The 141,002-nt window shown below is 48.9% G+C and overlaps 3 protein-coding genes and 1 long non-coding RNA gene across 17 annotated transcripts; 3 read left to right on the top strand and 1 right to left on the bottom strand.

Moving 5' to 3' along the window:
- Positions 1–3,107: 3,107 nt before the first annotated feature.
- On the top strand, positions 3,108–8,691 carry IL1RN (interleukin 1 receptor antagonist). 3 transcript variants are annotated; one of them, XM_037528878.2, is made up of 5 exons: positions 3,108–3,139; positions 3,336–3,387; positions 5,048–5,136; positions 6,229–6,341; positions 7,398–8,691. In XM_037528878.2, exons 2-5 carry the CDS (start codon positions 3,374–3,376, stop codon positions 7,608–7,610), a joined length of 429 nt encoding a protein of 142 aa, XP_037384775.1. In that variant the 5' UTR covers positions 3,108–3,139; positions 3,336–3,373; the 3' UTR covers positions 7,611–8,691. The 3 variants fall into 3 exon arrangements, with proteins under 3 accessions (XP_037384775.1, XP_037384774.1, XP_037384773.1); XM_037528877.2 differs by lacking the exon at positions 3,108–3,139 and adding an exon at positions 3,172–3,194; XM_037528876.2 differs by lacking the exon at positions 3,108–3,139 and having other exon boundaries at positions 3,250–3,387.
- Positions 8,692–24,392: 15,701 nt separating this feature from the next.
- Positions 24,393–56,383, top strand: PSD4 (pleckstrin and Sec7 domain containing 4). 4 transcript variants are annotated; one of them, XM_037527805.2, is made up of 18 exons: positions 24,393–24,496; positions 26,912–26,986; positions 41,239–42,253; positions 43,633–43,758; positions 44,058–44,118; positions 44,578–44,956; positions 47,415–47,591; positions 48,046–48,126; positions 48,273–48,385; positions 48,614–48,672; positions 48,887–48,976; positions 50,018–50,061; positions 50,425–50,585; positions 51,492–51,562; positions 51,682–51,845; positions 52,322–52,466; positions 52,784–52,927; positions 54,565–56,383. In XM_037527805.2, exons 3-18 carry the CDS (start codon positions 41,342–41,344, stop codon positions 54,820–54,822), a joined length of 2,985 nt encoding a protein of 994 aa, XP_037383702.1. In that variant the 5' UTR covers positions 24,393–24,496; positions 26,912–26,986; positions 41,239–41,341; the 3' UTR covers positions 54,823–56,383. The 4 variants fall into 4 exon arrangements, with proteins under 4 accessions (XP_037383702.1, XP_037383700.1, XP_037383701.1 ...); XM_037527803.2 differs by having other exon boundaries at positions 41,235–42,253; XM_037527804.2 differs by lacking the exons at positions 24,393–24,496; positions 26,912–26,986 and adding an exon at positions 29,039–29,147.
- An 11,984-nt stretch (positions 56,384–68,367) lies between these two features.
- PAX8 (paired box 8) lies at positions 68,368–125,839 on the bottom strand. 4 transcript variants are annotated; one of them, XM_037527798.2, is made up of 12 exons: positions 125,765–125,837; positions 125,318–125,425; positions 94,207–94,372; positions 92,043–92,243; positions 90,439–90,527; positions 90,002–90,127; positions 89,550–89,725; positions 85,175–85,295; positions 84,436–84,642; positions 77,651–77,752; positions 71,190–71,276; positions 68,368–69,769 (listed from the first exon to the last, which is right to left on the bottom strand). In XM_037527798.2, exons 2-12 carry the CDS (start codon positions 125,340–125,342, stop codon positions 69,693–69,695), a joined length of 1,377 nt encoding a protein of 458 aa, XP_037383695.1. In that variant the 5' UTR covers positions 125,343–125,425; positions 125,765–125,837; the 3' UTR covers positions 68,368–69,692. The 4 variants fall into 4 exon arrangements, with proteins under 4 accessions (XP_037383695.1, XP_037383696.1, XP_037383698.1 ...); XM_037527799.2 differs by having other exon boundaries at positions 68,370–69,769; positions 92,043–92,240; positions 125,765–125,839; XM_037527800.2 differs by having other exon boundaries at positions 69,730–69,769; positions 84,436–84,563; positions 92,043–92,240.
- On the top strand, positions 84,602–103,639 carry LOC119259182 (uncharacterized). Of its 6 annotated transcripts, none has more exons than XR_005128408.2 (10): positions 84,602–84,630; positions 85,094–85,187; positions 85,688–85,804; positions 86,748–86,802; positions 87,562–87,643; positions 88,928–89,031; positions 93,151–93,272; positions 96,009–96,647; positions 101,084–102,822; positions 103,193–103,639. It is a non-coding gene; the product is annotated as an uncharacterized LOC119259182 (long non-coding RNA). The 6 variants fall into 6 exon arrangements; XR_008554404.1 differs by having other exon boundaries at positions 85,094–85,196; positions 102,557–102,822; XR_005128406.2 differs by having other exon boundaries at positions 85,094–85,196.
- Positions 125,840–141,002: the final 15,163 nt, after the last annotated feature.

Raw genomic sequence — 141,002 nt, 5'->3', positions numbered from 1 at the left:
AGTCCAATCCCCCGGATAACCTTACAACCAATCTGACAATGTCACCCTCTGATTCAGTTTTTTAAAGATAAATTCCCTGCTCCTTCCAACTTTTCGATCACTTCTTCTATCTGAACCCCCTAAACGCTGCTCAAACTCCAGCCATCCTGAATAAGATTTAAAAAATAGACAACATCAGTACCCACCTCTGGCCTAGGTTGTTTAGGATCAGCCTTCCTGCTGTGATGGCTAGACAAAATGAATTTTTAAAAGATCTGAAGGTATCAAAAAAAAGTCAAGGGTTGGAAGAGTTGCAAAAGGTCCAGGAAGGTGGAGTTTGGCATTGGGATTCTTTACCTCTGGGAGTATTTGCTGGTTTCAAAGACTGTAGCTGAGCTCTGGACAGGCTGATGGCACTTGGGGGTGGGATAGGATCAAATTTGTACTGTATATGCTGCTGAGGGGGAGATATCAGTATAAACACCCTGGGTTGGGGCTGAATTTGTACTTTATATTCTGCTGAGGTAGAGATACCACTATTAACACCCTGGTTTGGGGCTGGGACCGTGGATGATTAACATTGAACCTGAACTGCTTACTGAGCCCGGGTCTGGGTCATCTCAGTCCCAGTTTGGGGGACTGGGCTGGGCTGTAGTGCTCTCAGCCCCTCTGCCCAGCAGAAGCAAAAGTGAATTGTTTCTGGATAAATAACATTATAAGAGCCGGGGGTGAGTTCTACAATTTTTGCTAGACAGTGTACAGCAGTCAGTACAAAGTAGTCAGGCTTAAGTATATGTGTGGGGGGCAACCAGGACAAGAGCAGACAATAGACAGACCCAGTGGGCTTCAATAATGGCATCATCGAGGGCAGCCTTTATAAGGAATATGAATGATATGTTCAAGGATTTAAAAGACAAGACGGGCTCTGTGATGATCTGTCTACTTCACCTGAAGTGAAGAAGTGGATGCAATAGTTGTTTATCATCAAGAGGTTTCCTATGTGCCAAGGTCAGAGCTAAGTACATCGTGTGCAGTATCTCAGTCCTCATAGCCACCCATGACGAGGCTTCTATTCTTAGCCCATCTTACAGGTAATGAAACCGAGCAGAGCTTCAGCACATTGCGTGACATGGTACAGCTCGTAAATAACAGAGGATTCAGTCCCGAGTCAGTCTTACTTCACAGCAGGACCCCGGGGAATCACTCAGCTGTGAGGTCTGTGGGGACACTTCTTAGGACTTTGTACACCTGGGAAAGGTGGGGAGCCCAGCGCTTCTGCTCTCCACGAGAAATCTGTCACTATGAATTTGGGTTGGGACAGAGAAATTTGCCCAGGACCACAGTGTGAGTGTGTCTTTGGCTTAAACACAGTCTGAGGGTGGAAGTCAGGACAGACCCCTCTGTCTCTCTTACGCAAGTATCTTCATTCTCCAGAGACATCTTCTGAGGGTGTTGATTTAACCATTAAGGAGGACTTTAGAAGTAGCATAAGAGACAGTAGGAAAGAGCTTATCACAATGGGGTGCACACTGCCCTCACTTTCAGCAGCTATGAATTATCACCTGATGACTCATAAATATCTCAGAATTTATAAACCTTAATTTAGCAAATACTGGTTTAGCAAATTCTTGGCAAATAACCAAGAATATTCTTAACTCCTTTAGTGAGTCCTCAATAAAAACAAACAAAATGCCCCCTTGGCCCTTCCCAAGGTAGATATTATTTCTAATAATATAGGTGTTTCAGAGAGGGTAAAAATCTCTCTCAAGGTCACACAGCTTGTGAGAAGGCAACAGGAATACCTATGTGCCGTTTTGCTCCTGGAAGCAAACACCCAGGAGAGTGATACAATTTTTTTTGCGGCAATGTTCCATTTGCTCTGAATGTGGAGCTCCTTTGATTTGAAAGTTTGTTGGTAACTTTCCTCTTTGAAGGATTTTATTCTCATTTGGACACAGAACCTGCTTTGTTTTCTGAAAATAAAGTCACACTCATTAGAATCAACGGCTGCAGCAGGATGTCCCCTGGGCTGGGACTCAGATCTGGATTTCTGGGTGCACCTTTGCCATTAACAAACTGTGTGATCTCGGACAGGTCCTTCCCCTTCTGGATCTTTCAAAGTCTTTTTCAAAAGAATGATGTAGTAGGATAGGGTGATCGAGGAGCTCCCATCCGGTTGTGAAGTGCTACAAACTATGCTGCTGTATGAGCGTTATATATGCTACTGCGTAGACAGTGGAGACGCGCTCTTCATCTTCTTTCTATGCTTAAAGGGGAGTGTGCTTGCCTTTTCCTCAACTGTCTAGAACGTAGTAAGGAAGGAGGCTAATGTTCATTAATGCTCATTGTGGGGCCAGAACACTTTTGTTCCCTCTTTTGAGAGGAAGACATATCAACCTCATTCTGAGCTTGAGGAGACAGAGGCAGAAACTCATATAAGTGAAGTGACTTCAAGGTCGCATAGGTGGCAACTGGTAGAGGAGGATCGTGGGCCCATTTCTGTCCAAGTGCTGAGTTTACCCCACTTTCCTGAGACCATGCCTTTTCAGATGTGGACAGACCGTTAGAGGTGGTTTTGAAGCACCTCTTAGGAAATACTCACTTAAGAGCAGGCGTCAGCAAGTTTCAGGCCCCATGCAGCCACTATGTGTTTTTGTCAAGAAAACTGTGCTGGAACACAGTGATGAGCGCTCCGTGACGGTCACGGGTCGTCTGTGACCGCTTAGAAGCCACACCAGGGGACTTAAGTAATCACGACAGAGACCAGATGACCTACAAACCCCAAAATATTTACTATCTAGTGCTTTACACACTGTTTACAAGTCCTGGTGCAGAGTCCAACAAGGCTGTCCTTCCATCAAAGAACACAAGGTGACATGAGACTGTCCCCAGTGCTGGGAGCCCTACCTCTTGTCTTTATTAGGACTGGGGGACATTTCTGATCAAATCTGTCTTTGGAAAGGCAACTGTGTTAGGGTACCTGCCTGTTAGGCAGATGAAAGTTTGGTTTTCATCGTGTTCTTCCCAGGAACTCAGTGAAGGGGAAATAGAATCTCAATTTTGGGGAAATTACACAGGGGAAAAGGGGAGGTAATAAGTTACAACACCCCATTGCGACATTCAGCGAGGCTGAAAGTGACAACAGCAGTTTCTCTTTTTGGTAATGTGGGGCATTTCCGTTTTTATCTTGGGGAAGGGCGGCCAATGCAGATTTGGTAAGGGACTATTTTCTTTATAAGTCACTCTTCGGGGCCCGAAATGGCAGTCTCCGTCACCTTGCTGAGGCCCCAGGATGGAAATCCACAGGTGCCCTGGCAGCTACCTAATCCCTCTTCTTCTTTTCCTGTTCCACTCAGAGACAGCCTGCCGCCCCTCCAGGAAGAGACCCTGCAAGATGCAAGCTTTCAGGTAAGGCGGATCCCAAGCAGCTGGGGGTGGCTGGGGAGCGGAGCTACTTCCCGTTGTCATCTGGTGCTGCCGCTCTGCAGATTTGGGCTGGAAAGGGATGGCCACCGTTCAGTTAAGGGACTGTCATATGCGTAGTCTTCAGGGCTTATATTTCAAAACATCCCAGAGTTCCAAAACTTGGTGAAGAGCTTGACTGACTTCGGCAGCTCAGCAAGTGACAAGTCACCTGCCAAGTAGCTGTACTGGGACCTGGGCCTGGCTGAATGCTGGGCAAAGAAGCAGAGAGGGGCGCCCCCCGTGGGCAGGATACAACCCAAAGTCCCAGACTGGTGGTTAAGAATGCCTGTCTATGAAAAAAAAAAAAAAAAAAAAAAAAAAAAGAATGCTTGTCTATATTGGCCCATTGGAGGATCTCACTCCCTGAGGCTTCTGCTATCGTCCGGGGCGTTGTGAATTGTATAACAGAGTTCTGTCAAGTGCCCGTAAACTATTGTGATTTTTAAAAGTTGGACCAGGAGGTTTATGAGAGTTCACCATCACTGTTGTAACAATGACAGTGTAATGTGAAAACAGTGCTGTCTATGTGTTCCCTCTGTCCTGTGAGATTCTAGGACTGTTGGGGTAGCTTCAGAGTCTCTCCAGCCTGAGGCTGCATGCAGGTTGGGACTCTGCGTGCTTGACTGCGTGCTTACCTAGTGTGTGTATGTGCGTGTGTATTTACATTCACCCTGGGCAAGTCCTTGCCTTTCCCTGAATTGGGAACTGTCTACTTCATTCACTCAGGAACACAGGATAATCACAAAAGGTCAATTGCTCACTGGTGCAAACAACTTCAGTTTACTTGACCACCCCTCTGAGTGCATGAAGTCACCAAAGTCACCTGATGTGGTGGGTGTCCTTAGTCACACTGCACTGGTGAGGAAGTGAGGCGCCAGGCTAAGGTCATGCAGGTGGTCAGCAGGTCGTGAAGGGCCTATGTCCTGGCTGGAGGTATACTTACCACGTCTCAAAGCTTTGAGCTCTGCTTTCAGCCTGAGGGTTCCCTCACCAAGAAGAAAAGACTGGGGGCCAGAAATAGGCCACTGGGTGATGGAAGAAAGCTCTGGGGCAGACCTCGACAGTCTAAGGTTCTGAGTCAGCTACACGGCCCTCTGTCTTTGAAACTTCCAGCACTGTTTGTGGGGCCACTGGTTTCAGATGACTTTTTAAATTTCCATTTACTAATAAAAACAGAATGCAATTAAAATACAGATCCTCAATGTATGACATTTCAGAGTTCGATAACAATATATGGCTGGGAGCTAGCATATCGGAAGTGCAGATATAGAATATTTTTGTATCCTGGAGAGCCCACTGCCTGGTGCTACTCTAGAACATGCTTTGCTGAAGTAGAAGGTGCCTGTCCTGGGAATATGAGGATGAGAAACGAGGAGAGGAAAGGGGTAGAAGGGGGTTCATACAACCAGCTGTGGTGGGAATTGGGCCTGTCTCTTACCTGATGTTGACCTCCATCTCCTCATCCATGCCATGGATGTTATAGAACACCACACTCCTGGCAGAAAGCTGGATGCAGATTCAGCAAACTCTCAGGGACATAGCAAGGGACAGATCATAGGGCTGGGCACACAGCTCCCTAAAGTGGTGTCCTTCTGCTTTACAGAATCTGGGATGTCAACCAGAAGACCTTCTACCTGAGGAATAACCAACTAGTCGCTGGATACTTGCAAGGCCCAAATTCTGAGCTGGAAGGTGAGTGGTGGCCAGGAAACTGATGCTGTGGGCACCAGGTAACCTTGCCCTGAGCACTGCAGCACAGGGGCCTGCCCTGGAAACCTGGCAATGCTTTAATCCTCATTGGTCTTTGGAGCTGAGTTTGAAGCTGAGGAGGCCTGGCCTCAGGGGGGTGAGAGGGAAGAGCTTAGGTCAGGAGTTACCTTCCACAGATACAGTGGTCCCAGGGCCACACCTGGAGGGGGATGGCTCAAGGGCAGTTCTACCCCTTCTAACCTCTTAATTAACCCCTTTGTTCCTGCATTGTTCAAATGCTAACTCTCATTCAAAATGAATGAGAATATGGAAGACTGTTAGGGGCCATATTCATCAATATCACATTCAGTCATGTTCTGGAACATGCTCTAACAGGCTGGATGGGCATGCTTAGCCCACTGCATTCCTCAGTTTCCCCTTTAGTAAGATGAGGTCAGGTGGATGATACGATGTGAGATTTTTTTTTCAGCACTTGCCTTCAAGGATATTTCCATGTCCCGTGGCTAGCTGGGTCCTGGGAGTGGCATTATCTCCATCTCCCTGCCTTTCCCCACCCCCTTCTTCTTTCCCTCCACTTCACCCTGAAAGAGTGAGACTTACCTTTCCTATCCTTCTGGTAATTCTAATGAAACTTGAAGGCACAGAGAAGCTGAGATTTTCACTGCTGCATGAGGACACAGGCAACTGAGGTCAGAGGCAAGTTCAAAGTCACCCAGGTGCCTTGGGCTGAGCCTCAGGGGGCCCCACTCATGACCTTGGGTGCTTTTTTTCTGTACATGAACAGCACGCCTGTTGACTGGAGCCCAAGTATCTGTGTGCTCCAGAAGAAAGGGAGGGTAGAAATCATGGAACAGGATCCAGACAATTTGGTCCTTGAGCAGTCACGAGACAGTATGTTTACTCTGATCCTCTATTTGGATGCAGACCAGGAAGATGGTGCCTGACTGTCCTTCTGACCTTAGGGTTTTAGTTGTGGAGTGGGGGGTGGAGGGAGAAAAATCCCTATCCTGCCATCTTTTCCCTGTCTCTGCCGCCCCTTCTTTACACCTGACAATTTTCTCTGCCCTTTGCCAGAGAAGCTAGACGTGGTGCCCATCGAGCCTCACACTGTGTTCCTGGGGATCCACGGGGAAAAGCTGTGCCTGGCTTGTGTCAAATCTGGTGATCAGATCAGACTCCAGTTGGAGGTAAGGACCTGCCTTAGATAATGACCACCACTGGGGGCTCAAGACACCATAAATATGTCTCTTTTCACCATGCTATTTCTGGCTAGGGTCAGTCAGACACTTCTGTTCATGTTGTGTAGCTGGGCTCACTTCTGCAGCCATGTTCAGCAGAGCCCTTAGCTGTCTCTCTCCGTGGCCTCTCAGAGTTCACTTGTCAGCTCGAGCTTCCATACAACATGGCTGCTGGCTTCCAAGAGAAATGATTCCAAAAAGAAAAGCCTCAGTGTGCAAATGCTTGCTAAACCTTTACTTTCATCCTACCACTAATGCCCCAGTGGCCAAAGCTGGACTCTTGACTAAGTCTCGCCCCAATGGAAGGGGGCACTACACAGGGTGTGAACCCAGGGTTATTATTCATTTAGGGAGATAAATCACTGCACATTAATCTTTCCCAAAGGCCCCAACCCTCTCCCAGTAATTTCAGGATCTTTCTCTTCTAATCCTTATTTACTCAAACTCATGAGCTGGCATCCCGCTCATGCTTAGTCCTCTCTGAGTGCAATATTAATAGTCTCAGAGGCTTGTTGGACAAACTTTTAACTCAAATTGGAGTGGCCATATCTGTGACACTGTCACTTCCTTCCCCAGAGGATGGGACACTTTTTGGAGGGTGACCGACCTCTGTGGCGTAGGGATGGCAGGATGTTGTGCATCACATCTTGCATAGCTGCAATACTCTGCCCACCATATCCTCTGCCCTTTCCTTGGAGGCACACACCCTGGCAGTGCGCCAGTCTCCATAGGCCTTGGCCTTCACTGATGATATATGGAGTTTGCTAAACATAAGTGCTCATGGTCAGAGTGGCCAGATTTTCCCAACTTTAAAGTGTGGTGACAGGACAGACTCTGTGTTATCACTGTCTTAAGAGATAGGGATCATGGAGGGCCTCCAAGTCAACATTTCTGCAGGATTACTCTGGGCTACTGGTGGCCCACACTCTGGTGTGGGGTGGCAAGGTGGGTAGTACAGGACCTTCCAGCTCTTTAGCTCTTACATGCTTATTTCTTGGCTTTCAGGCAGTTAACATCACTGACCTGAGCAAGGACAAGGAGCAGGACAAGCGCTTCACCTTTATCCGCACAGAAAATGGTCCCACCACCAGCTTTGAGTCAGCTGCCTGTCCCGGATGGTATCTCTGCACTGCCCTGGAGGCTGACCGGCCTGTCAGCCTCACCAACACACCTGAGGAGGCCATCATGGTCACCAAGTTCTACTTCCAGCAGGACTAGTGTACGGCCACATCCCTTCTCCATTCACAGCCCATGGACGACTGTAGAGAGACTACCTTTTCACCTCTGTGCAGGGTCTCCTGCTCTCTCCTGGGCTCTGAGGATCAGCTTTGGTACAGTGGACACTCAGGAGGCAGTACTAGAGCCCTAGAAGAAACAGGACTCTGTCTCCAGCCTTCTCAGTTAACCCCGCCTCCGTGCCATCTCCACAATGGACTTTCTAAAGTGCAGATTGAATTACGGTGCTGCTCAAAACCTCTCACTGCCACCTACACCTTCCAGATAAAATCCAGGCTTCCTGGTCAGCCTGGATGCCCTCTGTTTTCTCATCCCTGACTACTCCCTCACCCCAGGGCCCCTGTGCCAGATCCCTAGGCTACTTGCTGACCTCCTGCCAAGTGACTCCCAGATCTTGGTTTGCAAATGGATGCTGTTCCATGGGGAAGATTTTAAAATCTGTGGCAAACTGTAAAAATAAGGTTTTCATGATATTTTAAAAATTAAGCCAACTTGATTCAATTTGAAGCAGAGTCCTTTATTTGGAGGTTATGTCCTTTCTGGAAGGAATGAGAGAGAAAAATATTGTGTTTGTGAACTGATCATGAAACTAGTTCTCCCTTTTTATTTCTATTTCTGTGGTGCCGAAACCTGTAAAAATTAAAAGTTAGTTATTATGTTGGTCCACTATTTTTTTCTCTCCAAAACATTCCTGTAAGTCTACCCCATCTCTTTCACAGTTGCTGGCAGGTCTCTCCCCAATGGCCTCCCATCAAAAGTTCCCTGGATCCCAAGTCATGGTGCAGATGTGGCCCCAGAGATTTTTCTCCTCTTTTTCAGGGGGATGAGTTGCTCCTTGACTTTTAAAGCACTTCTGACACTCTGAATATCTACTTGTCTCTGTGCCTCTGTCCTTCTGTCTCAGACCCTGATCTCCTGGGAGCCAGCAGCATAAGGGTCTAAGGTCCCTGCAGGGCTGAGCACAGGGCCTGACCTCAGCAGGTGTGTAATGAATGTATGTTGTCTGTGTGAGTGGGAGGTTTCCTCCCACTGTGACTTAAGCTCTGTTTTACAATAAAACTTTAAAAACTCATCTACTTTGTTGGCTGTTACTTATAATAGCCAAGATAATGGAAACAAATTAAGTGTCCATCAGTGGAGGAAAGGATGAAGAATAGTGATATGATCTCTCTCTCTCTCTCTCTCTCTCTCTCTCTCTCTCTTTCTGTCTCTCTCTCTCACATACATCCCACTGTGGAACATTATTCAGCTACAAAAAAGGAGAAACTTCTGCCATTTGTAACATGGCTGCTCCTTGAGGGCATTATGCTAAATGAAATAAGTCATACTCAGAAAGATGAATACTATTTGATGAAACTTATATGTAGAGTCTAAAAAAAATCATAGAATCAGAGAACAGATTGAGGTTGCCTGAGGTGGGGCATGGGAATGGATAAAAGGGTTATAGAGGTCAAAAAGGCGTAATCTTCCACTTATACAATAAATAAATCACGGGGAATAATGCACTGTAGAGTGACTGCAGTAAGTACTATACTGTATATTTGAAAGTTGCTAAGGGAGTAAAAGTAAACTTGAGAGTTCTCATCACAAAAATTATTTGTGACTATGTGGTGATTAATGTTAACTAGAGTTATTGTGGTACTCAATTTTCATTATATACAAATATGAAATAATTATATTGTACACCAGGAACTAAAATACATGTCAATTATATCACAATTTTAAAAACAAAAAGAAAAAAAGTAGGGGGAGGGGAGGAAATTAGACCAGATTTGTGGTTCTCATCTGGCTCATCTGTGGAGATTAAAAAAAATGATTCCAATGTTCAATCCCATCACCTTCACAGGTTGGTTTGGGGGTGGCCTGAGGTGAGGCCAGGGCAACAGCTTGCCAGGGCTCAGAGTCCCAGGACCATATGACCTTGAGGTCAATTACCCCCAAATGCTCCCTCAGAGTGAAGCCTCCTGGAAGTTCTATAAATTCAAAGAAGGGAGCTAGGACTTAACTTTAGAGAAAGGTTCCTTACAACTCAGTCATATATTTTGACTATATTTTAATCTGAGTTGAAGGTAGAAGGTTTTCTACTTTATTAGTCACAAAGTTAGTTGAGACATACTTCAAGTTCATTTTTTATTGACATACATTGTGAGTGATAGTAGTTGTTGAGGCAAAATTCCTGCAACTCTTAGGGAAACCAAATAATTTTGTATTTTCTCTTCATATATAACTATTAAATCTCTAAATCATAGTGGCAAATATCAACATGCTTGGTATTAAACCCAGCTCTCAGAAAAGTCAGGAGAGAGAGTGAAACAAGTTTAGAAGGAAATTGAGCTTTCAAGACTGCCTTGCCTCTTTGTTGCATTATGTGAAAAAGCAGTTCAAGAGATGTCCACCAGGGGTCAGCATTTCCAGCATTTTCCTGAAGCTCATCCTGCATTTCATTGCTGTTCTGGACAAAAAATCAAAGACAAAGAACTATTGATAATTCAGTTCATACTCTCAGGTTGTTGAAGCATCAGTCTTTTAAAGACTTCCTAAGAAAAAACTTGTTTTTTCACTCTAAGGAAGGTTTATTCCCATTTGTCTATAACCAAGCTGTAGTTTAGTACTAGCTTGGGCTATTTATCTCCTAAAGGACATGCGGGGCCTGACCTTAACAACTATTCAACAAATGTTTTCTGTCATCAATATCTGTTCTTTAGAGAACGAGACACAAGAAATTCTAGCCATCTTGTGCTTACTTGAAAGTCCACTTACTGTACTGCTTTTTCCAGCTTTTTCCCACTTGCCTGGATGATTGATTGACATGTGAAACTGACCCCCCCACAGTCACCTTGCTTAGTGCATGTCAACAGGAAAATGCACGCTTTTCACATTGGGTGTGGGTGGACTTCACAAACGTCAAATAAACACAAAAAGGCCAAGATATTCATTCCACTGCGGAATGCGTCTTCGGAGGAACAGCCGTGTCTGCAGCCTCTTCCAGGGAAAGCGAACACCGTGTCAGAGGACGAGGAAAACGTGGCTTGGAGCCTGAACAGAGGAGTAATCTTACAGACCGATGACCTCAAACTGCCGACCTTGTCACTCCACTTCCACCCTAAGGGTCTCCCTTCCCAGGGTGCCAATGTCCATTGTCCTGGCTTTAACGCACATTCTTAGGGGGCCATGATGGTCACTTGGCATTTTTTTTCTGTCCAAGTGTGCACCTTAAGGCATGGACTGTGTTTTGCTTTTATTTTTCCAGCTTCGTTGAGAAATAATTGGCACACCTCACTGTACACATTCACCACGTACAGCACGATGGTGTGGTTTACAGATAGGATGTCTGGCCACCACGGTGGTTCAGCTCATAACCACCTTCTCATAGTCAATAAAAAGAAAAGAAAGAAGATAAGAAAGAAGAAAATAATTTTCCTTGTCATGAGAAATCAGGATTTACTCTCTTAACCTCACCTCTAGCCATCATGTTGGACATTGCACCCCTGGTCCTTATCTTATAACAGGCAGGCAGTTTGCAACTTTTGACCCACCCCCCTCTCCCCAAGTCCCCCTTTCTGCACCCTCTGCCTCGGTCTCTTTTTCAAAATGCAAAGTGCTTTGCATTTTGCAGCCTCCAAAGCCACTTACCTGAAACTGATTAAAATTCATTGCAAACATATTCTGAAGTATATTAATTTCATATGCAATTCCCATCTACTCTTCCCTCTTCCTAGAACACTCTACCCCAGAGATCCCACCCCCTCCTCCATTACCTCTTCTTCATGGAGTCCACTGCACAAATGGCGCCTTATCAGAGAAGTCTTTTTTGACCTCCCTACCTAAAATACCATCCTAGCCCCAAAAGTCTTTTTTCACTTTCTTTTTCCTTCTTGCAATGATTACCTTTTGACATGTTATGTATTTGCTTGTTTGCTTATTTAAATTTATTTCCCTGTGCATTTGAAGCTCCATTAAGGCAGCAACATTTCTGCCTCATCAGTGCCTTATTATTAATTCAACAACCTTCTTTATGGAGATTCGATGTTAGTTCTAGGTGCTGAAGAAAATACGAGATGCTTTCCGTTGAGCTTAGCCAGGAAGCCAGTGGAAACCAGTTCAAATATACAAGTGTCATTGGTAGTAGTTTTGCATGGCTAATTTGCATTTCCAATTTTTGTCTTCTTCTGTGTTTCCTGGGGTGAATTGGGATAATTTCAGCTCCTTCTTCTGGAGTAAATAGGAGCACCCAATCACCCAGTCTCTATGTCCTTATTGCGAGACCTCAAAAATCTCAATAGAGGCACCTATGATTAAATAAACTGTGAAGAGAAAGAAAGCTTTGGATGGTAAATAAAATGAAGGATCACAGCAAAGATAACATGAACGATAATTTAGTACTGCTCAGCAGATGCCACTGTCCTCAACATCCCCTGTCCTCACCACCCACGGGGCAGGACCCCCAAGCCTGGCCTTGTTCAGTTTTATTCTTAGCCCCTCCCTTTCCCTGAAGACCATTCCTCAAGGCTCTCTGGTCACCAGCCCCCACTGTCCGTCTCTGTCTGTCTGTCAGTCTCTCTGGAGCTGTCTTCTGTGAAGGAGCTCACATCTCCCTACCTCCCCTCAGAACAACTAAATCCAGCTGCAGAGTCGAACATAGAACAAAGGCCTGTGGACGCGAGGAAGGAAGAATTATATACATTTATGGTTGATTTTAACATCAAGTTCTTGGACGGAAGTCTACCCCTTTCATTACAGATGAAAGTTTGTGGGTTGTTTTTTTTTTTTTACCTCTTTCTGAGACAGGCAATCAGGAAGATTGGTACTGCAGCAGGCAGAGGGGGTACCCAGAAGCAGAGAGCTGGGGTCCAGACAGGCCCTTCTCGGGTACAGAGGACATAACTAAGAGTCTCTGATTTGAAACCAGAAGGCTCAGGAATTTGGCCCAGCTCCACCACTGAATAGCTGGATGCTTCTGAAAGAACTACTTAGGGTTCCTGAAGTTCACTTAATTCATTTGAAAAACCACGATTGTCACATAATCAGAGATGTTTCTCTTTGGGGTGGTCTTATAACTTTATTTGACATTGGTTAGGTCTCATTCACACTGACCATAGATTTTTGAAAGTGGTGACGGATACATAGAACTCTTTTGATGAGTCTTCACCCTCATTGCATTTTCTGGGCGTGGATACTCCCTTACGCCTTTGGGTCCAGACAGGTTGGTTGAGCCTGGTGCCCATATCTGGAGTGAACCTCTCCTTTGTGCCAAGTTTTTAGCTCTCTTTCAGGCCCCCTCTGTGGATGCGCCTGTGCATGTGGCTGGTGTGTTCCCCAGTCACTACTTTACTGATGGCAGGATGGCCTTTCTACCACCCTTCTTTGCAGAAGCCATTGCCCATACTCACTTTGCTGGGTCCCCTGGGAGTTGTGACAATTAAATAATGCATTTAAAAGTACTCCATAAAAATGTTTAATAATGTTATAATCCAAGTGCTTCCAGAAGTCTCCAGCATGGGGAGGCAAAGAACATCATACCATCTGACAATGCCGTTCCTGATCCAGTTTTCCCTTCAGTCCCTCGACATGAAACCATCCCCGACCTGGGCCACCCAATGACCTCATGTCTGTTAGAACCTTCACCCCAAGACTTCCACCACTTCCTTCCTCTCCTTATTGTCAGTGTCTGTACCCCAGGCAGGGTCACCAGGTAATTCCAGAGCCCTCAGTTCCCAAGGTGCCTAAGTGGGTTCCCAGTATTTGTACCACTAGGAGGCGTTTGTGTACCCTAATAATAGCAAATCCCCAGTGAAAAATTTGGCCTGTGACCATTTGTTTCAAGAAGACACACGTTCCCATGAAGAAGCAACATTTTGCAGGCACGGTGAGGTCTGACCCTTAAAAGAGAAACATGGGAAGGCAGTCCACAAAGATTCAGCCCCTTGTCCTGTCTCAGTGTCCCCAGAACAACTCTCTAAAGTCTTCTCTTTGGAGGATAGGTTTTGCTTTGCAAATGTATAATCAAATGCCCCCATTCTTTGCCCAGACAAAAGGAAACACACCCCAAGTGCCAGAGCAAGGCGAAGAGTTCATCTTTCTGTTTGTAAAATTGTTTCTATTGAGGTAACCTTGGTTTATAACATCCAGTATGTTTAGGGTATAGATAGGTTCATGCTTCTTCAGATGTATGTCATCACATGTCACACCCACCACCAAAGCATCCATAATCCTTACCATAGTCCATTGCCTGCCCTCCCCCTGTCACCCCCGACACACTCACCCTCTAGCAGTCTTAATTTTGCAGGCATATTCTAGGGTTAGCTTTGGCTTAGTTTTGTTAGTTCCTTTGTTTTGTTTCTCTATATTCTACATATGAGTGAAATGACCAGTATTTGTCTTTCTCCTTTTGACTTAATTTGCTTAGCATAATCCTCTCCAGTTCCATACATATTGTAGCGTATGGAAAGTTATTTTTTTTGACAGTTGAGTAGTATTCCGTTGTGTACATAAAACACATCTTCTTAACCCACTTCTCTGTCTTTGAGTACTTAGGTTGTTTCCATAACTTGAATTGGTGATTTTTGTATTCTACGGGAGGGTACTTAGAAGTGGGCTACTGAACCATATGGTAGATCTCTTTTTAATGTTTTGAAACCTCTGTACTGTTTACAATAGGGGCTGGACCAGTCTGCATTCCCACCAACAGTGCATAAGGGTTCCTTTTTCTTCATAGCCTTGCCAACGCTTGTTTCTGGTCTTTTTGATATGGGCCATTTCACAAGAAGAGAAAGAAATAAAGAAAACAATCTCATATACAAAGGTATCAAAAAGAATTAAGTATCTAAGAATAAACTAAACAAAGAAGGTGAAAGACCTATACAACAAAAACTGTAAGATATTATTAAAAAAACTGAAGACACAAAGAAGTGGAAATGCATCCATGTGCATGGATTGGAAGACTGAACATTGTCAAAATGGCCATTTTAATCAAAGTAAGATAAAGTTTCAATGCAATCCCTATCAAAATTTCCAGAAATCGTATTTATTTTCTTTTTTATTTATTTATTTATTTATTTATTTATTTATTTATTTATTTATTTATACAAGCACTGGGTACAGTCAGAAGCGCGGGAGGGTGAGAGAATTCACCAGAGCCAGAGCGGGGAACAGAACAGGCAGAAGGACCGAAGTACACTGCTGAGGGGAGCAGCGGGCGGCAGGAGAGGTCTGCGCGCCATGTGGGTTCCTCCTCTGGTGGCCAGGGAGCGGCCGGGGATCGAACCTGCGCTGCAGAGGCTGCGGGCATCTTCGTAACCCAGCGCTCAACCGCTGCGCCACCGGGGAGGCCCAGAAATCGTATTTCTTAAGACAAAATTGCCTGTTGCTTTGAAACAACAATTCTCCATTCAATCATCTGCATTAAATTTTCAAGGAGATAGGAGCAAGGGTTAGTCCAGAGACTGACTTCCCACTACCTTGGAGCTGGGTGTAACCTCCTGTTACACTTCAGTAATACAGAACAGTGGCCTATCTACTGCCTATCAAAGTTACCATCACACTTCTCAGAAACAGAACAAAATCATAATACCTGTAACCTCCCCCACTGCATGTCTTCATAAGAAACTGAGTGACACTTCTTTTTTCTTTCCTTTAATATAAATTCACTTAGTTAACATGGTCAAGTCCATATGAAGAGTGCAGATCACTCATGGCCTTGTAAGGTATGAAAGGAAATTCAGATTCTGAGCAATCAAGAACCATTAAAAGAGTTTAAACTAAAAGGAAAAGGAATTTGATTAGTACTTTATTGAGGGAAAATTTACAAAAGTCATTACCAATAAATTTATAAATATCAAATAGCACACATTTTAAATATCCAGTGTGTGCATTTTGACAAATGTATACATTTTTGTAAGCAGAACCTCACTAAAATGTAGAACATTTCCTTAACACCTGCAAAATCATGTATGTCTCTTTCTAATCAATTCTCCTCACCCAAGAGGTAGCCATGGTTCTCATTTCTCCGCCTGTCGATTTGTACACCCACGTTACAATTCCAAGTGCTATGAAAGTAATCATATAGCACATGCTCATTTTGTGTTAGTCTTCTTTTTATCCACATAATTTTTTTAATGATTTGTCCATGCTGTTATGGGAAATCAGTCAATTGTTTCTTCCTATTGTTGAGATGTATTTTAATTTATGAATAAAGCACAGCTATTTATCCATGAATGTTTGGGTTATTTCTGTTTGTTTGCTTTTTAAAGATTTATTTATTTACACAAGCACTAGGGTACAAGCCAGAGGCGCAGGAGGTGAAAGGATTCACCAGAGACAGAGCAGGGAGCAGAGCAGGCAGAAGGACCAAAATACACTGCCTAGGGGAGGAGCGGGCTAGACAGGAGAGGTTGCAGCGCCATGTGGAAATCTCCCTGGCCGGCCAGGAATCAAACCGGTGCTGCAGAGGTTGTGGACAGCTTCACAGCGCTGCACTCAACCCGCTGCACCACCGGGGAGGTCTGTTTGTTTTTTTAATATGATAACCAAAGCAAATGTGCAAAAGGATATGATTTATATGATCAACAAGAACTGTGAATAAAAAATCTGTATTTGTTTTCTTGGACATTTATTTTTAATTCTCCTGAATAAATAACTAGAATAGCTGGATTAAATGGTAGGTACATGTTTAATTTTACAAGAAACTGCCAAAGTGCTTCCCAGAGTGCTTATGTCAGCAAAATATGAGGTTAACAGTATTAAAATACCAATATTTGGTATTTTCAGTGTTTAAGTTTTCATCATTCTTGTAGAGTTGATATGGTATTTCATTAACAATGCTTATTGGTCATTTGTTTCTCTTTTGTGTAAATTGCCTGCTCAAGGTTTTTTTTTTTTTTTAAGATTTATTTATTCACACATACAAAAACCGGAGTACAGGCCAGATGCGCGGGAAGGTGAGAGGATTCACCAGAGACAGAGTGGGGAACAGAACAGGCAGACTGACTGAAATACACTGCTGAGGGGAGCAGCGGGCGAGACAGGAGAGGTCTGATGTGCAATGTGGGATTCTCGCCTGCTGGGATCCGTGAGGCTGCGGACAGCTTCACAGCCCTGCGCTCAACTTCCTGAGCCACCAGGGGAGGCCCCCTGTTCAAATTTTTTGATCATCATTTTAAATTTAATGGTTTATCCTTTTATTATTGGCTTGTAGGAGTTGAATATAATTTGGATATGATTCTTTTGTCAAATATATATTTTGTGAACATTTCTCCCAATCTAGGGTTTACCTGTTCATTTTCCAAACAGTATTAGATGAACTGATTTTAATAATTTGTTATAAATCCAATTTATCATTTCTTTTTATCAAGTTATAAAAGTCTTTATAACCTAAAACTGCAATGATTTCTTTTTGTTTCCTTCTAGATATTTTATCGTTTCAGTGTTTACATTTATGCCTATGATCCATTTTGAATTAGTGTTTATGTGTGGTGTGAGGTAAGGCAAAGATTCTTCTATTTTTTTGAAATACCTTTATTGAGTTATCCTCATTCACATGCCATATAATTCACCCATTTAAAGTATATGAGTCACTACTACAAAGCTATAATCATCAAAACTGCATGGTATTGGAACAAGAACAGAAACACAGGCCAATGAAATCGAATAGAAAATCCAGAAATAAACCCACAGATTTATGGTCAACTAATCTTTGACAAAGGAGCAAAGAATATGCATTGGAGCTAAGAAAGTTTGTTCAATAAATGGCGCTGGGAAAACTGGGTCGCTACATGCAAAAGAATGAAGCTTGACCACTACCTCACACCATGCACAAAAATCAACTCAAAATGGATTAAAGAACTAGACATAAGACCTGAAACCATAAAATACATTGAAGGATATATAGGCGAAACACTACGTGATATGCACATCAAAGACATCTTTACAGACACATCACCCAAAGCAGTGATAGCGAAGGCAAAGATCAACAGCTGGGACTACATCAAATTAAAGAGCTTCTGCACAGCAAATGAGACAATAACAAAAACAAAGAGAAACCCCTCCGACTGGGAGAACATTTTTGCACACAACACTAATGATAAAGGATTGATCACAAAAATCTGCAAAGAGCTGATGAGACTCAGCAACAACAAAGAAAATAACCCTGTCAAAAAATGGGCAGAAGAGCTAAAAAGAAACTTCTCTGAAGAGGAAATGCAAATGGCCAACAGGCATATGAGAAAATGTTCAACATCACTTGTAATCAGGGAAATGCAAATCAAAACTACCATGAGATACCATCTTACACCAGTGAGAATGGCACATATTAAAAAAACTAGCAACAACAAATGTTGGTGAGGATGTGGAGAAAAGGGAACTCTCCTGCACTGTTGGTGGGAGTGCAAACTGGTCCAACCACTATGGAGAGCTGTGTGGAGATTTCTGGACCTACTAAACATAGAGCTTCCATATGATCCAGCAATTCCACTCCTACGTATTTACCCAAAGGACACAGAAACATCAATTCCAAAGAACACCTGCACCCCTATGTTTATAGCAGCACTGTTTACAATAGCTAAGCTTTGGAAACAACCCAAATGCCCAGAAATAGATGACTGGATCAAGAAGATGTGGTACATATACACCATGGAATATTACTCAGCATTCAAAAAAGATAAACACATGCAATTTGCAGCAACATGGATGGCGCTGGAAGGGATCATGCTCAGCAAAATAAGCCAGAAAGAAAAAGAAAAATACTGGATGGTCTCACTCATAGCAGGAATCTAGAAAACTTAAATAAGGGACCAGGAAAATGAATAACTATAAGAAAGTGAAAATCAAAATCAACAAACAACTATGAACCAGAGACACTCTATGGGAGGTGGGGGGCAGGGAGGGGAGGGATTGGGGTCAAAATAAGAGGGTTGCAATTGTATGAGGAATATAAAAATAAAATTTATTTAAAAAAATAAAGTGTATGAGTCAGTAGTTTTTAAATATTTTGGTGGTTAATTTTATGTGTCAACTTGACTGTGCTATAGGATGTCCAGATAGCTGGTAAAACATCACTCTGGGGGTCTCCCCTGGTGGCGCAGTTGTTAAGCGCTGGGCTGTGAAGCTGCTCTGCAGCGCTGGTTTGATCCCTGGCCCCTGATGAGGGTCCCATATGGTGTGCAGACCTCTCATGCCACCTGCTGCTCCCCTCAGCAGTGTGCTTTGTCAGTCTGCCTGTTCTGCTCTCTGATCTGGCTCTGGTGAATCCTCTCACCCTCCTGAGCTTCTTCTGACTGTACCCAGTGCTTGTATAAAAAAACAAACACGCAAACAAACAAACAAACAAACAAACAAAAACATTACTCTGGGATGTGTTTGTGAGGGTGTTTCTGGAAGACATTAGCGTTTGAAGCAGTAGGATAAGTAAAGAAGATCTCCCTCATCATGCCAGTGGTCAGCATTCAATCCATTCAGGGCCTTAATAGAACAAGAAGGCAGCAGAAGGGTGAAATTTTGCTTAATCTGGGACATCCCTCTTCTGGCTCCCCCAGTTCTCAGACCTTTGGACTTGGGCCAGAACTCATACTACTGGTTTCCAACCTCTCCAATTTATAGATGGCAGATCAAGAGTAAGAGTTGATTACCATAATAAATCTTCTATCTATCCATCTACCTATCTACCATCCATCCATTCCTCCATCCATCCATCCATCCTCTTGGTTCTTTTCTCTGGAGATCTGTGATTAATACAAGTATATTAGTAGAGTTGTACAACTACAGACACAATCCATTTCATCACTACCCAATTCCCCTTTTCTCCAACCCTAGGCAACCACTAATCTACTTTCTGTCCCTATAGATTTGCCTATTCTAAACATTTTTTATAAACGGAATCATGTGCTATGTGGTCTTTTGTGACTGAGTTCTTTCACTTAGCATAATATTTTCAAAGTTAATCCATATTTAGTCTTATGTGTCAAAATGGTGAATAATAATCTATCATATGAATATACTCTACTTTGAATGCATCCACTTTTGGCTATTACGAAAAATGCTACAGTGAATGTTCATGTACAAAGTTTTGTATCAACATTTATTTTCATTTCTCTTGGGTATGTACCAGAAAGTGTAATTGCTAGGTCACATAGTACTTCCCTGTTTAACCTTTGAGGAACTGACAAGCTTTTTTTTTAAGGCTGCTTTGGATCATTTTATAACTTCAGTGGTAGAATATGAGGATTCCTCTGTACCCTCTCCAACACTTGCTTTTATCTGTCTTTTTTATTATAGCCAGCCTAAGGACTGCTATTAATGGTATCTCACTGTAATTTTGATTTGCATTTCTCTGATAGTTGATGATGTTGAACATCTTTACGTGTACTTGTTGGCCATTTGTGTATCTTATTTGGAGAAATTTCTACTCAGATCCACTGCTTACTTTCTATTTGGGTTGTCATTTTGTTATCGAGTTGAAAGATTTCTTTATATATTCTAAATACAAGTCCCAAGGTTCATTTTTTTTGCCATAGATATTTCTGGATGTTCCAGAGCCACTTGTGGAGAGACTTTCCTTTCTCTGTTGAATTACGTTGACACCTTCGTGAAAAGGTGTGGGTCGGCCATGTATGTTTGGGTCTATAGGTCTATATTTGGATATTCTGTTTTTTTTTTTAAAGATTTATTTAGTTATGCACACAATAATTGGGGCACAGGCCAGAGGTGTGAGGGGTAAGAGGATTCACCAGAGACAGCGGGGAACAGAACAGGCAGGCTGACTGAAATACACTGCTGAGGGGAACAGCAGGCGAGTCAGGACAGGTCTGCTGCGCCATGTGGGTAGCTCCCTGGCCTGGGATTGAACTCATGCTTCAGTGGCTGTGGATAGCTTCATAGGTTGCATCTTAACCCTTTGCACCACCAGGGAGGCCTTATGTTTGGACATTCTACTTCTGTTACAGTGATCTATTTATTCATCTTTACACCATTTCAATATGAAGTATTCCCTACTTTCCCCTGTGATTTCCTCTTTAACTCATGACCTATTTCAAGATATATTGGTTAATTTCCAAATATTTGGGCATTTTTTAAAAAATATTTATTTATTCAAGCACTGAGTACAGCCAGAAGTGCTGGAGGGTGAGAGAATTCACCAGAGACAGAGCAGGGAACAGATCAGGCAGACTGATGAAATACACTGCTGAGGGGAGCAGTGGATGCTGCAGGAGAGGTCTGTCGTGGGATCCTTGCTGGTGGTGGGGGATGGAACCGGCGCTTCAGAGGCTGCAGGCAGCTTTGCAACCCAGCGCTCAACCGCTGCGCCACCAGGGGAGGCCCTATTTGGGCATTTTCTAGATAATCTGCTGTTGCTGATTTCTAATTTAATGTCATTATGATTGAGAAAATATGATCTGTATTATTTCAATCCTTTAAAATGTAAAGATTGTTTTACATTCCAGCATATGGTCAGTCTCAATGAATGTTCCACGTGAATTTGAAAAGAAAATGTGCTCTGCAACTGGTGGTGTAATATCCTATAATGTGTTTGGTAAAGATGAGTGATAATGTTTAAATTCTCCATGCTCTTGCTGATTTTGCCTGTACTTGTTTTATTAATTACTGAGAGAGAGGTGTTAAGATAATTGACTATGATTCTGGATTTTATATTTCTTCCTTTGCTTCTGTCAATTTCTGTTTGGTGCCTTCAGAAGTTCTGTTGTTAGATCCATTCATATTTAGGATTGCTGTCTTCTGGTAAATTGATAATATTTTCTCTATAAATGATGTTTTTTGATTTCAGGAAATAATCCTTGAAGTCTTCTTTGTCCAAAATTAATATAGCTATGCCAAACTTTCTTAGGCTTAGTGGTAACATAATGTATTTCTCCCCCCACTACTTTTACTTTCAACCTGTCTGTGTTTTTATATTTAAAATATATATTTTCTAAACATATAGTAAGTTACATGTTCTAGTTCATAGATCCTGGGGGAGACAGGAGACAGTATATGACTCACAGTCACAGTGGAGTAACATCTTAGCCTAGACTCCCCCACCCCACTCCCCACAGGGTCACACTGATGGCAGCTTATAGTAGAAAAATTGGAGATGGAAGGTTTCACTAGAACCAAAACCAGAGCTGGGGGTAGGGATGATTAACCAGTTGATAAACTGGCTATGCAATTTTCCAGGAATCTGAGGTAGGGGCAGAAAGGAATATCAGTTACAGAAAACCAATCCACTTAGATCTCAAAGAGATAAAAGTCATAAAGGAATGAATCTCCCCCCAAACCCCAAAGAAAAAAAACTAGGTAAGAATACCCCTTGCTCTGGCAAAATGCAGGTCTCTGCTCTCCTGTGTCTATGCAGGTATGCAGGCATCTCTTTTTTCCTTTTTCCTAAAAACCATCCCTTTTAAAATGTAGCCTTTGCCTGTTTGTGTCTATGCAAACATCTTTTTCCTTAGTAAACTTGCCATGTGCTACTGCATGGAAAACTGCCAAAATCTTTCTCAAAGGAATGCAAGAACCCCACTCACTGAATCCCAACATCTGAAACCCATCAATATAATGAAGGTCAGATGTTGCCTGCATAAACAGTGAGCCATTTTTAGCACAGGAACCCCAATAATTGAAGGTCCTGATCTTATACTGGGGAAGCTGGAAACACGGACCATGTCTTCTTTGCAGTGGGAAAGACTCAGGTGTCTCTTCATTCCAGAGTAATAAAGATAGAGGTGCTTCCCTTCATTGGTTTATTTATTTTCCATTGGTTATTTTTTTAAAAAAAAAGGTGTTTATATTTTTAATGAAATTTTCTTTCTTCACCTTAATTATAACTATCCTTTCATTTAGGTTTTTGAACAACTTTATCATTTTTTTCCTTTTTGTTATTACCTTTTATATGGTTAATTTTTTATCCTCTGACTACAGTATCTTATTTGTCTGCAGGGGCAATATTGTGATATAATAAGAATTGATATTTAGTTTTTGCAAACTATTTTTAACTAGTAACCAGTTTCTAGCTGAGCTCTTAAAAAGCTTTCTAATGTCCTGATAGGAGCTTTTGTTATCATATTTGGTTTTTGTCCCCAGTTCCTGAAATAGCTCTGCAATCATAAAGGTGAAAAGAGTATCTTTATTATCCATAACAAGCCCTGTTAATCAATGCCTAAATTTGTGCTGATGAGGTAACTTTTGAAAATCCCTTACCAGTCATGTGATTAGAGGATTGGAAGTTTCTGACCTGGGGGATAAAAAGAGGTCAGACATTGAGTTTAATCACTGATGGCCAATGATTTAACCAATCGTCCCTACATAATGGAACTTCCATAAAACTCTAAACAACAGTCTTTAGAGAAATTCTGGGTTGGTTAATACATCCAAATGCTAGGCTGGAATGGGTGGTATAGGAGCTCTGTACCCCTTCCTAGTACCATATCCTATGTGTCTCTTCCATTTGGTTCTTGGATTACATCCTTTATATAAGGTCTAAAATAGTAAGTAAAGTGTATTCCTGAGTTCTGTAAGCCATTCTAGCAACTTATCAAGCCTGAGGAGAGGGTCCTGGGAACTTTAGATTTATAGTTAGTGGGTCAGAAGTACAGGTGACTTACCTGGAACTTGCAACTGACATCTGAAGGTGGGAGCAGTCTTATGAGACAGAGTCCTGAACCTGTGGAGTATTTTGTTCAATCTCCTGATAAAGTTACCAATCAGTGTCTGTTAGCAGACATGCTTACAATAGGTGCTAAACTAGAGCAAATAAATATATTTTTATAGGACTACTGACCTAGCTTCAGGGCCAAAACAGCAGCACCGTGTGATGATATAGAGCATATCTGTGACCCCAGTCAGGTTACCTAACCTCTCTGTACCTCAGCTTCCTTGGCTATGTGGAAAGGATGCTACCTCATAGTGCTGTAGTGAGGATTAAATGTGTTAAGACAGGTAGAAAACTTATTGTCTGGCACAAAGTTAACACCCAATATATATTAGCTGTTATTAGGATAGCTTGTTCAGCTCCAATTTAAGCAGCATCAGATAAAGAGACTGGGTTGTTAGTTCAAGTTTCACTTACTGGAGGAACTAAAACATCACTGGCTATTTTGGAAATGTGGAATCCCTTAACTCAGATTTCCCCATATGGAGTATTACAGAGATACAGAAATAGAAATCGGATACACGGATTGAAAAATAAGAGTTTCTTGCCAACGCCCACCTATGTCTGAGGACAGGTTTGCTGAACTACAATCCAGTTTCCAGACAAGCATTTGCTCCATGCCACCAACCCTCACGGTAAGACAACAGCGACAGACAGCTGAGATTCTCAACTCGATGCACGAAATAATTAGTAAATAGTAAGTTTGTTGGGACTCAGAATTATTACTGTGTCTAAGCTTGCACAGATCTGGGTCTGGCCTCAGTTTCCGGGTTCTGCGCTGGTGAAGGAAAGCGGAGGGCTCCGGAGCCAGAGCTGCTCGGCTCTGAGAGCGCAGGTCGGGCGGCGCCGCGCGGGGCGTGCAGGAGGCTGCGGCCCTGCCCGCCGGCTCAGCCTGCGCCGCCGCCGTCGGACCAGTCGGACGGCTTCGCCCCCAGCCCGCCCCTCCCCTCCCCTCGCCGCTCGGGCCGTGGCCGCCGCCCTCGCTCCCGGAAACCCAGTGCCTCCTGAGAGCGCCGGAGCCAGGCGGGCCCAGCCTCCCTCGCAGCCGCCTCCCCGAAGCCCTCGCCGGACCCGGCCCGGGCCTGGGCACCGGGCCATGGGGTGGCCCGGCCTGAGGGAGGCCAGAGCAGAGCTCGGCAGGAAATGCCTGGCATGAGGGCACGGCCGGGCTGGGGGCGCCCGTGCCTGCGCCCTTGACAGTGACTCTGAGCCATGCACTGGACCCACGGAGCCGGTAAGCACCTGTGCAGTGGTCTTGGGCTGGGTTCCTTGCACCTGTGCAGTGGTCTTGGGCTGGGTTCCTTGAGGTCTAGGGGTCCTGGCCAGGAAGAGCAGGAAGAGGCTGCAGGAGAGTGGAGGGCGAGTTGGGTCCCTCAGAATCCAGCCTAATTGGGTGGTGGAGACTGGTACGGCAAAGTGAAGTTGGGCTGTGCCTCCTGGGTAGGGTCAGCCTGAGCCTGAGGTGCTGTGGCCCCGCAGGCTCTCCTGGTAGACTGGGTAGATTTGGGCTGCAAGCACCACTGGAGAGCAGTGGAGTTCTTCACGTCATCCAGGGTCAGAATGGAGCCACGCTGAAGCCTTTACATCTAATCTCCCACTGCCTGTGCCTCAGTGGCCTCTGACTGCCCATGACAGGCGGAGCTCCTCCCTGTCAATCCCTGCTCCCCGCCAACCCCTGCTGGATGGGAGCCAGACTGACTTGGCATCCCCCAGGAGTGCACTGGGGTGGGGAAGAACTGTCCCTCTCCTTGGCCCTTTCTGGGTGTATCTGGTCAGAAAGCATGGGAGAGGTTCCTGGGAAGGTAAGCAGTGTCTGCTCAGCTCACAGACTCAAATCCCCTCTAAGGCTCCTGCTTGGTTAGAGCCAGCTTGTCCTTTCAGTGGGAATATGGAATGGGGGATATGACTTCTTTGCTGGTTTTTCCCAGCCTGCAAGTTGGATTTTGCTGCCCTGAGTGAGTGGCCAGTGCATTCACCCAGACCCCAGTCCATGGCCTGCATGTCTAGGTCAGGAGGCCAGCATCAGAGTGGAGACCAGGCCTTCTTGGGCTCTTGAACCCCATTAGCCAGGCCCTTCCTCAGGCCTGGAGCTGATTGAATGTAATTAGCAACTAATTGCATGTCTGTGACCCCCTCTACATAAGAAACACACCAAGGTCAAGTTTAAACAGCAAATAGTGATTCATTCTTTTCTTCCAGACATGATATTTCCTCTGTGGAGGGTTTGAAGAGAGTCGTTCATTCATTCATTTATTCACCAAATGTTTACTGAGTGCTAAATACCAATCAGGCATGTAGGCATAGGGAATACAGCTGGTGTCATTTACATGTGCGTTGGAGAGAGGGAATAAGCAAGTAAGTAGATAAATCACATTATTTCAGAGACTGATAGTGCTATAAAACAAACAACCAAAACAGGGTGATATTGGTATGACAGTGAAATTAGAGAAATTGGCTCTTAGCTAGAAATTTGAGCAAACAGACTTTCTAAATGGGGTGGGGGAGATGGCACCATTTTCAGGCTCTAAAACACCGGGGGCATGGGATAGGCTGTCCTCAGTGACCAGGAGCAGGGGCTTAGGATCAGTGAGCAGTGGTGAGTGGTGAACCAGCCTCTCTCCAATGTCCTGAGTATATTTCTCCTTGGAAGGCCTGAACCTGAGGCAGAGATTTAAGCACCCCCAGAAAGCAATTATTGTTGATATGTTTGCTCATTTATTCATTCATTCATTCATTCATTCAACAAATACTTACGGAAGGCCCATATGTTCCAGGACATATTCTGGGTGTTAAGGATATGTTAGTGATTACAGGACTTATTTTCTGGTAGGGAGAAATGGATGATAAACAACAGTAATAGCATGTCATGGCCATTAAATACCTTGAAGAAAAGTAAAGCAGGTTAAAGGTTTGGAAAGTGCTGGATTCAGTGGAGTGGTCAGGCATGTCAGCAAGATGGAATTTGAGTGGAGATCTGAATGTAGATGAGAAAGTCATATGATGATCAGGGGGATGAACATTCCAGGCAGAGGCAAGCAAGAGCAAAGACCCTGAGGTATGAAGGAGTCATGAGCATGCCTAGTGTGCAGGGCATGGAGCAGCAGGAAGGACATCATTGTGGCTCTGGGAGGTGAATAGGTTATCTCAGACTCTTGTTAGAAGAGGCAAGGGTGGAATACAGTTGAAGACCAGAAGCTTTCAAGGAAGCAGACAGTGCTCCCAGCTGCTGTGGAGGAAGATTTGCTAGCTCCCAAGCGAACTCAGGATTGGACTGGGTGGTTCATACCCAGTAGGGGAATGGGTGATCACCAATGATAGAGCATGTCTTGGCTGGAGAGACATTACTTTCACCCAGCATCCACCAAAACATCATGGACCCATACAAAGAGAGCTAAAGTGGGAGGCTGACCGTGAGTTTTTCTAATCAGTAAAGACTCTGGAAGCTGGAGATGGGGAGAAAAAATGTTGCCTGCTGGAAAAATTCCTATAATGTTTCATTCTTAAGTAATTTAGGTGGTCTTATTAGTTTAAAGGAAAATCAGGAGTGTATACACTAATTGACATGCAGTGAAAACATAGCTGCTGGGCCCTCCTTTGAGCTCTGTACTTGCACACACAATCCTCACATCAAGTCTCTTTCATTTCACAGATGAGAATAAGAGAATAAGAGAAAGAAATAAGAGAAAGAATAAGAATAAGCAAGTTGCCCACTTTTATACAGCTGGTAAGTAAAGAATCAGGATTTACAATCAAGTGATGTAGTTTTCACTGAAGGCGTGTTTGTCCTAAGTGGAGGGGGCACCTCAGTGCCTAAGAGCAGAGTGGTTAGGAGACACCAGGGGCTCTGTGCACATTGCATTTCTTATTAAAGTATTTGCATAGGTTAAAAGTCCTTTGAAAGATATATATGTATATATTTTGTAGAACTGGGGAGGAGGCCAGAGGATTCATCAGAGACAGTGTGGAGCAGAACAGGGGGATTTACTGAAATACAATGCTGAGGGGAGCAGTGGGTGAGATAGGAGAGGTCTCCTGTGCTTTATGTGGGTGAGTTCCCTGGCTGGGGATAGAACTTAGGCTGCAGGGGTAATAGCAGTGACAGCGCTGAGACATAACCCCTAGGTCACCAGGGAGACCCTAAAACATTTTTTAAAGGGGATACTTGCATGCATTCAAAATATTTTCACAAATATTAGTTCAAACAGCCTTGAGGTTCACAATGAAGAATCTCCCTTTGTTTCCTGCCCTCTGATCCCCAATTCTTTTCTTCAGAAGCAGTTCCTTAACAACACTTCCAGAGAAAGAAATTCTATTTGTAAACAAGCATATCTGCACACATACCTTCCCTTTCTTTCTTTTTCTAAAATACAAGCAGTAATAATACTCATGTTTGGTTTTGTATAATTTTACTTAATATACTTGTTTTTCTGATTCAGGGCATATGGATGTACTTTTATCCTTTTGAGATAAATGTGTAACACCTCATGAGTGTGGCACCATATTTATCTAGCCTGTCTGGGCTTGCAGATTGTTTTCCTCATTTCAATTTTTTTGATACAACAGACAATAATGCATGAAGCATACTTTACCTGCTTATTTTGCTCACTTATGTGACTATTTCGGCAGGAGAGATTTAGAAAGATGGAATTACTGAGTTAAAAGCCATGTGGATTTTCGATTTTGATGCTTTCCAAAGACACAGCATGACTTGGGACTTCTGACTTAGTACTTTTGTGATTGCTTAGTACCCCTCTGCTTCATCAACATGGTGTATTACCAACTTCTTGTCCTTGCCATTTTGACAGATTAAAAAAAAAAGGCATCATGTTGTAGTTTCTTTATAGTGAGTGGTATTGTGAGTCTCACCTATGCCGTAAGCTATTGGTCTTTCTGGGGACTCTTCAAGTCCTTGGCTCTGATTCGAATTGTATTTTCATCTTTTTGTTTGTTTTGTATTGACTTCCCTCCGCCCCTCATCTCTAGTCCACCAGCCACCCCTCTGTGCCTCCCCCTGCCCTCATGAGCAGCAGCCACTCTGGGATATGTCTTTTTCTCCCGGGATCTGGATGTACTTTAGAGAAATATATGATGTTGCTTTATATTGTCATACATTTTTAACTTACATAAATTATTTTATGCTAGAAATCATCATCTTAATTTTTAAACCCAATGTGCATTTTCAAAAAACTTTAGCTGACCACTCTCCAAACATTTGATTACTACACTGTGTTTCATAGTTGAAATTGTGGGATTATCCAAACAGTGGATTCTTATTGGACCGGTCTAGAAAGATCTGGAGACGTGGATTTAGGAGGTGAGCCTTTGAGAATGAAAAGAATTAGATGGAAAGGGGAATGGATAAGGGAACAGAACTGACCAAGAGCACAGCATGAGGGCACGCCAGCCTATGACAGTACAGAACATTCAGGGGAGCCCCATAGCCTGCTGGGATGCAGTTTGAGTATAAAGGTGAGGTCCTAGGAGAGGCTGGGATTCCCTGAAGGCAAGGGTTGAGAGGCACTGGAGTCGGACTGGGTCAGTAAATATTTCCAGGGCGAGAGTGGTCTCTGGGAAAAGGAATAGTGTAGACTGGATGTGAGCCTCAGCCACAGGAGATCCCTGTGGCAGGTGCAGACCCAGGCTGGTGTGAGGGTGGAACAGCAAGGCCTTCAGGTACCCAAGTTATGAGGGGTGGAGACTGGTGTCAGGCCTGCTAACTTGGGAAGTTGAGTGGCTGTGATGTCATAGACAGGGCCTCCTGGGGAGGACACTCATGGGCACATGGGCACGCTACCAACTCTGAAGTCCTGTTTACCCCTGGCTAGAGGACTTCTGGCGGTCAGGACTCTGGGCAGGAGAAGGATCTGGGAACCTTTAGCAGAAAGGTGGGAAATGAAGATGTGGGAGATGTGGGCGAGGTCACCACAGGAGTGGGAGCAGGTCAGAGAGATCCTGCTGGAACAGAGCCTACCTAGGCCAGGCACACAGGGCGAAGTGGATGGACAGGCCGAGCCAGCCAAGGAGACATGGGTGCACTTTTGAACTCTGATCTGTGCTGGTACTGCCCTTTGCTGACTGGCTGACCTCAGGAAAGCATCCTTTTGGCATGGGAACTTGGGCGGCTATTATAAGCAAGGACGTCCAAGGAGGGGGTTCCCTGCTCTCCTGGAGTCTCTCAGTGTTGTGTTGCACTGAGGAAAGGACCTCGGGAAGTTAAGGTGTGCAGTCTCTCTGCCTGGGAGATGAGCTCAGAGGCCTTCATACTGTTTCTGCTGAGAGTTGCCAAGCCATATTGCCTCTGTCCCTGAGGGTGACTGTTGATAGAGCCTGGTTTGGCTTTTGCTGGCACAGGGAGAACATCTGAGGCCCAGGGCTTTGCTGGCGTGGGCAGGGTGAAGTGTGGGCACCCCTGGGGAATACTGACCCCTTGGTGGTTGCAGGAAATGCTCTGCTTGGAGCTTTTCTTCTTTCTTTGTCTCCTCAAAATATACCTGTTTTCTGTTTTATGTAACACCAGACCCTGGTTTTCCTGCTCCTGTAAACCTTTAATTAGTGTTACAATGAAGACTCTCAGTTCTGTTTCCAAAGAAATAAATGCTTGAAAGGTCAGATTCAGCTGTACAGAGTACCCATTTACATATCTTTGTCATGACTTTTGACATGAGTTTTCCATCTATATTATTTGATTTAATATTTTTCCTTGAGCACACACATTTGAGAATACAATGTAAAATATGCAATGCAATGTAAAGCATTATCTGCTTTAGCATGTGGTCCTAGCAATAACACCTCTGAAATCACATGTTTGCTGCACCAGTTTTTTAAATGCATATTTAAACAAACATTTATTAACACTGTTCATTGAGTGAACCACATACTTAGGCAAACACAGCCTTAGATTCATGGATTTTGGAGGTAATCTTGCATGCGTAGGAGAGGGAAACATCTTTTCCTCTACCTTCTTAGATTTAGTGACTGGGAACTGTAAATCAAAGAAAAGGCAGAAGAACAGTAGAAAAGGTTAATTGATATGTACACAGGAGACAACAAAAGTAGTAGCTGACATGGTAAATGGTTAGAGGCTTATATACCTAACAGGAGGAAGAGCAAATGGGTTTCTTTTTAATGGGTTTTTAGCAAAACAAATGAGAGAAGAGAAAGTTTGTGGTAATGTTTATGTATGGAGGTATGATGGGTCTTTTGACACCCTTAGAGAAGGGATTTGGGGTAGGTTTTATTGAGTTCTTCCTTCTAGGAGCTCATCTGCCCTGTAGAAAGGACTTATGACCAACTTCTGACCACACGAGAGATAGTGACAGGGAAAAGTTAAAGACATATGAGCCTGTTAGCCCCTTTGGGCCTTCCCCTTTCCGTGCTGGTTCTCAACCCCTGCTGGCAGTAGGGCACAGAGGTTGGCAAAAGATGGCCCAGTCTTTACAGTGAGTAGAGAAATTCAATTACTATTTAGTGAAACAAATTTTCTCATATCCTTATTACTTCTTCTGATGATGAACAAGCACATTTATTTTTAATAATTAGGTATATACCAAAAAGGCACTAGGAAATTAAAACCACACATATGGACAACATATACACATAGGCACTATTAACCTGTGCTTTAGTATTTTATTCTCTAAATACACAATTTTTTAAAAAGTTGAGATCATACTGAATATAAAATCATTTTTCTTAATGTACTATGAGCATCTTCTTACTTCACTAAGTGCTTTTCAAAAACAAGACAAGGGTTGGTGAGGTTGTCTGTGAATATCGGGCTGTATTATAACCTGTTTATCCAGTCCCTGTTGTGGGTATTGAGTTGTGAACATTTGCCATTATAAATAACTGCATGCTCATGTGTCTTAGCACACATTTTGCGAGTGGCTTCTCGGTGCCAAGCAGACTCAGAGATGGAGGTGAATAACTGTGGAGCCTCCGCACCGCTTCCCTGGGAAGGGCAGACTCATACTCAGCAGCTGCAGGGAAAGTGCTAATAGGAGTTAAGGGGCAGAGAAGGGGAGTCCAGGAAGAGGGACACTGGGGCCAGACGTTGGTGCTGAGATAGAAGAGCTCCCGGGACTGTGGCCTGGGCGGTCCCTCCCCTGGGCATGTGTCCACACCTGTGAAGGGACAGCCTCTTAAGTTCACTGTGCCAACCATGGAATTGGGCAACAGATAGAAGCATGACATTCACTTTACTAATCACTTCCTTCCCTTCTCCGGGGAGCCAGGGGTGGCACTGGAACACGCACATGTGTTCCAGGGCTGTTGGTGATATTCCTGCTGGACTGTGTGCCCTCTCCCCATTGCCTTGCTTCTCAGAAGCTTCTCCCTCCCATTATAGGACCATTGGGGGAGGGGTGCCTCTAGCTCCTACAGTGGACTCAGTCATTGGAAACCCTAACTCCTGGCTCTGCTCCTGTCCCCAGGAAGTTTGGCGGAACTAAGGCCAGCAGTCAGGTTGGTCAGCAGGAACCTACCTGTCAGAGGAATTTAGAGAGGCAGTATCGTCCTGTCTGTCCTCCCAGAGGACCCAGATTGTGTAGGTCAAGAGCTGGAGGAAGGACACATGACTGCCTTACTCCCAGTCTTCCTTAAAGGACAGAACTTTTACAGAGACAAATTCAGGGGCATGAGAGCCTGCTGAGGTGCCCCTGACCTTCGCCTTCATCCCACCCAGTAACTGGTGTCCCTGGAAGTGAGCTCCATCTGCTCAGGATTTTTGAAAGCTTTGAGTTGGGAACATGAGTCCAGGCTTCATTCTTTGGCATTGCCCCCGGGAAGAAGGCCTGCAGTGTGAGATGGTCGGGGGGCTAGCCTGTCTGCAGGCTTTCGGCAGTCCTGGGTTCAAATCTAGCTTTTCCATTTATTGCCTGTGTGAGCCCAGGCCACCACTCTGACCCTTGGGCCCCTCATCCATTCTGTAGCATGGAAACAGTAACACTCACTCCCACCCCAGACTGGTAAGGAGGGGAGATCCTGCTTGTCACGGACTTGGTGGCCTCAAGCACTTAGGCGATCTTGGTGTCTATAAAGGATGGTCATAGTTTGTGGCCAGTCCCTTGTCTGCTGCCTCCCTCTTTTCATACCTCCACCTCTCAGTTGGGCAGATCATGTGCTGAAACCCCCAGGGCTCTTCTCCTGGAAGGTGGGCTCCACTTCCCCCCTCCACTCTCCACTCAAGGTTGGCTCTTGCGAAGCCACCTCCCCACCTGTGCTGAGCAGCTTCCTCTGCAGGCAAACAGGAAGACGTTCACCTCACGGGCGGCAGGAAGGGGCTGCCTGGCAGCGCTGCATGCCCGCTGGCTGTGGTCAAGTCAGGAAGCCGCGTGTCTACCTCCCTGGGCAGGGAGACAGTGGGCTGGGTAGTGAACCCCAGGAGTAGCATGGGGGATGCAGCAGATAGAAGCTCACTGCTGGTAGGGGCTCTGAAGGCGGGAACCAGCTTCCCTTCCCTTGCCTTCATCTGAGCCATGCACCCTTCTGAACTGGAGAGCCTCCCTGTCTAGGGATCTCCCATCTAGAATTTTGCTTCTTGCACCTGGGAAGGAGTTAGAACAGAGCTGGTGACTCCAGGAGTCTGAGAGGCTTTTCTTGAAGTATGGTATAATCAGGAACCACCCCCCAGAGCCCCCAATACATACTCAATACGTATGCAAACCTGCTCCTTGGGAGTAAAGGGAGAGGCAGAGGCTGCTCCCCAGTGTCGTCTGGCAGTGATCAGGAAACAGAATGAGCAGCTCTTCCTCACTGGGCCCCAAATACTTGTGGAGTGGTCATGAGCCTGGCACTGCTGCCCAATTGTGGTGACTGTAAATGTGAATGGACTAGTTCTTGCCCTGGAGAAGTTCATGGTCAGGGAGAGGCTGTAGACTCAAACACATGGAGGACGCAGATCACGGGACCTCAGTTGACTATCACCTTTCCAGCTGCAGGGAGCCGAGCTTGCCTGTGCAAAGGACTGGTGGGCGGAGCGGGGTCTGGACACACCAGGGCATGTGGAATCCAAGAGTTGAGGAGGGCTGCTGACCCCCACCCTCACCTCCTCGTAGTCCTCACCTCGTGGGCACTTGTCTTCTGTCTTCTGTCTCCACCTCCCACTTCTCAGTAACCTCCAGGCGCCACATTCGACAGTCACTTGGACGCCTTTATCTTCCTAGATTTTTCTAGTATTAGTTGACATGACTGACCACTTCTTCCTGATAGCTTCTCGTGTTCTGTCACAATACAATTCTTCACATTTCCCTCACCTTCTCGACAGTTTCCTGTCACTTTCCTTTCAAACTGCTTGATGGGTTCCACCCACCCGTGGCATGGACCACCTTTACACACATACACACACACACACACACACATCCCTCCAGCCCTCCCATCCTGGTCTAGGCACGTTTTTCACTTGCCTCCTAGAAAATCTCAGCTACTTCAACCCTGATATTTACAAAGTCAAACTCTTGCTTTTCTCCCCCAAGTGCATCTTCCCAGTCCATGCCCATTTCAGCAACTGTCATGACCACCCATCCAGTTGCTCAAGCCAGAAATCTAGAAATTACCCAACTTCTCTGTTATCATGCCTTGCATCTCCTTAAGTGGCAGAGCTGACCAGTCATCCCCGTTATGTGCCCCACACCTTCTGTCTCCTCTTCTCTGCCTCCCTGCCCCCTCCAAGCCACTTTCCCCCTCACCTGGCCTGCCATTGTGCCCCCATAGGCCTCCCTGAGCTCAGTTACTGCTCTTGACTGTCTGTTCTCCACACAGCAGCAGATGGTCTTAAAAAGAAATATGCATCCTCCCTGACCTGGCTTTGGGTGTTTAGCATGTACCCTGACTTACTACTGGGGACCCCACAGGATCTGGCCCATTTTCCCCCACACTCTCACTTGCTTTTTGTTCCTTGAGCTCATCATGGAGCCCTTTCTGGCCCCAGATAAGGAATCAGACATGCAATTCCCTCTGCCTGAAGTGCTGCCATGCCCTTCATGGGCTGGCTGCTCTGCACAGGGATCCACACCCCTTGCCAAGTGCTCCCCTACTTCTCCCCCTCCCCCAGGGAGCTCACCCCTGCTGCTCTCTCCTTTTTTCCTATTCCCTTCTCCTTTCCTTGGCATTCATCACAATTTATAGTTAGATGCAATTCATTAGTCTTTTTGTTTATTCCACTCTCTGCCACTAGATAGGAAACTCCCTGAGGACAGGGATCCTGTATTTTATTCCTGATGCATCAACAGCCTCTCACATCAGAGTGTGTGCTGGTGGCCACATTCCAGAGATACCCATGAGGCAGAGGCCTGAGGGGTGGCTTTGCATTTAGGTCTAAGTGACTTCTGGTGTCTGGCTTACACTGCTGGGCAGCGTTATAAAATCCCAGCTATAGAGGAGTAGCTTGGGGTGTGGGAGGTAAGGAGCCAGGGATGTGTTGGGGTTGTAGTGCTGGTAAATCTGCTTCTAGCATTTGCCAGCCCCAGACAGTGGAAGGCGAGGTGTAGTACATCTGAATATGACCACCTGAAACTTGGCCATCCAGCCGCCATTATGTGTCCTGTTCTCCTGCTTCCCATCTCAATCAGGAATTAGGATTCTCAGCCTCCTCTGAATGTGGCCCCTGAAGCAGGGCCCACCGCTGGCCTTTGAATCCCTCTTTCCCTTTCTCTTCCTCTCTGGGGCTGTACCACGCCCATGCTCTACACTGGGGCCCGGTGGCCTGGGTCTGAGGGCACTACTGTTAGGGATGTGCACAGGGGTTGGTCTGCTGGAGTTGGGTCAGTGAGGATGAGAGCTCAGGTGACATCAGGGTCTTTGAACCTCAGTAGAGAAGTTGGTGGTAGCTGAGGCCGGAGAACAGACTGTAGCGTGAAGTGAGAACTGTGCGGTGAGGGTGACTCCCTGCCACGCTCAGTATCTCACTCATGTCCTAGGACATAAGCGGGGGTTCAGCGTGGGGTGGTGGATAGCGGTTCCTGTGTTCTGAGATTTGCCCTCTGGCCCCAGCTTTGTGACTTCTCAGCTGTGTAACACTCACCAGTGGCTGAACCTCTCTGAGTATAGCAATGTGTCATGAGTATAGTAGCACTTCATAAGGGAGGTGAGAGCAGGGGCTGGCCTGGTATTTATTGGGAGGACGCTTTAGAACTACAAGATATTTGTATCAGGAGCTGTTGTAACTCATAGGTAGAGCCACACAGAAATGGAAACGTCTCTTGTGAAAAACAAAAAGGGAAAGTTGCCTGATGGGGGCCGAGAGGAGTGGCTCCTGTGTTGCTCTGGTGCCCTGCCAGGAACTGAGAGAGAGCCAGGGTAGAGATGAGAACCGAGTGACAGACCCACCCGCAGGGAGGATGGGGGTGGGGCCTGCTCCTGACTTGTACCTTCCCCTTTCTCCACCAGCCTGGACTGGGTAGGAGGACTTCCCTGGCAAATTCTCTGAGCCTGGGTTGGAGCGGAGTGGAGCCCCCGGGGAGCAGGGGCTTGGGGAAGGGGCAGTAGCACCGGGCCTAGGAGTGGAGGCTCTTGCATTGTGGACAGGAAATGTGAGGTGCAGTGCTGCTGCTGGGGAGCCCTGGGGAGCTGCAGAGCGGGAGGGGTAAGAGCGGCGGGCGTGTGGGGTGGTGAGAGGAGCGGAAGTCAGAAGCCTCAACCGCCATACTTCACGGGGCAGTCTCACCGACTGTATGACAGAAACTGCTCCTAGGGGCCTAGGCCCACTCATCCCTTCTTGAGTTCTCCGACGGTGAGCAAGGTAGGCCTGCTTGGGGTGGGTGCTTGGAGGGGCCTGGAGGGAACAGGGGATGTGGAGAATTACCTATGGGTCCTTATGGTAGCATTAGGGGCAGGTGGGCAGGAAGGAGGCCAGGGCTCGGTGGGCCTACTGTATGTGCACTACTAGGCGCAGACCCCATAGGTGGGAGACTGCAGCCTCCACCCTTCCCTTTTCTTCCCGTCATCCGCTCCTCCTTCAAACTTCCTCCCAATCTGGCCCTTTCTCTGATTCCTGCTCTGGCCCCCACTTACTCCAACCCCCCTGGAGGTAGTAAAGGCTGAAGGGCCATAGTAGCCACTTGCTTTTTGTGGGCCTGCTGTGTCCCTGGTGACTGGACACGGGACCAGAAGGGGTTTTGTGACCAGAGTTTTGACCCCTAGACTCTGGAGAGGAGGGGACCAGACAGGCCAGGACTGGAGCAAGGCCTGGACAGCTTTGGGTACAGTCCCTGTGGGAACTCAGATTCAGCAATTAGGGGGCTCCCAGTTCCTTTTTGGCCCCCCTGGGAGGCTCCTTGAGAATTTGGGGACCCAGCTTGTGGTTTTGTGAAGCAGCTTGGCTTTGCCTGTTGATAATGCACAGCATGAGTCATTTCAGTCTCAGAAGTGTCCCTATGTGGATAAGTGGCTGTCCTCATGGTAAAGAGAGCTCATGGAGGGAAGGCCCAGCCGCTGCCCCCTTACTCTGCCTAAGATCCTCCAGTGGAGTCCCCGCTCTGCCAAAAGGTTGGGAAGGGTGACCTATCATCAGCTGATAATAAACACCATCAGGACTGTTGGGCCTGAGCCAGATTTGAAGAAATAGATTCCAGTGACCGGTCTCCCCAGCCTCCTGGGACATTAGAGCACTGCAGGGACCTTCTTCCTGCACGTCACTAACTGCAGCCACTGGCACAGGGATCAGCACCCAGGGCTGCTGAGTTCTTTGTGGAGGGAGGAAGATAGATGCAAGAAGGGTGAGCCCCTTAGAAGTCTTCGTCCTTCCCTCTCATCCATCTTCCCTCTGGGCCTCCCTGACTGGGTCTCAGCTGCGCTGGGCCCCAGGTTCTCGGGGCCACTGCCCACCCTCCCATGAGCATTTGCATGAAACCTCCTTCCTTGTGGGCAGGATGTGGGGCCTCCACTATTCGTGTCTCTCACAGAGCACAGGTTGGGGCTTCTGTCCTATACTCCAGATGGGCGAACTCCATCCTTGGCTCCTTGGGGGAGGGACTGATGCCATTCTGCTCTCCCAGTGGTCAGTCCCATATCCTTTACCCTCTGTCTACTGGACACATGCTCAGCCCCTGCAGTGTTCTCCATGAAAGATCTCCCTTCCCTCCGTCCCTCCTTCCCTACCATCGTTTTTCTCTTTCTCCCTCCCTCTCTCTCCATCTTTCTTCTTTTCACAAACTTGTCTGTAGTGCCACTACTGGGCCAAGCAGATACTGTGCTGAACAATGAGAAAACAGATGAACTGGAGTGACTTTGCCTCACAAGGGAATTCATGACTGTCTGGGGGAGCTGATTTATGCTCAGAAGAGGGAGTGAGCCTTAAAACAGCTCTGTCCTGGGTTCGTACCCCTGCTCCCCTCATCCTTCTCTGAGCTACCTGGGCAAATTCCTGGAAGTCCCTAAACCTTAGCTTCCTTATTAGCAGGAAGGAGATGTTTCCACTTGTTTCATCACGGAGAGGCTGGCAAGGCAGGTGAGTCTCTGGCCCTAAAGCACTGAGCCCGATAACAGGCATATTGCTGGGGCTCATTCTTTCTCCATACCTCCCCCAGGGGGTCGGGTTGCAAGATGAAAAAGAGAATTGCCACTTCAATTTGAATTTCAGGTAAACAATGAGTAAATTTTTAGTGTAAATGTGTCCCAAATGTTGGGCATCCTATATCTTATTTGTTAAATATGGCAACCCTAGGAATGGAGCCCTCCGCGCCTGGGGATCCAGGACCACCTCGCAGGCTCAGTAGTGCCAGGTGTCACATGGGGTCTTGAACTGCTCAACACTAATCTTTTACTTTGTAATCCACTTGCACTGAAGCAGAACATCAGGCCCCCCAGGACTCTGTAGCTGGAGGTGAGTTTCACGTGGGTCCCTAAAGGAACTCAGCCATTTCACATGTCCACGGTGAGACAGCAGTGTGCCAGCAGCACAACCAACCTGCCTTCTTGGTGCTTCCATCCTGGGAGGGGAAGGTAGCGAGAACCAGGTGAATGAGCCCACTGAAATCACACTCGGGTGCGGGCTTTGGGATGAGGAGAGAGGCATGGAGGTGCCAGGCGTAGCTTCCTCTGCTCAGACTTGGACACTCAAACACACACTGGGCTGGCCAAGGGAGCTGATTGTCCTGCCGTCTGCTGTCTTGTCTGTCCTTCCCAGCTCCTCTGTTGCCTTGGGCCCCCATTCATTCCCCAGTGCACACCTTTCTTCTGGCCCTCAGACTCCTCCGCCCCCACTCCCCCAGATCAGCAAGATGCTGCCGCAGCTTCTTTGATTTTTTTTTCCCCCCTTTGAATTCATTGAACACTCGGCTTCTTCTGAGAAGGCAAATCTGATACTATTTATGTCTAGCCTCGCCGGTCACATGGGCCTGCGGACAGCTTTAGGCACACGTACCTATTTATGAGTGCATATTTGCAAAGGTGGACATGAGGGACTCATCAAAAGTCAGGACACGATTTCACTTTCCATGCGCTCCTGCCCACCGTTCTCACTCCCATTATTGGCATTTGAACTCTTCCTGTCAGCGAGTCCACCAGTAGGTGGGTTGTTAGCCAGATCAAGTGCTCTACTGCCCACAGGGATATGCTCCTAAGACTGGTGCACCCTCAGGGATGTGTGTGTGTGTGTCGGGGGTGGGGGGGAAGTTTGAAGGGTGAGGAGCAAGGGTCTTGGGAGGGGAGCCTTGGGCACAAAGAGACCAGGACTTAGCAGGGAGGAAGGGGGCACAGGGAGGCCAGCCTTGAGTTCTGGGAAGGAGACTGGGGGGCTTACCCCATGTTCAGGTCTCTGAAAACCAGGGACCTGTGCGTCTTTCCTCTGCCCCCCAGCTCCTCAGCGACCTCTTACCCATTATGCGCTGCACACTGTGGGCTGTTTGCTTGACAAGCTGCAGCAGGAGGAAGGCTGAACCCTTTCTACCACTGTGGCTCCCCACCAGGCCGGCGGGGGTGGGAGGTGTGCATGCCTGAGTATGACAGTGGGTCCTGAGGCTCACTCATCCCTTCCCCCTTGGAAACAGAACTGCAGCAGGTCTCTTACCCAGAGAGGACTGAGCAGAAAATGGACCTTTTGGAGGGGAGTGTGATAACCTCTGGCCCTCCAAAGATGGAGGAGCACAAATCAGAAGAACCTTCCACCTTAACCTAGTGGGTGGGGACTTGAGGGAGGAGAAATCGAATCTGGAGTGATTTATGGAACCCAGAGTAAAGTCTGAGCTAAAAGAGTTGGAGACCAGAGGGCAAGAGTGAAAAGCAAGACTAGCTCCAGTAAATTTGATCCAGAGCCTCAAATACGAGATTCCAAGTAAGAGATGGGCATAGCTTTTGGGGGTAGTCACAGTGTCTGACCCAGGGACAGGCAGCCTGGCTGATGGCCACACACAGGCCTTTCCTGGAAACAAAAACTTCAGAACCCTGGGCCATAGTTCAGCAATTATAGATTCTTGCTCTGCTGAAAGTGAAGACTATCAGGGGCAGGATGGAGTTGAGGTAAAAACCCAGAATCACCTCAGTTAGCTCACAGCTCTCCTAGGGGTGTGGGGAGGGTCCCAGGGGCTCTGGAAACATCCTGGGTTTTCTTATTCAGCTGCTAGTTGGCAGGACAAGGGTTTGAGCCACGTGCCTGTGATTCATTGCGCCCCATGCTCTTTACTGCTGGGCACAGAGGAATGACCCCTGTGGGTTGGTTATTATGTGGTATAGAACCCCACAAGCCTGGCAGTGAGGAGTCTGGTGCAGGGAAGGCTTCCCAGCAGCTGCCTCCATTGTGGGGAGAGATGCTGATATCAGGGTCAGGGTGGGCAGAGCTGGCCTCCCTTACCAGCTGTGGGTCACCAGGTGAATCTTCAGCTTGGCTTCATCTATAGAATGGGGACAGCATGCCTGCCCCCTCTCCAGGTGTGAGATGGAAGTTGCTGGGTGAGTGAAGGGGCTGCAGTTCTTGGGAACCTCAACCTGACCAGTGAGAGCATACGAATGTGTATTTACACCTTTGTCCCCTTTGTTACAAGCACACGCGTTGTCTTTAAGGCAAAAATGTGTGATCAAGGAAAGTGAGGCTAACATAAGTGAGATAAGATGCAAGGAGGCCAGAGGTGCCCCTGGGGCCGGTGCACAGGGTTCCAGAAAGCTGATACCAGCAGGGAGACGGAGGGAGTTAAGACCGTCATGTGTCCACGAGGTCAAAACAAGCCAGTTATTCTAAGGGAGCAAGGCCTGCCTAGAGACACTTAACCTGCGATATTACACACAAGGAACAAAGATGAATGCTTCTAGAAAGTACTGTGAGAGAGTTCTCGCTGCATCCGCTGAGGTCCCCCCCAGAGCGCTGTGTGGCCGCTGCACAGGGTGCTCTGACCTGCCCAGGTGGACATGGCTGTGTACGAGCCTCCCCTCCCGGAAGGTCACTATCTCCTCACCATGCAGCTGTGATCTTCTGGGGGTGGGGAGACCCTGGCTGGGCTCTGCGGGGTGCTTCTACCTGCCCATGTGGCATCGCTCTAAAGGAGCCATGAGCCTTGTGAACCACGCAGGCCTGGGGAGGGAGAAATAAGGCAGCTGTGGCTTTTCTTTCCAGGGTGCCTGCTTCTCCTGCAAGTTGTTTCATCTCCTTGCCCCTAGGCTGGTCTCTGGCACCCACATATTTTGGTCTGTGTCATTTTCTCAACTCCCTGCTGCTTTCACACTGTTTTGAGGCATTTCCACATTTTCCTCTTGAGCCAGCCATCTCAATCCCTCCATTGTCCAATCCAAATTCCCAAGAGAAGGGTCTGACAAGCTGTCAGTTCATCTTTTTGAGCTAAGCCCCTCTGGCCACCTTCAACCAAGACATGGTGTTGCCCTGGTGCAAGCAGGTGAGGTTATGGGGTTCGGGCATGTGTGGTGCACTCGTCACCTGCACCTGCACAGAGGAGGGCGGTGTCCCTTACTCGGCGTTGATGTGTCACACACTGGCGTGTGCCTCCAGGCGCCCACAGCCCTTTGCTCACCTGTGTTCTCTTTGTGTTGGCAAGGTAGGTGTGGATTCCTGCTCCCCCCTGGCCAGCGCTCCCTGTAATCACACAATGGGATTGTAAAGGAAGACGCTTCTGGGAGCTCCTTTGCAGCTTGCACTCTGTGGATGATGGGTGACGACGGTCCCTCTGAACACCCCAAACCCGTGGAATTTCTTAACGTCTGTTTGGGAGACAGCCTGCAGCCCCACCCAGAAGTGCAACTGAGGGAAACGTGCAGCCCCCCTGACCCTCCAGAACCTTGTGGGGAACAGACCCCGGCCTTTGACCCTCCTGTTCCCATCAGGCAAAATGCTCCTCCTGCAGACTCCTGTGCTGAGCCCACACAGCTGGGGGACAACTCTTCCCAGGGTAGCCTACAGCAGGGCCAGAGCAGCTCCACCCAGGTGGTGTTCTGGGCAGGCATCCTGCAGGCCCAGATGTGCGTTTTGGACTTGGAGGGGGAACTGGAGAAGACAGAGGAGCTCAGGGCCGAGCTGAGCTGCGGCTTCCCCACTACTCCTGCAGACCTCCCAACTTCCTCCGCTAGCCCCCCAGGCCCCTGGGACTCAGGCCTCCACCCCAGCCCATCTGCGGAAGAGTCCTCTGGGGAAGACAGCAGTGGGCCTGAGGGGGAGACTCAGATCCCTGTGTGTTCCAGGGAGGGAACGCCAGGCTCTTCCCCAGAGTGGGGTCCTGAAGAGGAGAGCTTGTTCTTCGACAACCCCCTTTTCCTGGAAAGCCCTTGTTCGGACACGAGTGCTTCTGAAGCACGCTTTTCCTGGGGCTTCTCAACGTCCCTTGAGGATGTCAGGACTAGAATTGAGAGCCCACAGACGCAGGAGCCTCCACTCACAGAAGCCAGAGAGCCGTTGGAGCCGGGGAACGAGCCTGATTGTGGGGGTGGCACCGCTAATTCCAGTGGGCACACCACCCCTCCATTCCCTGTGCCCATCTACAGAACACACTCCCTTTCCTGGGCCACACCAGACATCACCGAGGGGGCTCCTGTATTACCTCCTGGCGAGGAGGAGAGTGAGGTAAGTCGTGCCCTGGGACACAGAAGGAAGGGCTTTCTTTCTCCTCTGCTTTTCAGGCCTGAATATACTTCTTTTTATTTATTTATTTATTTTTTTATAGGGGCATGTTTTATTTATTTATTTGTTTGTTTATTTATACAAGCACTGGGTACAGTAAGAAGCGCGGGAGGGTGAGAGAATTCACCAGAGCCAGAGCGGGGAACAGAGCAGGCAGAAGGACCGAAGTACACTGCTGAGGGGAGCAGCGGGCGGCAGGAGAGGTCTGCGCGCCACGTGGGACCCTCCTCTGGTGGCCGGGGAGCAGCCGGGGTCGGCGCCACAGAGGCCGCGGGCCGCTTTGCAACCCAGCGCTCAACCGCTGCGCCACCGGGGAGGGGGCCTGAATATACTTCTTAGACACTAGGGCCTTTTGGAATCCTGGAGTCAGAGCAGAAAAACAGGCCTAGTGTGGCCTTCAGAATTGTAGGAAGTTTTAGCAATACCACAATGTCAGCTGGATGTAAAGGCACTTAAGGCACACATGTCTCATCTGGCCAGCTCCAAGGGGCTGTGGTATCTGGATGCCTATTGCAGCATATTCCAGACCGTTCTCACACTCTGTCTCCCACCTCTCAGACATTACTAACTGCAACACGACAAGGGTGAGCCTGCAAGGATGGGATGTCTATTTTAAGAGATCCATCTTCACTTAGGAGATTTGAGCATTTTGTTACTTTAGCTCACCATCTTCCCTTCTGCCCCCTCCCCCTCCAGTGTCAACAGATGAGGCTCCTATAACAAAGGCAGTCCTTGACATCTACTGGGACAAGTTATGTGAGACAACAGAGAGCACGGTTTTCCCAGGGAGGCCTCTGCTTAAGAGATAAGACTACTCAAGATGACAGAGAGGGCTGTAACTTTCTAATCTCTCTAATCCCAGAGAACAGTGGAGAAGAGTTGCTAGTCCTGCAGCTGTGTCTCCCCACCCGGGGATCAGAGGACTCCTGAGTACTGTGGGAGTTCCCTCCACCCATAGGCCAGGGGTCTCAGTGAGGGCGGTCATGGCTTGTCCTGCAGAAGTGTGTTATCTCAGGACCTTCTTGTTCTCAGGCACATGGGGCCTCCTAGGGATGCCTAGGAGCCCCGTCCTTAGAGCTGGCAGCTTGCCCCCTCTTGGATAGCAGCGCTACGCTCAGTGCCTGGGGCTGTCACCGTGGCCCTCAGCGCCTCCTTGCGCGGTGCTCCAGGAGGCATGACGTTGGCGCGTGGAGCAGAGAAGACTAGAAGACAGTGGACATGGACAGGAAGCCCAGAGGGTCTTGTGGAGTGTGAGAAAGGCCCTGGGAACAGGTTCCCTTTCTCAAACCTCTCTCTTCCTTTCCTCTCTCCCTCTCTCTAAGACTGGTCTGGGAGATAGTCTTAACCCTGCGCCCTCTGCAACACCCTGTGCAGACAAAGCATCGCCCTGGGAAATGGAACACGCTGGATCTGAACCTAGCTCTGCCACACATGCTGTGCAACCTTGGGCAAGTCACTTCCCTTCTCTGGTCCTCACCTCCATCTGACAAGGACGAGTGCGAACTCAATGATTTTCAGGCCCAGCACTCCCAGGGTGTGGGTCTTCTTCCACCCAGGATTCCTTTTCTAAACTGAGGGCCTGGACTGGACCACGTATTCTGGGTCGGGGGACAGCAGCAAGGAGGGAGGACTGTGTATACTCCCCATTACTCTCCCTTCCTCTCCTTTCCCCTCTCACTGCCTGGCCACTGCCTTCACTTCTCAGTGCCACCAGGACTCATGATGACACCGGTGCCTCTCTCCACAGGCCCAGCCCAGCTCTGAGGACTGGCAGACAGAAGAGGGTCCTCTTCTCCCCGAGGGCATAGGTGAGACCCAACATGGGAGGCTGGGAAATTAGGTGATGGGAGCCTTTGGAATCCCGGGTGTCATTAACTAGTTGCAATGTATTGGGTTGGAATCAGACGGGTTGAGGTTAAAGCCTGCTCTGGGACTTCATCAGTACAGCGGGTTTTAAAATACTCATTTCATAGAGCAAATGAAATATACAAATGACCCAGCATTTTCAATGCCTGGTCTTAGTGGATCAGCAAGTCCTGAACCCCAGTTGTCTTGGGGCTCAAGTGCTGGGAGTTCACGGCCCACAGCCTTTGCATGTGGGAGGTCACTGCCCCAAGGAGGGACAGGACATGCTGCCCAGCCTCAGGGGAGGAGCCCTGGGAGGGAGCTGGTAAGGTGGCAGCCAGGCTCTTCGGCCTCTGCCGGTCCCTTGGCCCTCAGCCTGCCTCTCACATCCCATGCCCACCTCACTCCATGCTCTTCCCCAGGTGACAGGGATGCTGAGTGTCCCCAGGAGTCAGCTTCCTACGCTCTGGCCCCCAGCCCCTGGGGGAGCCCAACCACTTCGCCGGAGCCTCGCAGCCCTGAGTCTGAGAGCAGGGGCCCCAGCTCCAGACCCAGCCCAGTGACGTCCCAGCAAGGCAGCCCACAACACCAGAGCTGCCCCACAGGCACTGCTCTTCCCGAGCGGACACTAGATGCTTCGTGCCCTTCACTCTTGGAGACAGATGGGGCAGAGCCAAGTTCCCTGGAGAAAGAGGAGGAAGGAGAGACCCCAGACCCAGAGAAGGAAGTGAGCAGCGAGGGCCCAGCGGGGCCAGCAGCTGGAGTCATGCAGCCTGACGCCCCCTTGACTCCCACGGGAGGGTGAGTGATCCTGGTGGCTCTGGGCTCCTGCGTGCATGCGCTTAGGAACACCCTGGTCTGGGGGAGCACGAGAAACGCACATTGGGATTTTACATACTAAAGCCTGGACTACATAACAAGGCCCCAGTAGAGTGAAGACAGAGGCTTGAAAGCACGAGAAACTGAAGAGCTGACAATTGAGTGCGCTGAGCAAGGCTGGACAGAGCAGTGGAGGGGAGGAGCATGTCCAGGGAGCCCGCATACGTGCTTGAGAAGTGGGAGCTGCAGAGGCAGGTCTGGGAGTGAAGGTTGGGGCTGTGATATGGGGCTTATATGCTGCTTTGAGGAGGTGATGGGGAAATTCTTCCAGCAGCCTGGACCGAGGGTGCTGCTCTGATCTCCCTGGATGTGAGTGCCTAGGAGAGGTTTGAGTGGGACCGAGGGAATGGAACTGGGGCCCAGAGCAGGAATAGATAACCGCAGAACTATGACAGTGGTGGGGAGGGACCGACTGGGAAAGGAGTATAGGTGGTTTCCTGCCTCAGGAGGCTGCATGGAGACTGTCCCAGGGTCAGGAAAGGGGTTTTACTCTCTGTTTGGCTAGAAGGGTCGTGTTGCAGAGACCAGGAAGAAGCAGCAGTTGTTCAGGTCTGATGTAATACTGCACTGGTTGGAGGGTTGACCCCATGCCAGTCTCATTGTCATTGCGTCGTGGCAACCAGAATCCAGAGAAGCATGTGGAAGAGCATGCTGTCCTTGGGGGTGTTCAGAGGCTTCAGAGGTGATCAGAGGAGTCTCTCGGTTTCTAAAAAGGTGTTGGTTTGTTTTACCAAAAACTAAAGTAAGTTCAATTCAAAACAAGAGTAAATCAATCCACCTAAAAGGAGAAACATGCTTTCATAGTGAATAATGAAAAAGGGTTTAATTGGGGCTTTCTTGGTGACACGATTACAGAACTTAGTTTATTTCATCTTATATTTAGCACCTATGAGGTTTAACTTTCAGCACAAGTTCACTGTCACGGAAAGGTCATTTTCATTTCATCTCAATTATTTCACTATTAGATGTTCTTTATTATTTATTAATAATAATATTATTAAATTATTATATCTATTTTGTTAGTAACAGCTTTCTTGAGATAAAAATCACTTGTATTCATTTACTTGTATTCATGAGTGTTTATAACCATGTAATATTTTTTCTCCCAAGTGCTTCCCCATCTAGATGTTGTTTTGTTAGCAATGCTAAAGTGATGAGGTCATTTCTGTAAAATACCTTAGGGCTTTGTCACCTGACTATCCACTAATTCTCTTTGGATGTGACAGTCAGTATTTTTATTTTCTCCTTTTCGCTTGTTTGCAAGACTAACCTCCAGTTCTTCCCTGCACAGGGACTTTCCCTGTGATTCCTGGAACCTTCCAGCATCACTTTCAGGGACTTCATGAAATCTTAGGCTCTTTTGCAAGATTTGTAATCCTACTTTTCGGTTGGTTTTCCTTAGTTATGTGCATGGCTGGGTGTATGGGAGCCCCGGCAGGCAGTGAGAGGATTGCAGCAAAGGCACTGATCCAGTAGGGGCAGAGATGGACAGAGATGGACAGCCATGTTAATGCAGAGGGCTGCTGAGTGTTTTATAAGTGGTCGGTATATCAGTGAAGAGTTGCCTGTCCTGGGGACCTTTGCTATCTCTACCACTCTAACTGGGCACTGCATCACAGGGATACCTCACCCCTGTCTGTAATGTGGCAGGGGAACTGAAGTCAGGTAGATCTTAGACTTGGGACTTGTGAGGTTCTCAGTGTCTCAGTCTGCATGCTCTCTGGTCTGTCTGGGTTGCCAGGCAGGCCTGAGAAGATGGTCCCCATCCAAGGTCTTTCTTTACCAGGGTGCTGCCAATACAAGGAGGGAGGTTGGATCACCTGGCCTCCCCTGGCTGTCACCATTCCTACTGCTAGAGCCTAGATTCCTGCTCTCACCTTTGTCCCTTCCTGGCTCCAGATCTTGGAGTGGGGTGGGGGGGGGGAGGGGAGGGCTGGAGTAGGCTGGGGGTAGGGGAGGAGGCCTTATGACGATGGCAGGACAGGTGAGGCCCGACAGGCCCACCCTCCTTAGAATGGACTAAACACCTTTGGGGTCTTCAAAGGGCTGCACTTGCCACTTGAGGTACACTGGGCTCAGAACCTCCCTGTGGTTCACCTGAGCATGTGGCAAGTCCCAGGCTTGGTTTCCATCTTTGCTGGCTTTGCAGGACACTGCCCTATCTGGGTTCCTCAAGTGCCTGGCAGGCCGGATTGGCCATCCGTGACCCTGTCTGTCCCCTGGGTGAGGGCCTGGTCCAGTTTCTGTACCTCTTTGGTCCTGAGCTCCAGCGCCCCTGAGCTCTGGGCTGGACTCTGAGTACTCTCTCCAAGACTTGACTCAGAACCCCTCCATGTCCATCCCAAGTGGGATGTCTGACGGCACCAATGGACTCCTACAGGCTTCCCGAGGACCCCGTGCCCCAAGCCCACTTCCCAGTGGAAGGCCAGAAGCCACAGGCTGGAGACAAGCTGGCTAATGGTGTCAGCAGTGAGAAAGTGGCCTGGAACTTGGCCTCTCGCCTCTATCACCTGGAGGGCTTCCGGAAGTCTGAAGTGGCTGCTCACCTGAGGAAGAAGTAAGTGGCTTTGAGCCTGAGTAAGTCTCAGGGCTGAGGCGGGATGGAGAGGAGCTGCCAAAAGGTTCCCTTCATGGCTGCCCCTCCCACCATGTCCCTCCAGCCCCACTGGCATCCCAGCATTCCTATCATTGTGCATCTTCCCCTCGCCCCCTTTCTCTCCCTCTTGCCAGGCCTGCTCCTTCCCCTCAGTCACACTGCATCACCCCTTCTTCACACCCTGGACACTGCAGGACACTGCACCACCTTGCCTCTTCCCTCTCCAACTCCATGTCTCCCTCCAGCTCCACACTGGATGGAGGGGCTAGTGGCAGGCTGGCGCTTTGCCCTCTTGGGTCCTAGGGCCCAACCTTTCCCTTTCTTGGTCCTGGCCTGTCAGGCCCAGGCTGTGTGCAGGCCCTGGGGCTCCCATCCCAAGACTCCCTTTTGACTTCATCACCATTTCCCTCCACAGCAATGACTTCAGCAGGGCTGTGGCTGAGGAGTATTTGTCCTTCTTCCAGTTTGGCGGCCAGAGCCTGGACCGTGCCCTCCGGTAGGCCTTTGGGCCTTTCTGGGAGGACATAGAGGAGGGATGGTTGCAGGGTGGTGGCGTGGCTGAGGCTGGAATCTGGTCCTTCCTCTGAGGCCTGCTGGCCACCCTGGCCTGAGCTCCATCCCTGATTCTGGCCCTCCTTCTAGGGGCTTCCTCCAGGCCCTGGTGCTGAGTGGGGAGACTCAGGAACGGGAGCGAATCCTCTACCAGTTCTCCAGACGCTTCCATTACTGCAATCCCGGGGTCTTCTCCTCAGTAGGTAGGGAGGGGCTGGCCCCAAGGCAGGGCAGGGGGACTTTGGGGCACCCAGGAGGATGGCATGGATGTGTCCCCATGACTGCTAAGGAAGGAGGTCACTGGGTGGCTGCTGGTAAGAAAGTGTTTGTGGGGGGGTAGAACCGGAGCATTGGGGGTCACCCAGCCAGTGTGGGCAGAGGAAGCACAGGTGTTCAATTGCACTTTCTCTCCATTTACCTCTTATGGGCAGATTCCGTCCACACCTTGACCTGTGCCATCATGCTCCTTAACACAGACCTGCACGGACAGGTGAGAGGTGGGGACAGTGTCCGTGGGATCCAAGGCAGGCAATGGGTGGGGGGACTGGAAGAGGGAAGTTGGGACCAAAGCCTGGGATGGGGTCAGCATAAAGTCCTGTGGAATGTGGCATGGGGAACTGGAGGAGGTTCTGGAATGACTAGCCACGGGGTTATCCTGCTGGGGGAAGTGTGCACCTGCTATCCACTTCTGTTTGTGGCCATAGAACATCGGGAAAAGCATGAGCTGCCAGGAATTCATCACCAACCTGAATGGCCTGCGGGATGGTGGCAACTTCCCGAAGGAGCTGCTGAAGGTACCATAATGGGGATCCCCGGGGAGAATGCTGAGCCCAGGCCTAGCCCTGCCCAAGAACCCCTGGGAGGACAGGGCTTGCTTACTGAAGGGCTGCTAGACCTGTGCCCCTGGCCAGCAGTGTTGGCATCACCTTGGCATCTGTTAACTGGTGCATATTTGACTCCTGCGCCCCCACGGATCTACTGTCTCAGAATTTCTGGGCCTGGGGCCCCTAAAATGTTATATTGAGCTCCCAGATGATTCATAGTCCCCTGAAGTCTGAGAAACACTGGTTTTGGGGTTCTCTGAGTGAACATAAGGAAAAAGCTTTAAGTGCTAGAAGTCTGGAGCTGGGACTTGGGAGCCAGGTATTGTGAGGTTTGAATTCTAGTCTTGACCAACTCGGGATCCTCCTGGGGGTCATAAGCACTTTGTAATGTTGATATTACAGTGAAATAAAGCTTGCCAAGTGCTCAGCATAGTGCCTGGCACACAGCACGCCTTTCATAAGCAAATGCAGCTTGTGCTCTTTTGTCTAGTAAAACATTTATTGAGCAGTTCCTATGTGCCAGGCACCTTGCTGGGCAATGCTAGGACTGCAGATCATCTAATATTTCCAGGTATATTAGTTCAAAGCACTCCATCCATCCATCCATCCATCCATCCATCCATCCATCCATCCATCCATGCATCCAGTGAGCCACTCATTGTACATTCATTACCCTTGTCAGTCAGCTATTCCTTCTCTGTCAGATGCCTCTGGACAGGATGGCATGTGGGTGACTCATTTCTTCTTCAAGAGAACTAGTTCAGGCCAGGTAGGGACTGGGCTTGCATTGCTCATCCTTATGTCTCCAGCACCTGGCACAGGCATGCCGCAAATGCTCCACAGTAGTTGTCTGTATGCATGTGTGGATGAACCGCTTCCCTGCTCAAGGAAGAAGGGCAGCTCTGTTGGGGTGAACAGGTGGGCTGCAGCATGCTCCTCTCCCAGCTGTGCTGGAGAGTTTGCACCCTAGAGTCTGAGCCTTCCCTGCCCACCTGTGTGTTTCTGTTCCAGGCCCTCTACTGGTCAATCCGAAGTGAGAAGCTAGAGTGGGCAGTGTAAGTAAGAGTCCCCTCGCCCTGCCTCTCTCCCGTGTCTCTGGGCATGTCCTCCCTCCACCTGCCCACCTGAGAGCTGGAGAAGTTCGGGGCCCTGCCTTTGAGTGGGGTGGAGCCTGAGGCAGGGCCCTGTGCCAGTCTCAGAGTGGGAGAGAGTCCCTCAGAGAGGGAGAGAGTCCCAGGTAATACTTGGAGGAGCCAGAGGCAGTGTGTGTGGGGGTTGGCAGTGGTTCCAGGATCAGTGGGGTGGACACCTTTTGGGGGATCCTGGAGTCTGGCTCCCCAGTAGAAGAAGGGGTGCTGATGCCCTGGGAAGCAGTGTTTCCCTCCTCTGGGCCTTCAGCCTGATTCTCTCTTGTTCAGGGATGAAGAAGATGCAAGCAGGCCTGAGAAGGCCCAGTCATCTCCCCTGGCTGGCAAGATGGGCAGCCCCTTCCTCCAGCTAGCCCAGGACCCCACCGCGCCCACCTATAAGCAGGGCATCCTGGCTCGGAAGATGCATCACGATGCAGATGGCAAGAAGAGTGAGTGTCTGCTGCCTGGCTGCTGCGTGGGAGTGTCTGTCTGTCTGGGAACAGCGTGATGTGTGTGGAGCTGCTTTGCTCAGGGACAGGTGCTCACATGTGCACAGGTCAAGGACAGGCTGTTCTATTCCTTCCTCACCGATGACCAGGGACTGAGCATTCCCTGTCCCCGGACCCCTCTGGTGAGGCATAAATCAGCCAAGCACAGCAGGGCCTAGGATAAAAGGTAGAAATTGCTGAGAGGTGTAGGGGTGGCCAGATCAAGTATGGGGATGTAGAGGGGAAAAGGTTTTACTTTTTGTTTTGGAGGGGGGAGTGTGGGGGACAAGATAGTGAAGGCTCTGGGAAATGATGCTCTCTGAGCTGAACTCTGGAGGAAGAGAGGGTCTGGATGTTTGAAATTGAGCAAAGGTAAGGTGGATTTGTTCTGAACAGGGACAGGTGAGAGCGGTGGAGATGTGTTTGGGCCTCGGTCCCAGACGGCTGCAAGCTTGAGAACAGGCAGGGCCAGGGCCAGAGCAGTAGAAAATCCCAGCCTGGGAGCTAGCGTGTGGCTGTGAGAAGCCCCGGGGCCTGAGTAAGGAGGTGACCACATTCCGCCTGAGCCCTGGGCCTCTGAGAGGGGAGCAGGAAGCTGTTTGGGTGCAATGTGCTGGTGGTGGCGTTTGAAAGGGCATGTTCTGTGTGAATGTTTGGATTTGCACGTAAGTGGCTGGTTTGGCTTTCAGTCATATGTGGCATGTTACTGGTTCGTTCGCGGTAGGGTGTGTCTTTTGTGTCGGCATGCCTCTGCCTCTGCTTGTTTGTGTGCACCCTGGGGAGATACTGGCAAGGGGGAGGGAGAGGAGGACTTTGCATCTGGATGGGGGTGCCACGGCCCACCTTCCTGTTCTGTACCTGGGGCAGCGCCATGGGGCAAGCGCGGCTGGAAGATGTTCCACACCTTGCTGCGAGGGATGGTCCTCTACTTCCTGAAGGTAGGAAGGCTGTCCACACCCCCAAGGGCAGGGTGGGGAATAGGGAAGGACCTCGGATGTTTGGGAGGGGCAGCAAGTGACAACAACCCTCCTTTCTGAAACCCCTTGTCCTGTGGCAGGGAGAGGACCACAGCCCTGAGGGGGAGATTTTGGTGGGGCAGATGGTGGATGAGCCCGTTGGGGTGCACCACTCGCTGGCCACCCCCGCCACCCATTACACCAAGAAGCCGCATGTCTTCCAGCTGCGGACTGCAGACTGGCGCCTCTACCTCTTCCAGGCACCGTAAGTCCCTGGGGTGGAAGACAAGTAGCAAGGCCCCAGTTCTCCTACCCCTGCCCTCTGCTCACCCTCTGCTGGCCGCTGGGCAGCCATGGCGGGAGCTATGTCTTGACCAGGAAACAGCGACCACTAGGGCTCCTAGGCTGTCCCGAGGAAGCATGAGGGCTTCCTGCCCCCACCCACTTTGCCAGTACATCAGCCTCTTTCTTGTAAGCCTGGACTAGGCCTCCCAATTCTGAACAGAGGATTCCAGGAAGTCACTAGCAATGGACCTATCATTATAAGATCTATTGCCATCCTAGATTTTCCTTTTTGACCTGTGAGAAGTCCACTTGAAGAGTCTACCGCTCTGCTAGGGGCAGGGTTCCTGGCTTTCCGAGGCTGAGTCTTGAGCTACTGGACATAGGAGATTGGGGGAGGTGGGGCAGATGACCAGACTAGTTCCGACCCTGGGCACAGACAGCCTGCTCTGCCCACAGCACTGCCAAGGAGATGAGTTCTTGGATCACTCGCATCAACCTGGCCGCTGCCACACACTCGGCGCCACCCTTCCCTGCAGCCGTGGGCTCCCAGCGCAGATTTGTCCGGCCCATCCTACCCATGGGCCCTGCCCAGAGCTCTCTGGTATGGCTTCCGGGAAGTGCAGCTAGGAGAGGGGCTGCATCTGAACTGAGCCAGAGGACTAGTGGGGGAGAGAGAAGGGGCAGGGCTGTACCCTGGGCTCTGGAGTGGAGAAGCCTGGGCACCTGGCCTGGGAGGGGGGCCGGGAGGAGAGGTGCTGCTGCACATCTGTAGTCGGGGGACAGAGGAGGGGGCTGCACTGCTGGGCTCTGGAGTGAAGAGGGGGATAGAGTTGCATACCTGGATCCTGAAACAGGGGTGGGGGGTGCAGGTAAGGGGAGAGAACTCGGGACAGCTTCTCCCACCGCCTCCCATCCCAGGAAGAGCAGCATCGATCCCATGAAAACTGCCTGGATGCTGCCTCAGATGACCTGCTGGATCTGCAAAGGCACTTACCAGAGCGGAGGGGCCGCAGCCGAGAGCTGGAGGATTACCGCTTGCGGAAGGAGTATCTGGAGCATGAGGTGAGGCACCTGAGTCTCACAGCCAGCCAGGCCACTCCGGCCTTTGGGGCCCCTTTTGCCTCCTCAGCTGGACCCTCTGCTGCTCCCTTGTGGCCACATCTGTCCCTGCATCCTGGGCTCTGTTCATTGCTGGGGGCAACGGGCGGCATTTGTGTGACCACATCCGGCTCTGTGGGCGCTGCCTGTACATTTGCAGGCAGATGCACGTGCAGGGGCATGCATAGAGTGTGTGCTTGTGTGCAGCAGGTCCCATTGCTTCTTGTCTTGAAGGCTCATAGCAGCTGCTTGCCTGGAAACCAAATCTTAGGGCATGGTATTAAATATTTTTGTTCTCCACTAAGAATGTATTTGGTTCTCCAAAGTAAGAACTGTATTTTAGCTGATTCATTCCCCCTAATATCTAAGTAAGCAGTGCTTTTAGAGCTTGAATTGCTTGCGTGGGTTATCTTATTTTGTTACACAACAACTCGGTGTGTGTGTGGGGGGGGGAGGGCTATTACCTTCATTTTACAGAGGGGGAAACTGAAGCAGAGAAAGATGAAACAACTTGTCCAAACCTGATAAATGCGTGTGCTACTTCAGTCCCTGTCCAGTCCACAAATGCGTGGGCCTCATTTGTGGTTTTATTTAAGGAATGGCCTTTATTAGCTCTGTGATCCATGCTGAAATGTTTTTTTTTGCCTAATCCCACTATATTCCCTTAAATTTGGCCTCCTGTCCGTGCATATTCTGGGACCCTAAGCAGGAGGGGTAGGAGAGAGGCAATGTGAGAACAGAAGGGTTATGAGACCCAGAAAAGGAAGCTGAAGGTCAAGGTGGCCTCCTGGCCACACCTGCTGGTCCTCAGGCTGTGCTCTTTCTCCTGGCCCTGCCTGTCTTGTGGTTGCTGGTTGCAGCAGGGCCCAAAGGCCCTGGGTGTGGCTGAACCCCATTCTGACTGCAGAATCCCAGCCTCCCCTACCTCCCCACCCCACCCCCATCCACCAGCTGGGACTTTTAACAAGCCCCTGGCCATCCCTAGGCCTCATTTCCCTCTTTATAAAGCAGAGAATGATTCCTGCCCTGCCAGCCTCCTAGCAGCCAGCATGAGGGTCCCGTGGGATGGAGGTGGGGAATGCTTAGTAAACTGGGAACTGTATCCAAAGGATGCTAGTTACAGAGACCTTAGGAGTGTGAAACAGATGAGGGTTATCATGCTCTCCAGATGCCAATTGTTAAAATGCTATTCAGACTCAATTATGGTTCGGTACAGATGTGAGCTGTTTGTGTGCAGGGCTGCCCAGATCTCAGGCCTGGTGGGTTACAGATCTTTGAGTGTCTCTGAGATGTAACACGTTCTAGAGATGTTCGTTACTGCACTACAAAGTTGGCTATTAGAACAGGGCTGGGCTGATAGGTGTTATTATAATACCGTCCAGATAACTGCAGGGTTCTAATACTTTACTGCTGTGTTATGCAAGGGCTGGTTGCTCAAGTACAATGCAGTTAGCACACACTAGGTGTTGGCCTAGCCTCTCTCTGGACAAGTCTTTGTTGCCATAGCTTCTCACATGGGTGAGCTGCCTGTCCCCTGAATTCCAGCCTCCCCCTGACCTGGAGCCAGGGTGGTGCTTAGGGCTGGGGCTTGTGTGTTGTAGATAACCCGCTATGAGACGTACGTGCAGCTGCTGGTGACCCGTTTGCACTGCTCCTCGGATGACTTGGACCTGTGGGAAGAACAGCTGGGGAGGGAGGCTGGAGACCTGCAGGAGGCCAAGCCCAGCCTGAAAAAGTCCCACTCCAGCCCGTCTCTGCACCAGGATGAGGCCCCTACCACGGCTAAGGTGAAGCGCAACATCTCAGAGCGTAGAACCTACCGGAAGATCATCCCCAAGCGGAACCGCAACCAGCTGTGAAGCCAGCACTGCCACTCACAGACACTGGCCCCTGCTCTGGGTTGGACCAGAGATGAAACTCTGCAGAGCAGCCTTGTCTCCGTGCATCCTTGATGGGGGAGCGGGCCCTTTCCTCCCGGCTTCTCTTTCCCAGTGAATAGCCCATTTCCCCATAGTCCTCATCTCTCCCTTGCTCACTGGAGCTTCCCAGCACTGCTGTGCCTGCCCCTCAGGCAGTCCCTGGGCACTCCAAGGGAGGCAGGAGATTGAGAATTTGGCTCCATTCCCAGAGTGTGTCCCATGTCACCCTCCACCCCTCTGGAATCCAGAGTGACCTCGTTTCCTGGGCCTGGGGACAGTCAGTATTTTTTTGAGAATCAGTTTGCCCTGTCCTGGGCTGCTGGAGAGAATGAGGCAGCAGAGGTCTTTGGGCAGTCAGCGAGGGGAGCCCCATCCCTAGGGGTGGTCTTGCTCTGGGCAGCAGGCGACCTGCTGCTAGAGAGCCTGGAGATGCCGGCCAGCCTCCTGTGACAGGGAGCAGGGCCACTCAGCCCTGCATGGGGGGGACAGCCTTCTGAGCAGGGCAGGGCTTCAGGTGGCCTACTGGCGGGGGGCAACCAGGTGAGGTTGACTGGGGCCTGTGCCTTTTTCTCCTTCTGGTTCCTTTCCCTATAGTCATCCATGCACTAGGGGCTGACAGGAGGCCCCATCTCACCCACCCAATTGCTGATCAACACACCGCACTGATGGAGGTCAGTGAGAGCCAGAAGGGGTGTGGTCTCCAGAGCACTGTAGCGGCTGGGAACAAGGGGCCTTTGTTTCCCAGGCCACGGAAGGAGATTCTTCGGGTACAGACCCCAGGAAGCTGAGAGTAAGAGATGGTGGCACATTACCCTTGGGGGTTCTCTGGACAAGAGCCCAGGCTCCCTTCTCAGACCCCCATTCCTTACAGCTCCATTCCTGAAGGCTCCAGGACCCCTTTTTGCCCTCCCCCGGCCAGCACAGGGGCTTTGCTGGCCTCCCCGGAAGTCTCCTTGTGCACCCTCTGGCTGCCTCCCAGCTGGGCCTGTTCTCGGGGGAGGTTCCGGAGGCTGAGGGTCCTGAGGCTCTGCCTGTGGGAAGGAGGCTGGGCTGGAGGAGCAGCCACCATTGTCTCTGTTCAGCCAAGTGTGCGAGCAGGCTGCCTGCCCGCCGCCTGCTGGCTGACGCACTGCCTCTCCCTTCCTGCCGGCGCCCTCCTCCCTTCCATAATTGTAAGCAGCCCGGGGCCTGGAACGTCACCACGTGGGGCTGACCTTTGGAGACATGAAGAGTCCTGAACCAGGGCCCAGAGCTGGACCATGCACCCAATGGGTGCGCAATAAAAACAAGCCAAAGAAGGTGTGCAGGAGTGTGTGCGGAGGGGAGGGTCAGGCAGTTCTGGGTAGCTGGGGCTGCCTCCGGGTGACTTTTCTCTGAATGCCTATGTGTGTCTGTATATATGCGTCTGGTGTGTGTGTGTGTGCATGTCTGCATGTGTGTACAACACTTTGTGCAGGGGTCACCCATTTATAAGCCTATTAAAGCTGGAGGGGACCTCAGAATCATTTATTCATCAATTGACTCATTTGTTCACTGATTCCACAAATAATATTGACCACTTTTTATGGTCCAGTACTAGGATATTCAAAAGGAATGAAACATGTCTCTGACCTCCAAGGGATGGCCGTTCCACCCTTTGATCCCCAGATGTCAGTATAGTGGCGCATTTTATTCTGTTGGGGAGGCATGATGAAGACACATTCCCAGCCTAGACCCAGTGATTTGGGTCCCAGCTGGGTCAGGGACCTAGATATGTACTTTTCTTGGGAAACTGATGTGCAGGGGCAGTTGACAGCCATGGCAGAGTCCAGTTGCCCCATTTCATTGAACACTGAGTGTTGGGTGACTTGGCCCAGGGCTGATGTTCACAAGGTAAATGACCTCAGGGGGTTATTTCACCTCACTAAGCATGTGCCCTTATTTCTAAAACCAGAATAAAGGGTAGAGGTTCATCTACATGGGTGCACGTGTGGGACACTTTGATGCCACTTTGCTCTCTAGTCTCACATGAGGCCTTCAGAGCCGGATGAGGACGGTGGCACTGCTTGGCCTGGAGGCAGGGAAGTGGAGACTGGGCTGCTGGACTGTGGTTGTGACGGGTGACCACTGGGGGGCGGGCTTCCTCTTCCTAGCTTTCACCACCCAGGTGTCCAGCAGCAGAGCCCTGCCCCCGGGAGGCCAGCTGGGTGTCCAGCAGTCAGAAATATGGCCTTCCGCTTCTCTAATCCCACAGCGGCCGCAGCTGGCCCCCCACCACCCGGAGAAGCCTACCACTCAAAGGGCAGGATTGTGACATCTTCCTGTAGATGGAGCGGCATAAAGACATTTCTGGAAGCTTAAGGATCCTGGGTTAGGGGAGAAATGTGATCCTGTGGGCCTGTGTCTGATCTTGTAGCCACCACTCCCTCCCTTAACCACCTGAGGAGTCAGAAGGGCATAGGCTCATAAACGTGATTGCGTTTGTCTTCAGTTCCTTCCTTGCCATCCAGGGGGGCTCAGTCCCCTTGGACCTGCTTGATGCCACCACCTCCCCATCTCCCATATCTGCTCCTGGCTTTCTGCTGGCGACATTCATTTGTTGTTTGAAGAGCAACAAATTGTTGTTTGAGACTAGGGGCCTGGTCCTTTCCTTTGGTGGCTCAGAATCAGATAGAGACAGTGTTCGGGTGTTTGGGGGCTGGAGGGAGGCGGGATGAGGAAAACAACAGTGGGTGAGCTGAGGCCAGGTTGTAGGCACCATGCATGTGACTGAGGAGTGTGGTTTTTTTAAGCCGAAGAGGGACACTCTCACAGCTCGGCGGGCAGCTAGGGAGCCTTGCTTTCAGAAATGAAAAGGCCAATTGGTAGGAAGACGCCCTAATCTATTTGTGCAACTTCTCTGTAAGTCTAAAATAAGAAAAGAGGTTGGAGCCAGGGAAACAATGACCTGGAACCTTGGAACAACTAACCTGGTGATCCCACAACTGGTGTTTCCTCCTCCCACCCCACCCTGGCTTACCTGCCTGCTGCTGCTCGAGGCTTTCCTACCCCCAACCCTCTACCCCCTACCCCGGCTGCGTTCTCTGCTACCCCTTTGCCTCCCATTTTTTTGGATGTCTGTGCCTTCTCACCAACTAACCAGTTCACACCTCTACTCGTTCCCCTTCTCTTCCCTTTTCTGAGGAAGAGGGGCTTTCTGGGATCCAGAGGCTGAACCCTCCCCGCCAACCCCTCTTCCCCACCTGCCAGGCACCTCTCTCCTGCAGGGTTCCCGTCTGGGTCTTCGGGCCTACTGTCTACCCACTTTGCTGTCTTCCCTTGCCAACAACTTCAAATATCACCATCATGAGGACAAGAAACATAGAAAAGCCTGCATTGGACTCTGCATCCTGTAGCTGAGACCCACAGGATGTGGGGTCTCTGCCAGCTGCCTCCCTCTTCACCTGTTTCCTTCACACCAGACTCTTGGTCATCAAGTGTCATCAGTCTTTACCTGCTGGTCCCCAGGTGTGTGACCTCAGCAGCCTGGTCCCAGACTTGGGTGGCCTAGCTAGGGTCCCAGCGATTCCTTACCCAACTGTCTGACCAGGGCCAGTTACTTGGCCTCTTATGCTTCTGTTTCTTCTCTATAAAATGGAATAATAACCCTATTTACCTCACAGGGGTTTTGTGAAGATTATGTGAAATTATGTACGTAAACATCCCAGAACAATGCCTGGCACAAAGGAAAACTTCATAGGTTAGCTATTAGTATCCGACCTCGATGGCCTTACCTCATACACACCCCCACCCTGGATTCTGGCTCAGGTTCTGCTTGAAGGCTGGGCCTCCACCTTCAACTCTCCCTTTGCAGGAATGATGCAAGTCATTAATATGAACTCAAATAGGTTTTAGCAGGAAAGGGCACTGATTGACTTGGATAATTGGATAATCTGTGTGTAGGTCAGATGAGATTTAATCTTGGGCTCCACACTGAGCAAGGCCCCCATTTCTCTCCTGTTCTTCTGGTCTCCACCTTCCAGGCCAAGGAGGCAGAACAACCCTCATGGTACCAATATGGCGCCAGAACTTCCCAAGACTCATGCTTTTTTAATTTTAATTTTTTTTAAAGAAGTGGGGTACAGGCCAGAGTCACGGAGGGGGGGGCGGTGAGAAGATTCACTAGAGAGAGCAGGGAGCAGAACATGCAGATCTACAGAAATAACACTGCTGAGGGGAGCAGTGGGTGAGGCAGGAGAGGTCTGCTGCGCCATGTGGGTTGCTCCCTGGCCGGCCGGGAATCTAACTCGCACTGCAAAGGCCTCAGACAGCCTCACAGTGCTGCGCTCAACCCCCTGCGCCACCAGGGAGGCCCCTGAGAGTCACTCTTCCTGAGGGAACTCTAGCACACAAAATATCTGTTCCTTGAAAATTTCAAATTCAAGTCCAGAAATGGAAGGTTTTTTCCAATTAATATTTTGTTACGTCTTTGTTAATTTTTGGACAATATTTGATTTCTCCCCTCAGGTATAGTCCCCATAGGTCTCCCACCATGGCACCTGTGATCCATTGCCACAGCCCCTTGTGCTCTTCCCTGCTCTGTTTTGATATTATTTCCTCCTCCTCCCCTCCCTCCTGCAGAATGTTGCAGGGAAATTCTGAGCTCTACTTGGACCAGTAAGGGGAGAAAAGCAACTGCTACCCAGATGCCGTCTCTCCATAAAGACTTCCTTGGTCCTCCTTCCTCATTCACTCTGTCACGGGGAAGTTTGTAATTTTTACACCCCTCCTTCCCTTGTTTTGCCCTGCCCTGCCCTGCCCTGCTCTGCCCTGCCCTGCCCTGCCTGGCCTGCTCTGGCTTCCTCTTCTTTCTCAGGAAAGCATAAGTTTCACAAGGGAGGACCAGGGCAAATTGGTTTCCATTGCATCTCCAGGCTCTTATCTAGGCCCTGACACCTAGAGTTGAAAAATGTAAATCTCAAAACTTTATCCTCCCTGGGCTTCCAGCGCCCTTCTTTCTCCCAGTTCCTCTACTTTCTGGCACGCTCCTTTTCTGTCCCTCCTCTACTTGCTCCTCCTGAACTCAGCCTTTCTACAAGGTGAGCCTGGGGGTGCTACCCTGGCTGACTGTGGGCCTTCAGGAGAGCTTCTTGAAAAGGCTCTGAAGCTAAATCTCAGCCCTGACCTCTGTTCTGTATTTCAGACCTGGATTGGAGCTGCAGGACCTGGTCCTGGAAATGGTACATTTCTGTAGAGATGCTCCTCATGACACGTAAGATTGAACTCAGGGTCTGCCTTAAGCCTGTCCCTCCTGACGTTCCTGTTTGTTTTAAAAGGCAACACAGCAGGAATATAAGGAGATGAGGCAGGTGGACTTTGGTGACAGGTAGAAGCTTCTGGTTTTATGATCTCTTTGTCCTCATCTTGTGTGACACAGACAGGGTTGAGAGGAGATTCTTAGAGAAGAGATGATTCCCTCATTTGGGGCCTGCTCAGCAGTCTTTTCTTGTCTCCCCTTGTCCCTCCCTGCCCCCTCCCCCTGCCTGTTCCCCTAAGCCCGGGCTTCTGAAGCTTGACTCCAGCTATGAGTATTTCCTAAGACTCCAGTCAAGGTCACGTGCTAATCTGTGGTCCAAAACCCACTTGAAGAAAGTCCAGGAGTTGAAGGGAGATTGAAGGACACAGGTAGCGCATACAGAGGGCTTCTTTGCACAAGATGGCCTGGGTTCCAACACTCCCCACCCAGGCTGGCACTAGGAGTACCCGCTTGCCTCTGCCTGCTGATATGCAGCACTGGGGGCATGTGCCAAACTGGCTGGGTGTTTCTGAGGGCATTCCCCACTCTGTCCTCTAAACCAGCACCTAGGTGACTAGTGTCCCTTACAGCCAAGAGCTAGGAAAAGGTCTACCTGTCCTGAGAATTTGTATGTTGTCTCCTGGTGAACAGGACCAGGTAAGTGCCTGTGACGCCTTTTCTCCTGCTATCAAGAGACTCACAGCAAATTTCTAGCTTTGGTCCTACTATACCACTGTTTGTTTATTTTCTGTGGTCCTGCTGCTTTATTTCTTTTTATATTTTACTAATTTATTGCATACATTTCCTATGAGCTGTCTCAAATCCTCTCTGGAACAAGGTGGGGAATACATTAATATTTAAAATAAAATAAACAAAATGTCAGTGTGTGTGTCTTAGGCTGGAAATTCCTTAAGGGCAGGGACCATGTCTGTTTATATAGCACCTGGCACAGTGTCAAATTGAGGCTTAACAAATGAATTTTGATGAAGAGAGAGAAAGAAGCTGCCTATACCAAGAGATTTAGACCTCACCCTCCAGCTAACCCTCATCCAAACCCCTTTTGCAAGGGGAAAACATTCTCCTGGCCCATTCCAGCCCTCATCCGACTCCTGACCATCACATACATTCCTGTCATCCTACCCTGGTCTTCTCAACCAGGTGCATCCTCACGCATACTCTGCCCTGAGGCTCATACTCCCCTGCCTCACACAAACCAGCCACAGTGGCACCTTTCTCAGGGCTGCACCCCAAAAGCCCTAGCCCACCCTTTCACCCATGGCCCCACCTCTGAGGGCCTGTCCAGGGCTGGGCAGCAGCATGTGGTGCTGGGAAATGCCATCGTCTCAGCCACCGGAGGTACTGTCCCCACGCGTGCCTTGGCCTCTTGGGGGCCTCCAGCCAGGCGGGGACCTGGTGGCTGAGGGAGGGAGGGTATAAGCTGCTTCAAAACTCCAGATGCAGCAGTTAAAAAGAGGACAGAGGCAATGATCCTTCAAATTGCCACATCTGTATAATCTGCCTTTTATTTTCTGCTTCATGAAGTTTTATTTCCTATTATTTATTCACCTCCCCGCCCTCCCCTCCCCCGCCTCCTCTCCTCCTTAGCAGGCGACATGCTCAGATGGGCCCTGAGCCTTGGCCTGGGTCTTGGCCCACCCCTACCCAACCCCCACCCAGGGCTGCCTGCTGGCAGAAGGCACCTGCTCCCCCTCCAGCGACTCCCTCTCTCCCACAGCATCCTTGTGTTTCAGTCATCTATCTCTCTCCCGCTACCCTCCCAGTAGAGCTGGGAGGAAATGTGCATGGGGAATGGGATCCCAGCGTGAGGCCTGTCCCCAAGCTCTATCACTGTCACCACCCTAAGCTGGAAGAGATAGGGGAGAACCCAAATTCCTAGAACTCCCAGCCAGCTGTGTCCCCACCTCCACGCACGCTCCACTCCAGCCCCTCAGCGGAGCCTCACTCCTCTGCTTGTCACCCATTCTCGCCAGTCTCTTGGGCTGTGGGCAGGGAGCCGGGCTGCTGGCCCCCGCCTGGCCAGGGTGGTAGTGAGATGGGAAGACTCGCCACAACTGTGTGAGGAGGAGCACTTTTAGTCTGTTTTGAGGCCCTGAGCACCCAGGCCTTCTTCACCCCTGTAGGAACAAAGACATTTCGGGGTGGCCTAGGTCCCAGGCTCGTGTCTTGTTCGCTGGGGCTGGTGCAAGGCTGGCAGCTGGTGGCTGTGGTGGGATGAGAAGGGGTTTGGGAAAAGATGCTCACATTTTGAATCTTCTTTGCTTAGCACCCGTGTCTTTCCTGGAACACAGAAGCGCAGGAGAATAGGGAATAAGAGAGTGGTCTTTCAGACCAGAGGTGTAGGGTTTGTGTTCCTAGTGGCTGCTTCTTGCAGAAGACAGGGATACCTGAGACAGGCCTGGGAGGGGCATGAGGGATTTTGAAAATATAACCTGAGTCCTGACAGTCCTTTCTATCACCTCTCTCATGAACTTCATCATTTTCCCACCTTGCTCTACAGTGACTTTTGTAAAAGTTTCATTTCTAAGTTTGGAGGCTCTTTTTTTTTTTTTTAAAGGGGATAGATGGGGGAAGGGGAGTAGCCCAAATGGATGCATTTCTTTTCTTCCAGGTGCCTATCACAGGGCCTGGCACACAGCAGGTGACTCTTAAAAGATTTCTGAATGAATGAATCAGATAATGTAAAGGCTATGCTGACTTCTTCTGCCTCAACCTATTTTAACTGTGGCTAAATAGCTTCCCTCTGGTTTCTGCCCCAGCCTGGAATCCTGGGGAAGTGTGATTTTAGTTTAGTGCCTACGTGGGTGGGAACCAAAAGCACCCCATTCTTGCCCCAGAGACCAGATTCCAAATATGGTGTTTGTCTGACGGAAAGTTACCTGGGGAATCTGGAAGAAAGAGGGTTTCATACCTGAACCAGTCAGATGAGGCCTTACTGCCTTTCACTGCACAGGTATCTGTGGAATCAGAGCAGTAAAGGTGGAGATCGCCCATGTCCAAGCCACGATTTTTACAGCTGAGGAAACTGAGGAATCCTCTGGGGTCACCACTAGGGAGCTGACAGGATGGTGTCCCACAGCCCCATACTCTAGACCGAGGCTCTTCAAGAATACCACTAGTCACTCACTTTCAGGGTAGAAACCATGATGATGACTAGGGCCTGGTTGTTGTGACAATATGTGGCTCCAGTGACACCCATAAATTTAGCTCCTGACGTGGCAGGCAGAGCACCTCGCTATCTCTTTGATCTGGTGTCACCGTGTCTGGTCCCACTTCCTTTTCTTACCTTTTTCTCTTTTCCTTTTCCTCTTTGGTTCAGAAATGAGTTTCCAGTCAGAACAAGCTCATCTGTTTGTGGACGATTTCTTTCCCTTCTGGCTACAATGAAATTCCCTGGGGAACGGGTGGGCTGATTGGCCAGAGGAATCTTTTGGTGACACTCTCTGGGTGTCCTCATACATACCTGGGGGATCCAATGTCGGCCACAGCTGGGGGCCTCTGCACTCAAGTCCCCCAGAAGGTTGGGGCAGGGTTGAGAAGGTGGTTTGCTGGTGGTGGGAAGGTGAGGGGATGAGAGTTCCAGTCCATACTCCTGGCAAGGCCTGAGGCTGCCAGTTACCCTTGCTACCCATGCCCCTCATCATTACCCCCAAAATGAGCAGACGTAAAGCAAACAAGAAAAGATTTATTTGTAATGAACATGGCTCCCTTTTGAGGCCTGCTCCTGGAGTTCGGGCAGCAGGCGGGTGGGTATGTGTGTGATTGTGACACGCATGTGGGCCTGGGCTCCCTCCCCATGTTCCACCGGGAGGGTGCCTTGGCAGGGAAGGAGGCAGAGGGGAAGTGGGGGTCTCTGAGAGGGTGGGGACGGAGGCTCGGTGGGGGGGAGGGTGTTGGCTTCATGCTGGTACTAGTTTGATTTATCCCTAATGAGTTCTCAGCACATGGCTGCTCCCGGCTCACTCCAGGGGCCAGCTCGGCCTCCCGCGGGCCCCAGCCCGCCCCAACTCCAGAACAGCCGCCGCTTGCTCAGAAAAGAGCCAATTTCCACACTGCACAGTCCGCTTCACTCAAGGGGAAATCACATTTCCCTGGGAGAGCCGCAGGCAGCGCTTCACTCCACAGCCTGGCTGCCTGCCACCGGGCACAGATGTGGAGGAGCCAGCCCAACCTCCCTTCTCCCCACCCAGAGCCCTGCTTCCCACCTCCCACAGCCCCGAGCCCCCAGCCCAGATCTGCCTCTCTGCCTCTGGGGCTTAGCCTTCGTGGCTATGCAGTAGTGGGAGAAGGGTGTGGTCCAGGGTCCAGGGGAGGCTGCTGACCACAAGGGGACTGTCCTCACATCATCTTCTAGCTGCCTTTAGGAAGTCAGGCATCTGGTTCAGGTTGAGGGGCTTAGAGATGCCGAGGAGGGGAGATGGTGGTGTGTGTGCATGTGAGCAGGGTGAGGGGGCTGGCTCCTGCCACTGGGAGATAACTACCTCCATGGCAGTGTCCCAGAGTCCCCCAAAGAGCCAGAGGAGGGGAGGAAGGCAGTGAGAGGACAAGATGCCCTGAGGTAACGAGATGGGTGAAGGAAGAAGTGCTCCGGGCACTTCTTGAGCACAGTGCAGGAGCTCTGAACCTTTGGGGAGCGTGCAGAAGGTGACAGGCCTAGGGGAGCACACATGGGCCACTTCAAATTTGTCTTTTTTTGGCTAAAGCTTGATTTGGGGAGGGTTTCTTTGGGGGCTGAGTAGAAACTATTTTTCATGTTTCTTTCTTTTCCATGGAGAAGGCATAAACACCTCTGTTCCAGTAAAGCCCTGACTGAATTTCTCCTCTCTTACCCCAGCCTTCCTCATCTTAGCAAAACTATTGAAGATGATGCCTAAAGCCATGTGGGCGCGTCACTCAGTCATGGTGGCCTCTTGCATACACAGGATGTATACAGGGCATTACTAGACTTCTAGATGGTTTTCTCTATTTGCCAGCCTGGAAGAACCCAGAGGGGTATAAGATGATTTTTCCTGTGCTCTGACACATACAAACTGAGGCAGAGGACAAATACAGATGGAAATGCTTGATGACCATAAAGAATATGGAGACTAGGGTCTCCCTGGTGGTGCAGAGGTTAAAGAAAGCACTATCAAGCTATCACCAGCCATTGTAGCACCAGTTCAATCCCCAGCCAGCCAGGGAGCAACCCACATGCACAGCAGACCTCTCCTGTCTTGCCTGCTGCTCCCCTCAGCAGTGCATTTCAGACAATCTGCATCTTCTGCTCCCTGCTCTGTCTGGTGAATCCTCTCACCCCCCGCACCTCTGGCTTACACCCCAGTTCTTGTATGCATAAATAAATAACTCTTTAAAAAAAAAGAGGATATGGAGACTTAGGACCAAGGATGGAGTGCATGGGAGGACCCGAGTACTCTGGAGCTCCACCCAGCTCCTTTCTCACTTGCCTACATGCTGAGTTCTGAGCTTTCATTCAGGCCCAGTGACCAACTTGGGAGTAGGAGGCGGTGCCCCGAGTGGCAATTTACTCTGTCCCTCTCCTCAAAGCAAAGGCAGGTGCTTGAGGTCTCTGCAGAAGCCTGGTCACATCCAGATTTAAGGCCTTAGATTAGGGAGCAGACTGTGGGTCCAGTTACTCTGAATGACCTTGCAAAAGTCACCTCTCCTCTCAGTTTCCCCAAACGCAAAGCTAGGCCCATGTTCAAGATCAGAGAGAAAGATGAAAGTGAATGGATTTTGTTAACAGAAAGAAACTGGGTCTCTGTGAAGAGTTATTATACTTTCTGAAGACTGGGAGGGGAGAGAGGTCAGTCAGGGTGAGGAGGGCAGGAAGGACACCCCAAGCCCTCTGCCTTGAAGCTCACTCTCAGACCCACTGACTAGGGGCACTGAGGCACCCAGATCCCTCTTCCTGCACCCACCCCTAAAGGACAAGGGAATCCCCATTGTCTTATCTTTGACCAACAGGCAGGTAGGGGTGTAGGGGTGTGTGTGTGTGTGTGTGTGTGTGTGTGTGTGTTTGGGGGAGGGAAGCAGGAGGGTGAAGGCAGCAGAGCGGGCAATGGGAAACCCCAGCAGGCTCCTCAGCTTCTCTGGTCTATTTCCTGACCTCTAGACTGTGGTCACTAACTCCTCCTCCTTGAGGCTATGGTGAGAGTTGAGTGTGCATCGGGCACATGAGGGGCAGACATTACATTTTTAGTAATGGCTCATGGCAAGAATATTGAAGATGTGAGGGGAGGGGTTGGAACCAGCCTGGGGCCAGCCTTGGAAGCAGAACTCCTAGCTGCCCCAGGCCCCATCGTGCTCACTGTGGGAAGTGGTCAGATGCTCCAAGTGCCACCTTGGAAAGATAGGTTATGGGTGCTGTCCAACCTGGTGGACCGGGCAGGGTTGGACAGGGGTACCTAGGAGGTCCAGGCACTGTAGACTGGCCTCTGGGTACAAGGAGGGTGGGAGGAGTGGAGGAGGGTGGTGAGGATGTTGGACCAGGGAGAGTAGCTAGGAAAGCTAAAGAGCCCTTTCACACAAGCAGAGCAGGGGACTGTCCCTGTGTGCCCTGGGGGTTTGGGGGCCCTCCATGCCTTGGGAAGGCCTGAGCCCCATACCTCATCTCCAGTTCTGCCAACACACTATTCCACTCCCATACACCTTCAAAGGAACCAGGTCCCGACTCTGCTACATGCCCCTTCACTTGCAGCAGCCCACACTCCTGCCCACACGCTTGTCATGCTCCAGGTTTCTCTCTTCATTTTCCTCTACTGTGCCTCCCAGTGTGCCTTTCTAACTTTACCCCACACCACCCCTAATTCTGGTGCACCCCAAATCATATCTCTCCCTCAATATTATTGATAACTATATTTTCTGAACCCCAAAGGGGAATCCAAGGACCATTGATAGGTCCTGGCCAGGACTTACTGCACTGGGGTCACACACCACTTTCCCCAACACCTGCTCTGGCCAGTGACCTGGGGTGCTCACCTCACCTCAGAGAAAGGGAGCTCTAAACATGGTCACCCACAGCAAAAGTACAGTACATGTCTGCCCCTCTGTGACTTGGGGGTTGGAGAGGTCTTCCCGGGGCACAGAGTGTGCCCAGAGGGGATTCTGGTGGTCAATGCAAAGGATTGCTCTGCAGGCTCTTAGGACACTTGGCATGTCAACGTGATTCCTGGGTGGGTGGGGTTCATTGTAGCCCCAGAACCAAGCACTCAGGAGCCCCAAAGGCCATGATCATGAGCAGCCTCAGATATAATGGGATTCAGACTTGCCACTGTGCTTGTGGCCAGGAAGTCCTATTGAAGAATGAGCCCCATATCAGCTCCCCTCAGAAGAGAAGGGGACTGGTTTTGTTTGTGGGAGGGTACCCCACTATGGCTCCACTCTTCTTATGCCATCCTAGGTGAGCACACTTTCCTTTGGGATGACCAGGGAGGTAAGAGCTCCATCTCTCAGGCCCGGATGCTCATCTTTGGAATCTCTATGTGGGGTGAGGAGAGCTCTGATGAAGGGTGAGGAGTCCCCTCTTCCATCTGACTCAATCCCAGTTGTTTGTTGTCAAACTGTCAATACTAACCTGGGCATCCAGCCAAGGCTCTGCTCATCCCGCTTGGGTGCCACCTGGAGATGGTCCACATAGACACTAGACAGCCCTGTGGGCCTAGCACCCCACTGGGCAGAACCCTTGTAGTCACCCTTATTGTATTTCCCCCCTTGTTCATCAAAATTTCTTGCAAAGGAGTTATCCTAAGTCTCTGTGTCTCCCTCACTGCTTCCTGGCCTTACCACCCAGTTCTCTGTCAAGTCTTTAGGACCAAACCACAAGAAACTAGACCTGGAGTGGCAGCCCCAGAACCTACACTGGGTCTAGACCTCTCTAGCATCCCTTGGTACAAGTGCTGGAATTAAGGAGAGAAGACTTGATTGAGTGCCCTGCTTCCCATGGTGAGAAAGTTATTTTGTTTTTTTCCCTCGACCTTAGTTTCCCTATATGTAAAATGGGGCTATTATCAACTTAATTTATGTGGGCCCTCCTCACTGTACCTGACATATAATGGAGCCTGGTAAAGATCTTCTCCCTTCCCTCCCTCCCACTACAGGGTCGCAGAGATGTTTATGTGGGCTCCAGCACTGAGCTACTCCTGGATCTTTTTGCCAGCGCCCCTCTGGCCCCCCCAACCCTGCTGCCACTCTAGCCTCCTGTTTGTAGTAGCAACTACTGGTGTGGAGTGTGTGGTTAGCCTGGCACCATATACGTGCTCATTTTATCTTCACATTTACTCAGAGCTGGAGAAATCAAAGCTTGCTGGGAGTGAGTGGTTTGTTGGGTGTTGAACATCTACTAAGGGCATTGGGAGGTGCTAAGCGAGAGTCCTTGGGCAGAGATAGGCCTTTCAACCTCAGCCCCACAGTGGGCTCCCTCACCCCTGGGCCCAGAGGTTCTCTGCAGAAAAAGCCTTAGAGGAAGAGCAATGGTTTATTGAGTCATGTGGCAATGGTGGGTTATCTTTCGAAAAGAAAGAAGCATCAAGGAGAGAAGCCCAACACGCAGGGAGACAATTCACTGAGAGGCCAAAGTCTGGGTAGGAAGGAGGGAAGCTTGACCCAAACAGCTTCATTTACAGTATTTACAGTCAGGCCTTGGGGGCAAGAGCTCTGTGTGGGGGCAGAGCGGGAACCTCCACTGCTGGCTTCCAGGGTTGCCTCCTGGGCTCTTCCGTTGCTGTGGGCTTGGGCTGCAGGCAGCACGCTTACGCTGGCTTGGCGGGGGCTGTTGGGAGAGGGAAGCGGGCCCCAGCAACTCCACCTTGCTCTGCCTGGGAGGTTGCACCTTACCCCCCAGGAGCCAGAGGCCCTTTGGAAAGTCCGTCTCAAACTGTGGATGACTGGCAGGAGAAAATCTGGGGTGCACTTGTATGTTCACAGCAACAGGCAAAAAGTAGGTGTGCTGGCCACTGGATCAAGCTTCCGGTTGACTGGACCCAGCCCACAGCCTGTGGTCATGAAAGAGGAGCAGGAAGACCAAGCTGGCAGAGCAGAGGTGGAGATCCAGAGGCTCGGCTCAGGGGTAGGCGGGGTGACTTGCAGAGTGGCTGAGGGAGAGCCTTGTCATGGGCTCTGGCTTGTGGGTTGGTTGAAAGCGCTTATCACTCACGACTGCTACAGTGTGTTGATGACGGAGCCACAGAGGTGGCCTCATGTACCTCTAAGCCCACTGCAGGCCCCACTGGCCACCCCTTCCAGTGCCTCAGTTGTTGCCTTTTCTCTCCACATTTCTCCTCCAACTTTGTCTCTCTGGGAATGGGACAGTTCTCACTGCCTAGGACTCCCACCCTCATGAAGGAGTCTTGGAGGACAGTTTGGCCTTCTGCAAAGTCATCCTGTCTTTCATGGTTCATTAAGTCAACCACACAAGGAGTGAGCCGCTGGACTTGTGGTTATTTTTCATGTAATAAATAAAGATTCCTTTGTGTGACTCTCTGGGGCCTGTCCCAGGCCGAGTCCTCCTGTTGCTCGGTGGCTCCCACTGTCCCCATGGCAACTACAGATGGTCAAAGGCCGTAGCGGTGGTGGGCGGCGCGCTTGGCCTTGATGTGGAACTGTAATAATATGGGGAACCTGGACACATTAAAAAAAATAACAACACTGCTGGTCAGAAGGGGAAATTGCACCATAGCCTTCCCTGGCATCTGCTAACCTTTAAGACAGCACAAGTTAATCATTTATCCTTCTGGCCTATCAGATCATCAAAGATTAACTCCTCTCTAGGCCTGTTTCCTCCTCTGGCCTCACCTTTGAATTTCTGGCCAGAATGAGAATAGTTGCTTCTTATTTCTCCCCCCCCATGATTGCTTTGACCTTCAACACCCTGTTTCAGGGTAAGGACAACTGGGAACAGTTACATCTGGAACCCCAAGAACCAAGCACACTGGGGGCTCACTGGGGCCTTCCCTAGCCTTACCCAAACAGTGTGAGGTCAGAGAATCTTCTGTGTAGGGCCCAGGGGGACTAGAATCCTGGCTGCTCAAGGGGGATTGGGTTTGAGGGACTCCACAGGGGGCTCTGCTCCACCTGCAAGGTCAGTACGGGAGGCCAGGAGGGAAAGCCCTGAACCCTGATGCATCTCAATCTTTCTGGCTAAACTGAACAGAAAAGCAGCTTGGAGTTGAACTTCTCTGGCAATCACAGCCCAGGTGAGCCACCTTTCCAGTCTTTTCTGGAACATCAGGAGGTAATGAAAGGAGAGTGTGTTCCTGGTGTATGGTGGTTCTCCCAGGCCTGTGATATGTCTGTGGAGACAGCCGCACTTGCACCACTACTTCTCTCTGGCCTGGTTTGCTCTGTAACCTCAAGGTCATCACTCAGGGCGATTCCAGAGGGATTCTTCCAGGTTCCCATGTATGGGATTAGTTTCCTAAAAGTGTTCTCTACCCAGCTCAGAGTACCAGTGTTAGAGGAATGAAAGGAGGCCTCAGACTTCATTCTTTGGACCTTGATCTTGAATGTTGTCCAAATATTAGGACCATGGTGGAACAAATGATTTCCATGTAAGCGTACTGATGCTGAGTCATGAGTATTTGTAAGCCCCTGAGATAATTCATGTCGGTGGTAGGAAGGCATTCTTTGTAATCAGCATGCTCCCAAGAAGGAGAGCAGCTGGCACCCCTAAAGGGAGCTCCTGGGGCAGTGTCTGACGTGAGCCCTGAAGGCAGAAAGCCTACCTTTAGACTTTTCTTGAACCTACCACTGCCCTCCCTGGAAAGACCTGAACCCTGAGTCTAAAACAAAGGTTGAACAGACATGGCCTTGGGTAGCAGGTGGAAGAGTGATAAAGGGATGTCTCCTGCTTCTGCCCTCTTCCCTGGAACAAGGAGGTATACTGCCCTTCCCTCTACCTTTGTGGATTACCAATAACACCTGTCTTCCCAGCCCTCCCTCTAACCTGGGCCTTCCAGTTTTCAGACAACTTTGAACCAGTCTTGCACCCCCACCCTGTCCTGTAAAGCAGAGGGCCTGGGCAGCCCCAGAGGTGACTTACTCAGCAAGCTGGAGTTGGGGAAGCGCCAGGCCTCGCCATAGGAGGAGTAGGGGGTGTGGCCATAGGTGTTGCCAGAGTATTCACTTCCTGTTGGAGGTACAAAAGGGAGAGGCCTGTGAGGCAGAGGCCTGTGAGGCAGACGCACCAATGTGGAGGTAAGGAGAAGGATCTGCAGGGCTGGCATTGGGAAATCCCTGGGGGACTGGTAGAACCAGGCAGAGACAGTGGGAGCTCAGAAGGCCCTCCATCAACCCTTTGGGGGCCTCTCAGTCTGCATCATTTTGGATCATACCCTCTTTGCCAGGTATTGGAGTCACCACTCTGACACGCTCAACCCTCACAGGAGCCCCAAGAGGTAGATTTTATCATCATGCCCATTTTCCAGATGGCACAGCAGACGCTGAGGATTGCAGAAGCTTCCAAAGCTGCAGGGTCTGGTGGAGTTTAGGGGCTGTGCCCAGGGCAGCCTGGAGCTTCTGCAGAAGGATCTTTCCAAGAGCGGCTGACGGGGGTGAGAGGAGGCTAACCTCTGTCAAGGAAGCAGTAAGTCTAAGCTTTTCAGATTGCCTCAGTGTGAGTTTTCTAGGAAGGAGGGGTATGGGTGTGTGTGTATGGAAGGGATGCTGAGGACCAAGGGTGGGAGGACAGTGGCCCTTGGGGGCACGTCTTGGGGACTCATGTTCTGACACTTGCTCCCAGGTGTTGGTTGTCTGACACCAAGTCTGCCACTTGGAGTAAACTCAGTGCATGAATTTATACAAAATAGATGCAATCACTTCTTTCTGTGAGTGGATTCTTGACTGTACTAGAGGAATTAAATTTATCAAAGAAATTACTTAAGAATTTCCTGAAACAACAACAAAGTCGAGCAAGGCACCACAATGGTACTTAGTATGAAGCTTGAAGTTGGCAAGCACTTGCCCACACGCTGAGTCCCTCACTCTCACTGCCATCCCAGGGAGCACCCATCAACATGGCCAAGTTACAGAGAGGACACTGCAGTCACTCAAATCACACTGCTGGTAAATGGCAGAGCGCATCTTAGGGCTCTTAACTTCAAATTCCAGATAATCTTTCATGCATTTATGAGATGAGACTCCTTATACAAAGTCAGGTCCCTGCAACCCAGAAATTGATGAATGTTCACACCACCATTCAGACTCTCAACTCCTGTTTTGAGCAAGCACCTTGTATGGCTCTTCCACTCCTTTGCAGGCTCAGGAAGGGCAGCTTGAAACTGCTTGGCTCTGCAGCTGACTTGTTGGAGACAAATCCCAACTCCCCACTTCCTGGCTGTTTGGACAAATCACTTGACCTTTCTGAGTCTTGGTTTTCTCATCTGTAAACAGGGCAAATTCTTGTCCCTACCTTTGGGTTTCAGTGAGGATTAAATTAGCTAATACACATTAGATTCTGAGTACTATGAAGCACTCAAGAAATGTCAGCTTTTATTACTTTCCCATTAAGCGGACGCTAAAATAAAGCCCAAGGGAGGCTCAAATTAGTTTCAAAGTTTGGGTTGGGGTCAGGGGAGTCACTTCCTTGCCAGAGGAAAAGGGGGGACCCCTTGAAGCAGAGGCAGGCGCCTGCATCCCTTCCTTGTCTAGGGAGTAAGTGATAGGCATTAACAGGAAGCTCCTCAGGCGCAGGGACAGGTCCAACTCACATCAGGAACAGAAAATCTATGTGTGAAAGGGAAGGAAGGAGGGAGGGGACAGGGATAGAAGAAAGGAGGAAAGAGTACAAAGGAGAAAAAAAAAAACTAAGAGATGATCTAATTCACTTACTGATTTCATAAATGAAGAAACTCAACTCACAGGGGGAAGATTCCCCCCCCACCTCAAAGTTTCAGGTTCAACTGTCAATTGCACTAGAATCCTTAGGCCCCACTCCAGGGTTCTTTCATGCATCCCACAAGGCGGAGTGCCCCGTTTACTGCTGGTGTACCCCAGATGGGATTTCCCTGGCTTCAGTGATTCTACACTGGCTCCACAAAAAGGACCTCTGTGCTTTAACTCTACCTCCCCCAACCCACCCCCCAGAAACATTGCCATCCCTAAAGGACAAGCAAGAGGGATAGAAAATGCAAGGTGTTCGCCATGTCATTTTGTCACTTACTCACTCCTCTAATTTACGGAGCACCTATCTGTTTCAGTCACATGAAGGTGGCACACTCATGGATGCAGCACCTTCCCACCACCAGCCCTCTCATCTGCCAGCAGTGGATGAAATGTCCCAGCACCCAAGAAAGGCCTCCACTGTCTCTTCATCCAGTCCCACTCACCTTCCCAAGTACTTGGCCCCTACAATTTATCCCTTCTTTTTGCTGCTTCATCAATCTCTCCCTTTCTAATTCATCACTCCCTTCAGCCTGCGAACTTGCTGTTCTATCTTTTCTTAAAAATCCTCATCAGACCCCACCTCCCACTCCAGTTTCCAGTCCCTTTCTCTGCTACAAGGTCTCTGCCTTCCCTCTCTGATCAGGCCAAGGTAAATCCCCACAAATTCCTGCAACCACGACCCTGCTCATCCCAGTGGTCACTTCTGTGCCACCACCTCCTCTTCACTATTACTCCCTCTGAGATTTTGTGACATTCAATCTTATGGTTTGCTTCCCAACCCATTGTGCTTCCCTCTCGCTCTCCGTTCTGGTTCCTTCTCTGCTGGAAGTCTGAATGTTGCAGAATCCCAAGGCTTAGTCTGTGAGCCTTCTGTGCTTTTGCATTCCCAGTCTCTCTCCAGTGATCATGTCTACTCCTGTGGCATGAAATAACAGCTATGTACAAGGGCTGAAAATTACGCCCTAGTCAGAATTATCTCCTGACTTCAGACATACATCCTATGCCTACTGACCTATTAAACTGGGTATCTAGGAGGCACCTCAATCCTAATATGGCCAACTACAGCTCTTGATTTCCACCTTCACACACTTGACTCTTCATTGCTAATCTCTCACATATATCCTTGTTACCACCACCATCCATGCAGTTTCCTAAGCCCCAGACTGACGAGCCATCCTTGTTTTCTCTGATTTTGAACTTCTACCAATCTCTACTAATCAACCCAACTGACCAGCAAGTTTTGTTGGCTCTACCATCAAAATATATCTTCAGTGTCTCTTTTCTCCTCCTTCACTGCTACACCTAGTCCAAGTCACTGTGAACTCTTAAATGAACTACTGCAATTACTGCCCCTCAATGGGTCTTTGTGCTTCTCTTGACCATCTGTAACCATGTCCCCAGCAGCCTGAGCAGTCTTAAAATCTGACCCAGCCACCACCAACATCTCATTTTTGTAGTGCTCTTCTCCCTCACTCTCTGTTCTTGGATATACTTACCCTCTTTCTGTGTGTGACTATGCTAAACTGGTTCCTGCCTAGGGGCCTTTGCACTTGCTGTTCTTCTGGTCAGGGGATGATCTGCCCCAGTTTATCACTTGGCTGACCACTTTGAACACCTTCTCAGAGAAGCCTCCCCTGATCACCCAATCTAAAGTAGTTATCTCTTCTCCCTGTGGCTCTTAATATATCATCCTACTTTATTGTCTTCACAGTACTTATCACTATCTGAAATGATCTCATTTATTCATTCTTTGATTTATTTACTGTACTTTTTCTCTATGACTAGGTTGCAAATTCTATGTCTTATTCACTGTTGTATCCACAGCAACCAGAAAGTAGATTCTCAACAAAATTTTTGTTAAATGAAAAGGAGGTGAATACATGGCAGGATGCAAAGACAGATGGAAGGGTGCAAGATGGACAGATGGATAATGGAAAGATGAGTAGACGAAAGGATGGGTGGATGGATGGGTGGGTGGATGGGTGGGGAGGTGGATGGATGAATGAATAGAAGGTGAGATAATAGAGGGACAGAAGAATGAATGAGGAGATGTATGGAAACATGTACATATAAATAGATGGAAAGATGAATGGATGGATCCATGTATCTGGAGTTCTCAATTCAGTTCCAGAGCTGATGTGAGGGTCATTAACTGTGTTAATGGAGCAGGGACAACAACAATAACAACAACAACAATTAGAGGGCAAAACTGAAGATGAATGGACAAGAGAAATTTGTGTCTTGGTCCTATTCCTACTTCATTCTCCTATGACTTGCGTGATAGGAGGTGACATGGAGTAGGAGAAAGAGCCCTGGATTTGAAATTCATGACCTGTGCTTGAACAGCTCAGTCACTTAGTACAGCGATGATCAGGAGGGCACTACTTTTCTTTTCTAAGCTTGTTTCCTTATCTTTATAAAACTAGGTTAATACCAGCCACCCATGGTGAGTATTAAAGGAGAAATTAAGTTCTAGCTATGAATGGCCAGGCACAGAGAAGTGCATAATACATGATCTCTTCCTTCCTTCCACCAGTTGGTTAAGAGTATCATTGCCGGGCCTCCCTCATGGTGCAAGAGGTTAAGACGCAACCTATGAAGCTAGCTACAGCCACTGCAGCATGAGTTTGATCCCCGGCAGCCAGGAAGCAACCCACATGGCAGAGCAGACCTCTCCTGACTCGCCCGCTGCTCCCCTCAGCAGTGTATTTCAGTAGATCTGCCTGTTCTGCTCCCCACTCTGTCTCTGTGAATCCTCTCACCCCCCACACCTCTGGCCTGTACCCCAGCTCTTGTATGCATAAATAAATAAATTTAAAAAAAAAGAGTGTCATGCCATGCCTTGCTTTACACATTTATTATGTACCTAACACACAGTAGGTGTTCCATGAAGATTTATTGATTTTAATGGAAGGCATCCCCACTTTGTCAACCAGCAGATTGCTTCCACCACTAAGAGATGGACAATTTTTTTTACAAAAAAAAGTTTCCCTAAGAATTCATCTGCACCACAGAGTTCTTAGGAGCCAGGTGATGGATTTAAATAGCACTGCATTTTCTGAAAACCGATTTGCACGTAACTTACCAGGTGCTTATCCACCTTGCTAGGCAAGGCTCTTCCCTTTTGCAATTCATTTGCAGTAGATGCCATGGTTGTGTTATTTTTTTCCAAACACCCATGCAGGAGTAAGTCTTTCTGGAAACAACCTGGGGGCGTTTGTGGGAGGCCAAGCCTTGTAGCTACCTCACAGGTCAGATCCTGAACCCCAGGAACCCTTTGCCCTGGGCCTGCCCTGGGAGAATGATTCATAATTAAGAGGAAAGCCCTGTGCTTTATGTTTCTTCCTCCTCCTCTAAGCAGGCAGCAGGGGAAGGTGGAGAGGTTGGAAGGGGGATGGGGGGAGTCGGCTGGAGCCTGGGATTTTGATTGAGAGGCCCCATTATCCACACTCTTAAAAAAATAACCGAATCTTTTCCTTTTTTATCTTGACCAATCTCATTTCACGCTCCAGAAGAAGAAGGGAGGGAGGGAGGGAGTCTGGGCCAGGAGGGAGAGAGGAGTCAGTATTCTGTATTTTCAACGCTGCATTAAGCACATCGCCACGGTAACCAGGCAGCAACAAGTGCCAGCTCAGCAGGTTCCCAGGGAGCACAGAGCCTCCTTCCCTCCCTCACTTCTCCCATCCCTCCGCCCAGGAGAGCACAGCACACCTGCCTCAGCACAGGGCACCCAGAGTGGGTGGCTGGCAAGTAGTAATGCCTGCTGGAGAAAGTGGAATGTGCTAAGTCTCTGGGGTCAGAGCCAGGGAGGCTGGCCAGGGCCAGCATGGTGGTCAAGATAGCATGAGTTCCGAACTCCTTGTAGAAGTTCCAGGCCCTCAGGTCTCTCTGGGCAGTGGAAATAGTTTATTCCACCCTACCCCTCCTTGGGTCCTTCCTATTTGGTTCCTAAAAGAGTGAGATTTGTTTTCATCCCCCACCCTGGGTCACTGTTGGGTGACGATCATGCTGGTAGACAAAGAAACTCAAATGACCAATGACCAGCAGGCAAGACAGTCCAAATGATCGTGGAGAAATATTCCCAGTTCCTCTCATGCTCTGCCATACCTTTGGAGAACCTAGAACCTGAATCTTACCCATGCGTTCTTGAGTGAATGTAGATATGAGGGAGAATATATTCCAACAGTCTTCATCATCATCACCAATGCTATTAATACTCAGGCTTTTCAGAAAGGTAAGCTGAGTTTCATCCTAATTAAATAACCGGGGGCCTGTGGGTTGCTTAAGGACCAGGCTCTATTAAGTGCAGAGTATTTGGCTGGCCTCTAGCGCATGCTCCATCATTGCATTAAGAGAAGAAGTGGTAGAGCTTGGATTTGAGTACTATCTGTCCTACCCTTCTCTTTTCATCAGGATGGGTAGTGTGGGAGCATCTGGAAAGGAGAAGGCCAAGCTAGGGAGAGTTAAGGAGCCAGAACTGCCCTGAAACACTTTCTTCAAGCATTTATGAGAAGATACACCCTTTAGCTCATCCTTCAATGCATGGGACATACCTACTTCTTGTCCCCTCCTGCCCCACCATCTCCAGCACTTCCCCTCTTGCCCAGCCCCTCCCCTTACCTGCCACCATGCCTGCGATGGCAGAAGAGGCATAGCTGCCCTGTCCACTGGTGGGGATGTGGGGTGGGTATCCAGGCAGCGTGGGCCCCACCATCTCTCGCCCTGGAAAAATACAGCAAGGAATCATCAGTTGGGCCATAGTGGCTTCATCTTGCTCCCCTGAGGCTCCACAAGCCTTCCCACTCTCTCCAAGACCATTTTCCAAACCCACTTCCTCCTTCCTCCTCTGAGCCCAAGTTGCTCTTTCCTTGCACTGATCTTCTAGAAGACACAGGTTCCACCAGGCAGGGAACACTTACTATTACAGTTCTTTGTTCTCCAGTGATTTTATTTATGAGAATTTATTTATCCATGAAAATGTCATGGTATTAGAGGGAGCTTGAGGGCTATGTCTTCTAGGTTTTTCTTTATTCCCCACAACATCCAGCATAATGTTGGTACAGCTGGACTGAATGAGTAGAGCACATGGCACCTGACTCAGAGCTCACATTCCTTTCAGCCCCAGCTCTGAGGAGAACCAAGAATAAGGCCTCAACCAAGAAGTGTTGGCACAGGTGTGGCCTCCAGTCCCACTGCTATCCTTCTTTGAAGCTGAAGCAGACACTGCTAATCAATCACCGCAGACTTTCCCACTGAGCCAGAGAGGTTCCTACTGCTTAACCTGGCCTTCTCAGGGGATACAACCTGTTAGTTGTGAGGGACAAGAAATCTACTGGCTGTCTCTGAACTGCAAATGAGATGTGGATTGAGAGGTACTTAGCATCAAGTCCATAAACCACACATCTGTCAATTCCATTACTGAAAAGAACCACTTTCAGCAAAATAGATAACCATTTCTCTCTTTATTTGTGGATCATATCCTAGGTTTGGTGACACTGAGGCAGTTTTGGAAAGTCCTGATTTCCCTGACTCTACCTCCCCTCTACATGAGGTTGTCAAACTTTCCCATTTTGGAGATCCCATCCCGCTTCTTCCCCTGTCCCTGTGCCCAAGTTCCAAAGGCCCTGATCAGACTCTCCCTCACCCAGGGATTCTTTGCAAAGTGCCAGTGCATCCTGGTCTGCCACTGTATGGCCACTCTCCCCATAGGTGTGTTTATTTAAACAATGCCCATTTCATTGTCAAAATGCCTATTTTGAATGATGAATTATTTGGTTATCCTAGTTCTTTGGTGATGTTTACAGGGTCAACCTCAGCTCTATTTGCATTCGGGGCTGGATAATTCTTAGTCATGGGGACTGTCCTGTGCTTTGTAGGATGTTTAGCAACATCCCTGGTCTCTGCCTGTTGGATGCCAGTTGCAGCTTCCACCTAGTATGACAATCAAAAATATCTCTAGATTTTGCCATATATTCCCAGGGGGCAAAACTGCCACTGGTTGAGAACTACTATATTAAATTATGACCATTTTACCCAAATGCCTCCTGTATCTCCCACACTGGGGGCTGCTTTTTCTCCTAAGACTTACATGGGTTCCCCATGGCCCCTATCCATTTACTGGTGCATCACCTCTTTGGCAATGTTTGTCCAACGTCCCTCCCATCAAATCCCCTGGAGGTCCTTAATATTTCAGCACCTTAGGGGGTCTGATAATGATGGAAGGGAAGGTATAGCACCTGGAACTTTCATGTTGTCAATACTAGAGTAACTACTCCTTACCTCTCTTTCTGATGATTTTTTGAAGGCAACTTGTTCATTCTACAAAAGCTTATTGAATATGATGTACTCTATCTCCTTTTCTGAGTACTTGGGGATAGGGCAGTAAGCAAGAGTGCTAAATTAGCCAGGCCAGACCCTAAGTCAAGATGGACATAGGCTGAGAGAAGCATCCAGAGCCAAGCCTAAGGGAATATAAACAGGACCAGCCCTACTGGGCTTCTGCCCTTCTGTAGTGATGGGCCTACAAATTAGAGGATGCAAGTCCTTATCCAACTTTTTTATCACTAATTTTCTACATGGATTAGACCAGCCATCTACATACCACCAAACCTCGGTTTCTTTATATGAAAAATGGAGAGAAAAGAGTAGCTGTGTGCACCTTATTATTACTATGATGTTATCAATGTAATTCACAGCCAGGGTTTCAAGTGGACTTTGAGTAGTGCAATGGGTACCCTCTACAAACTGTAACATATCAAGGGAGCCCTTATACATTAAATTCTATTTGAAATGAGCCATCAGTGTTCATTATCTAAAATCATATGAATGTTTTGGTAAAAATGAACACCACCCACTAATTTGTTTTACCTTTTGTACAACATCCAGCTATGGCTGGGGCTGGACCAAAGAAGGTAGAGCCCACTAGAATGCTACAGGTGATTCAGTTCGCTTGACACAGGGTCCAAACAAATAGGGGTTGTAGACACAGGTGAGGTAAAAGGAAATTTAGTATATGTAAGAAGCTTGACAAATATGCAGAAAACACAACAAGATAAAATCTGATCTTTCTTTGAAGAAGAATATAAGACGACCAGCTCTCAGACTCGGTCCCTCGGCCCCTGCATGAAGCACCTGGTTAGGAGCCGGAGCTTATGAGAAGGAAGGGGTGATATGAAGTCTGAAGGTGTGGGTACAGGGGCTGGACAGGTGGTGTCATAGAAAGTGACCCTTAAGAGGGTGGCGGCAAATTTAGGCCCTTTTCTTCTCTCTCCTTCATCCTCCTTGCTCATGGAAGAGAACTCAAGGTCCAGGCCAGATTGTGGCTGAGGAACAAATTATTTATTCTTCTGAATCACATTTCTCCTCCTTTCTCATGTGGAACTATTCTAGAGACTGGATTAGCTAATTTATTACCTGATTGATTGGTAGGGGCTTCCTGTGCTGAGAAGGATTCTGAGGCTGCATCTGCATCGACCATGACTGGGTCTGGGGTGGAGAGGGAGTTTGGCTCTCAGGTCACCTATCTGTAGTGCTGGTCTAGGTAGTCTGGGCTCCTCTGACCCTGGAGCCCTGTGGTCACGTGCTCCCCTTTCTCCTGCTCTCACCCTGTCCTTTTCTATCGCCTAACCTGCAGTTTCTTGAGTGCTGCAGCGTGGTGGGCAGAGCACCGTACACCGTCGCCTTAAGTCACAATTTAATTTAGTCACAGTTGCCTCCATGGGGCCCTATTCCATGAGAACTAGGCCCTGTTACTCTCGGAAATTCATCATCTTCACTCCCCTGTATTCTGTGATTTAAATCTTCATCTCTCCTCAATCGCCTAATTTTCTCCCAGTGGGGCAAAGGTTTCTGACTCAAACTCAAGAGCAGACTCCTGCAGGCTTCCTCCCATTAAACTCGGCCTGCCTTCCTCAGGGAGGACCTTCACCTATCACGGGACCAAACACGCTAGCAGTCCAGAATCTCTTTGCTTTGATTCCTTAAATAACATGGTTTCTTCCTCCCATGTCAAGAACCTTGCAAGATTCTTAGAAATAAAAGTACAGAGACCATGAGATGGTGGGCCTCCATCATGGCTTGACCATGTCCTTTAATCTATTTATTTGTAAGATTCTTCATCATAAGTTTATTGTCACCAGAAGTTTATCATTCCGTTTTCTCTGCACTCAAATAGACTTCTAGCCTGGTCCTATTTTAAAAAGCAGACATAGGAGACTCAGGCTCATGTTGGCTGGTTGTGAAGTGGGGGTTCTATAAGAAAACACTAGCACCCCCAAAATACTGTTAAGTTTTCCAAATAGTACTAGACACCAGCATCAGAAAACCATTACTTGGGAGGAATTCAGAGGGCAGAGGTGATTTCAGACAATTTGATGGGCCCCCTTTGATGTCTGCCCTCTAAGGAACCCCTTTTCAATTCCTTATCTTGTTCTGATAGCAAGGAGAATTTATGACAATCCAGAAATCTCTTTGGTAGGACTAAATACAATTTTTCACAAGGGATGGAGGCGGGTAATGGGCTCTTTGATGACAGAACAGACTCAGAGCTTTCTGATCAGTAGAGCTGGGGTCAGCCTGGAAGAGGCAGCACTAGGACGGGACCTTAGACTGCAGCACATGAGGGAAGCCGGTGGGAGTGTTGGGTGTAATCCCGCTGCTCCCCAAACCCTGATATTCTTTCCTGGCTGATGAGGGAGAAGCTGAGTCCCCAAGACAGTCACTGTGGAAATCACAGGATCAGAATCACTCACTAGGCAGGAGAGGACGTGTCCCCAGGGGAGGCAAAGGTAAGGCAGGAGATGACGGCAGGGAGCCACACAGGCAGGAGAGCCATCAGCTTCTCCCCTCTCTGCGGCATCACCTGGGAATAATCTGGTCTTGGCTTTCTTTCCCTTTTTAAATATTCACTTATTTCTCCTTGAACAGGTTTCTAAACCCCCAAACTGTGGAGGGTCACAAACTGTGATCCTCTTCCTCCCTGCCCTGTCCTGCAGCTTTCTCACCATGGCTCAGCCACATGGTAGGTATTTAGGTGCCGTCTGACCTAAGGCTAGAGGTGGACAGTGTAAAGGAGCTCCAGGCCAGCTCCCCAAGCTCCCCACAGACACCTGCCAGCGGGGCCTTGTGCTGTGGCTACAGGGCTAGCAACTTTGTCAACCGCAGCCCTGCCTTACGCTCTCCTCTTGGCATCCTGCCTGGACTCAGTTCCCTCAAGTCTGGCACTGCTTGCTCTTTTCATAGTCCCTGCTTCTGTCCTGTGTCTTCAGGCTATGAACTAGGCCCTGTGGCTGCCACAAGCTTCATGGGATCATATCCTGCATGTCAACATTGGCCAGGTATGGCACTGGGGCCAGCATATGTAATGCTGCAGATTTGCTCCCTGCTGCCTGCCTGAACCCTGGTGACTGCTGCCAGCTGCTTTGCCCCTGGGAGGGCATGGGGTACATGCCCTCCCAGTCCTGCAGCTCATCTGCAGAGCAGGCATGCCCACCAAGAACTGACAGAAGTTGGAGGAACCCCTCCTCCTGATTTGATTGGATATTGGCAGTGGGTGCTTTAAGCCCTACAGGGGTGACAGGTACAGGGACAAGTAGGGGCTTTGAAACTGGGAGCTTTCCCTGGGCTGTTCCAGCTACGCTTTACCACCACGTAAGACTGTCTGATGTACCAGTTCTCCCTGCCATCTGTCCTTCCATTTCCGCTGAGCTGTTCCTGCCCAGCCTTTCCATTGCTCTAATAGTAACTGAAGGACTGCTCCCCACCATCACAAGCTTCCTTCACAGCCTCATGCCTTCCCAGCTTCATCACAGCCCTCCTGGCCCTGGCCTTCATTCACTGGGGCAAGCAGGCTGGTGCGTGAGGGCACTGGCCCATCCCCAGCAGTGGACACCTCTTCACGCCCCTCCCCATCCCACATTCTCTGGCTGACAACACTCCACTCAGCTCAGAGACTTTTCTCCTTTAATCACTTTAGTCAAAACAAATGGCCCATCTCTTTGAATGTACCCTGTTTTGAAATTTTGAATTGTGACTCAACCTTTTCTTCCTTGCCTCAGACCCTACAAAACTGCCTCTCTGCCTACACACTGGGCTTTATTTATTAAACCTTTGCTTCTGTGTGTCCACCTTTTCCAAGAGAACCGCCCTCATTAGATAAGGGGTGCACAGAGGAAAAACGCTCCCAGGTGCCAGCCAGACAGAAAATGTTGAGTCAGTTATAAGAAAGGGTTGATGAAACCTGAATAAGATGACCCTGTGCTTCCTCTGGCTCGATAGAGGTCTTTTTCTTCTGGGGCAGTGGTTTTCAAGTTCCAGGTCTTTCAGGGGCAGGGCTCCTACTTCATTTTGTCTGGTTTGAATATCTGGCTTCCGTAAAAGCCTTCCCTTCAAAAGGTTGTTGTCAGGCCCAACAAGTTTGAAAACCAACTGGTTCAGAAGAGTAGGCCACTTTTGGCTTCCTCTGTGGGTACAGGGTCAATGCCTTGGGCCAGATCTAAAAAAGTCTCATGTCTGTGGAAGTCCAGTAAATAGCTGAAGACTATTAAGGGTCTCTGTCCCTTGACACTCAACTCCATCTCAGGCTTCTCCTGCCCTAGCTGAACACCTTGATTCTCTTGGTCTTGGCCACTGCTTAAGCCGTGGCTGGACAGGTGTGAGTCATTTTCCAGAAAGACCCACCTCTGCCCACGCCTGATGATAGGGTGCACACAGGCCGAGCTCTTACCCTGCTGGACACCACAATCCTGTTCAGGCCGTCTCCCTGGACCCATATCCCATCAGTATAATCAGAAATTTGTTTTACATACCCCTTAAGGTGCTTCTAGCCTTAAATGTTTTGAGGTCAATGAGATTTCTGATGGGTGGGTCCTCCTGCTCCCCCATGTCTCAATGGTGGGTCACCCAGCTTGAGTGTCCTCCAAGGGTGGTGACACTGCTGAGCTGGGTACAGTAAGAGCTACAGAATGGAGACCCAACTGGATGTTCTCTATTTTCAGAAATTGGCTCCAGAAATTGGCTCCAAAAGCCTTTCTCCTTCAAAGCTTCCTGTCGTTTTTTCATTTTTTTACTCAGACCAAGTGCTCGCACGTTGCCTCGCCTCCTTCCTGGCCTCAAGATCCCTGCTCTTCCATGGGGTTTTGGCGGGAGGTTCTGGAGCCCGGCCAGGCACTCTACTTCCTGGCATCCTCTGCACGCCTGCCCCCCACCCCTGATTGCCAACATGGACAACCTCATATTGGCATCTTCAAAAGCTGCTGGAGCAATGAGGGGAGAGGGGCACTGTGGACTGGGCCGGGGGTCTGCGAGGCAGCTGGAAGCAAACCCGAGGCCTGGCAGCTGGCACTGACGACCCCCCTCCCGCGCCCCCGCGACACCTCAGGGCCCAGGGCGGGACCTCCCTGTCGTACCTGAGAGAAGGGCCTGGCCCGTGAACTGCCCGTACACGGAGGCAGCATGGGGAAAGGCATTGAAGGGCGGGACCGAGGCACCGGCTGGGACCCCGGAGCCGACTTGCTGCAGATCCAAAAAGGCGGAGCTAGATAAAGAGGAAGGGGTGGAGCTAGAACTGGACACCTCGGGGGTTTCCTGCTTTATGGCGAAGGGTGAGTGAGGATCTGCCGGAGGGAGGGAGACAACAAGGAGAGAGGGATGTGAGATGAAGGGTGGGAACATGCAAAAACCACCATGAGATGTGGGGTGGGGTGGGGGGTGGGGTGCAGAGGCAGGCAGGCTGGGGTGCCTCTGAGTCTGGGGGGAAGGGTGGGGGGCTAGGAGGGGGGTGGGGAGAAGGGTAGGCAGGGTCAGGCTCCTCTGATCCAGGGGTGACATGGGAGCTGCGGGGGTGTTCCTCAGTTGAGTGAGAAGCCGGGAGGAGCTCTGCCTCCCTGTGTGCCTCTACTAGTGTGGGTGGAGGGCTGCGAGGCGCCCTCTCCCCCCCGTCAGCCGCGGGAGAGGAGGAGGAGGAGCCAGGGTAGAGCATCACCCTTTTGACCTGATTTGAGGCTCAGCCAGCACCATCCACCGCTCCTTGCCAGGCCCAGAGCCCTAATCCCTTCCTCCTCACAGCCAACCAGCTCTGCCTTGGCCTGCCCTCCAGCCCATCCTCACAGCTGGTTCCCTGTGGCCCGGAGATTCTGGGCATCCTACCTGCCACCACAGGGTAGGTCTGGTGAGTAGAGTGGTTGCGCCCCAAGGGTGTGTTGGACGGGGTCAGGGTGGCCTTCCCGTCATCCAGGGCACTGTTGAGCAAGGGCAGTGGGTAGAGGCCCTAGGGAACAAAGAGAAGTCAGTGCACAGGGACACCCCTGCAGTGAACTTCCTAGAGACCCACAGCCCATCTGTGGACTTGCAGGAAAAGCACCTTCCTCATTATCTCCTTCCTGCTCATTCTTGACTCCCACTCACTGCCTCACTGTTCTCCCAATCCCACGCCCATGGCTTCCCCTTGCACATCCCTGAGTACAATGTCAGCTGGTAGCATGCGAGCTTGGCACAGGATGGAGCTTCTTCCAAGGACACTGCTCTGACTGGATTGTTGGTTCCCTTCTTTGTCTCCTTACACTGCTTGGCCCACAGGGAACAGGATGCAGGTCTGGGGCAGCCACCCGCCCAGGACTGTTCTGAGTGCTTAACATTATTCATTAATTTGTTCCTCTCCAGATAGGAAAGATGGCAGGCGTCTGTGCCCTCTGCTGCTGCCCTCAACTGCATGACATGGTCATTAATCCTTTGCCTATGTGAGCCTGATCAGTTGCCTCTAAAAGCCTTGGAATGGGGGTGAGCAATGTTATGTCTGTTTTGTCTGTGGAGGGAAAGCCAGAGGGTTAAGTGTATCTGGTCTGGATAATGAGAACAGGGACTCAACCCAGGATGTCTGCTCTCTCCTGACCAGGATGCTCCTTCTTTTAGTGACCCAGTGGTTGAATAGGTGAATTTCTTCTCTCCATATCCAAGCAAAATTATAAACATTCAGGTTCAGCCTGAAGATGGTACTTGGGGTTAATTTTGTTTGAAAAGCTCTTCAAGTACCTGGGGGTTTTCCTCATTAAGACCTCATTTCACACTCTCCCAGACTCCCCTGACATGAACAGAGCTATATATTAAGGTGTTTCTTTCCAGAAGAATGTGTTCAGTTAAAGGCCAGCAGGCTCCACCCCTCTCCCTGACCCCTCCTGTCAGGGGAAGGATAAACTGTTCCCTCTGTGTTGGTCACCCATGTCACAAACTCCATTGTGTGAAATTTGTGTGCAAAACTGAAATCAAGAAATGCTTTGTGGTTACGTAACAGCTCCACTGAAGGCAATCACTTGCAATGATCTCCATGGAGCCGGGTTCTCCAAGGACCCACAGTGCTTTCCGGTTGTATGGTGGGCACTTCTAGAAGCTGCAGTCAATTCTGGAGGCCACTAGGGCACCATTACCATGAAGCAGCAATTACTGACTAAATGGCGCTCTGGTCCCATGTCTTTCCAGGGAGCCTGCTTCGAGGCAGGGTGGAGTTGCTTAGAGCTGGTTTAATGAAATTGAACAAAATACTTAATTTCTAAAGAGTACAAGAAAACTTTAAAACGCTTTATGTTGATTTCATACCAAAATATCTACATAGAATCCCAACCTGTCCCCAAATCTAGACAATTTATTTAAAAAACAAATCCTAACTATATAGTCAAACGTTGGTGTTTAGCTTAAACATCCTATTGATGATGGGATTTTTTGCTAGGATTGAACTTAAATTGGGAGACACAGAGGCACAGCGACTCTAGAACTTGAGCGAGGTAAGCCCTGATTCTGCAAAGATCAATCTCCCTGGGCTTGCTAGATTTTTTTCATGTATTATAGGGAACAGTAGAATCTGTTCACAAGGCCAAATGAGATTTTTAGAGACATTTGTTACCTGCACACGCTTGTCATTTGTAACTGCACACGCTCATCAAGACTTACATTAGGGTTTTTTTTTTTTTTTTGATGAAAGAGATAATTTAATTTCAAAGTGAGTTAATATCAAAGAAAATGAAGATGAAACAATTAATTAAATTTGAGAAGAGTTCACAATTATGTTTATTTCTCATATTTTCTTACTATCTTCTGTAATACCAGTCCCAACTTTTTTTAATTCATTCTCCATGTTCTGACTTTTTGATTCAAATAGATCTTTTCTCTTGGCAAACCTTATAGAACAGATTTTTAAACCATCTAGCAAGTATTAAATAAATAATTAAATAACTAACTGCATTATTAAATAACTAATACCTGTGCTGGTCTGTCAAGAGAATACATATATTTGGCCTATATGTGTTTTAAAACAGAAACTTAGAAACATACACTAGGTAGTATTATTTCAGAATTATGAAGTCAGACTGCCAAGTTCTTGGTCTTTATCATCATGATCGTCACATTCTGTTGATCTGCTTCCGGGTACACTTGTTACATAAAACAAGAGCTGCAGAGACTAACTATGCCTAAGAGTGAAACAGCAAATAGAAATAAGACCCCATGACATTTCTGTTGATTTCTTTCCCCCTTGTTGACTTTAGAGAAAAGATGACAATGACTGTCCCCATCCTGAAGTGAGGTGAGGCTGTGCACTCCTCAGGCCAGTGTCCCTTCCCTGCCCAGGTGAGAGGACAAGGGGTACTCCTTGGGTGGCCTTGTCAGAGTCGCCAAAGGTGGGAGAGGCAAAAGCTGGGACGTGAGGTGCCCTTGCACAGTCTGGGCTCTCCCTGCCCCTCACCACCAAGTCAGGGGGATGACTGACTGAGTGACTGAGGGCGGGAGTGAGTCACTGATGAACGCCATGCTGGCCTTAGCCTCCGCGTTGTGAGATGAGGGTTGGAGTAATTCCATGGTTCTCAAACTTTTTTTGTCAGGCTTCAATTAACAACTTACACAGAGGTGCCATGTCTAAACAGGTAGCAGTAGGTCAGGCTCAGTGAAAGCAGGGTTGGAAGGCCTGAGCAACATGATGCTTTGTTTCCCTGAGCTGTCCCTACCCTCCCTGGCCTGAGCTACCTCCACACAAATGGAAAAATTTGACTTGGTTTTTCCAGCTCTAAGGCTCTCCCTGTACAAATGCCAATGGGATATAGTCGGGGTCTCTTTGTAATCAGGCAGGTTCCCTTGAGGGGCTCAGGAATGGAGCCAGAAATGCTTCCATGGCTAGCGGGTGCCCAGGGTCTCAGCTGTCAGGTTTCTTTACTGGACCACTGGTGTTTGCCCACTGGGTTATGCAGGCTCCTTTCTCCTGGAGTGGGCTTCCCTCAGGCCCACCCCTGCGGCCCCTGTTTCCCTCTGGGAGCCATGTGCTGACGGGCAATGAGCACCCCAGCCCTCTCGCCAAGTCTGCTGACAGCCAGCTTTCTCTGCTCCCCTCGTTGCTGCCACAGCCCAGGCTGATAAAATCGCTGACGCAGATTGCCTGCCCAGCTGCGGGTGCTGGCGCGGGCCCAGCAGCCCAGACGGTCACTGGCAGAGGTTCAGCTGATTATTGGCATCGTTGCCATTGTCCTACTAGATCTTAAAGGCAAATGGGCTTGCTTCACTCTGGATCAGATACAGTGTGAGCCTAGAGCAGGACGAACAGATGCAGCCTAGAGAAGCTCTTCAGCTGGTAGACTTGGTGGGGTGAGCGGGGGGAAGACCCTGCCAGCTTTTCACAGAAGCCTAACTGTTACAAACCATGTCACTTGTCCTCATCATGGAAAAGAAAAGTTTCCCTAGATTTCTTGTGACTGATTGTGCTGGATTTCTCAACTTTCTTGTGCATTCATTCAGTATACCTTATTGAGTATCTAGAGTCAGAGGGACTGGATGTTAGGGGCTGAAGATAAAAATTATGTTTCCAAATGTTGCCTGTCCTTAGGAAATTCACTCTCTTTCTACTTTTGTCCACTATATTCTTAGGCTACTCCTTGGGAAGTGATCAGAAGTGGTATGTTGGATACTCAGAAGCACAGACAAGGGAGAAATGGAGCGTGTCTGAGAGCAGGGAAAGATTCATGGACAAGGTGAGGTTTGAGCTGAGTCATAATGGCCAGGGGGCATTTTTCCAGGCAGAGAAGTGGGAGGAAAGGCATTCTGCAGGAGGGCACATGTTGTGCCAGGGCAGAGAGGTGTGAATGCAGGTGGCGTGAGTAACGCGAACTCATGGGGGTGCTGGTGTGAATGGCTGGAGATGGCCTGTGGTCATGGCACGAAGGCCTGGAGCACTGCAGCTTTATAGAGTTGTGGGTCCTGACCCTGCAGTCCATCACAGCCATCGAAGGCGAGGGGATGGCATGGCCTGGTTGAGTTGCCCTCCCTGAAAGGACTAGGCACAGAGGTGAGAGAAGTCAAGAAACCTGGGAAGAAGAAGAGGGAGATGGCAGCATCTGGTGGAACAAAGCATGTGTTGGGCTTGGAGTGGGGCCCTGGGCCCATGGAAGCAGCTTCCAGTTGCTTTGGCGACAGCCCTGCAGCCTCATTAGGGAGCTTTCAGAGACCATGCGTTGCCCACCCCCGCTCACCTCCCACGCCCAGTGCTCACCTGCTCGCCTTTGGTGTGACTGGGGGAGGCATAGGCCTCCGGGTAGTGCTGCCGCTCGAATGGGCACTCGAGCTGCTCAAGAGGGTGCTGGCTGAAGGCATCCGTCCGAAGGTGCTTGCGGGGCCCGCTGCTGCTGCTCTGGGAGTCAATGCTCAGCCGGCAGCTGTCCTGGTCACCTGGTGTCCCCAGGCAGGGAGAGAGCTTTCAGAGGGCCTCTCTACTTATCCTCCAAGCCAGAGAAGTGCTGACTCCAGCAGGGGAGGAGGGACAGTACCATGCTTGGGCCTTGGGGCCGTGGCTGACTCAGGGACAGGCCAGGTGCTGCAGGAGGGGCGTTCTAGAGCACCTACAACATTCTGGGCCATCAGGGGCTCTGTCCCCATCACAGCCAGCCCGAGCAAACTGCCTTCCTACACCCCCCACAACGTGCCCTCTGGTCCCCCAACACTCACTGTCATCCATTTTCCTCTTGCTGTCATTGCCAGGCTGAGCAATCCCTAGGAGCCCGTTGATGGAGTAGGTGGAGCCCAGAGAATCCGACTGGGGTGACTCTGGGGGTGTTACAGCTGAGCTGGGGACTGCAGTGGGATAAGAGGGAAAGAGTCAGGATATGGGCCAACACGCCTCATCACCCTCTCTGCCACCATGGGGGAGGGAGGGGCCACTGTGGGAGGGGTTCTTCGAGTCAGCACTGACCTACTGAAGTGTTTCTACCTGTAAATATTTCTGTGACTTTTCCCCGGGAACCCAGCAAAGCTTTGTCCCAGTGGAATGGCTCAGCCCCCACAGATGGATGTGTCTGTGGACGTGTTTGTGTGTGGTTGTGTATGCACGCAGATGGGGGTGTGTGCAAGGGGCTGAGTGTGCCTGCAGACCCCTCCACACTCACTCAGCGAGTGTCCTGGGCTCAGGGCCTTGGTGGCCACGCAGCTGTCCATGGGGAGGTTGAATGGCTGCTGCACTTTGGTCCGGATGATTCTACAAGGAGACAAGAAAGGCCCATCAGAGAGGAGGCAACAGAACTGGGTGCACTTGCCTTCTGGAGATCCACTTGAGTATTTTAGAGGCACTTCAGTTTCAAACCCATGACCTCTCACACCTGGTCCTTCTCATTTCATAACTGGGACCATCATTCACTCAAGGCAGAAACACGGTGGTGGGAAGGACAGTTAAACATCCCTCTCCTTCTGCTTTCAAACCAGTCACCAGGTTCTGTGCATTTGACCTTGTAAGATCTCCCTACATCAGTCCCTCTCTGCCCATCGCTGCCCACACCTCGGTGTATGCCACCACTGACTCTCTCCTTCTGGGGTCATTTGCTGCCATACCTGTCCACTCTTGACTCTTTCTCATCCATTCTGTTGCACACAGAATAAGACTTCTTGAAATGGAAGTCAGCCTCCTGCTTAAAATCTGCCAGTGGCTTCCCATTGCTCATAGGTCAGAGGCAAGAACATGTAACCCAGTCATCAAACCCTAAAGGGCAAGCTTTGCTGACATCTCCATCTTGGCCTACTTCATGCTCCCCTCTACCCACTAGTTTTCTTTCCACTTCTTGTATAAGATCCTATAGTCCCAGGGCCTTTGCATGTGCTGTCCCAACTCTTTCTTCTCTATCTCAGCTCTTTTTGCTCCTCTTTTCACCTAGTTAGCTCTTATTTTTTCTTACTCAGGGGCAGTGTTTTATTATCTTTCTAAACCCAGTGGCCTTTGCTAGATCACATACCCTCATGATCCTGTCTTTAGCAGGACATTGAGCTGCATTTTACAATTGTTTGTGTGGGTGCTTGATTAGGGTCTGTCTTACCACTACACTGTAAGATCTGAAGGAACAGGGATTGTGTCTCCAGCGTCTACCTCATAATGAGCAAATTGCATATGTGTATGTAAATGAATGGGTGGATAAATAATTATATTGAGGTAGGGAATGAATAATTGGATTTTTTATATATATATATATATATGGGGTACAGACCAGAGGCGTGGGAGGGTAGGGTGAGAGGACTCACCAGAGACAGAGTGGGGAACAGAACAGGCAGACGGACCGAAGTTCACTGCTGAGGGGAGCAGCAGACAGGAGAGGTCTGTCCTGCCATGTGGGTTTCTCCCTGGCTGGCCGGGAATTGAACCAGTGCTGCAGAGGCCACAGACAGCTCCACAGCACTGCGTTCAACCTGCTGCGCCACCAGGGAGGCCCATGGATGATTAAACAAATGAGTGAATGCTACAATAATAATCGGGTTAGGAGTCTTGTGACTCAGGAAAGGGTCAACTCAAGAAGATTATTTTATTAGAAAGAGGATATGCTATGTGAGGATGGAAACTGCAGGCACCCCACAGCAGCAAGGAGGTGTGTTACCTGCCCTGGACCACGAGTGCTTCCTGCTTGATTCTTTAGCATGGGACTCCTCCCCAGGTCCTTCTTACAGTATCTCTCATCTGATTCACCCAAAGCCCAGGAACCCCAGCCCCTCACTGCTTTCTCTCTCTTACCTGTTGATGGAGCTAACACTGGGCACAGTGTCACCATCACAGACACCCTCAGCCAGGAGCCGGTCTCGGATCTCCCAAGCAAACATGGTAGGATTCTGTCGCTTGTAGTCGCCAATCTTCTCCACCACCTTCGGGGTGGCCACCTTGGGCTTGGAGCCCCCTATCACTCCAGGACGGATGCTGCCAGTCTCGTAGTACCTACTCCAATTGAGAATCCCAAAGAATTACCCAATAAGCAGGTGGGGTCTTTGGGCAGGGACTTAGGCAGAGATGCTTGCTCCCCACTGGGGCTTCTGGGGTGGGGCGTGGAGGTAAAATATGTCCCCAGGCCACCTCTAACACTTGATATTCCCAGCTCTGTCTGGGCTTGCTTGGTAGGTTTATACTGCTGCCAGGCCAGAACTGCTACTAGAGACCTTCCCTGGGACGCCTGGCTTTCCTTCTTCCTTTCTCCCCGGCCAGTATAGTGTCTGAACACCTGCAGCGGCCACTGTCAGGGGGCACAAAAGATGTTCCTTCTAAGAGAGGAAATGCTGACTTCTGGACTTGGTGTGGATTACAGGTTCACCGTAGGGTTTTCTCTGGGCAGCGTGACTCACTGTTCTCCTTGGCCATTCTGGTTCAAGCCCTCCCCAGGCAGCCAGCTGGGGTCATTGGGGCTTCTACCCTGTCTCGCTGGCTCACCTTTGCTCCCCACCCTGTCTGAGCCTCCCCCAATCACTGGTTTTCTACCAGGTTACTCGGTTCAGGCTGAAGCCTCTCCTCGTGGACTCTGGATCCCCGGCCACGTCCCGTGCCTGAAGCCAAGCCTGCTCTCCCAGGGTCTCCTTCTCTACTTCCACCCCCAACTAGCTGCTTTGGCAGAATGACCTAGATCAGGAAACCTTCCCTTTTGTGGTGGAAACTCTTGGGTCTCTTCAATGAAATGACTCTTCCAGCTCTTTGTGTGTGTGGGGGGGGTGGAGGTGGGGGGGACCCTCGCCGGTGGCCGGGGATTGAACTGGAGCTGCAAAGGCTGCGCCGCAACCCAGCACTCAACCGCTGCGCCACCAGGGGAGGCCCAACTCTTCCAGCTCTTTAAAACTCCCTGTCTGTCTCTACCGTGCAGGGCTCATCTCCTCCCTGGGATGCTGTAGCCCAGCTGGGGAATCACTCTGGACCTCAGCCACCAAGGACACCTTTCCCTGACTCTTCAGCCAGGATACCAGGGCCTTTCACTTTCAGCTACAGGTTAGGCCCCTCGCCCCTTGGAACCAGAACACCTCTGAATCCACCTATGGGGTAGGGGAGGGAGATAGGGACGCTGTGCTGATGGAAAGCCTAGAATCCGCAGTGGCAGGGGTATTTCTGACAGAAGTCATTCCCCAGACTAGCTCATGTGACTCTCTCAGCCCAGAAGCCGGGCTCTGCTGCCCCTGGTCCTGCTAACCTTGGGTCCATAATTCTAAACTCTGGCTGAAGTAAATTAGAGTTACTTGAGGGGGTCTTACCACTATACTGGGCCCATTCCCCTGAAATCCTGCTTTAATTGGTGTGGGCTGGGACTTGAGCACAGACTTTGTTTTAATTAAGGTTCCTGGGTGACTAACAGGCAGCCAGCAGGGTGGTGAGCCATTGCTCAGCAGCCTTATGGAGGGTCTTAGTGCCACCTGGACATCTGTAAACTGTGTCCAGCCCCGACTCCCACAGAGGCAGACACCGTGCCTCAGGCTCCGCATTTCATCAAGCAGCCTGTGCTTATGTGGCAAGTGCTCTGGGGGTTACAGTTTGAAGTGCAAACTCAGACACCCCTGGAGCCGGGGTACCTTCCTCATGACTCCATTTCCCTTCGTCTCAGTGGGGTGAGGTGGGGTGGGATGAGGGTGAGGGTAGGGAGGACTTTGGGGGAAGGTTCTCCTGTTTGGGGAGCAAAGACACCTATAGAAAATGAGACATAGGGGCAGAGGAGAAAGAGGGAGAGGGAGAAGGGAAAGGATGGAGAAATGGACACAGAAGTCAGCAGATGGGAGGGGCTCTGGGGCATCTGCACACCCTGTTCAGGTCCGGGGACCTATGCTGGCTATTGGGAATGGACTCCAAGTCCAGTGAGGGAAGGTGGCTGCAAGGTGGGCTGCAGAAGGCAAGCCCTGCAGGGAAGGTGGCACGTGGTGAATTTCGTGCTTACCTGCCAAGGATCTTGCTGACGCAGCCATGGCTGACACGGAGTTGGCGGGAGATGTCGCAGGGCCTCACGCCCTGGTGGGCCAGGTCCACGATGCGTTGGCGCACCACTTCAGGCAGGGGTCTGCCATTCACGAAAGCCCCTCCCAGCTGGTTCAGCCCTCCATGGCCTAAGAAAATAGTTCAGGGACAGTTAATCAGTGCCAGGCAAGACAGCCCATTCACCTATTCACATGTTTACTGACCGCTCATCATGTGTCAGATGCTGTTCCAGGCACTGGGGATGCTGAGGTGAATAAGGCAGATGTAATTCCTGCCCTTGCCCTATCAGGTTTATTAGAATGAGGCCCCATTTCAGCAATAGCCAATTGGCATACCATGTGACCACTGCTGTGCTGGAGACCCTGCAGGGGGCGGGGGTGGGGATCACTGGAGGAGACCACTGGGGACCACAGAATTGTTTCTGAAGAAGGCGAAGTTGAGACTGAGGATAAAGACTTGTTAGCTGAGTGAAGAAGAGAAGGGAGAAAACTGTTCCAGACAGTTGGAATAGCATGTGTGAAGCTTTAGAGGCAAGAAGGTCTTTGCTGTTAGAGTTATCGACATCTCAGGTCTAAAATCTCTAGACGCAGGCCACAGGAATTTCAAGGTTGAGATCTCCATTTTGCCCATGAGAAGACTTGGGCTGGGAGAATTTAGTGGCCTGATGTGTATGCCTTATGCGACCCGAGGTTTAAGGCTCCCATCAGTACTGCTTCCTGGGGTGAGCCCTATTCTGTGGGTCGGACTGGACCTGGGAGCTGGCACTGACCCGCAATCCCAGCCGAAGGTGGCACGGTCCAGGCAGGAAGGTCATGCTTTCACACTAGGGGCATGATTTGGTGATCTGGCTGTGATGGTAGAGACCCTGGGGGTGGAAATCCAGGGGTACAGGCAGGTGAAAGGAAGAACCAATGCCAAGTCTTCTGTGGGTGCCCATTAAGGGCTATTTATGGCCCAGGGCTGGAAGTGCCTCTGCTGGGCACACAGTACCTATTACAGCCCACTGACTTAGCACATTCAGAACTGCTTTGCAATTGGTTCCTCAGGGGCCGAAGCTGTCTTCAGCACAACAGTCAATTTGCCTTAAAAGAAGGTTAAAAGCCTCTGGCCGGGGCGGTAAGTCAGGAGAAGCCTGCTGGCCAGATGCCTAGCAGGAGGGACAGGATGATCCATCTTCCTGGAAGAGTCAGCTGGGTGAGCTTGGGCACACCTTCATCTGTCCTGCTCCAGGCAGCTGTCCCCCGTAACATCTCCACCAGAGCTGGGAAGACATCTAGTGGGGCTTTCAGTGCTGCCTGAAAGCCCCAGAATGGGCTCCCAGAGTGGGCTCAGGGGTAGGGACAGGCTTCTCAGTGGCCAAGGTGCTCTGAGGAGAATGACTTGGTGGATGTCTCCAGCCATTTGACCCCTCACTCCATCCTTGCTGCCTTTCGATTCTTTTGGGTCCACTGAACACGAGGGGGCGCCAGAAGCCACCCAAACAGAGAAGCTCTCGAGTTCCCTGACTTTATCCCCATTTTCCAGAACTTAGGCTGCCACCTCTCCCCCCACCCCACGACAGTGACCCCCCCCCCACTCCCCGCCCCAGGCTTAGGTGTTTGTGCTAGGATCTTAACATTTGGAAGCAAAGTTTCCTACAGGTGGTGGTGGTCTCAGCCCTAAAAAGATAGTAGGTTGAGAAAAAAAAAAACCCATGCCATTTTTGAGTGACATAAATTAGGTACTGTGCATTTAAATTCTTTTACTGTTTCTTTCTAACTGTAGACTTTTGTCCAAAATCTCCTTGAAGAGGCGGATCCTTGGAAACCCAAACCCTCCAGAAAAGTTACTGACTACATCGGCAGAAGGGAAAAATGCATTCATACTATGAAGGGCGATGCTTTTATTTTACAGCAGCTGAGTGACTCTGAGTTATTGTGCAAAGAGCCTTGAACCAGATTCCTACCTTGACTCTGTCCTGTTTTAATTTTTCATGTGGAAAGTTGGATTTCCCCAACTTAACTAGGATGTTTTCATCCATTGACTGGAGCTAACTGTGACTCTTGTGTCTGCTGCTGACCTTTAACCACTGCTGGGAGAAGACGGAGAGTGAGGATGGAGGCATGTTTGGGTAGCTGGAAGTCTTCTATAAATGCAAAGCTTTTCTAATTTTTGGTATCCACATGATTGATGCCATGGTGCAAATTGCCCTAGCCAAGGGCAGTGGCTCTCAAACTTGAGTGGGCCTCAGAATCACTTATGGTACTTGTGGAAACAGAAGGCTGAGCCCGATACCCTGAGGCCTGGGATGGAACCAAGAATTTGTATTTCTAAGGAGATTCCAGCTGGTGCTGACACAGCCTGAAGCCACACTCTGAGGACCATTGTTTTAGGCTGAGCAGCAACTGATAAAGAAAATTTAAGGTAACTACTACTCACACCACCCTTCCCCCACCCATCTCCACCTTTCATCACAACACACATTCACAGTGTCTCCCATGATCAGGTTTTGATGATACCATCTTGAGCAAGATAAGAAACGTGTCCCTCAAGGAGCTTAAGATCTTTGGGGGGATGCAATGAAATAAGTTAGAAATCGCTATATTAAGGAGGAAATTTTTTCTGAGAGGTAATTCCAGGTGCTAGGGAAGCCTGTAGCCAGTCACAGGGAAGTTTCAGGGAGGAAGTAACCAGACGAAGAAGTTTCCAAAGACAAAAAATTCATGCACAAGTTTAAGAAGTTGAAAAGCATCTATGTATCTGTAGGCTGGGCAGGAAGATGAGCTTGGAAAGACCTGCTGGCTGTAGATGGAGGCCACTCTTCTGGCTTGAGGTTTTGAGCAGAGTCCCTGTAATGGAAGGACTTTTGTCCTTCCTGTGTCCGGTGTGGGGGAGTGGAGTCCTCTGGGTGAGTCACCACCCAGTGCCCAGAGGTGGGTGCAGCCTTCCTTCCTGAACTGCGGTGGGGCCTTCCTTCCTGAACTGCGGTGGGCCAGGGCCACCCACTGTGCTGACCACCTTTCCATGTGGTGGTGGATGGGTGCACTCTGAGGCCGGAAGCCAGAAATGAGTGGGTACCCTTGTGGGGCCCCTGGGGAAGATCTGAACCAGAAAGAGGTTTGAAGTTTGGAGGTTTGAGTTTGGAGTTTCCTCAACAAAGGCCCTTTGCTAGAGGATCATGGATGCGGAGTGATGGGTGTGGAGAAGGTGGAACTGTCTGGCTGATATAGCAGGTTCTGAGGCAAGAGAAAGCTAACTTTCCAGGGGCTGGAGAGGACTTCTGCAATGAAGTCCTGTAAACTTAGGGACTATAAACATAAGAAAAGATACTATTTGGGGAAATCTTAGGGCTTTCTTTGGTAATCTCTTCACCCCTTATAAGACTCTGAAAAGTAGGGATGGTTGAAGGAATAAAGAGGTTCACAGCCTGACACTCATTACATGCCCAGTACTCACACCCTTAAGGTGTTGGGGTATTTTACCCCCTTGGTCCTGTCTAAATTGAACTTCTTGTTTGGATTCCTTTATGCATTATTCTCAAGGGCAGAGGCGCAGTCTACCTGTCACAAAGGTTTAATTAATGCTTCAGGATATACATGTGACAGAAAAACTCTTTACAAATGCGAAGAGCTCTACTGGATGTTGAGTGGAATCTCCCACAGGACCCCTAAGTGCTATACGCTGTTATTTTCTTCTTTTACCTTCTGCCTGACACCTCACACCTCTGGGAATTTTTGCTTTAGTGCCAAGGACAGTGGGGTTGGAGACTTGGAAGAGCTGTCTGTAGTGGGAAGCAGTGACTGCTCTGGGATGTCCTTTGAATTATGCTTGTCCACTGCCCTTGCATAGAGGCATGGTCTTGCCAGTGCTGGCCAGTGTCTGACATTCTCAGCCTGGTGGTGTCTCACTTGCAGGTCTGTGATCTCCCACTGTAACCTCCCAGCAGCTCCCCATGGCTTGATGCCTTATGGAATAAACACCAGAACCTCTGACTCGAAAAACATGTTCTAGGCCCCTGGAAACCTCTTGTTCTACCTTTCACCCCAAGTCCACACAGGTTGCTCCAGCATCCATGAGGTTATGGGTTATCTGGGCACTTTAGATCCTTGGTCTAGGATAAAAAGGGCTAAATACTGAGATGCAGCATTCTGCATCAGGTTTCCCCAAACTTCTGCATGACCCTTGGTATCTCTGTGCCTTGCACTACCTCCTCCAAAGGGTAACTGGAGTAGAGAGAAAGTAGCAAGATAAAGCTGCTACTGATACTTCTCCATGATCCCTCATTCTTCCATTGTTCTGGAATCTCTTCCCATTTCCTTTAAATTATTTACCTTTCTCTTTCTCCTAGCTTCTTCCCCTGGATCTGTAAATGCAATTAAACTCATCCATCCCTAATCGCCATCCCCCCCACAAAAGTCTCCTTGACTATGAAATCTTTTCCTATCATTTTCATCCAAGTTGTTTTTCAGAAAGTAGATGTGCATGCTGTTCCCCTTGCCTTCATTTCCTCCCCTGCTATGCAGATCACCTTGAGACATGCCTCAGGCTTAGCACGTGGGAGCGCTTATTAACTGATGGAGGGTGGAGGTGCCATAGTCTCCCTCTCCAGTGGATTTTTCTATGGCAGCACTATCTTCTTACACCTTATACCTTCAGGCATGCTTTTTCTCTTTACTGAGGTTCTCCTCCATCATTTGTTCCATTGTATTTATTTTCTTCCAGATTTTTTCAATTCCTAGTGCTCTGCTCACTGTACTGGGTCATCCTTGGTCACCCCCTCCCCGACCATGGTGCGTCTACGACTGGTGTACTGAAGGCGTTGTGGGCATCCCAGGTGTCTGCAGCAGAGATCTTTACCCCTCTTAGGTGGTATAGAGGTTCCTCTTTGAGCTTTGTCTTGGTAATGACAGCAGGTGCCACACAAGTGTACAGCTTGCCCCTGCAGCTTCATTTCATGCTACCTTCCACCACACATTGTGGCCTTCTCGCACATGCTCTTCCCTCCACCTAACTCCTGTCCTCTCCTCTTATCTAATTAACACTTACCCAATCTGTAAGATTTAGCCCGTACAAAGTCACCTCCTCTGGCACTTTGTTTTGTCCTAGAGGTTAGAACCTCTGTTTAGATGCTGTCATAGCAGCCTTCACCATTCTACCTTGACATCCATTCAATTTTAATTTTACAGCCACAATGATAGGTATGAGAAGTGAGGTCTTCTCACACGAGACTGAAAACTACACAAGGCAGGACTATGTCTATTCTGTTCATTATTAAATGATATCAAGGGTTCAAAAAATATATCCTACATGAATGAACTTACAGCCATTAACTTCTTTCATTCTCCCCGTATGGAGTATTCCCCAAACCATACATTTTACCTCCTAAACATTTACTTAAAAAGTATCTTCCTAATCATCCCTGGAGTGCATACATCCATGCATTCATTTATCCATTTAGTGGAAATTTATTGAGCTCCTATCACATGTGAAACACTTTTCCAGAACTTTACACAGAGCTGATCCCTGCTCGCTCAGCGCTTCCAGTCCAGGAATACATTGCATCAATAAACTGCTAAATGTACCTACAAATAAATGTATAATAATTGCCTGGATGGTGCTAAGAAGGACACAACACGAGGTGGTCTTCCTGAATAATGGGGGGAGAGTGAGAGACAATTAATTCCAGATGACCAAAGTGACATCATCTGAGACAAAGGCAAGTAGGGGTTCACCTTACACAGGTGACCCTTGGCTGGGGAGCAATACATCTAAACCCAATTTGACCTTGATGCTGCCAAGTTGCTGAAGGCTTCCAGGGCATGCACCATCTCCTGCATGGGGCAGCCGAAGCTACTCAATCTGCAGGCAGTGCCCACCATGAGCTGGCCCCGGTTTACCTCGCCAGCCTCATTTCCTATCTGGCTGAGCTGGAATCTTATGTCTTGGCATCAGAACTGCTGGCTGCTCTTCTTTCACAGTATGTGATCCTCCCAGTGTCCTTGTTCTTGCTCTCACTCCTCCCTGCTTGGAGCACCCTTTCCTTACTGGGTCTCATTGATTCATACTCATGCCTTGCTTCAGTTCAGGAAGATACCTCTTACAGAAAGTCTTCCTTGACTTTCCTGCCTGCTCCCTCTGGTCCTTTCTTTTAAACACTTCAGGGCATAATCTCTACTGCTGCACTTCATAGAATATAAATGTCTATTTTTATACTGCCTCTGTCCACTTGCATAGACTTGAGGGGTGATGGGTGGCCACTTCATCTGTGAAATGTTAATATCTGGTATATGATTTGGTGCACAATGGGTACCAAATAAGTGCTATTGCTTTAACTATAGAAGGAGGGAAGGGAAGAAGTAGGAAAGAAGGGAGGGAGAAAAGAAAGATGCCATGTTCACAACAAGCTCAGTGAAGCCTGAATATTCTTTTTCCAAGCAGAACTGTTGGAAACACACACACTACATACATAATATGCTATATATATATATTTATATATAACAGAAGATACATATATATGATGTGCACGTACACACACACACACACACACAGTAGGAGGAGCAGTTTTCCCTCCTGCAGGAGCCAACAGATGCATGCAGGGCCTTCCTGTTGGCTTTTATATCAAACCTTCAATATTAATGTCAAGTGTGCGCACTTGTCATGCTCACACCTTTCTTAGCAGCCTTAGCCGGGTTTGCAGGAGCACTCTGTGAACTGGGCAATGTTGTCACCAGTTTCCAGGGATGAGGAGATTGTTACCAATGTGGGCCTTGGGAGTCTGAGTTAAGAACTGGCAGTAGAGGCTCTATGGAGCATGATGAGAGGTGATCTAGAGTCTTGACTCTCTTGGGGTTCATTCACAGCTCTGGTGGGGAGACATCAACATGCATTGAAGGAAGGAACCCCAAGACAGATCAAGCCAAGAGGTTTAGCAGCAAAACTTACTGGAACCTGGCCTCCCCAGTGGCGCAGCGGTTGAGCGCTGGGTTGTGAAGCTGCCTGCAGCCTCTGCAATGACGGTTTGATCCCCGGCCACCAGGCGAGGGCCCCACATGGCGCGCAGACCTCTCCTGCCGCCCGCTGCTCCCATCAGCAGTGTACTTCCTCAGTCTGCCTGCTCTGCTCCCTGCTCCGGCTCTGGTGAATTCTCTCACCCTCCTGCACTTCTGACTGTATCCAGTGCTTGTATAAATAAATAAATCTTTAAAAAAAAAACTTACTGGAACCTTGGCCATTCCGGATGCAGAGACTCACTGGAGAAGAAGGTTCTGACTCAGGGCTGCCTGGGCAGTGCTGCCCCTTTATGTCTGCAAAGGTCTGTACAGTAAAAAAGAAACTGGTCCCCCAGTTCTTATTGCCAAGGAGCCCAGACTATGTTGTGTGATAAAGCCCAAGGACTTGAGCAGACTGACCTGTGAGCCTGTTCTCTCAGATCTTCTCTGGCATCAAGTAGCAGATCATCTAGGGTCAGGCAGAATAGAGAGACCTGCTCCTAGCTGTTTCAGTGGAGGGGTTTAACAGAGGGGATTATCTGGGTGCTGGAGGCGGTGTGAGCACAAAGGAAGGACTACGATAACCCTGAGATGGTAGTTTACAGGAAGAGGTCACTGCTCACGGGCTGGGAGAAGCAAAGGGAAGAAGAAGCTGGAATTACCAGAACCTTGAGGCTTTGGAGGATGAACCAGGGAGCTGGGACTGAGGCCATCCAAGTGACAGCACCTCCTGCCTGCCTCTACATCTGAGGAGCACCTGAGTCTGGTTCCCGGGGAGCTGGAATCTGGACAACTGCTGCTGTTGCTGCTATTTGTCCTCTTAGGCTGATGCATAAGGGAGGTTCATTTAATATTTTATTTTCATCCACCGAAGCTGTACAGGGTAGAGGTTAGGAAAGTAGGCTCTGGAGACAACTGCCTGTCTTCAAACCTTTGCTCCATCTCTTAACTTACAACCTCAGTGTGAACTGCACCTTTCCCCATCTCTCCTCCTAGGTGTGTCTTGTGTTCTCAATAACACCGATGGGCAATGCATGGGCCTCCACAAACATTCTCTGTTTCCATACCAGGCACTGCTCCAGGCTCCGAGGATATATGGGATGAAGACAGTTGGATCTCTGTCCTCTTGGAGGTTATAGTTTTATGGGAATGGTTTCAATTTAATTAACTTATTACTCAGTAAATGACAGAACTCTCTCATCCCATCTGACCTTCTCGCCTGGATCATTTAACTGCTCTTGCTCTTCCAAAATCCTAGTGATGAGAAAAGGACAAGGTTCTGGAATGCGCTGGGGATGGGGGTGGGGGGCAGAAAATAATCCCTGCTCTGTCTTTCACTTCTAGGAGCCCCTGTCCAGGTGGCTATTGATTCCTGAGCTTGTCCTTGTCAGGCCTTCTCCTGCTTTGTTGGGTCTCACCCCTCTGGTGGGGTCTCCATGCCATTTACTGCAGCCCAAGTAGCCCCAGATGAGACACGAGGACCAACTGCAGCTCCCTGCATCCTTCAATCTGAAGTTTCAGCAAATGGAAGGGCTTCCCAGAGGCCCTTGCAACAATAGGCTAAGTCGCGTGGCTTCTTTGGATGCTCTTGCCTGAGATCAGCACAGAGGGTAGGAAAGCTCAGCATTATTCTTTCATCTCCAACAGGGAGAGAAGGCTGGTGAGGGTGGAGGGTTGGAGACAAAGGGTGGATAAAAAGGGTCCTTCGGCGTCAGTCATTAGCTGGGAAAGAACCAAACTTGGTTGGTATTTTTCCAATGTTGAGCTCAAAAGAAGAGGAAAGCTGGGAAAGGGGAGGGGAACAAGGGCTGTTTTCAGTATCTAGCCCCCTGCCCCCATTAGGCTATGCTGGGAAAGAAGTCTTTGAACCAGCAAGGCAGATGCACTTTTTGAGTCAGAGTAAGCACTCTGAATGCATCTTCTCATTAAGTCATCAGAACAGTTCTTTGAGGTAAGTAGCACATTATCCCCGTTTTACAGGTGATGAGATGAGGGCACAGAGGCCACGTGGAACTTGACCAAGGCTGCATCAATGCAAAGGTGCAGTATTAAACTGCGCTGCTCAGCCCTACCAGCAGCCTACACAGCCCCTGTCCCAGGCCAGTCACAACTTTCCCTAAGAGCAAATGTATCTGTGCTTCCCCTATCAAATGGGGGTACTTTCCAAAACCCTCTTCGGGGGCCTCCCTGGTGGCGCAAGGGGTTAAGATGCAACCCATGAAGCTGTCTGCAGCCACTGCAGCACGAGTTTGATCCCCGTCCAGGGAGCTACCCACATGGCGCAGCAGACCTCTCCTGTCTCGCCCGCAGCTCTCCTCAGCAGTGTATTTTAGCCGATCTGCCTGTTCTGTTCCCCACTCTGTCTCTGGTGAATCCTCTCATCCCCACACCTCTGGCCTGTACCCCAGTTCTTGTATGCATAAATAAATAAATCTTTAAAAAAAAAAACAAAACTTCAAAATCTCCAGGTTTCATTATTTCTTTTTTTGTACTTTTCTGTAGTCAAAGAACAATCCTAATTCCTTTCTCATTACCCCCCCCCATTCCTCTATGTTGGTTCATTTTCCTCCACTCTGTTTTTGTCCATCCCTGTGCCCTTTCTGCCCAGTCTCGCCTACACTCCTCTGTGTTCCTGTGTCCTCAGTGTCTTCCCACTGTCTTGCTTGCTTTTATCTCCATATTGTGCTGATTGCCCCTGCTCTCCCGTTTCCTCTCAGACCCTTGCTTGGTCTGGTCTGTCCCTGTCAAAGATGGGAGACCCCTCCAGTGCCACCTCTCCTCACTGCTCACCCGGAGTTTTCCGCTTTCTCCTCCCTCTGTGCCTTTGGCCACCCCCTCCTGCATCGTCTTTATTGCCTGCATGACTGCTCAGGTTCTTTATCCCATCTTCCCCTCAAAGGCATTCGCAGCTCCGCTGTTATTCTTGTATTAGCATTGAACCCATTAAAGCTAATTTGTTTGCCCTAATCTCCATTTATTTTTCCCTAGTTGATATTAGATTTCCCTTTCTATTGCTCCAGCATGATTTTCTCTTTGTCTTCCTAATGGTCTACCCCCCTCTCTTCCTCTATTAATCTGGTTGGCTTCACTGTGTGGTTTCAAGGCCTTTCTCCGCCTCCCCCAGCCCTTAGATTAACCCTGTCACCTCCCTCCCAGGAAGGGCCCCAGTGTGTGGATTTCCAGGAATGGAGCTGCTGCAAATGTCAACAGACCTAGAAGCTTCCCTAAAAAAAAAAAAATTCCTGTTTGAAGGGAGACCCTTCTTGGTCCTAAAGCCAGTTTGAATGCATAAGAAGGGGCATGGGGACTGGAGCTAAGAGCTGGGAGCCAGTGGGCATACGTGGGCTGCATTGAATCCTGAAGGGCTGCCAAGCCTGACAGTTCCCCTGGCTAGATCTCCCTTTGAGGTTGTCTCCAAGCTTTTTGGAGGTCTCTGCAAGCTTTCGCAGATCCTGTAAGTTGTGTCAGTGGGCCAGCAGTGGATTGGCCACTTTCTCCCTGTGGCTAATATTGGACACTGTTTCTCTGCCACCCCCTATCTGGAGGCACATGCCCTGCCCTTCCTGAAGATGAGCAGCTTTGCCCCTGTGGATGTGGTTTTTGGGGTGGCTAACTGTTCCCTCCGATCCCCAGTCATAAAGCCTTCTTGGACAAGAGTGCAGCTTTCCCCCAGACGCCTAGCTCTCTAGGGGCAGGTGCCATGTCCCTGCTGATAAGAGAAACTGGCCAGCAGGGGTAGGGAGGAGAGCTGTGCTTTGCCCTGGCTGCACCCTAGCCCCCTGGGGCAGTCAGCAGCTTTCATCTTAAGGTCCATTCAACCAGAGTCTTTTGGCATGGTGCCCCAAATCCGTATTTTTTGAAACTCCTCTAATGCTTGCCTAGAGTTTAAATCCACTTGGAAGGTGCTCAATAAATATTTATTGATTGAATTCACTAATAGATTAAACACGAACTTCCCCTAAGGACCCCTGGTGGGTCCACCCTGGTGGTGCAAGGGGTTAAGACAGCACTATGAAACTATCCATAGTCACTGCAGCACGAGTTCAATCCCTGGCCAGGGTGGGGACCCACATGACACAGCAGACCTCTCCTGTCTCGCCCACTGCTCCCCTCAGCAGTGTATTTCAGCACATCTGCCTGTTCTGCTCCCCACTCTGTCTCTGGTGGATCTCTCACCCCCACATCTCTGGCCTGCACCCCAGTTCTTGTGTGCATAAATAAGATTAAAAAAAAAAAGAAGAAGAACCCCTGCCTGGGAAGGTCATTCTTCTCCACTGTTTCTCCTTTGCTTCCTAGCTCCCTCCAGACCCGGACCCCCCAGCCGAGGCTGCATTAGAAAGGGCAGGACCTCTGCATTTGGGAGACTGGAGCAGGAAGGCCTGCACTGCTGAACATGGACTAGGAGCCCAGAGCCCACACAGATCACCGTGCTGCTCCTTCCACTCTCCCTGGGGTCAGAGGCCTGTGGATATTAATGCTGTGTTTTAAAAAAATGAGCCTATATTAAAGCAATTTTCAGTTCATTAGATTCCAATTTAATGAACACCCACTCCATGTCTAATAATATTCCAGGCTGTGTGTATGTGGGGAGATGGTTTCTGAGAAGATACAGTCCTTGCCCTTGAGAAAGTTACTGTTTAATAACCCCTGATATGTTATAGAATCATAAAGTTTCTAAATCCATGCACATGCCCCATCTCCTTCCATACTTTCTACCACCCTGTGGAATACCTATAGCTGTGTGTGTGCATATGTGTGTGTATGTGTCTGTGGCCATGTGAATTTCTGTCTGTGCGCACATCTCTGTGTGCGTGTGTGCGTGTGCATGGTGGGAATGAGGGTGGCTCATAAATAATCCACATCCCTATGACATGTTAGACTGCTGAGTTCTTTAGCTCAAAGATACACTTCCATAAATGTCGGGGTTTTGGACACTGACTTACAAGTCATCAAGAGCTGTGTAGGGGAAGAGATAGAGGTAGGTAAAAGGATCCATGTAGAGAGGGGGACTCATGATTGGAAAAGAGAGAGGAAGGGGGTAAGAAACAGCAGTGAGGTGGGGTCACAGCAGTGCTAGGAAACCAGAGGAATGAGGGCACCTTCAATACAAGTGAAATCACATGACCGAGAGAAGAGGGGGCTCCCACCTCAGCCGTTGTACTGAAATACATGACCATTAACATTCTAATTCCGGGGCTCCTTATTTCTGAGGTCTTGACTGAAATAAGAGGTGATTTATTAGCTCGGCAAGGAGGTATCTGGAAAGGGTGGGCTTTGGCCTATATCTGAGAAACAGAAAGATGGTATGTGTGCGTGTGTGTGAGGTGCACAAGTGCATGTATGTACCTGTGTGTCTCTATGTGTGAATATGCATCTATATGTTGTGCTTGTGTGTGTATGTGAATGTATGTGTTGGGGAGGCACTGAGGGACCTAACCATCCTGAGGAGTGAAATAAGTAGAACAAATGAAGAAGAACCACTTTTTTAAGCTGAACACTTGAGCAGAGTCTGTGACAAAACTGCGTATCTGTGGTTTCCACACCTGTCGACTGGTTTCCCGGAACCTGGCACCATTGCAAAGTGATTAAACACTGTGAAAGCCGCACTCATGACTGCGCAAGGAAACGGGATGGAGGACAGAGAGTGACAGATGCAGCCTGCAGCAGGTTGGGGTTTCAAGGGAGGAAACACAGGGTGCAGAGTCCTAGAAGACCTGGAAGTCCCGCTCTGTGGCCTTGCCTGTCAGTGCCTCAGTTTCCCTCCTCTGGCTTGAAGGAAAGGATATTTACTCTTCTCCCAGTCCCTGATATCTGCAGCTCTGGGACTACTCAGGCAAGGAAACAAAGGCTAGAACTCCCAGAGGGGAATGCAGAAGGCTGTGTGGGGATAGCTCTGGAACTTTCCCATGTAAGAAGCCCCTTGGCATGGTCCTGAGGGCACCATGAGAAAGGAAGGAAGGTGGCCACTCCATGGGCTGCCACATGACTTGCATGATGGTCCAGTGAGTCACTCTAACAGACCATTGAGGTGGACTTGCATCGTATCCTGCAGAGAGCAGAGCTGCCAGCAACAATATACCTGGCCAGGAGGGGAGCTACCTGTGTAAAGTCACAGACTCACTTCATGGCAGAGCCAGGACAAAAGTCACATTTTGTGGGCAAGTCCTTGTTTGTTCCTCATGCCAAGACCCTCAGGCCCTTTGGGACATTAGGGCCATATTGGCTGCACCATCTTAGCAGACAGGGGAGGAAGGCGGTAGGGGGTTGGGTAGAGTGAGTTCTGAATGACGACATGCCCTGAAGGATTTTTGGCTGACAATATGTAACATATTTTTTTCAGACCTACAGCACAGTGATTTGAAATTTATATACAGTGTGAGATGATTTTTGGCCCTTGTATCAGCTTGTTTGCTTGTCATCTTTACTTTCCTACATGGTAAACTCAGACTTGAGGTGCTGTGTTTTGGGTTCTGAGTATGGGCAGCAGAGTCTGCTCTTGGTGGAAGCACTGGTTGGCCGCTACAGGAAAGGCTGTAGAGAAGGTGAGTCAGTCTCTTCTCGCCCCTGTCAGTCCCAAGCCAGGACTTCCACAGTTGGTGTCAGTTGGACTCAAAGCAGCTGATGGTCAGAGGCCCTGCTAGACTAAGAAAATTGAGCATTCAGATTGTTAGGGACTGTCACCCCCAAATCTCACATGTTGAAATCTTAACCCCCAATATCTCAGAATGAACCATATTTGGAAATAGGGTTTTTGTAGATGATTAAATTAAGGTGATTGGCATGGACCCTAATCCCATGTGACTGTCCTTATAAAAAGGGGAAAATTTGGGAGCCTCCTTGGTGGTGCAAGGGGTTAAGACGCAATCTATGAAGATATCTGCAGCCACTGCAACCTGAGTTGGATCCCTGCCCAGGGAGCTAGCCACACGGTGCAGCAGACCTCTCCTGTATCACCTGCTGCTCCCCTCAGCAGTGTATTTCAGTCAATCTGCCTCTTCTGTTCCCCACTCTGTCTCTGGTGAATTCTCTCACCTCGCCCCCTGCACCTCTGGCTTGTACCCCAGTCCTTGTATGCATAAATAAATAAATCTTTTTAAGACGGGCGGGAGGATTTGGACAGAGAGACACATAAGAAGAACGCTGTGGGAAAACTGGAGTTACAGTGCTAGAAGCCAAGAAACACCAAAGAGGCCAGGAAACCATCAGAAGCCAGGAGAGCAGCCTGGAACAGTCTTCCCTGACAGCCCTCAAAAGAAACCAACCCTACCCACACCAGATCTCAACTGCGAGACAATAAATTTCAGTTTCTGTCACCCTAGCAAACTAGTACACAGATGACAGGGTTGTTCCTCTGAATTGGACACAGCAGGTTTGGGGAAATAGAGCTATTTCCCCTTGGGCTATCCTTCTGGGATATTGGGCTACAGCTCTGGGGTCTCCTTCCAGTGAGTTTTCATGAAACAGCAGACTCAGTCAGGTAGGCAGAGAGCAAACGTTTTCTAACGCATGACCCCTCTCTCCATGCATCTGCTTCTCTTGACATCACTGTCTTTCCTACAGGACCACCATCCTGGTCGGTCCATCCAGATCCTTCCCCCATGTGACCAATTCTCCTTAAGGTAAGAGTGAGAACACAGCAGCACAGCAAAGCCTTGTTGCCCATATAGTCACAGTTGCCCAGCCAGGCTGGGCTCCTCCCAGTCTGCCAGCACTTCCAGGCTTCTCCTTTCAAGGACTTTCTGAATCCAGTTTAAATTTGGTTGAGAACTCACCTAACATTAGCAGGGCCCTTTCAACGTGCTGTCAGGCAAGTGATTCTTAAACTTAATTTAATTAAATATCAATTAGGCTTCTGTTGCATCAGGGATGGGCTTTGTCAAAAACCCTGTGATTTAAGGCTGGCGATTTAAGTCCATTTTACAGATGAAGACGCCATGTTGGAGGGTTAAGCAGTGTGTGCACAGCCAGTGAGGAGCAGGCCTGGGGCTGCACACCAGTCTCATTCACTCCTGCCCTAATTCAGGAAATCTCTGGGAGAAGGAGTTGCTGTCTAGGAACCTGGATGTCAGGAGACTCTACACCCGAAAGACCGCTGGTTGGGCCTTGAAGTAGACTGACTCCAGATGTGTGGTCACTTTTATTTTTATTTATGTATTTATAAAATTGAGGTTTCATGACAATATGTAACATATTTGTTTCAGACCTACAGTACAGTGATTTGAAATTTGTATACAGTGCGAGATGATCATGATATGTATATGTACTATATTTCCTTAGCAATTTTCAAAATCATAATATTATTGACTATAGTCCCCATGCTATTCATTACATATGGTGACTTATATATTTTCTTTTTATTTATTTATTTACTTGTTTATTTACTTGTTTGTTTGTTTGTTTATTTATTTATTTATTTATACAAGCACTGGGTACAGTCAGAAGCGCGGGAGGGTGAGAGAATTCACCAGAGCCAGAGCGGGGAGCAGAGCAGGCAGAAGCACCGAAGTGCACTGCTGAGGGGAGCAGCGGGCGGCAGGAGAGGTCTGCGCGCCATGTGGGACCCTCCTCCGGTGGCCGGGGAGCAGCTGGGGATCGAACCGGCGCTGCAGAGGCTGCGGGCAGCTTCGCAACCCAGCGCTCAACCACTGCCCCACCGGGGAGGCCCATGACTTACATATTTTCTTAATAGAAGTCTGTGCTTCTTGACTCTCTTCACCCATTTTACCCTCCCTCCATCTCCCTACCCCTCTGGCAACAACTAATCTGTTCTCTGTATCCATGAGTTTGTTTTTTAAAGATTTATTTATTTATGCATACGAGAACTGGAGTACAGACCAGAGGCGCAGGGATGGGGGCAGGGGTAAGAGGATTCACCGGAGACAGACCGGGTAACAGAACAGGCAGACTGACTGAAATACACTGCTGAGGGGAGCCTCGGGTGAGTCAGGAGAGGTCTGCTGCACCATGTGGGTCACCTCCCTGGTGGGGGATCCAACTCATGCTGCAGTGGCTTCTGATAGCTTCAAAATGTTGCGACTTAACCCTTTGCGCCACCAGGGAGGCCCCTTTCAGTTTGATTTTTAGATCTGTGTTTCTTAAATGTGGATCTACAGCAGAATCACTGGGTACTTGTGATGGATACAGAGTTGGGGACCCCACATTTTCTAACAGAGGCCAGGAACTTGTGATGTTAGACTAAAGCAAATTGTTAAAAAGGTTCTTTCATTTAACAAATAGTTATTCAGAATTTACTATACATCTACTATGTGCCAGATGTTACTTAGGGAGTTTTAATCCTAGCCTACAGCATCTTATAACTGCTGGTCCCCCAGATGCTACATCTTACAACCACCATGCTGAGCTGACACCAGTGTGTATAGGAAGGTGCCCTTTTGGGTATTTTGCTGAGGCCTGTGCTATTTATAGTGGTCACTGCTGCCAAACCTTACTCGTAGTATCTGAGGCCAGGCCAACAAGATGCCCCCGGGGACAGGAGATATCCCAGAGGGAGGCTCAGACTGCACCAAGTCCCCCAAAGGCCACAATCTTTGCTGCCTCATTCCCATAATGGCCACTTACTATAAAGAAAATAGAAGAGTATTTACAGCAATAACATCTGAAAGGATCAAGTATACTTCATGTCAGGAAAACTTCATTTACAAAACTCAAATGTAAAAATCAGGTCAAGTTGCACGACAATAAAGCATGCTCTTGGAGAATTATGTAAAGCTACTGTGGCTCGCATTTGTGGAGCCCTCGTGGCATATAGGGGTTTTGTTAAGTGCTGGGGAGACAGCTAAAAGAGCTCCTGCTCTTGCTTAGCTCAAAGGCAGGACTTCAGTGTAAGACCGTGGCATTTGCTGGTAAGTGAGGGGAACAGAGCAGACGCAGCAGGAATCAGACACAGAGGGTCACTGAAGGTGAGGGTACAGAGGGAGTCTGGTTCAGGAGGTGAAACTTGTGCAGAACTTTGTCCAGGAGGTGGGAATGGGGAGGGTGTTCCCTGCAGCTGCTGGGAGGTGGGAATGTACATGGTATGTTTTGGAAACAAAGACTAGTTGGCTGGAACATGGGTCTGCATACAGAAATAGTGAGACATAGGGCCAGGGAGGGTGGGATGGAATCTTCTCGGATTGTACACAGGTGATTTGCCCACAAATGCCAGTTAATGATTGGATTAAAAGGAAGTGCAAGCAGGGCACTAAGATAATTTTGGAAAATCACCGGCTAAGATTCTCTGGAGCAGGGCTGGAAAAGAGAGAAAACAGAACATTTTGATAATGGAATAATCTAGTTAGCACCGATTATTGTCAGGGCTGTTCTGCTTAATAAAAATACCACAAAGTCCAAACTGAGTGTATAGGTATGTGACCCTGGCAAGAGAGCTAAATAGAAGGTGAAAACCAGCAATAGAAGTGTGACGTCAAGCCAGGTGAGGATGGAAGTTTCATGTACAGTGAGTAAAATGCCCCCCAAACATGTGCATTGAGTGAACTTGACCCAGGTTTCCTGTTAGCAGGATTAGAATGAAAACCTTAGCCTGGATTCTCTTGCCAAAACCCCCACAGTTTATCTGAACTCCACCTGTCTTTCCATTGCTATCCCCTTCACCTGCAGCTGACTGTTCTCTTCTGCTGCTGGTCTTTCCTGGGAGTCACATGCTCCCACCCCAATCAGAGACCCCCAGCTCAGTGAACCTCTTTCTACCAATGCATCATTTTGTGTCTATCTGGACTAAAGACTGTTGTCATAGGTAAAAGTTCAGTTTGCTTTCCTCTCTCTAGAACATCAGCGTGAAGGCAGAGGCACAGGCTCTGGAGCTCTGGAACGCCAAAGCCTAACTCTGTTTTGCCATACAGAAGGACAGTGGGTTTACGTATTGCACCAACTACTAGAGTGATAATGCTCTTTGGAACAATTTGGAGGGAAAACTGAATACAGTGGCCAGGGGATGCATGACTGGGTGAGAACACCTCATAAGGCCTGGGGTAACAGGCACTGGGAGGGGGGCAGTGCAGGGAAACTTGCATGTGTGCTGAGGATCAGGGTCAGAGAGCAATGAGATGCCAGTGCTTCTTCAGGAGATGGAGTCACCTGAAGAGAGGAAAGCACAGGGTTCAGAATGAGCAGATTTAGGAGAGAAATAGACCAAGAGGAAGTAGACAGATTCATGAGAGGACAGCAGAGAGTTGGGAATAGGAGCATCTCTGGATAGAGGACCAAACAGTCTATGCACCGAGTAGGAGAAAAAGAAATCACACTGGGGGTGTGTGTTATGGACTGAACACCCATATGCTGAAGCATCAGCCCTGTATGTGGAGATGGGGCCTTTGGGAGATAATTAGGGTTGGAGGAGCTCATGGTGGGGGAGTGGGCTGTCTTGGTGGGACTTAGTGCTCTTATAAGAAGAGGACGACAACAGATCTCTCTTTCTCTTCCCATGCACAAGCTCTGAGGAAGGTACGTGAGGATGAGTGGGAAGGTGGCATCTGCAAGTTGGGAAGAGAGCCCTCGTCAGAGCCAGTCATGCTGGCCCTCTGCTTTCAGACTTCTGGACTCCAGAACTGGAAGCAATACGTGTCTGTTATTTAAGTCACACAGTCTTTGGAATTCTGTTATAATGGCCATCCTGACTAGGATGGACAATTTGGAGTGACAAGATCTTCAGAGAAATGTCAAAAAGAGGTGGCATAGCTCTAGGTGTGTCCAGAGAAGCTGAATCGGAGAAGCAATGTGTTCCAGGGGTGATAGGTGGGTGGGTGTATGTTCAGGGAGGCTGATCCAGCTTTTCTGCATAAGTTCTTTCTCTGCCACAGACTGACTGGGATCCTTCAATGACAGGCACACATATGCTTGCCATGTGCCTGGAAAAGAGGGGTCTTATCAGGAAAAGTAAAGGCAGTAGCTGTATGTGGGTGTCGGTGGTGGTGGTGGGGGCAGGGGTGGGGGACAGCAGGGCAGGAGGGCATCAGGGACAAAGTTCCTTCCTTTGGATGATGACAAGGTAAATCCTCTGTAATAGAAACACTTGGACACCTTCTGAGGCATATGGGTCATCACATCACAGAAACCGGGCGCTAGGGCTGCTAGGTGGACATCTGACAATCTCCAGCTTCATCAGCCCAGCTGCTCTGACACTTGCCAGAAGCCCTGTACCTGGAAGATGACACACAGCAACATCACAAAACAATAAGTCTGGCACAGAGAGAATTACAATGTGCTGCTAAGTCAGACCCAACATACTAATGAAAACAGGAGACAGTGACCCTTTAATAGAAAAAAATTATACCTGAAATTCTAAGTTATTTTATCCACAGATATATTTTTTCCTGTCACTATTATTCAATTTCCTTATATCAACAAGCACCTCTGCCTACTTTACAGGGAAACATTATTTGAGAATCACTGATATATGAAAGTTACACAAATATTTGTTGATCGAATATACGAAATATTCCTGCTGACACCACATTGTTTGTAATAATCGGTTTGCTTGGATGAACACAGACACGGAGTTCAGATGCCTGCAGGGAAAGGACAGAGAGCTCCCTAGAGCTCTGCTCCTGCACCCCGAGCAAGGGGAAGTTAGAGTGGATATTCTCGTGGTCTGAGCACAGGTGCCCCCCTGTGACAGTCCCAGCCACCTGCCTTCAGTGGGGTCCAAGAGACCAGATTCTGGAATGGCAAGTCCTGCTGCTGCACATGCCCACTTGGTCACTCTACCCCCATCTGGGAAGAGCCACATGAATGAACCCCAGAAGCCCAGTCTGACACTGGCCAGATGAACAACCCATGCAAGCCAACCTAGGCTCTCATCTGAAAACAAGCTCTCTGCAGGGCCTGCACCACCCACCCAAGTCCCATAACTTAAGTGGAGGGCTGCAGAGGGGACCATGGTTGGATCCTTGAGTTCATCTGCTCAGACCTCAAGATGCAAAAACAGGGAGGTCACAGGCCCGTGTCCTCATGCCTAAACTGACCGGAGTTATCCACAACACAGAGTGGATTCCCCAGATATCCCATCATATTCATCAGCAACGCCTTCTCAGCAGCCTTGGACTCAATGGGACTGGCCAGTTACATCTGTAATTAATTTCACTATTGGGGCGCTCAGGTTTTCTGAGAGCAGGGCCTTCTCTGGCCTTTTCTATCACCCACAGACCTAGGAAGGCGTTCTCCATACACATGTACTTTGCAAGGCTTCTTAGCGCATTTATACGTGCAAGAGGGTGAAGTACTGTAGGTTTATGTCTATGTGCATGAAGATGTCACCCACGTGTATGAGTGTGGGTGGAAATGAATGTGTAGATGTGTGTGTTGTGTACAGGGAACAGGGAGAGGACAGCCAGGCATCTGACACAAAATTTAAGGAGGCGCTCACTTTGCTTTAATTTCAAGGCCTACCCTGCATTTGCATGTGTCTGAGAGTGAGACCCTCCTTAAAATTTGCATTGTGGAGTCTTCTGTTCCTTATCCTAGTCTTGGCCCTGGTTGTACAGGCGTGCCTCTGTACACATGTTTGTCTGCAAATGTGTGTTGTGTAGATGTGTGAGTGTGTGTGTACACATGCATGTGTGTGCAATTGTGTGTTTGTGTCTTGGCAGCTCTCTCTGGGTGTCACCAGAAGGTGTGGGAGACGCTTTCTTCTCATTCCCCTGGGAGAGTTCTGACTCAGGACAAGCCATATCCAGTGCTGCCTCAGCTGGGCTCTCACTCTCCTACCTGATGCTCTGAAAGACAGCAGGGTGTCCCTGGCTTTAGGCACCAGCCCCTGGCCTGCCACCAAGCCCCAAGAGTCAAGGGCAAGGCACAACTCTTGGAAAACAGGGTCTCTGTTTCCTCACTGGTAAAATGTGGTGACAGCCTCAAACAAGGGACCAGGTAGACTTTGTGGTGTAACAAAGACCTAGGAGTTCGTGGGATGTGTGGTGCTCATCTCCCCAGGCACTCAAGTAGCTCAAATCTAGAAGATGAAAGTCACAGAGATAAACCTTCTATACAAAATGTGCTGTAAAAATAATGTGCTGGGACCCTTGGTGGGGTTGGGGAGGAGAATGGAGTCTTGGAAGTCTTCAGGAGGAGGGGGTGTTTGAGCTGGGCTGGGATGTACTTCACAAACATGGGGGCAGTTAGCACAAGACCTGCTAAGGCAGGAAACATGGGCCATTTTACTGACCATGGAAAGGGCTCCTGAAGTCATGCAGGTGTTAAGTGGTTGAATGAGGATTCAAAACCAGCTATGTCTGACCCTTAAGGCCCAGCTTCTTTAGCACCCCCTTTTGCCTTCTATCTGGGGAAAACACAGGCTCCCTGACCTCTCAACAGGCACCATCTGCACGGGGCAGACTGAACAACACACACAAAATGGCCTGCAAACAATAGAAGACTGTGCACAATTGTGTCTATACTGGAGTACAGAGAGTGACTTCCAGGGAGCTTGGACAGAGCAGTGTGGGCAGGGCGGGGCACGATGCATGCCTGACCTCAGATCGCTCGGGGAGATGGACACGTACCAGCTAACAGGACCCCATCAGGCCCCAAGGAAAGCAGCTCTGAGAAAGCAATCAGGAAAGTCACTGTGTCACTGCGGCAGAAGCCTCCAGGGCAAGTCCTACCGTAGGAGCGTGAGCCCCGAGGTCTGGAGCAGGCCCGTCCAGCTTAGGGACTCCTGTGTTGACAGCTTTGTGGCCAGTAGGAGAGGGGGACTTGGACATAAGGGTGTTCTTGGCTTGGGACACTGTCATATCATCACACAATACTGAGATCAGAAGACCCAAGCCTTGTCAGACTGTCAGAGATGAGACACATAAAGGGGGTTGCCTCACAACATCTGCACACCTGCAAGGCATGGAGGTTAAGCATCGGAAGTATTCAATAGACATGCTGATTTGGCAGAAGTGGGCCTGTCTGCATGGTGTTTGCACCACAGCTCTGCAACTGTGCCCTGCACTGACTGGGAGTCCCAGCACGACACAGGCTGGCTGATCCCACACAGGCTCACATGCTGCCTTTCTGGAACAATGAGTACTCCAGGGATAGACTAGACTCAAGAATGCCAGCTGAGGCTTATGTGCAGTAGGTGACAATGTGGTTGTGCTGGGGTGGATTTGGGAGATAAATGATCTTTGATGCTCCCATCAGCTGGGCCGGTTAATTCTTGTCCTGCCACCAAATTGTTTTATCTGATTGTTTCCCCTCTTGGTTCAAGAGATTCACCCTGGTAAAGAAATTATAAGGCTCCAGCTTCCTGTCCTGAGAAAGTGCACCTTTGTCATTTCCTTGACTCCTCTGGCAGCGAATGCCCCTATGGGCAGTGCCCGCAAGTGGAGGATGGCTTTCCCCCAGGGCTGATGAAATTGAATTCAACAGCGAACCCTTGTTTGCAGCAGCTCTCAGCTTGATGGCAGTATCTCTACTGGCCTGACACTCACCACCAAATTCACCCCTCCTCCTTGTTCCCTTCCTGAGGTCATAGCCTGATGCCCCAGGACTTGTCAAGAGGTCACCCCATTCTTGCCGCTTCCATTTCATTAGTAACCAAGGATTTCCTTGTCAAAGTGAAAGAGCAAAACAGAACTGGAGTTGGTGATTTGATTTAGCTAATCACAGATTTTTAATGTCAACCACAGTTTGTTAGCATGCCCAAACTGGAGTATTGCTGCATAAAGTAAGAACGTATAGGATGGGGTGTGGGTAGAAGGAGAGAGAAGCGTGAAAAAGACAGAAGATTAGTGGCTTTTATTATCTTTTAATATACATATGGTTCTGTGTTAATTAAGAACAAGTACCCAAGACAAATCTCCCTGTCTTAGCTACACACTTGCTTTAGTTATCTTTCCCCTAGTACCAATTCTACTAAAACCTTAGAATGTTCTGGATTCCAGGATAAAGTCCATGGACAACTTGTTCTATCATGAGCCAAATGCTTCCCCTAGGCTTGGGTTTTTTGGTAAAATTAAATAAAGTATCCTTTTCTAGAGTGGGCTGGGGTAATGCTGATTGTGACCACAGGGGTCTGAGCCACACTACCCACAAGTCTTTCAATTAACACAACATCCTCAGGCAGTAGACTTTTATTTTGTCTACACAGAATATTAAAAGATCTGTCTTCAATTTTAACTGGAACAAAGTTTCAATGCTGGGTTTCAAGTTAGTTATGGAGAGTTTTACAGGCAATATTAAGACAGTATAATTGTCTGCAATCTGCTCTGGAGAATTTTTGGAGACTCTCCTAGCTGACCACTATAAGTAGCACAAAAAAAAATTCTGGAGTATCTGTTATGAGCCAGGTGAGGGTACTGGTTTTGCCTTCAGTACTTTCTAAAAGCCCTGCGACATCTTCACTTTATACAGATGAGGAAATTCAAGCCCAGGGAGACAATTCACTTGCCTGCGGTCACACAAGGAGAGAGCACCAAGGTCTGGGTCAAGGGTGAAGCCTCCACCATGAGCCCCCTCTTGCTGCCTGTGGCGATGGGAAGCTTGTCACGTAGCCCTGGCTTCCTTGTCCCTTCAAGAGTCCCTCACCCTTTGAGGGACTCCCTTTCCCTGCGTTTACTGGAGAGATAATAATTCTGTCATCTTCCTAGAAAATCTGAAGAATCAAAAATGCAATATGCAGACAGTGTGTGCAAACTCACATGATAGCAGCAGATTAAGCTGTTTCTCTCTTAGATGTGTCACCCAACTAGCTCCCTGGACCTCTTTGTGTGTGGGTCTGACAGCGACAATATGTCCCGGTGGGCTAATTAGCACTAACCACCCAGGTCACTCCAAGGCCACTTATGAGAACAAATGCAAACGACAAAACTGATGAACATTGTGGCTAAAGATAGGGGAAGGGAGAAAAAAAGTTGAAAGAAGGGAGCCACTCAGCCTTGAACCAAAGACTGGTTTTCATCAGAAAAACGCAACCATCTCTGGCTAATCCCCATAGCAAAAACTGAAAATAATTAAGCCCCTTTCCTGCTACTGTTAAAAACCAAACCTGGGCAGAGGTTCTAGAGGAGCAGACCACTTGGCTTAAATGTCAGTGGGGGACCCCAAGAAAGAACCTAAACTTGGGGGAATGACATCCAGCACATCAAGTGCCTAGGGACGAGGGGCCCCTGACTTTGTAGGTGGGTCTTCCCAGTAACCCTAACTGTTTCTATCACATACACACTGACTCAGTCACTGGCATAGACCCAGGCAGGGAGGCCACATGTGGTTTGGGGGTACCAAGGAAGTAAGTTTCCATTGGCCTATGATTTGTTGACGTGCACAAATAGTTGCTTTGGGTGACTGTAAGTAGAAGTGTGTCAGGTTTGGGGAAAGTGTTAAAGAGAGCCCCCTCTTTTTGCCTTTGCCGTGCCACTTTCCTCCTCACAGTGATCCTGAGACGGGGCCTCCACATATGGACAACTTCTCTAATTTCACAGATGAGAAGGTGAAACCTGAACTATTTTAATGGAGCTGGAGTGTTAGGGCCACTTTTGAGAAAAATAAGGTTATGAAGACTGAAGGCTCATCCTGTCACCATTGATACAGACCCTTCTATGGAAGGTTCTGGACCAGGTTCCCAAAGGAGTTGCAGGTATGAGCCTTCTAGTGCTATAGGAGTCTTGATGAGCTGGACATCAGGGTGGGGTAGTGGAAAGGGGAGCTGGAGACAGATTAGCTTCTGAGCATCCGTTTCTTTCTCATCTGTAAAAAATGTTAATAACAAGATCTCCCTTTAGAGTCCTAGAGTTAAGTGAGACATGGGCAGCAGAAAACCATTCGTATGACTGTTCTCAGAGGCAACGATTACAGCTTCCATGTCCTGGGGGCTCACTGAATGCCAGGGCATGCTCAGTCCATAGATATTAGTTCTCTTTTTGTGGATATAAAAGTGTTAGAGCCAGAGAGGCTGTGGGCTGGCTGAGCTGAGCTTTGGTGATACTTGTTACCTTATCTGGCATCCAGGACTATGGGAGGGTCCTCAGGAATAAACACAGAAGCAGGACCCAGATATCCCAGGGGGCTCCTGAACTGAGAAACCAGTCCACATAAAGCCCAGTTTCAGTGACATGGATGAAAGTTTGAAATAGAAACCTTCCCCTGGAGATTTTTCTGGCCTATGAATCTTATGAGATATTAGTTCATCATGTCCCCGCCTGGGCAAGAGAGGTATCTGGAAGTTTCTTCAGGGACCCAAGGACTTGTCAGTTCTAACACTGGAGAAATGATTACAGACCCTTAAAGATCTAGTTAAAAGTGCCATGACTGTAGATAAATAAGGAATACTGGATGCCTCTGACCAACCTACCCTTATCCAGAGGCCCCCTCCCAGGTGACTGATCAGGGCTGGATGAACTGGGGTTGGCCGGGAGAGTAGAGTTTTCAAGAGCCAGGAATCACCTGGATTGTTGTTTTCAGTATTCTTTCCTCCAGGAGAAAAATCTGACACTTCTGCTGGAAGCCATCATTGCTCACATATATTTTACTTCCCTCTCTAAAGAACTTTGGCTAAGGTGGCTCAATCTAAAACCAGAAAGAATCACTTTCCCAGGGAACTATACTGAGGATGTTCCTAAGCATAGCAGAATCCTCAATGTGGGGGCATTCTCTTTTTTCAAATGTGTTTTGTACCTGTGAGTTCTATATTAGAAGGGACTGGGGGGCCAGTGGGGACTGTGACTCAATCTTTCCCCAAGTCTCCACTCAAACAAAAGCAAACTGCAACCCTAAATGAGGGTGCATTCCCCTGGCTCCTTCTTTGAAAATTATTTTAAACAAAATTGTTTCGTTTATCTTTTGGTTTCTTGTGTACTCAGACCCACAGAACTCAGAGCTTTCTCAGTACAACTGAGAACCCAGCACCTCTTGGGCTGATAAATAGAGCAACTTTAAAATGCTTAGAACTGAAGACAGACCAACTGTGGCGAGAGAAAGTAAACACATCCATGCACCAGTCAACCCTAGCAAGCTCCTCGCTGAGATTACAAACTGAGTTCCTGCCTGAGCTGGCGAAAATGCTCCAGCAGGTTCTGGGGGGAGCAGGTGAAGGGGGGTGGAGCAGAGCCACAGAGCAGCGTCCTCTGCCACCCTAAGTTGTGTCCCAGAAGAGGGGGGTCATCTGAGAGTCCACTCTGGATCACGTTTGAACGTTCCTATGCACAGCGGACTCTGCCTGCTTGTCTCCAATTGGTTTCAAGCTTAGAAATGTCCCAAGAAAACGGGGAACCACATCATTCTTTTGCCTCTCCCTTACCCCCACCCTCTTTGCGTGTAGGTGAAATTCACCAGTGAGAGAATTGGAATTTTTAACAGGACAGAATTAATAACTATATCATTTGATTTGATCATTTGAGAAACTTTTCCTAGGAAAATATATCTTTTAAATACTGTTTTCCAAACACACACACACACACATACACAGAAAGAGACACACACACAAATTGTTTTTATGTGAACCAATTAATAAATGCTAATTCATTCAGGCATATCTCCACTAAATTACTGTTTCATTTAATTGCAGGGGAATTTTCCATTACTAAACTCTCCCTTGCTGATTTTTTTTGCATTATTTATATATTTTTTTTTCAGTTTTACTAATAGTGAGGTTGGTATGCGATATTATCTGCTGTTTGTATGTCTTAAATTCCTTTTTCATTTAAAATGTTTCCTCATTCTTGCAGCTCCACGTAATCTGGAAGAAACATCATTAAAAGCAGACACGATTTTATACATAAATGATTGAAAAAAGCATTGGCTGAAATTAATCTGACAGGAGCGCGTCTTCTTTGATTGGGTTACTCTCATTTCAGGCGTGCAGGCATGTGAGCCAGTGTATCCCCGCTTTAGGTTAATGTGGGAATGTTTTCCAATGTCAGCGAGTCACAAGTCTATCTATGAACACGTCGTGAGTACACAACCATGGGTACAGATCACAGGGGTTTTAGTAATAAAAATAAACATCAAATCTCTTTAGGGACATTCCCCCTCCACATACACACAAAGCATAGTCCTTCCTTCCTTTTCATGGACACCAGATCAAGACTTTAACACTTACTCACAATCCAAACCAGCTGGTTCCGAAGATCCAGCCTCTTTTTATGAACAGAAAAATACGTGTTTTCCAGTAGCGTTTAGGGGCTGTTTAGTAGCTGTGGTAAGGATTGTGTCTGAAAGGATGTGTTTTGAAGTAGAATTATGATTTTCTTATACTCGAAAGGCAAACATTCCCCGCACCTGGTTACCTTCGTTCTGAGAAAAGTTCTTTCATTTTTATTCTCTCTAACCACCTTCTTCCCCCACCCCACCCCTCCCCCATTGCCTGCTTTCAGTGTCTTCCTTTTCCCCTCTCTATTCTTTCCCTCTTTCTCTTTCACAGTAAATTATTCTGGAGGATGTGAATGATTAAACTGTTGACTCCTAGGTTTAGGTATGAAAAGGCATGTCACTGTAAGTAAAGTTTCACCTTTATACCCAACTCTATCAATAATTATAGAACAAAATGACGATTTGTAAATCTTTCTTACAATTAGCTCTTACAAAAAGGTGCCATTTTTTTCTGAACATACTGAATTCTATTGATTTCACTCTTTACAAACAATTAATTACGAAGTAGAGCAACCTACTCCAATTGAACTCCGCATATAAAAGGATTGTGAGTATATCCTTGGGAAAATATATGACCATAAAACATGTAGTTCATTAAAATTAGAGATTTGCCCCCTTAAGAAGAAAATTCTGACATATTTTTGCATTAGTAGACATTTTTCTTTGAACGAAAATCTCTCTTAATAAGTAAAACTCCATGAGATTGATTTTCGTGTGATTTTCCCTCAATTCCTTTGTCCTTCTCAGAAAAATTAGGCAGAGTCCTTTGGGGTATAGTCTGATAAAATTAATTAACTTTCCTTCCACCCCAAAAAGTCCCAAATAAATGCTTCCAATAGACATCAAAAAAGTGTCAATTAGAAATAATTACTTCTTATCAATCAGTGGGGCAATTAAAGTGACAAAGCTTGAAAAGATACTTATCTTAAAACTAATTCACAAGGTAGCTAAATTATCTCCTAATTAACTTGCATTGAGGAGGGTGGGAGGATGAACCATCCTGAAACAAAGATGAATTGAGGGACCCCAATACCTCTTTATGTTCTTCAAGACTGTTTCCCATTCCCAGAAGACCTTGTTTTCAACCTAGGCAAGAAACCAGGGGCCAAAATAGATCCTCCCAAATGCATCTGCCCCCCTTTGCTCTTTCTAAGACCGAGAGAAGGGATGAGGGTTTTACATCTCAGACAGATCTGGAAAGTAAGACATAAGTTCCTTCCTCTGTGATCTGTGATCTCATTCTACCACTTGGAATAACCTATTTTCAAGAGCGAGCAGGAAGTTATTGTACAGGAGTTTTAATGACAACCTGCTTGCTTTTACTAAACTCTCTTCCTCATTGATACAGTAGCCTTTGCATTTTTATATTTACTCCGTGTTCCTTTCTCATCTTTGAATAGTTAAAAAACAATGTTTTTGCTTTAGACAATCTTTGTTCCCTGATACTACAAAATTCCTGGTGGTTTTCACAGAGAGTTCAGTCTGTGGCTGACCAGTGCATATCTGAATAATTCAATATTTGCTCTCAAGGTCCCTTCCTAATAATAAAGTTGTAAGACAAAAATATTAAGATCTCTCTGCAAAGCAAGATTAGCCCAGAATGAGCTAAGGGTGAGACTCAGAGGCTGCACACTAAACTTTTGTCTAGCATCTCTGATTATTGGAAATGGTGTGCTAGCCTTGCTCTCACAAAAAACCAGTGGCAGGCTGAGCCCCGGGGTTCTGCTCCAGAGAAAACTTAAAGGGGGAAACTCCCCAGGCAAAGCAGAACCCAGGAGTGGATGTGTCTGGGGAGAAAAGGGAAGCTGCCAAACCCTAAGAGAGGAAAGTGCTTATAAAAAACAGGATCAGTTTATGAATTCAACTCTAAACATACATAGCAATGTCAGGTAAACGGATCAGAAAGATAGAAGGTCTCTTGCTCAGGTTTTGCAGACAGAAGATTGGAAAAAGAAACCGGGACAGTCTTTAGCCTTCTGAGCTGTGTTTTGGGCAATTTTTTTTTTCTGTTTTCAACATTAAACTAAAAGAGCAAGTCTCATTCTCCCTTCCTTCTAGCATTATTTCTTTATTTTAGGGGAGGCGTAGAAGAAGATCCTTTGCTTTCCCTAAACAGAAAAAATAAAATAAAATAAAATACCTCTGCCCCTGATCGGGCTGGGTGGTGGTAAAGGACTCCCTCCCCAAACCCAAGGGCGATTTGCGCCTAAGGTAATGGGTAAGCAGCTTGTTCTTGATTAAAAATAAAGTAAATAGTAAATTGCATCTTTTCCTCTTTTATTCCCATTAATCCTAATGAGTGCTTCTAGATTGAAAATTCGTAGCCAAAACAGAATCAAACCAACCCAGGGACCGTGCCATCATATTATCTCTGGAGCAGCAACAGAGGGAAAGTGTCTAGTCCACCACGGTAAATTCGAGGTACAAGAGCACCCACTCATACCACCAACAGAAAGGTCAGGGGGAGGTCGAGAGTTGGGGAGACATCCAAACCCAGAACAGAGCAGAAGCGGCCGGAGCCAGCGCGGTGTGGGATCGGGCACCAGGTTGTGCGCTCTCAGCCTGCGAGCCGGTCCTGATTTGGAGGCCGGGCGAAGTCTAATGTTGAACTCCGATCTGGCTAACGACTAAGGCGCTAAAATCTGGCTCTAGCCTCAGAATGTGACCAAGGAGCAAGGGTGGCACCCGGGAGCTGCTACGAAAGGGGTGTCAGGCAGCTCCTCTCTGTCCCCAGGCTCGCCAACCCCGCGGTTCCCTGGAAGGGCCGCCAAGTCTCTACTCCGAGCCCCTTGCAGCGCCAGCCAAGGGCAGCGGGACGGCTGTGGTCCCACTCCCACGGGGGAGCTGGGGAACGGGGTGGGGAGGGAGCTTATTGGGGACTGGATATCCAGCTCCAGAGCAAACCGGAATGAGAAACCTTCCGGCGCCCCAGGGGGTTCCCGCACCCTCCGGAGCGATCGCCACAGGACCAGAGACGCAGCTAAGCTCAGACTCGAGCACTCGCAGCTAAATAGAGATCTCAGCCTCGCGCCGCGCGCCATCCGACCCTCTTTATTATAACAAATGTCCCGTTTGCCGAGCGGGACTTCATATTCGCGGAGAATTCATCTGAAATATTGATTTCCTCTCACTTCGCAGGCCCAATCGATAGTGCTGCGCCCTAGCCCCATAAATCGCCTTCCCCGCAGCCGGCCCGCCTCCATCCATCACTGCGGGTCGGGCCGCGCCTAACCCGCTGTCCACACTTGCTGCGCGCCAGGGCGGCCGTGCCATTCACGCCGCTCGGCCCCGACCCGGCGGCTCCTTCCCCGCACAGACCTCCTTAGCTTGAGGAAATCCGGTGCCGCCACGAAAGACCCCAAGCGCTTTGAAGGCCCTGGGGCCCGGGCCCGGGTGGGGAGAGGGATTTGGCCTCGGGGGCAGCACCTTCCTCCCTGGCCAGGCGTCCCGCGCGAAGCTCCCATCTGTCCCGTGCTCAGCGAGGAGGGTCCGAGAGCTCCCGAGTGCACCCCTGGCTCCCAGGCCCCAGGCCACCGGCTCTCTTCCCTTTGACTTGAGAGTGCTCGGGGCTCAGCACGCAGCCCGCTGGCTAGGACTGACTGCGCGCCCCCAGGAACCAGGGTTAAGAGGTGGCGGCCGGGGAACCGCAAGTCCAGCACCCGAGCGGCCTACGGCCTGCGAGCGCGCAGGGTGCCCACTCCGCTAGGCCATGCAGGACGCGGGTGGAGAGCGAGGGACACCCTTCTGACCCCCACGGAAAGCTCCTCACCGCCCTGTGTAGTCCGTAGAAATCGAGGTCTGGGGAGGGCGGCTCCTCCGGACCGTGGGACCTCAGTGCCTGAGAGCAGCTAGGCGGCCGGCCGCAGCCGAGTGCCAGGCCCGAGGCGCCCCCAGCTTCTTCCCCACGCAGGTGGGTCCCGCGAGCCCGGAGCGGAGGCTCCCCAGCCCCACCGGCCCGAGCGCGCGCACGGACGCACGGCGACGCGGGGCTCGGGGGTCCTGGCCACGCCGCGTCCTTACCGGATCTGATGGAGTTGTGAGGCATCGCCAGGGAGTCGCACGCAGCCCGCTGAGGACTCAGGGCTTCCTCACGCAGGTCCCCGCCGCGCCCTTCGCCAAGCCACTGCCCTGCACGGACCCAGGGGAAGGGGCATGAGATTCCAGTCTGCTGCCTTAGACCTCTTCCCCGGGCCCTAGCCTATGGGTTCTCATAGCCTGGCAAGAGTAGGAAGATTTTCAGGAGAAATGTACCTAACCTCAGCCTGGACTAACTAAAATATGACTGTCTGGGGGATACGGGAATGGGGGGCCACTGAGGAAGCCCCAAACTCCAGCCCTAGACCCTCTTTCAGCCCTATCCAGTTTCACTTGGGAGGGAAAAAGCTGCCAGGCTGCCTGGGACCTTCTGCCTTTTCGGAATCACCCCACTCCCCATGTCAGCTTTCAGTCAACCCCTGGGCAGCATACCTGGCCGGTTGGCCCTCACTGCCTGGGTCCGCCTGAGAGGGTGCCCTGGGCACAGTGTCTCTCCTGGTTCTGAAGTTTGTTCCCATCCACCCGGCATCGCCGACTGGTTTTATCCCGCCAGGGCCCTGAGAGATGGGTCTGGAGAGGCTCGCAGGCCGCGGATTGGCTGGCTGGGTGCAGGGGGGTGCGGGAAGGGGAGGATTTTGCAAGGGGGACATGGCTGAGTGGACTCAGGAGTTAGAAACATTCGCTAGAGCTTCTGTTTCCAGCGGAGAGCAGCGAGGAAGGCAGCTGAGCCCTAACTCAGCAGGCCTGGAAATATTGGAGGAATGGGGGATAGAGGCCTCAAGGCCTGAGGGTGAGGGTGTCTGGGTTCTCCTGGGATCACTGACCTCCAGAAGTGAGAGATAGGGTGGCTCTGTGACACCCTTCTTCCTTCTCTAACCTTTGCACTGCTCTGGGGTTAGGGTAGCCGCTTTTTCTCTCATAGATGAGAACTTGTTTTTATATTCCTCATGCAGGATGGTAGAAGCCTGCTCCCAGGACTAGAGGCAAGGTGGTCCTAATCTCTCAGCACTGGTCTGAACAGTCTGTTTAACCCATTTTCTCCTTACAGCCCAGACAGGATCCACACCCTCGTACCTGTAAGTTAATGTAAATGATCACATAACCAAGAGGACCCCTCTCTCCTCCCATTTACACACACACACACACACACACACACACACACACACACACACACACACACGGCCATCAGACTTCTTTCCTGCTCCTTGAAGGTTCTGAACTTGGGAGATGAGTTCAGAGGACTGGCAACGAGGGCCTCGATTTCACCTCAGTGAGGGAGGGCCTTAGAAAGAGACAGGGTTGAGCCGTGGTTATGGATAGGAAGGGGACTGAGAAGACCTTAGTGGTAGTAAAAGCTGTCCTTCCTCCCTGGGCAGCTTTTCTGTTGGCGAAGAGGAAATGGAACCAATGTCCTGAAGCACCTGCAGGTCCTTCGGCCATAGCCTGGATGCTCCCCCAATCTGTCTAGATTCAGGATTATGCCTGAGAGGACAGCCATGCCCCTGACCCTGAGGGGCTGTGCCAGCTGTAGGGGTTGTTCCTGAGCAAGCACGGTGCTTGGGTGAGAGGCAGGCAGAGGGGCAGAGGAAACGGGCTATGCAGGAGGGTGTGTGAGCACACATGTGTGCACATCTGTGTGTGAAAACACAATTTTTCTTAATTAAAAAAGTTTAATCTTTCATGTAAATTCACTTCCTCCTCCCATCCAGACTTTCTCATTTCTCAATAGCAGAAATTAATCATTTTGTGAAAAGAAAGAGAACATGCGTATCCCTAAGTGGATCCTCCACATTTATAAATGTCTCGAAGCTAAAACAATAGGTGCTTTATGGCTTTCAAAGTTTCTCCAAAATTTTTATTTAAGATTGCTCTGTGGTTTCCAAATATCCAGATATTTCACTTCTCTTGTCAAACCCCCTGGAAGAAGAAGAACAGGTGGTGGAAGAAATTCAACCTGGAATATCCCCCACCAATCCTGAGCAGTTCAAGCCCTGCTGCTGTTGGGCAGCCCTGGAGTGAGAAGGGCATGGCAGAGACTCTGTCCACCCCACTCTGCCCTGAGTTAGCCTGGTGAACCGTGGTCCAAGCAGTTCTGAACACCTTAGAGGGTTTACCCAAGCTGAGGTGCTGATAAGTAGCAGTAACCATGGAAACTCACTACACCCATTCTTGCCCATTTCTCCCGCTCAGCTCAGAAAAAAAAAAAAAACCAAAAAAAAACCTCTCCCTCTTCTTTTTTGACAAAAGTTCTCATAGGGCAAAACAAAACAAAACAAAAAACAATGAAAAACAAAACAAAAAAACCCCAGCAAGTTGTCAAAACATGCCCATTCTATTTGTGAGGTCATTCAAGAAATTCATCTTAATATGAAAACTGAATGTGCAAAACCACACTCTCATATCTTGATTTCACCTCTTCCCCAGACTATACAAGACATAATCCAGTGACTAGGAGCAGAAGTTCTAGAGGCAACGCACAGTGAGAAGGCAGTTAACCCCATTCAGAGATAAACATAGGCCTTCAGGTCTGGCCCTGCTATCTAGTCACACCAGAAATCAGGCCTAGGTTCCTTGCCACTTTCTAATTAGTTACTAACCGATACCCCAACTCATTCTCTTTCTATTCAGTCTTCCCCTCTGCAAAATGAAGAGGTTGAAATAATGTCTTTTATCACAACCTTTTCTTACACTAAACTAAGAAAAAATATATCCTTCTGTTAAGCATGAAAATCTCAAGTCTCCCTTGGATGTTACTTACCATTTCAAAATAAATTTAGCATCACAGCAAAAAGACTCAGATCAAAGAGAAATTTAGTATACACTTCCCTAAATGACAGTTCCTTTGCCAATTCTTCTCAGATGTAATGCTGAGATGGTCAACTAGTAACCTGGGGCTTAAACCCATTACATTAAAAAAAAAAAAAAAAAAAAAAAAACTCAGCATTTCTCTTAGAAAACTTAATTAGATGTCATAATGAAAATAGACTAGGGACATAACTCTGGTTTGTCCTTAAAAATGTGAGCAATCTGGCCATAGATTGGAGTGTTTCTTTGTGGAAATGAGTATTTTTTCAGGTTTAACATTGAAGGAATTTAATATACATTTCAGGTAGTTGCCAGCTCTTGTGAGTATTCTGTGATGTTTTAATTATAAGTTGATCTGCTGAGCCTTCAAAAGATGGCCTGTCTTTCCAGGACTTAGCTGAAATCCAGTGGGCTGAGCTGAGTGTGTCAGGGATGAGACCTAGAGCATTCGTTAGACATGGGATTTTCAGAGCTAAAACTAAACTGTCCTGGGCAAACCAGGGTGAGTTCATCATCTTTGCTGATAGTCAGAAAGGAAGGTTTGTGGTCTTTTGTAAACTGACCACTGGGGAGTGTGTTTCACTGTGTAGGTGGGATACTATCACCTTAAGTTAAGGCTAATTGACCCCCTAAACTCCAGCATGGTCCAAGGACCTCTCCCTCTCACCCCTGGGACCCCAGGAGAGGAAATCTGGGATCACTTCCTCCACTTTGACATGAAGCCTCAGAAGGTTTTCTGTGAAAATTACCCAGAAGCCAGCCTTGGGGGAAAATCCCTGCCCCTCCCCGCCCCCCACCATTCCCAAATCCTCTCTGCTTACTTGCCATGCCAACTCCCCTACATGGTAAACAATTCCTAGGACTAAAATGTGCCCTTTGGGAAGAAAACAGCAGCTCTCTACTTTAAGTTAGAAGGTGAGTGTTTCAGGCTGGTGATGTGAAAAGGGGACATTTCATTTCTCTGAGCCTCAGTTTCCTCTTCTGTGGGAGGTGGGTGCAGGTGGGGAGGGGGAGGGTAAGACCTACCTCCTTGCTTTGTTGAGAGGATGAATGGAATTATGAATGTGAAAGCCCTTTGAAAACTACAGCTCAGTACAAAAGTTAATTATTATTAGACAACAAAGGCAGGAGAAATACTTCCAAGAGGGCAGAGTTAAAACTCCTCTAAAATTTTGCTGTGGAAGTCGGTTCCTTTAATCCTTTCCCAAAAGCCCTGTGAGTTTTTCAAACAGCCATCTGAGCCTTGGATGACGGACAGGTGAGCTGTTGGACAGAAAAAGGCCAGGGAGCACATGCTATGGCTATAGGGTAGGTGTGGGGGTTGCTGTGGGGGCAGGGGTGTCTATGAGGGGAGAAATTAATTGTGCTTCACCCAGAAAGAGGGGAGCAGAACCAATGACAGAAGGGGTGGACTAGTACCAGGGCAGAGCTTCCAGCCTGCCAGATTTCACCCGTTCCTGAAGGGACTGGTGGTTTTTTGCTCTACTTTCCCCCCTAACATACTTGCCCAATAAGGACACAGCCAACAAGGGAGGGTGGGTGGGAATGCTACCCTGTGTCCACACCTCAGGAAAAGGCCAACAGCTTACCCTGAGGCCTCCTGGAGGCTGTGCCAGGGAATCAATCATTAATTATCCCAGCTCCACCTCTACCCCCAGGCTTTCAAAACACAGGAATAGAAATACAGGTCCTGGCAGGTGAAAGGAAAAGAGACACAGATTGTGAAAAGTAGTTTGGAAAAAGCCACTGGTGGCATTTTTCCAGTTGGTTTTGGGTTGGAGATGTGCCCTAGGCACATATCTCTTGAACTCTTTGCCCACCTCCCAGCCCCTTAGCGGCTGCTTCCTGGGCTGTTGAGAAGAGACCTAGTATGTTTAGGGCTGAGTAGGGGAGGCCCTCACTGGGAAAGCAGAAAGGAAGGGGATAGGAGAGGAAAGGAGCGATATCTAGAAAATAACAGGTAATTTCCCCCTCAGTTTTAATAGTTTCTAAAAAGTTACAGTAATAAGGCAGGCCCTTTCGCAACCCATTTTGTAGGTGAGAACACCAAGCCTCTGGGAAGGTAACATGTCCTAACTTTCTCAGCTGGTAGGTGGCTGACTCAATGTCCAAATAAACACTAGTGACCCAGGTCTTGCCTTAAGTGTTGAAAATTCTACTCAGCCCAGCCCAGTTCCTCCCACTCCCCAGCACCAACCTCCTACTGTCAGCAGGGAAAGTTCTGGAACCCAGGGAGTGGCCAGGGTGAGGTCAGGCCTCCAAGGCCAGGAAACTTTCCTGCTACCAGAGAGGAGAGCAGCTCACGCAGCAGGAATGCCCTTCCCTCAGCCAAGCCCCTGTGTCAGGAGTCAGGGCAAGAATCCTCTCAGGCCAACGCCAGGGCACTGGAGAGGGCTATCTTCCTGACAGCTGTTCTTGGGGAGGCGCCAAGGAAAAAACCCAGGCCCAGGGTCAGACTCAGGGCTGGCTTTGTTCTCTGTGGCTTCAGAACACCAGAGGTTCCTTCTGCTCTCATAAACCTTGGAACAGAACAGGCTCCCCTCTAAGCCTGTCAGTGCCCGGCACTCTGCTGAAAGGACCAGAGATATTGCTGGCTGTGGGGAGGGGGAGAGACAGAGGGATAAAGATTCAAGGCAGCTAACTTGCCTTTTGCCCCAATCTACTCTGCCTGTCCACTGGAAAGCTTCTGGCCTTCTGGGTCAAGTGATCCTGGGTGCTTTGCAACAAAAGTGTGGGTCTCATTTGCTTCAAGACCCTCAAGACACCTCAAGATCTTCATGTCCCACTCTACTTCCCTGCACTCAGCAGGGCAACCCTGAGGGATTAGGGCCTTATTCCCATTTGGCTCCCCATTTTCTAATACCCCAGCAATGTGGCCATCTTTGTTGTCCCATAACCCTCTATGAGGATAGACATGCCATGAGGTGTGCCAAGTATGACATTTCCTTTCAATCAGAGCTACCAGTACTACAAATGCCAGGAGCTGTTGAGACTCTCACCTACAACCCCAGGTATGCACCACTACACCCAGTGAAGTGGGATTTGGGGGCAGTGAGGCCTGGAGGTGTCTCTGGGATCGCCATGGTGCTTAGCAGTGGAGCCAGGATCTGAACTCAGGCTCTCTGCTACCTGAGCTGAGCCAGAATTCTCTCCATCCCTCCAGTATGTTATCAGAGCAGAGGCAGTGCTAATAGCTGTGAGAAAACTATTGGAATAAATTGGAAAGTAAAGTAGAAAAACACTCACTATCAGTTTCAGGGGCCTCCAGTGGCCTATTGGGAGTAAGCTTGACCCTGAATAATGAGACTTATGTTTCCTAGACCCTGGGCAAGTTCAGGTAAATGAAAAGAAAGTCAAAGGTTGGGGGTCACAACAAGGCCCACCTCCCCCTAACTGAATTCCCTGAGTGCTTGGCAAAGCACCCATTTGTGACAAGAATCAGTGAATCATCCATCTATATATTTTTCTTTGTCTTCTCAGCTTATTGAGATGTAAGTGATAAACAAAATTGTTAAGATATTTAAGGTATACACCATGGTGACTTGATATATTGTGCAAGGATTCCCTCTAGTTAGTCAACATTTTTCAGTTACATAAAGTAGTGCTCTCAGCTATAGTCACCATGTTTTACATTAGCTCCTCAGGCTTTCAGCCTTTATATTTTTTCCAAACTTGGTTTCAAAGTTCTGTTTTTAGGCCTATCAACTTTGTGTCAGGGAGCATTTCCTTTTTATTTGTCCTAAATGCTTCCCCTTCAAACCTCATGAAGTGTGCTGGGCCCCTGCTGATTTCTGTTTGCTTCATTCACTTCGCTATCACTTTTCAGACTGGGGTCCTGTTTGCTCTGTGACTTCACTTTTCCAAGCAGAATCACCTCTCTCAGATTCACTCTGGTGGAGAGAGTCCAGAGACCCGGAGAAGAATCTTTTCCCACTTGTATGCTGGCTCCTGCCCATCTGTCATGCAGACATGTGGAAGGAGTTGCGAGCTGTGGGCCTGGGAATCTGGCATGCTCCTGGACTGGCTGTGTGATCTTGTGCCAATCACCCAGCTTCTCTGAGACAAAGTTTCTGAGCCCTAGAAGTCAGACAAGTAGTGGCACTGCTCATGTATTACATGTGATGATTAAGTCAAAGTGCTTGTGGCACAGTGGGCGCTCAATGAATGTCAGTAAAACTAGCAGTACAGATCATCAAGAAGCATTACTCATAGTGTTACAGGGTGGGGAAAGGGGCACCCCACACCCTGCAAACCTGCCTCCTCTAAATAGGTTCTGCCATCCGCCACATCAACACAAAACATATGAGACTTTAATGAAAAGGAACTTTAATACAATTAGGAAACAATACAAGAAAGGCAAAGAATCTAGTTTCTAAATCAGGTACCCAAAGTTCCCCGTCCCTCGTGGGACAAAAATCCACCCAAGCAGGATTGGCCCAGAGCAAGGCCCAAAAGCCTGAACAAGTCTAAAGCATCTTCCAGTGGGGACCCACAGAAAAGGATCAGAAACAACCACAGAAGTCTAGAGGGAAAGAGCAAAATCAAAATCAAGACAAAAAGTACCATTGTCACCTCCCCACGGATTTCTCACCCACATCTGTGTCACCCAGTCCACGACCAAAAGGCAAGTGTAGTTTCTTCACGTGTCTCTCTGCTCCATGTGCCTCCTCCAGGGCTCCTTCTGGCTCTCCATCCTGTTTCTTTCCTTCTTAGTCTCCTCTCCAGCTTCTTCTCTTCTCTTTAGTGCCACCCTCCTTTGGGTGGGGTAGGGAACCTGACACTTCCCCCTTTCCTGGGGACCACCCTGTTACAATAGGACTTGGGGGTGTTGTCAGTATCAGTTGACTGGGTTGGTGGAGAATTGAGAAGTTCAAAGATGGCAGTGGGTTGAGGGGACTGAGGACCAGAAGGGCTGAACTTGTGGTTCCTGAGAGCCAGGGAGCCGGAGGTACCCAGGCAAGTGTAATCTGCTTGCTCCCCTACAAGCCATCTCTGGATGGGCACTCACTCCTCTAGGGCACCCCCTCATGGATGAACCTGCTCTGCCACTTGAAGGGGCTGTGGGTTCTCTGATCTGAGAACTCCTCTCAGAGACTTCGCCGGGCTCCAGAAGATGAAGTCCAGGCTATAGAAAACCACTGCTCCTGGAAAGGCATGTGGCTCCAGGTCCATGATGCTCCAGCCCCAGCTGCACAGTGGGCTATGTCTGACTAACAATCACTTTCTGATTCATAGAGAAGCCAGAGTCTTTAGTTTTCCTTTCAATTAATTAATTTCTAGCTTATACATATAATAGATTATAAATAATTCAAACAGTCAAGATAAATGACTCTCTTCCTCTCGTTCTTAGCCCGAGGTAGCCCTGTGCTATTTGATATTCATCCTTTCAGATCTTTTCTAGTCATACCTCTGTCAGTGAGTGGGAACTCTTGCCTTTGTATTTAGGAGTGTGCCTTCCCGTGCACAGTAGCACTTGCTTGCTCGGGCGTAAGGCTTGCTCTGCAGGTGGCTTTTATTCACTTACCAATGTCTTGAATATCTTTTCCTTTTGAAACTTAGAGCACTACCTTCACCCTAGCCCCAGATGTGGATGTAGTGTCGTCTAAGTAACTATTACCCTTTAGATGGTTATGCATAGCTCATCTTTTTTTCATATCACAATTGTTCTGCAATGAAATATTGTTACGTGTGAATATTTTCCTGCAGAAATTAAAAATGAGAAATGGAATTGTGTAAGTACAAGCTGGGCAGCTTTAAGAGAGGCAGGGACTCACTGGTTTTCCACAGCCTAGTCTGCTCTCTTTTGGTTGCTCTCAAATATCTCTTAAAGAGCGAAGGCAAGTAGTTTGGGCAGAGTCAGAAGGTGGTGCCTGTGAGGTTTCCCAGTCCAGAGTCTTTGCCACCATACAGGCAGTGATCAAGGGAAATTCTGTCCAAGGGAAATTCCCTTCATCCCTAGAGCTCTCTTGACTGCCTAGAACCACCAGGGAATAAAGAGCGTGCACACCTCTGTTCCTGAGATACAAGGCTATCTTTACAGTTCAAATTAGATGACTGAATTCAGTGCTGCCTTCTTTCGCTATTTAAGAGACAGCTGGACCCTCATGCTTGAGACTTGACCTCTCCATTCCAGAGTCTGAAGAGTTATGACTTCAAAGACAGAGAGTCTTGCTTGGGCCTGTGATGCCCCGTACTGTGTGACCTTGGGAAAGTCACTCACCCACTCTGATTTTTAAGTTCCTCATACTTCATAAAAAATGCATATAATATTCACATCCTATCAGGATTCTGGTGTGAAAGTGATTTATAAACTGTGAAGAGATGGAGAAATGTGAGGGATGATGAATTTGACGCAATTATGAAGATGAATATAATGTCAGAGTTACTTCATCAAGAGAGCCCTTCCTCTTTCTCTTGCTCACTTTCTTCTTTCTTCTCTTACTCCCTCCCTCTCTCCCCCACCCTTTTTTTCCCTGTGTATTTAGTTGTGCAAATATTTGTTGAGCATCTACTAAGGGCTGACCCTACTCCGTTAGGACTCAGGAACAAGAATCCTGTTCTCGTGAAGCACATGGCTAGGTTCTTGCAGGGAGGTATGCTGGTGCTGTGATGGGTTGAGTGGAGCAGGAGATACAGGGAATAGAAGGGGCCTCTAAACTATGATGGGAAGGAAGGAATGGAACCAACCGGGGAAATAGAGCAAAGGGAGGAAGTGAAGATAGACTAGTCTGGTATGGTTAGAAAAAAATACCAAATGTGAAAATTCAGAGGCCATGGGGTGCAGGGCAAAATTAGGGAACTGAATTCATTGTTGCACTGGGAAATGATGTGCAATGAGAGAAAGGTGAAGGGTGAGAGTGGAGACTAGGAAGAGTGCAGGCTTAGATCACAAGAGTCCTAGGTGTGAAGGAATTTATATGTTACCCTAAAGAGCAAAGGGGGATTTCTAAAGGGAAAAGGAATGGCCAGACTTATGTTTTGGAAAATTCTTCCTGGCTACAGTATGGAGAATGAATTGGAGGAGGTCAGGTTGTCCTCAGTCCCCTCACCTCACTGCCACCTGTGAACCTCTTGAGTCTCAAGTCTCTGCCATCCCAGTCTGGTGATAATGACACCACCCCCAAGGTCTGTAAACAATGCTTCTTGATCAACTGTGTCTGGCGGAAGCTGTGTCATCATAATTCCTTGAGAGCTAGTGGGAGCATGGGGGGTGGAGAAAAGTGAAGACAGGGATGCAGTGGGTGGTGGTAGAAATATTGTCTTAGTTAGTCGTTGACTCAGTTTCATCCTTGGCCTGGTGATAGGCTGTAGTGCTATGAAGACCAGACTGGATGGAAATGCTAGCCCTGGTCTATCTTCCTATAGCATCTAGAGAGCTCAGAGCCTGGGTTCCCTGAAGTTCATAGACACTGTAGGCAGATCTGGCTCTTCTCACCTAGAAAATTCCTAATGGTCCAGGAGAAGGTCCTGTCTAGTGGCAGTCAGGTTGAGCAAGAGAGAAAGGAGATGTTGGCCCAGGACCCAGAATACAATGAACAGGTTATTGGGATAAGGAGGAGGCATGTCCCTAAAATTGCTTTATTTCTTGTCACTATCTGACACATTATATTATGCCTATCTCCCCTAGGAGCAGGTGAGTGGCATGAGGGCAGGGGGTTCTATTCAGTTCTGCTCACTACTGTATCCCTTGAGCCTAAAACAGTGCCTAGTGCACAGGAAGAACTCTAAACATCTGTGCTTGCATGACTGTTTGATGGAATGAATGTAGGCAGCAAGGATCACATAATGAGCTCATCGTGACAGCATGGCCCTAGGCATTGGGCACACAACAGTTAACGTAACAAATACTTCATAAGTCTCAGGCATGCACCAACCTCTTTGCTTCTTGGCAGTGGTGGTGAGAGCCGAAACGCAGAAGCCCTTAACCTTTACCTGGGTTGCCTGCCTCTCTCTGTGTTCGGACAGCTGAGGCACCTCTGGGTAGAATCTGGATGGAGATATGCTCAGGTCCTGGACGGGGTCACTGAGAGGTGTACAGGGAGTGGCCTCCCCCCATCTCAGGGGTAGTGGGACACAGCCAAACACCTTCCTCTTTGTTGGCACTCAGTCCTGCCCCACAGAGGGCTCCAAATCACTGGGCAAAGATCACAGCACCTGCTGCCCAGGGGCCATGTGACTATTTGAATGCTGCTGAGTTGGAACAAACCACAGAATCAGGTCATTGTGCTAAATAGACAGGTCCCCTGGCTAAGCCACACCTCATTCCATCACTGCTAGGTCTTTTTGGGGCCCTAAATTACAGGGGCCCTAAATTGGGGAGAATGTTGGCCCTAGGGAAAGAGGAGTCTCTTATGTGAAACACACTTACTCTGGCCTGCTCTGAGATCCAGGGAGAGCTATGTGGGGGAAAGAAGCAATATATTGGCTTGCCTCACCAAGAGGAGGGGCAGGCACTCACAAGACCATTACTATTTGACTTTTTGGTGTCATTGGGCACTAACTATTGTCTTCTAACACTTGCTTTGGGTGGTAAAGCCTGTTGATCACTAACCTTGATTTTCTTAGGAACCCAAAGGTTTTGCTCCTATCATCATGGGGTCCAGAAATTTCCATGGAGTCCATTCTTGGAGGGAGAACTTTTTCACAGAACCACTAGACAGGGGATTTGGGGTGAGCCCTGCCAAACTCAGTGAGCTGTGAGGGAATAGATGTGAGTTTTACCACTTTTAAGCAGCGTGACCTTGAGCAAGCCACTCTGAGCCTCTCTGAGCCTTAGTTTCCTCATCTATAAGATGGGGATGATGATGACGACACTGATCACCCATTGTTATACATGATCTTAAATGCAGCGAGGTCTGTGGAGTACTGGCTTGTACAACAAGAATGTGTTTTGTCCTTTTAGGAGTGAGGAGGTTTGTAGGGGTTTGCACGCTGTACACACTCAAGTAAAGCTCACTATTAGGTTTCGCTTCACAGGCCACTGAGTATAAGCCTTTCCTGGGTTGTTTATTATTTTCATTATAGGTGACTGCAAGGGAGATGGCACGATAAGAGAGCATTCAGTTTGGTGGCCATAGATTTTACCAGGCAGGTGAATGGTGAATAGAGAGCATTCCTTTGGTATACTGCAAGACTCTTGAGTGCCTGGTATGTAGTGAGTGAAAAGAGATGAATCTGAATCAAGGAGCTTGAGGTCAACCAGGACCATCTTGGGTCCCGGGTAGAGACATCCCCGTCCTGCTTTGCCTCAATCCTCAGCTCACCTTTCCCCCAAAAGAAAGGGTGAGGTAGGGCCTCCCTGGTGGCTCAGCAGTTGAGCACTGGGTTGCAAAGCTGCCCGTGGCCTCTGCAGCGCCGGTTTGATCCCCGGCTGCTCCCCGGCCACCGGAGGAAGATCTCACATGGCGCGCAGACCTCTCCTGCCGCCCGCTGCTCCCCTCAGCAGTGTACTTCGGTCCTTCTGCCTGCTCTGCTCCCTGCTCTGGCTCTGGTGAATTCTCTCACCCCCCTGCACTTCTGACTGTACCCAGTGCTTGTATAAATAAATAAATAAATAAATAAATAAATAAATAAATATTAAAAAAAAAATACAAACAGCCAATTATTAAAAAAAAAAAAAAAGGGCGAGGTAGTAACAGCACCCACATGTCTCCATCTGACCTTGCAGGAACCATGTGGGTCTAGAGGTGGGGACACAGGCACAAGATGGCCTTGCCCCTCACCCTATTCTTGGGAACCTCAGGTGATGTCTGTCCCACCTTTGACTCTCTAGACTCATCCTCCAGGGCAACAACCACACTGCTGCCATCTGGGCAAGCAGGAGGAGCTCTGCAGTTCCTGAGCACTTCCTTTGTGAGCACCTCCTATGTCTGAGGTGCAGTCCAAGGTGCTGTGTGAATGCCATTCCCACCAGCCTGTGCCCTCACCCGTAATGAAAAGGCCCCTGAGACCTTGACCTTGGGACTTGGATAGTCTTAGTGGTGCTGCTCTGCACTTTCAAAGGCCCTGAGCCTCAGTAGTCTCACCTGTGAGATGGGGCAATCAGAAGGCCTGCCTTTCCATTTTCGTGTGAAGATCAACTGAGAGGAGATAAGTAAAGCACGTCTCACAGCACGTGTGAAATCTCTGCAAATATTAGGGATGATGAAATACCCTCGGCTCTAAAAACCTCCTTATGGTTTATCCGTGGCCTCGCTGCTACTGGGAATTTCCATCCCAAGCAAAAGACGCTGACTGGCAGTCTTGGGAGCCTGACTTGCTCTCCCTTGCCTGTCACTTGGAACCAAATGCAATCCCCTCCATGCCAGGTCAGCCACGCAAAAGCTATTCCAAAGAACAGAGCACCCAGGCCCTGGACCTCACCCTCTCCTCTGCCTGGGGAGGGGATACTGGTTATGGAGAAGGGGTGACTAGGAAAAGGCAAGCTGACTGCCTCATCCCTTTCCTCCCCCTCAATTCCCCTCCTTGCCCAGGGGCTCACTGAATTGCTCTAGTTCCCTCCTCTCACCGGCTTCATCTCCAGGTGTCTTCCTTTAATTAAAAGTATTTAGCCTTCCGCTACCCTGGCCTTCATTTGCATGGGATCCTTCCCCACAGTCTCAGTATCGGAGGGAGCCAGGAGGCTAACAGACCATTCTCTCGTTGTGTCCCTGGACAGCCCCGCTGCATGCCTAGCTTACCCCCATTCCCTGTGGGTTTTCCCCACCCCCACCTCTGCTTGGGCTTAGTGGGTGGAAGCTGCCAGGTTTACAGTGCCTCCATCTCCCTGCCTGGCTGGGCAATCCGGGCAGGGGGCACAGGCACGGTAACTTCCAGGAACTGCACTGAGCAAGGCCCCCAGGCCCCACTCTGAAGGTTGTTTATGACTAAATTTCCTGTGGTCCTCAAAACCAGGGTGGGCCCTCAGCACATCTGTAGCCTTCAGGCCTGGTCCTCTGCACACATCTGCATCCACCAGGAAGGCAGGTGTTTTCCAGTCACTTGCATTTGCTAGGCATTGGAATGAGTTCCTGTGGCATTTCAGGCAAAGTCACAACTCCTGCTCAAAAGGAACAAAGAATTGATCATGACAAATTTGTGTGGAGATAACATAAAGAACTGTAATGTTAGGTAGAAAGTTAAAAACACTGTAGGAAGCCTCAGGGGAAAGCAGGACATGAATTGTCAATGTCCGACCCTTATTAGCATTTTAAAGAAGAATGTGGTGCTTAGAAAAATTGGATGACTTCATCAAGGTCATATAGGTGGTTTAAGCCCAGAGTGGCTGGTCTCCCAGGCTCACCTTTTCCCAGACCAAAGGACAGGAAGTGTCTAACTTGGGGACAACGTTTCCTTTCCTTCCAGGCTTTTGCTCTACAGAGACCATAAGACATAGACCCAGGAAACTCCTGCTTCTGACCCCAAATTCAAGGCAAAGTCCGGCTTCCTTAGTAGATCTTAAGTTTTTTCTATAACCAGCACCCTGCCCCACTTCCACCCCACTCCTCGAATCTACTAGTGCCTCACCTACTAGAGTCCCCTCCATCATCTGACCAATATCCACCCCCTCAAGCTGCTCCAGTGTCTCAAGTTCAGGGACAAGAGCAGAGTTCATCCTCCTAAATGGCAGACCCAATTGTTGCAGTTAGGAAGATGAGAGGCAGTGAGTGCTTTATCTCTGCTTACATTTTTGATAACCCTTTCCAGATTGATTGCCCAATTGATTCACCCTCCTTGATTTTATGAACTAGTTTAGTTCTTCATTTTGGGTACTGGGAGTTACTATGATTTTCTTCATACAGAGCATTTGATACAGACCAGACAACCAATAATGAATGATGATGAATGAATGAATGGAAGCAGAATTAGATCAGTCTTCTATGCTAAATATGAGGAAGAAAGAGATGTGGCCCTAAATATAGAAGGGGTTCAGAAGCCCTTGTTAACTGGCCTATGTCCCCATAATCCTGTAGTCTTCCTGACTGTAGACACTAGGGCAGCAGGCCCTCAGATCCTCCTGCAATACTCCAGAGGAATATAGACAGATAGCATCCTCATTCACTATTATGTGAGGCCTATGCAAGTGGGAGCCTGAGGGTTCCTTTATCCTTTGGAGTCAGCCCAAACAGACAGACAGATAGACAGTTAACTCTATTCTAGGTGCAGTGGGACTGCACCAGTAGAACTCACTATTCTAGTGAGTTCAGAGGATTTCTGGTACTCATTTCCCTTCTATGTCAGATGGTGAAGCACATGGAAGATGAAAGTCCTTCATTAGCTTTTTCTCAGCCATGCACCCTGGAGGGGGGTGAACTATCAGTCCGAAGTCCCATCTGACTTACTAGCAAATGATCATTTGATCAGTTTGCTGTCATCCAAAAATCAGGGAGCATGATCCTCAGCGGATAAAATTTTAAGGAGATGCAGGATTCAAAGAAAGGTGGTTACAAATTTTTAGGTGGTATTAATAGTAATAGCAATCTAAGATAAAGGAGGTGATATTCCCCCCATATTCCTTTTGAGTCACTCCACACTTGGATTATAGAGACTGAGACAGAGAAACAAAAACAGTGGTAACCAGAGAACCAAAAGCACTCTAATCCTTTCCCACTGAAGATAAGTTGAAAGAACAGAAGTGGACATTTTGCCTGAGAAGAGAAGACCTAGGGTGAAAGTGAAGTTGTCTTTAGTAATTAAAATGTGTCCATGGGGGGCCTCCCTGGTCTAGCGTAGCTGTAGCACAGCGGCTGAGCGCTGGGCTGCGAAGCTGTCTGCAGCTTCTGCAGTGCAGGTTTGATCCCTGGTCGGCCGGGTGAGGGTCCCACAGGGTGCACAGACCTCTCCTGCCGTGCCCGCTGCTCCCCTCAGCAGTGTATTTCGTCAGTCT

This window comes from Talpa occidentalis, unplaced genomic scaffold (genome assembly GCF_014898055.3).
Source record: "Talpa occidentalis isolate TD23 unplaced genomic scaffold, MPIMG_talOcc4v2.1 talOcc4.5, whole genome shotgun sequence".
In the NCBI taxonomy this organism is placed as follows: domain Eukaryota; kingdom Metazoa; phylum Chordata; class Mammalia; order Eulipotyphla; family Talpidae; genus Talpa; species Talpa occidentalis.
This window is presented reverse-complemented; position numbering and strand designations above follow the sequence as displayed.

Bases quoted from the DNA above. Each gene is read 5' to 3' on its own strand.
- IL1RN (XM_037528876.2), top strand. From the start codon at position 3,272: ATGGAAATCCACAGGTGCCCTGGCAGCTACCTAATCCCTCTTCTTCTT. The intron at 3,388-5,047 runs GTAAGGCGGATC...TCTGCTTTACAG, and splicing joins TGCAAGATGCAAGCTTTCAG to AATCTGGGATGTCAACCAGA. The intron at 6,342-7,397 runs GTAAGGACCTGC...CTTGGCTTTCAG, and splicing joins AGATCAGACTCCAGTTGGAG to GCAGTTAACATCACTGACCT.
- PSD4 (XM_037527805.2), top strand. From the start codon at position 41,342: ATGATGGGTGACGACGGTCCCTCTGAACACCCCAAACCCGTGGAATTT. The intron at 43,759-44,057 runs GCAAGTCACTTC...CTCTCTCCACAG, and splicing joins CACATGCTGTGCAACCTTGG to GCCCAGCCCAGCTCTGAGGA. The intron at 50,062-50,424 runs GTAAGTAAGAGT...TCTCTTGTTCAG, and splicing joins GAGAAGCTAGAGTGGGCAGT to GGATGAAGAAGATGCAAGCA.
- PAX8 (XM_037527798.2), bottom strand. From the start codon at position 125,342: ATGCCTCACAACTCCATCAGATCCG. The intron at 84,643-85,174 runs GTAGGATGCCCA...TCCCTCCGGCAG, and splicing joins GACCTACCCTGTGGTGGCAG to ATCCTCACTCACCCTTCGCC. The intron at 69,770-71,189 runs GTAAGTCACCTC...TAATGTGTCCAG, and splicing joins CCCCAACTCCAGCTTGCTGA to GTTCCCCATATTATTACAGT.